The sequence below is a fragment of the Lemur catta genome, chromosome 1, assembly GCF_020740605.2.
Source record: "Lemur catta isolate mLemCat1 chromosome 1, mLemCat1.pri, whole genome shotgun sequence".
Classification (NCBI taxonomy): Eukaryota; Metazoa; Chordata; class Mammalia; order Primates; family Lemuridae; genus Lemur; species Lemur catta.
This window is the reverse complement of record NC_059128.1, coordinates 106127608-106271786: the sequence shown is the minus strand read 5'-3', so window position 1 is coordinate 106271786 and position 144179 is coordinate 106127608. Positions and strand designations below refer to the sequence as shown.

The 144179-nt window shown below is 41.8% G+C and overlaps 3 protein-coding genes and 1 non-coding gene across 6 annotated transcripts; 3 read left to right on the top strand and 1 right to left on the bottom strand.

Moving 5' to 3' along the window:
* Positions 1-33454: 33454 nt before the first annotated feature.
* On the bottom strand, positions 33455-33560 carry LOC123630890. Its single transcript, XR_006732828.1, has one exon. It is a non-coding gene; the product is annotated as a small nucleolar RNA SNORA17 (small nucleolar RNA).
* Positions 33561-59185: 25625 nt separating this feature from the next.
* On the top strand, positions 59186-107459 carry IREB2 (iron responsive element binding protein 2). 2 transcript variants are annotated; one of them, XR_006733262.1, is made up of 23 exons: positions 59209-59350; positions 60811-60900; positions 77511-77676; positions 80054-80191; positions 81073-81291; positions 83830-83899; positions 84397-84580; positions 85734-85873; positions 88234-88405; positions 89649-89749; positions 91740-91856; positions 92964-93123; positions 93937-94072; positions 95222-95306; positions 95695-95851; positions 96166-96290; positions 98146-98250; positions 98343-98485; positions 101030-101177; positions 101264-101386; positions 103400-103585; positions 104340-104692; positions 107106-107459. XR_006733262.1 is itself a non-coding variant. In XM_045542084.1 (22 exons), the coding sequence occupies exons 1-22, from the start codon at positions 59332-59334 to the stop codon at positions 104448-104450; spliced, it is 2895 nt and encodes a 964-aa protein (XP_045398040.1). In that variant the 5' UTR covers positions 59186-59331; the 3' UTR covers positions 104451-104758. The 2 variants fall into 2 exon arrangements, 1 of the variants encoding a protein (XP_045398040.1); XM_045542084.1 differs by lacking the exon at positions 107106-107459 and having other exon boundaries at positions 59186-59350; positions 104340-104758.
* A 4210-nt stretch (positions 107460-111669) lies between these two features.
* Positions 111670-128364, top strand: HYKK (hydroxylysine kinase). Its single transcript, XM_045542071.1, has 5 exons — positions 111670-111773; positions 116091-116438; positions 117524-117663; positions 124897-125080; positions 127793-128364. The coding sequence occupies exons 2-5, from the start codon at positions 116093-116095 to the stop codon at positions 128251-128253; spliced, it is 1131 nt and encodes a 376-aa protein (XP_045398027.1). The 5' UTR covers positions 111670-111773; positions 116091-116092; the 3' UTR covers positions 128254-128364.
* Positions 128365-133402: 5038 nt separating this feature from the next.
* Positions 133403-142753, top strand: PSMA4 (proteasome 20S subunit alpha 4). Of its 2 annotated transcripts, none has more exons than XM_045542048.1 (9): positions 133403-133514; positions 134945-134970; positions 135189-135231; positions 135497-135659; positions 136937-137014; positions 137667-137755; positions 139540-139670; positions 140145-140268; positions 142336-142753. In XM_045542048.1, the coding sequence occupies exons 2-9, from the start codon at positions 134968-134970 to the stop codon at positions 142488-142490; spliced, it is 786 nt and encodes a 261-aa protein (XP_045398004.1). In that variant the 5' UTR covers positions 133403-133514; positions 134945-134967; the 3' UTR covers positions 142491-142753. The 2 variants fall into 2 exon arrangements, with proteins under 2 accessions (XP_045398004.1, XP_045398013.1); XM_045542057.1 differs by lacking the exon at positions 133403-133514 and adding an exon at positions 133794-134092.
* The last annotated feature ends 1426 nt before the right edge of the window (positions 142754-144179 follow it).

Here is a 144179-nt window from a genome sequence, read left to right as displayed (position 1 = left end):
AGTGGTCCCCAACATTTTTGGCACCAGGGACTGGTCTCATGACAGACAATTTTACCATGGACCAGGGGAGTGGGTGTGGGGGATGGTTTGGGGATGATTTAAGCGCATTACATTTATTGTGCAGTCACATCTCTGCTAATGATAATCTGTATTTGCAGCTGCTCCCCAGTGCTAGCATCACCGCCCAGCTCCATCTCAGATCATCAGACTCTTATAAGGAGTACACACCCTAAATCCCTCGCATGTGCAGTTTACAGTAGGGTTCACGCTCCTATGAGAATCGAATGCTTCCGCTGATCTGACAGGAGGCGGAGCTCGGTGGTGATGCTGGCTGCTCACCTCCTGCTGTGTGGCCCAGTTCCTAACAGGCCAGGGGCAGGTACCAGTCGATGGCCCAGGGTTGGGGACTGCAGCACTAGGCTATAGTTTGTCCCCGGGCCCCTGAGGCATCTCTGCTTGTGCCCTGAACCTCTCGAAGCCCTTTATGAAAACAGCTCCTTCAACTTCTAGCTGAACACCAGTCCTCTGGGGCCAGGGGCTGCAGGCACCGTGCCATCCCTCCTTTACGCTTGCTTCTCCTCTCTGGGGCTGGACTGCTCACCAGAAACAGCCAAGTCCACACTCAGTGCCCTACAAAACACCGAGTTTCTTGTGGCAGAGTGTCGTGCTAGAGGAGTCACCCCAGAGCTTCTTGGAGGAGGGGGCTAGAGCGAGGCCTCTAAGGATGGGGAGGACCTGGATTAGCATGCAGTGGGGAGGAAGGCAATGTGAAGGGCCCTCCTGAGTATGAATGTGCTAGACTAGGAAGTGAGGACTGTGCTGGCCACACAAGAGAAAGTGTGCAGGGCAGGTCATGCCAGATGGATGAGGGCTGGGATTTCTGGACTCTGCCCCATGGGTACTGGGTGCCCGGTCCACTGTGGCTAGGCTGAGTGAGGCCTCAGACATCGTGGTCTACAACCCTTCCTAACTCCCGCTGCTGCACTGTCTTCTCCATATCTAGATTGTTCCATATGGGCACTGCCCTGCCATAGTCTTATATGAAAGACCTGGCCCAGTTGAAGGGAGGTTGAAGGCCCTTCCCTTTTCCTGACTCTGGGAATGAGGCAATTTCCATCATGTTCTTTTTTATATGTGACTTGGGGCATGTGTTTCCTTCATCGCAGCCTTCACAGAGGATGAGAATACAGCAGAGTGAAGGAGGCTCCCAGCCATAACCCTCGCCCTGCCTGACAGCCACCAGGCATGGGTGAGGTCATTGGGATGATCAGATGAGGTGCCAGTACCAGTAGTTCACGCAGGACATCAGCTGCAGCCTGGTTCTCTTGAATCCTATTCCTTCTGCGTTTTCCAGATAAAAGGCACAGTATTTTTCATTCCCTCATGTAATACCTCTCACAAGACACGAGTGTTCTGCAGAACCCAGTTTGGGAATTGCAGCCGTAATATTAAGCCCTAAAATATTTGTATGTATACACGCACTGCATAAGGTCACTCTGTTCTCTTTTGTTCCCTTTATTTTCTGCCCAAGATGATGCCAAATGACATTCAGATGCTGCCAACACCGCGTTCAGCTATCTGAGGATGACATCTCTCATCTCTCCCTTTATACTCAGAAATCTGAGCAATTTTTGACTAATCCTTTTGTAGCAGGGGATGCAGATGGGGACAGTAGACTTGGAAACATTTGTCTGCAACTCAGCACCAAACTCTGAGGACAACAGCTTCAAAGAGGATGGGACTTGATGGGCAGCCGTCCCATCCAATCAAATCTCTATTACCTCATTGGAGGCAGGATGAACATTGCATTCTGTAGTAGGAAGATTAAGCATAATTTCTGGGCAAAGAGCAAATTCTCACAAGGATTCTACAAACATTACATGTTATATTTGTTACAATTGGGTAATTTAGCTTTCTGGGAAAGTTACCTACAGGACTTGGAGGAATTTACTTAGTGAAAAAAATAGATGACAGTCACAATTTTTTAACTCCTTTTGTTTCCACAAGAGAGGAAAACTCATCAATTATGGTGAATGAGGATGGGGGTTGGATCCGTAAAGTGGAATTTGTCCAAGGTCTCTCAGAACAGCCATACTCAGGGGAAGTGTGATTTTGGGATTCTAGCATAAAAAAAAATTGGCTTCAGAAACATTGTGTAGGAAAAATTTATTGAGTTATGAACTCTCGCAAAGAACATAATGAAAAGTGAAAATGCTGAGAAAGTTTGGGAAAAAATCCAATTCTCAGAACTATGTGAAATAAAATTGAGGTTTTCTTTTTTTCCCCTCTCTCTTCCCTTCTATCAGGAAGAGGTTCAGAAAAATATTATTAAGTTCCCTTTACCACCTTTTTTTTTCTTTGATGATTGTAGTGGTATGGTTTGATGCAAAGAGCATGCCAGGAGACCAGGCTTGTAAATCCTAGCTCCGCCACTAACTTGCTCTGTGAACCTTGCAACTTCTTCCTGGGCCTCCAGTTACCCATCTATACAAAGCAGAGGTTGCCAAACATGGACAGAGGCTGGGCTGGCTGCATATGAATCACCAGGGACAGCCTAAATGTTCACCAACGTGAAAATGGTTAAGTCAACCACAACATGCCACACCACAGAATTCTCTGCAGCTGTTGAGCAGAATGAGGTGGATGTATATACTGATATGGAAAGATGTCTTAAGCTATATTAAGTTTTTTTTTTAGTGAGTGATGATCTAGTTTAATGGGAAAAATGAAAACTATATGCTTAGATCTTTCCAGGTGAAAAAAACAAAAACCAAAACCCTAGAAGACATACACCAAACCATTTATAGTGGTTACCTCTGAGGAGAGACCATTTTATTCTCATTATTTCTGTATTGTTGGAATTCATTTATAATGAGCATGTATTACTTTTGTAATTTAAAACCCTCATTTAAAAAGTAAGAGATTCTGATGTTCTAGGTTTGGATTGCAGCCCAGGAATTCGGATTTCTTTGAATTCCCCAGGTGATTTCTAATAAAATCACTGAACCACTGGTCACAAAGTTCTCCTCCAGCTCTAATACTCTATGACCCCACAAAGTTTATTTGACTCATGACTTCGGAAAAAGGAAAAGAAGGACCAAATGTGAGAAAAGGCGACAGCAAGAAGGAAAGCACAACACCGGAAGCATAAATAATTCCAAGGTGTATGGCTCTATGCAGCGTCTGCTGGCCTTGTACACATGCAGCCCATGCGAGACGTAGGCTGGGGCATGGGCAGAGCAGGTGTTGCCAGTATCTCCATTTTACAGACGGGGCACTGACGTTGGAATAGGTTAAGTCACCCAGGTTGTAAATGGCAGAGCTGGAATTACAATCCCAGGCTGTCTGACTCTAAAGCCAGGGTGCTTTCCACCTCATCAGCCATTAGGGATGTGAAATATTTTCCTTACTATGATCATCAAGGACTGTGTTTATGGTTTAATGGTATCAGGTAGCTTTTCATAGAAAAGGAAGGAGGGAGGAAGCATAACAATAACCGACATTTAATAAGGGCTTGCTCTGTTCCTGGTCCTGTGCTAAGCACTCCTCATACATTATCACTTTTAATCCTACAGTTGGCCATCTAGGTAGGCACTATTTTCACTCCCACTTTACAGGTGATAAAACTGAGGCTCAGAGAGTTTAGATAATTTACCCAAAGTGAATAAAATGGTAGTGCTGGGATTAACCTAGGTCTTCTATCTGAAGAAGAAAAGTAGAGAAAGAGGAGGGAAGAGGGAAGAAAGTGACGGAGAGGTGAGTGTGCTCCTCTGGTCTCCACAGGGCTCCTGTTTCTTAGGGTTGTCACCACCCCACATGGCAAGGGCTCCTGGGGGCCCTTCAGAAGGAAAGCTCAACCTTACTGCCCAGCCCTGCATTGCTGGGCTGCTGGCCAGCCTCCCTCCCATAGTATATTTCCTTTGCCTGAGTTGACAGGTATCCAGTTTCACCAAAGGCTGCAAGCTCCCAGATCTGGTTTTAATCAGAAGCTAGAGCTGAGCCCCAGAGCAATTGCCTGGCAGCCTCAGTGAGGCCCACATGGAGCCTAGCTACCTTCTCTTCCTCCAAGGCCTCCTGGAGAAGGACTGGATCTCTGGAGCCCAGCCTTGGGTGGTGGCCCTGTGGGTGCACCATTCAAGGCTCCTTCCTTTGAGCAGTGTCTCCAGAGGCTGGTAGAGATAAGATAGATCAGGCCTATAGCCTCTCATTCCAGATGTGCAGGGCTCACATTCTTCCCTAATTGTCTTCTGCAGGCAAAGCTGGGTGAGAGGCTGGGGCAGCAAGGAGAACAATTTCTTCTCTTCCCACCTACAGAACAGATCCTACCTGTACATCTCCTCTACCTGGTCTGGGAGGGCAGCTTGGCCACACTCCCTGTCCTTGTGGAATCTGTGTTAGGCCAGACAGGAGAGACAGACAAGGAATCACAACTGGACAACCATGACCAAGGTAGAGACCATAATTGTGTCCCCATAATTGTGCATGGGGAACTCGAGATTCATCTTGATCAGTTCATGGAAGAGCAGGCATTTGAACTAGGACTTGAAGGATGCAGGGGTCGTTTTCCAGATAGTGCTGAAGCACTAGGGAAAGGAAAGTGTGGTAGACCTTACAAAGCCTGGCATTAGTCCATACGGCCACCTTTGTGTAACTTAGAAAAAGGGACCTCTTCTGGGCAGACATGGAAGCCACACTATTATCCCTTTGCACAGCGTGCAAATTGTGCAACTGTACCAGTGGACCTGGGACTGTGACAGGGCCTGCCTTTCACATTTTTGTTTCCTATTCTGGTAACAGAATCCCCATTTCTTGAAATAAAGTGATTTTTATATGGTTACTGTGGAGCCAACCTATAACCCCTACAAGGAGTGGGCCGTTGATTCAGTCATAGCCAATCAGAGTACTACAGCTTCATGGCCATGGTGATCAGTTCTGAGAAGGACATGTGATCCAAACTGGGCCAATCAGGACCCTTTTGGTGACTGCACCCAGGACATTCAGGGAGAAGGTACTCTCTCTTGGCTGAGTTTACTGGCTGTGAGGATTAGGTAAGCCTCGAGCTATGGGGCCATCATCATTACTTTGGGGAGACTCCGTCTGAAAATGAAGCCTACAGGGAATAAAACACAGATGAGAAATGGAGAGAAAGAGAATTCTGTTATTCTTTAAACTTCAGGATTTGCTCCTGGAACATTCTAGTTACAAGAACCAACGATTTCCCTTTTGTGTTTAATTTAGTCTGAGTTTTTATGCCTACAATCAAAAGGACTAAACATTATGGAAAGAATTGCCAGGATTCAAGCCAATGGACACAGAACCTTTAGAGCTTTGAAAAACCAGACCAAGAAAGCTTCGGCCAGGCCTCAGGGGTTTCTAAAGGAAGAGCCGGAGAGGAGACCATGGGCATGGGGTCTGGCTGGACTCCATGGAAGCCATTCCCAGGTGGCATCTCCCTGCATGCTCACCACAGCCTCAGGAGCTAGACGGGGCCAGGCCACTGGAATGTGGATTTGCCACTCAACCTCTGATCTGGGTAAGCCCTTAGCTGAGAGGCTGGTGTCTGAGCTCCGGGGCACAGCAGGGTCCTGGCAGTCAGGGGTGGACTAGCCAGAGAAGGCTCTCTGGTGGGTTGGCAGGAAGAGTTGTGTTTGCTGAGCTCCAGGGACGTATGCTGGGACTTATTCCATGTCATGCAATCCACTCTTGTGCCCCTGGGCCTTTGCATATGCTGATCCCCTCAGCCTAGGATGCCTTCCCCATGTTGTCTACCTGGCAAACTTCTATTAATATTCTGCCCTCAAAATTCAGCTCAAGGGTTACCTCTTCTGGGAAACCTTCTGTGCCAGTTTTATTTATTTATTTATTTATTTATTTATTTATTTATTTATTTTGAGACAGAGTTTCACTCTGTTGCCCAGGCTAGAGTGCCGTGGCATCAGCCTAGCTCACAGCAACCTCAGACTCATGGGCTCAAGTGATCCTTCTGCCTCAGCCTCCCAAGTAGCTGGGACTACAGGCATGCGCCACCATGCCCGGCTACTTTTTTCTGTATATATTTTTAGTTGTCCATACAATTTCTTTCTATTTTTAATAGAGATGAGGTCTCTCTCACTCTTGCTCAGGCTGGTCTCAAACTCCTGAGCTCAAACAATCCACCCGCCTCGGCCTCCCAGAGTGCCAGGATTATAGGCATGAGCCACCTCGCCCAGCCAGTGCCAGTTTTAAAACATGGCGGCAAGTGTTTTGTCTCTTCTCTCATCTACAGATGAATTCTATGTCCTTATCCCTTGAATCTGGTTGGTCTATGACTACTATGACCAGTAGAGTATGTCAGAAGTGATGCTGTGTGTCCTCTGAGGCTAGGTGGTAAAAGGCCATGCAACTTCTGCCTTGTTAACTGGGAACACTCACTCTTCAACCCCTGAGACACCATGTAAAAAGTCCAACTACCCTGAGACTGCCAGGCTGGAGAGGCCACAGGTAGGCACTTTGGTCAACAGTTCCAGCTGAGCCCATTCCTCAGCCAGCCCAGCCCAGATGCCCAACTCTTCAAGTCACCTCCAGCAAGTATAGTCACCTCGGCTAAGGTCCCAGGCACCATGGAGCGGGGAGGATACAGCCTTTCAAGTCCCTGTCCAAATTCCTGAGTCATAGAATCTGCAGGCACACATGACTATTTTATGCCACTAAGTTTTGGGGCAAGAGATAATTGGAACACCATCCTTGACTCCTCCAGGAGATCTTCAATGCTTCTTCCTTTATCTATTTTTTTTTCCCCAAGGTTCCTCATGCATTGCTCCAGCAGGGCCCTGGCCACAATGATTGTCTCACTACATGCCTATTTTTTCCGCTAGATCAGGAAGTCCTGGGGAAATAGGGGACCTGGAGCTGTGTCTCCTTCATCACCAGATTTTCAGCACAGGAGCTGGCACTTAGCAGACATTAGCAGATGAGAGAGAGAGACAGAATGAAAATGGCTTGGCAGGCCCTGCTGTTACAAGTAACAAGAGACAGCCAGGTGAGTGGCTGCAAGATCCTGTGGGGCCTGGCACAAGACAGAGGGAACACTTTAGACTAGACTCAACGTGAAGCCCACAGCAAGAATGACCTGAAATTAAGCCACTCAGGTAAATGACAGCCTCGGGCTCCTTCCATCAGTGCCAACCATGGACAAGAGACTGGAGAGGCACTGAGCCCACCCAAGGGTCAAATGGCCTCCACCATGCAGAGAGGAGAGCTCTGGGGCCAGGCGTCAGGCCTGGGACACTTGCCTGGGACATTCATTTCAGAAACAAAGGGACAACCTGCCCTCTTGGTTATATTTAGACCACCATGTTGGGGGGGGGGCAGATATCAGGGAGCTGAGCAAAGCCCCAGATGTGCAAGCAGAAGTTCATCTGGCCCAGGTGCAGTGGTCACACCTGTAATCCCAGCATTTTGGGAAGCCAAGGCAGGAGGATCCCTTGAGGCCAGGAGTTCGAGACCAGCCTGAGTGACATAGTGAGACCTCATCTTTACAAAAAATTTAAAAATTGGCTGGGAGTGGCAGCACATGCCTGTAGTCCCAGCCACTTGGGAGGCTGAGGCGGGAGGATCGCTTGAGCCCAGGAGTTCAATGCTACAGTGAGCTATGATTGCTCCACTCCAGCCTGGGCAACCCAGTTTCTTTCAAAAAAAATGTTCATCTGCCAGAGAACCCAGATCACCCATCTTTGAGGAGTAAGATGTTGAAGCTGAGAGGGTGTTGCCTTTCTTCTTTTCTTAGGAAAATTGTTCAGAACTGATGGAAATAGCTGGGAAAGCATTCATGGAAATGTTAATAGCAGGGAAAGTTAACCCAATTTGAATTCGCTGTCTTGGAGTCAGGAGGGAAGGTTGTCAGCCAAGCGAATCTGGGTATGGAGTCCAGGGCAGAAGGGTCCATGGATGCAGAGCCCACCTTCCAGGCCTGCCAGAGGGTCTCTGGCACAACCCCGAGGCTTTTGCAGAGGGGTTAGCGTTCTTGTCTGAGCCTCGAGTAACCCTGAGAGGTTTCAGGATGAGGAGTGGGAATGAAGGTACTTAAGAGCTGAGTACCTTGGTGGGAGCCTGTAATCGCAGCTACTTGGTAGGCTAAAGCAGGAGGATTACTTGAGCCCAGGAGTTCGAGACCAGCCTGGCAACACAGTGAGAGCCTGCCTCAAAAAAAAAAAAATAATAAAATAAATAAATAAAAGCTACTTAAAAAGAAGGAAGAAAGGCCGGGTGCTGTGGCTCACGCCTGTAATCTTAGCACTCTGGGAGGCCGAGGTGGGAGGATTGCTTGAGCTCAGGAGTTCAAGACTAGCCTGAGCAAGAGCGAGACTCCGTCTCTACTAAAAATAAAAAAAAAAATTAGCCAGTCAACTAAAAATAGAAACAAAAATTAGCCGGGTGTGGTGGCTTGTGCCTGTAGTCCTAGCTATTCGAGAGACTGAGGCAAGAGGATCCCTTGAGCCCAGGAGTTTGAGGTTGCTGTGAGCTAGGCTGACGCCACGGCACTCATGCCAGCCCGGGCAACAAAGCAAGACTCTGTCTCAAAAAAAAAAAAAAAAAGAAGGAAGAAAAGGGGAGTCATATTCGTGGAGACTCCCTACGTGCCAGATGCTTTACAGTCATTGACACATTTAAACCTTTTAGATATGTAGGAAAGTCCCACCTTATAGCCAAAAAGACTGAGGCTCAGAGAGTTGTAGTAAGGAATTGCTACAGTCTGATTTGGGACCCCCTAAGGGACTAAGGGAGGCAACATGGAAGGTCGGGGTCCCTTGGACCAATGGCTTTGTGACTCTTGGTGGCGTGGTCCGTGTCTGCACGGTGCGAGCGCTGGACTCACGATCCCACCCAGATCTAGGCTGGATCCCACCTCTGTCAGTCACTGGCAGCACGACCTTGGGCAAGTTAATGAACCTGTGCCTCAGCTTTCTCTTCATTGAGTTCCACAGTGTTAATCCTCAACGAGGAGAGATGGCCCCTCCACTTCTTCCACTGCCCGTCCTCTTTATGGAGTTACAGAACTTGTCACTCGAGGGCAGAGCCCAGGGCCCCGTGTCTTCCTCCCTAGTGGGCATCTGGGGCTTTGGCCCTTGGCAGCCAGTGTGCACTGTTTCCTGGGGGCGGCGGTGCGCGTGGGGGGAGCTAGGGCCCCACTTGGGAGCAGCAACGCCTGCAGGGAGGTGGTGGCGCTCTGGCAGGCACAGCGGCTCTGGGCTGCGAGCTAAGGACTTCCGGCCGGCCGCTGTCTAAGTGACCACAGATGTGGTGTGAGATCACCCGGCAGGCCAGCTGCCAGCGCCCCCCACTCCAGCTCGCGCTCTGCCGGCCCTCTGCCTTCTGTCTGGGCTGCGCTTCCTCCCTCCAGGACCGGCAGGCAAAGGAGGGTTTGAAGAGGACACTTGTGAAAAGCACACACAGAGGAAAATGCTGTGCTGTCTTCGACGATGCAATTATAGGGAATTTTGCTGGCATTTTGTTTCCAGGCGGATGTTTTCCGACGCAAAAAAAAAAAAAAATGTAACAGCTTTGCTCTTACCAGTGTAGTAAACATGAATGTTAGGCAGATGTCTTTGTTTCAAATAGGCAACATATGCTCATGGTACAAAATTTGAAAGTAGCAATGGGAACACAATACAAACTAGGCCTCCCTCCTAGTGCCCGACTCCTACAGGCGAGCACCATTACTGTTAATATTTCTAATGTGGCCTCCAGGAGATACTCCACATTCTATAAACATATACTGATTATGCTAGTCACTATTAAGCTAGCCTGCAACCCACTCCTCTTCCTTCTTTCCTCTGTATTCTGGGAGGCCAGCCCCTTACAGGCTACCATTTCCCAGGGTCCTGGGTCAGCTGACGGATGTACTTGGCATCTCAGGTCTTGCACCACATGCCTAACCAATTTCCTGAATTAAATCCTCTGTCTGATAAACCTTGAGTGGTTTCTGTTTTTCTACTTAGACTAATTCCCTCTTTTTAAAAGCTCTTGGTTATCCGAAAACTTTCATGGATTTACACATATCTTTTCTTTCTTTCTTTTTTCACCTAAATTATACATGGTTCTGAGTCTTCCTTTTTTTGCTTACTGATATGCCTTGGAAGGTTGCTTGCTTGCTTGCTTGCTTGCTTGCTTTCTTTCTTTCTTTCTTTCTTTCTTTCTTTCTTTCTATGTATCAATATAGAAAGCTACCTCTTTTTTTTTTTTAATGGTTACATAGGATTCCTTTGTATGTACTACAATTTATCTGACCAGTCTCCATTAATGAACACCTAGGCTGTTTCCAGGTTTTTGGCTGGAATAATTTATAAATAATTTCTTGGTGAATATCCTTGTACATATCTCACTTCCCCCATGTGGAGGGTTATCTATAGGACAAATACCTGGAAGTGGAAATGCTGAGTAGGTACATTTGTAATTTTGATAGATATGGCCAGCTCACAGTGCCAGGAGCAATGTGTGAGTGCTAGCAGGCCCAGCTGAGAGACTTGTGGGCGGCTGGACTATATCCCTTTTGTAACTGGAGCATCCCCAGTGCCTAACAGGTAGAAGACTCTCAATAAATATTTCTTGAATGAAATTTATTTGTTTGTTTGTTTGTTTTGAGACAGGGTCTCACTCTGTTGCCCAGGCTAGAGTGCAGTGGCATCATCATAGCTCATTGCAACCTCAAAGCCTCTCAGTCTTCCGAGGAGCTGGGACTGCAGGCACATGCCACCACACCCGGCCAATTTTTCTATTTTTTATAGAGATGTGGTCTCACTATGTGGCTCAGGTTGGTCTCAAACTCCTGGCCTCAAGTGATCCTCCCTCCTTGGCCTCCCAAAGTGCTGGATTATAGGTGTGAGCCACTGTGCCCAGCCTTGAAAGAAATTTAAAAATGGGAGGGGCCATGGCCAAGGCTAGGTCGGCAGCCTCCTGGCTCTGCCGCTGAATAGCTGAATATCCTTGAACAAGTCCCTTAGACTCCATGATCTCAGAGCCTTTCCAGCTCTGACTGCCCGGGATAAAGGGCTTCCAAACCAGGCAGGGCAACTGAAGCACTGAGAGAATTTTTTAATTACAGACACTGGACTCCAGGCAGGGGTTTAGCTGCAACAGGTCTGCAGTGGGAGCCTGTGGTCGACTCTGTGAGCACCACCCAGACGCCCCCTCAGGAATAAACGACTTTCTCCCCTAGCTGCTCGGGAGTGCTACTGGCAGGAAGTACCCCGGCTAGAGAGCAGCCTCACGCAAGGTCAGATTCCTTTCCTGCAGTGACTGCATCTAATGATTAAGCAACATGGGGTATAAAGGCCTGGCCCCCTTATGCGAAGTCAGAACACCTCTGAAGGGTCATCCCATCTTCAGAACTCTGCATAGGGTCAGCTGGGGCCTCTATTGAGGCTGCATTTTCTTCCTCTGCCCAATCCTGCTTCCTGCTCTTCCCTGCCCAAAGCGCTTACTAATGAACCCTCTGAGCTCTAAGATCTGCTTTCCAGAGAGCCTGGCCTGTGACCTGCCCCTGGCATCTGCATTTTCAACAAACATTTCCCTCCTAGGTGCTATGACTTGAGGCCCCTGCCTTCTGTGAAGGTTACTTTGGATGCAGGAAATCTTAACATTTTTACCTTTTTGGTACCATGAATTGTTTCTCAGAATAATGTTTTCAAATACAATAAATACATAGAATTACAAAGGAAACCAATTATATTGAGATATGGTTATCAAAATATTTTTTGAATTGTGAAATAATAATATATGTTCCTTTATCAACCCATCAGTTAAGATCCAGCAGTGTGTCTAATAACTAACATAATTTTGAAGTAGTGAGGAACGTAACCCATCCGATACCTGTAACAGTTATGATGTGGTATGGAAATACCGGTCACTTCTGTTGGGATAGAATCCCAAGTGCTGCGAATACCACCGGGATTTGTTGTCTGCTTTCGTAATGAAAGGAAATGCTGAATTTCAGTTACTGGGTAGGACAAATAAAGACATCCTTTTTTATTGTGACCCATCCCAGTCCCCAGACCCCCTGAATTCCACCTGTGAACCCCTGCTCCAGTGGGTTCCTTTGCCTAGTGCATGTTCTCACCATAAATCTCCAAGTGGGCTCTATTGCCAGCCCAGGGGCAGGTTTCCATACCAAGGGTGAGTGGGATGTCCAGGGCTTCTCTAGTCTGTCCGTGCAGTGGGAGCAGGCAGAGGAGCTGAGCCTAGGGCATCGCTGAGCAGCACAGTGGAACCCATGCCCGCCTTGCCCAAGCCCCAGCCTCCCCGTTACAGCAGGTCTCTAGTTACACCAGAACAAGGCACCAAATTGTTCTCCGAGTCCTCCAACAAGGCTGCCTGTCCCTCCTGTCAGCAGGGGTTGAACTTCATCTACTTTTGGCCCTGATGCTTCATGAAAGGCCAGCCAGCTCCCATCCTGGTGGGACATCCCTCAGTCTAGACCCACAGCACATGCACCTGCCTGTTAAATTAGGGGCAAAGTCCACACAGGGCATGTTCACTCCCTCCGTCCTTTTAATAAGTAATTGTGATTTGTCTGCTCTGAAGCCTGTAGTGTGGAAGCAAATGTAATCGTGCTGGGTGGGAGAGTGTGGTGTTTGCTGAGTGTCTTAGAGGCAGGATCAGAAGAGAAGAAAGTGAGATTGCTGAGGAAGGCAGGGAGAGACGTGGGAGGTGGGTGGCTTTCTTAAAGAGGAGCTTCCCAAAGTCTGGGCTGCTGACAGCAGGTGACAAGATGAAAACCAAGCCCCATTACCTACCCCAGGGCCACCATACACTGAGTGATGTCAAGAAAGGGGCACTTCGATGTCCAGCCCCATCACCTATGAGCCAGGTGACATTGCAAATCATTCATGTCTTGTAGCCTCAGTTTTCTCATCTGTAAAATGAGACAATAGTATAAACGTGGCCAGTCTCACAGTTTTGTTGAGAGAATTGAGTGAGAATACATGGGGAATGTTTTGAGGGTTTGTAAACACTGAGCTCTGGTGAAGCGAGTTCACATATAGAGAGGAGGATGTGGATGCAGCTGGAAGAGCAGGGCTGCCATGTACAGATGTGCAGGTTGTTCACTGTTCAAGGGAGTCAGGCCTCCCTATTCTGCTTGCCAGATATCCAACCCCTAGGCTACTTGCCAAACCATTTGCCCTGGCACAAGTCTGTGGAAGGCATGCCTTTTTATAGTGCACACAGTGTCCCTGCTTGCCCTTGCACACCCAGGCCACATTCACGTGGAGGGAGAAAAATGAACCTTCTGCCTGTTTTCTAATGGGCTTTTGTGAAGCTCTTGTATGGAGACATAACTGCAACTATCTTAACTAGTTTTTCTATTGTCCATGAAAATAATAAACAGTAGATAGATTTTTTTCTAACAACTTAATATAACAGTAAATGAAACTGCATCCCAGTGGGCAGACTGCTACCGAAAAGAGGTGGCAGTGACCTGGCTCTGTGGCAGGGAGATGTTCATGATTGCTTTGTGGACCACCCACAGGCAGCCGGATCATCGGAGTTGCCCCTAAATTCTCCCTCCTGACTCCTTGAATCCCAACTATATTACGGTTTTCAGGATAAAAACTTAGTTTTGGAGGTTTGCAAAACATCCACTTGCTCTCTCCGATCCCCTACACTGAGAACACAGTCAGTCCCCCATGGCTACGAGGGATGTGGGGTAGGGGGAGCGGTCAGCTCTCGGCAAGCAGTGATGCCTTGGATCCCCAAGGCTGAGAGGAATGGTGACTCTGGTAGGCTGAACAATGCCTCCAAAAATGTCCACACCCTGGTCCCCAGAACGTGTGACTGCTACCTTGTATGGCAAAAGGGACTTTGAAGATGAGATTTCATTAAGGATCTGGAGATGGGGAAATTATCCTGGAGTATCTGGGTGGGCCCAAGGCAACCACAAGTGTCCTTATAAGAGGAAGAAACAGAAGATCAAAGTGGGTGGTGGGACAAGGCCATGTGGCCATGAAACTGGAGTGATGCAGCCATGAGCTTAAGAACGCTGGCTGCAACCAGAAGCCGGAAGAGGCAGGAACAGATTTCTCCCCTGGAGTCTGCACAAGGAGCTGGCCCTGCCAACACCTTGATTTTAGCCTTGTAAGTCTTATTTCAGACTTCTGAATTCCAGGACTGTAAGAGAAGAAATTTGTCTCTGTTTCAAACCACTAACTGTTGTAATTTGTTAGCGCAGCCAGAGGAAACTAATACCGTGACTAACCTGGCATGGTTACCATTGCACCTCGTGGTCTAAGAGTCCCGATGTTGAGCTGGTGTGATTTCAGAACACCCAGAGTGCCCTACGCCAAATCTTCATTGTCAGTGTATGAAATTCCAGCATCAGGGCTAACTGTAACATGGTTTTTTCTTTTTTTTTTTAAGAGATGGAGGCTAGGCCGGGCACGGTGGCTCACACCTGTAATCCTAGCACTCTGGGAGGCCAAGGAGGGCGGATTGTTTGAGCTCAGGAGTTCGAAACCAGCCTGAGCAAGAGCAAGACCCCGTCTCTACTAAAAATAGAAAAGAAATTATACGTACAGCTAAAAACATATATATATATATAGAAAAAATTAGCCGGGCATGGTGGCACATGCCTGTAGTCCCAGCTACTCAGGAGGCTGAGGCAGGAGGATCGCTTAAGCCCAGGAGTTTGAGGTTGCTGTGAGCTAGGCTGACGCCACGGCACTCACTCTAGCCCGGGCAACAGAGCGAGACTCTGTCTCAAAAAAAAAAAAAAGAGATGGAGGCTCACTACATTGCCCAGGCTGGAGTGCAGTAGCTATTGACAAGCACAATCACAGCTCACAGCAGCCTCAAACTCCTGGGCTCAAACGATCCTCCCACCTCAGCCTCCTGAGCAGCTGGGACTACAGGCACGCGCCACCACGCCCAGCAATAATGGCTAACATGTAGTAAATGCTTGCCACGTGCCTAGATTGTGGTGAGTATTTTAACATAAAAACTGTCTCCCTTTTGTAAAGAGGGTCTCAGCTGAGTGTTAATTAGAATTCTTAGACTATTAAAAAAAGACAGGCAGCAGAGCCTCACCCCAGACTTTCTGAATCAGAGTACCAGAGATAGAACCTGGGTCTCTGTGTATTTTAAGTGTCCCACAGATGATTCCAATGTGCTCCAAAGGTTGTTTCAAAGTACGATTTTCAAAAACTTAAAATACATAACTCTCATGCAAATATAGAGTGAACACGTGTCAAAGATTTACTTAACTCATGAATGAAGCGACCCAGCAGGATGGCAAAGCTGGTTCAAAGGAAGATACTAGACACTCAAGTTTTTATAATCAACGAAAGAAAGAATGCCGGGATAAGATTGGTAAATACGACAAAAGACTGGTTAACGTCCTAGGGGACAACCAAACCAAACCTTGGGGGGTCATTCATTTTGGAGTATATAGAAATCACTTGCAACTTATCAATTTTCTACACTTAACATCAATTTTTACAGAGTCTAGGCCCTAATCAATGGTGAAAAGTAAGTCAGACAAATTACAGAGACTTTTAAAGGGCACACAGAAATTTTTTTGCCTTATTTCCAAGTTTTGTATAATTTCTCTGTATCAGGGCAAGTGGCGGTCCCTGTTAGAATGCAAGTGTTCCTGGCCCAGGAATACTCCCGACTGGTTTTAGGAGTCCATTCATGCCTTTGTTAGTCCACTGTGCATTCAGGAGCACTTGCTGTGTGCGTGGCCCTCTGGGGGGTATGGAGATGAGCAGGACGTTGCTGTTGCCCGCACACATCCAGCGTCTAGAAGGAGAAGGGCACACACACAGTTAATCCACGCACGAGGCAGCAAGCTAAGCGCCTTAAGAAGGTCTGTACACAGTAAAGTGCCCTGGGATTGAATGGAGGAAAATACCACTTCTGATGTGAGAGACGGAGGAAAGATCTATGGGAGTAGAAGGTGCCAGTCGAGCTGGGTTTCAAAGGATGGTAAGATTTCTATAGGAGAAGAACAGAATATAAAGCATTCTAGGGAGAGGGAACAGCATCAGCAAAGGCTCAGAGGCAGGAGAGTGGTAAATATGTTTAGAGGAATGCTGAGAAGTTTAATTCGATGATACAAAGAACTGCTTAGGAGGTTAGTGAGAGAGAAGGCAGGACAAACAGTCAAAGACGGGATTGGAGAGTAGCTTTAATGCCAAATTAAGGGATGTGGACTTCAGTTGAAAACCAACAACCATTGCTGGTTTGGGGACAGAGGTGGGCATGTTTAGCTTGTGGAGGAGGAATTGGATGGAAGTACAGGGTGTGGATGGAAGAGTCCCCATGCCCCGTGACGGGAGTTTTGAACGTTTTGGTTTAGGGGAGGGGCAGCTCTGGGTGTGACCTGACTCCTCATTCGGATTCTGCCTTTCCCTCACCCAAATGGAAGCCCTTTAGGCTTCACCCCTTTGAAATTCACTCCCAATCTTGAGACCCGCAGAAGCAGGGGTGGAGAAGGCCCTGTGCCATGTTGCTATAGGGTGTTTGGGAAGTGAGGCCCCTTCCTCTGGGGCTTCAAAGTGCTGCCTGCTCCTAACTCTGCCCCCAGAGGGTAGGGCCCAGGACCAGGTTGCTGTTGTGCCTTCTTTTTTTTTTTTTTTTGAGACAGAGTCTCACTCTGTTGCCCGGGCTAGAGTGCTGTGGCGTCAGCCTAGCTCACAGCAACCTCAAACTCCTGGGCTCAAGCAATCTTTCTGCCTCAGCCTCCCAAATAGCTGGGACTACAGGCATGTGCCACCATGTCCGGCTAATTTTTTCTGTATATTTTTAGCTGTCCAGATCATTTCTTTCTATTTTAAGTAGAGACGAGGTCTCGCTCTTGCTCAGGCTGGTCTCGAACTCCTGAGTTCAAATGATCCTTCTGCCACAGCCTCCCAGAGTGCTAGGATTACAGGCGTGAGCTGCTACACCTGGCCAGCCTTCTTCTTCGTGTAAGATGCACTGCTCTTCCAACCCTGCCCTTCAGGCACTCCTTGTCAAACCATCCTGGTGCAGGGCATGCCTCTGACAATGCCAATCTTGGGGTTAGATCAGCCAGAGTTCAAATCCTGTCTCTAGCACTTTCTTGCCACATAACTTGAGTCTGAGTCTCCATTTCTCGGCTGTAAAATAGTGTCTCCCTCCTCAGGTCCATGTGGGATTATGTGAGTTGATACATGAAAACATCCAACACCAAGCCTGGCACACAGTGTGTGCTTAGGCGTGAGGATGGGGGTGCGAACAGTGAGCCCTACCTGCTCCTGGGAGTCTTCTTTACAATCTTAGACAGAAAAGAGGACAATTGGGTTTTAGTCTTTTTGGCAGGGAGGAAGCCACTGTTTCGCCTTGGGCAAGTCCCTGTCCCTTGGGGGACTTAAACTTCCTCCTTTGTGAGATGTTGAGGCATGAGTGGGTGGTGTGGGTTGGAACACCAGATGTTCTCTGGGCCTTTCCAGCCATGGGGGTCATTTCACTCATGCCCGCATGCCTCTGTCCCCCCAGTGAATGTTTATGGAGCCCCTACTGTTGCCAGGCCCTGTGCAGGGTAACGGGACACAGCCAAGAACAAGGAGGATATGGTCTTTACCCGCAAGTGTCCCCCAAAGGCCACCTCCCAGGCCCACCGGGTAGGCCTAGCCATGGGCACACGTTGCAGGTCCTCAGGAAATGGGCACTCAGCTCTGTGCCAGGCCCAAGACCAGGTGGCACAGTCGGGGTAGTTGGTGGGGGACGTACATAAGGGTCCACAGTGGTATGGGAATGTGGAGGAGAGAACCACACTTGGGTTTGGATGGGTCAGGGAAGGCTTTGCCGAACTGAGCCCTTGAAGAATGGGTCGTCTTCCAGTGGGAGAGGGAAAGGGCATTCCAGGCAGGGGTAACAGCAGACACAAAGTCTTAGGGGTGTCCCCTGCACGGGAGGATCTGGAGAGCAGTGTTAAATAAACAGAGACATAGGCGGAGAACTTGGAATGGCCCATGTGGTGTAATTTGGGCTTTATCCTGCAGACTATGAGGATAGAGATATTTGAGAAGGAGTGTCAGGTGACGGTGTTTATACCTGTGGACAGTCTGGCTGAAGCGGGGAGGATGGCGGGCTGAGGCAGGACTTGGGCAGGGGCAGCTGAGGCCGACACAGAGGAAATGGGATGAGACAGTGGTTGCCGTACTGGGGGGGTGGCGGGGAGGAGGGCTGGGTCGGCCGTGGGCGGGGGAGCCCAGGCGGCCTCCAGGATGCCGGCTGCAGCACAGGGTGGATGGAGGGACTGGTCGCTGGGGTGGGGTAGAGTAAGAGGAGCAGGCTGGGGTGGGGATGTGGACATGATGGTATGTCTGGCACACGGAGGCTGGGACACGATCTCAGGAAGGGCCCCACAGGCAGCTGCTGCATGGGCCTGACGAGGAGCAGGGAGCAGGGTTACGAGTTCCCTGGGAGTCGGCAGCAGACGGTGTGAGCGAAAGCCATAGATGCGGAGGACTCGGCCCAGGAAGGCCACTCCGAATGAGAACGGAAGACTGAAGCAGGACTCCAAGGGCCCCCAACACTTTAAAAACCTATTTTCTTCTGACTGTAAGAGTAATACACACTCATTGCAAAAAATGTGCCTGGCTTTTTGGCATCTCTCCTTGTTGGCAAAGAGATTATTCATTCGATACACTATCTGAGGGCCTATTGTATGCTAGGCATCGTGTTGTCATTCTTTTTTTTTTTTTTTATTCTTATTTCAGCATATTGTCAGGGTACAAAGTTTAGGTTACGTATGTTGCCCTTGCCTCCCTACCTCCCAGAGTCACAGCTTCAAACGTGTCCATCCCCTAGACAGTGCGCATCGCACTCATTATGTGTGTATACACCCCTCCCCTCCCCCACCCACATCTGCCGGACACCCGATCAATGTTATTCCTAAATGTGCTCTTAGGTGATGATCAGTGAAACCAATCTGATGGTGAGTACATGTGGTGCTTACTTTTCCATTCTTGGGATACTTCACTTAGTAGAATGGGTTCCAACTCTTTCCAGGAAAATACAAGAGGTGCTATATCACCATTGTTTCTTATAGCTGAGTAGTACTCCATGGTATACATATACCACATTTTATTAATCCACTCATGTATTGATGGGCACTTGGGTTGTTTCCACATCTTCGCAATTGTGAATTGTGCTGCTATAAACATTCGGGTGCAGATATCTTTGTTATAGAATGTCTTTTGTTCTTTTGGGTAGATGCCCAATAATGGGATTGCTGGATCAAATGGTAGGTCTACTTGTATCTGTTTAAGGTATCTCCATATTGCTTTCCACAGAGGTTGCACTAGTTTGCAGTCCCATGTCATTCTTTTTTTCCCAACTTTATTGAGGTATCATTTACATATCATAAGATTTATCCACAAGTATACAATTCAATGATTTTTAGTAAATTTATTGAGTTGTATGCCATCACCATAATCCAGGACATATTCACCACCCCAGTAAGACCACTCATGCCCATTTTTGGTTAATCTCTCTTCCCGTATGGAGCCCAGGCAGCCATTAATCTATTCTGTCTCAGAGATCTGGCTAAGCTTCATTCCGCCTGATCTCCCCAATGCCCGATTTTAGTGGCACCTCACAGTGGCAGCCCTTCTTGGGGTCCCTCAGGGCTGCCTCATGCTCTAAGCATCCACAGCAGTCCTTGGCCACTTAACACCCCAGTGCCAACAGCCCAATCCAATATCCCATTGACCCCATGCCGCCCTCACCAACCCAACCAATATCCAAGGCCAGCAGCCAACCCACACCTCCACCCTATGCCCAGCACACCCCATGGTCCCGTCACCGACAGCTGTCCCAGGAGCCAGCTGGTCCGTCGTTACCAGCCGCTCTTCTGAACGTCGGCTAGTGCGGCTCCGTCCCGTCCTGTGTCTCCACGCCACCTACTCCCTGACAGCTCCTCACCACCCAGAGGCATCCAAGGAGCCGAAGGGCCACAGCTGAAAGACCTCTCGGCCACAGACTCAAGGCGGGCCTTCGGATGCAAAGGGACCCGGCTGGAAGGGAAGTCATTCCACCTTCTTTCTCCCACAGACATCCAACCCCCCACTATTACACTTCAAGTTCATGACCCTAAACCTTAAATCAGCACTCAAAACTGCCACGCCAACCTGTCCCACTGGCCTAGGGAATCTGCTTTTCCACTCCCCGAGTGACCAACCGCCTCACACAGTCTTTCTTCTTGAATCTCTAATACCTTCTCCCACGCACACAGCCACCCCTCCGATACAGGGCATCAGCTCATCCGTCCTCTCCTGTCTGAGGTCAGCCCCACCTGGGCCCCTTTCGCGTCACCCTGTCTCCTTCCTGCATTGCCCACCGCCCGCTCTCTGCAGGACCACTCTCACCGTGCATAAACATCCTTGCGAGAAACCTTTCCTTGCCCCACACCAACCCATCGCTCTTCCTTTCCCCAGCAAAACCTTGCCAAAGATTTGTCTGCATTTGATGTCCCGAACTCTTCTCTTTTACTGCCCATTCTGTCCTCAACCTGTTGTGGCATTTCCAGTAGATGCTTGTAACGTGGCACATAAGAATACACAGTGACAAGTAAAGTTTCCCTCCCTGGAGGCATTTGATGTTACTCATTTCTTGGTATTCTTCCATATAGACTACTTCCATCCACTGTAATCGGGCTTTTGTCTCCACCCTGACTCTGGAAAGGCCCTGCTCAGGGTCACCAGTGAGCTGTACCAGCCCAGGGCCACAGATCACTTCCCTGTCTTCATCCTACTCAAATTCTCGGCAGCATCTGAGACCATTCCCACTAGCCTCTCCCCCACGCTCTCTGGCTGCTGTTCCATGTCTCCTTTGCTGGCCCCTCCTCCTGCATCAGTTCCCTAAAGTGCAGTGTGCCCCAGGCGTTAGTCTCTTGTCTCGTCCCTCCCTGGGTGGTTTCTGTTCTCAGCCCCATAGCTTCAAAGGCTTTCTGTGCGCTGACAGCCCCCACATTTTTAAAATCTACAACCCCTGTCTTTTTCCAAGAGGTCCAAACTCTTCCTAAATGTTATGCCTCTTGGATATCTAAATGGCATCTCAAACTTATAGAAATACTGATCTTCTCTTCCAAATGATGCCACCATTCACCCATTTGCTCAGACAACTGAGCTCAACTCTTGCACGAACATCCAATCTATCAGAAAGATCCTTCAGCTCCCTTTCAGGATATATCCTAAAACCAGCCTCTTCTTACATGTCCATGATTGCTCCTCCTTCCAAGCCACCGTCATCTCTCACCTGGATTACAATAGCCTCTTCCCCCAATTGTCAGGGTTCTTTCTGCACAGGGCAGCCAGAGTGAGCTTTGGCAATACCACTCCTCTGCTTGAGTCACAGCCTTCCAGTGTTTCCCACTTTGCTTAGAAAAAATAACCTTGCCACCTTGCCATGCCCTGCATGGTCTACCCACTCTCCCCTCCCCCTGCCTTGTCTCACTCCCTCCCCCAACTCTACTGCAGTTTGGTGACACATGCTCTAGGGCCCTCGGAATACCCTTCCCCTAAACATTCTGGGGCTGCCTCCTTCTCACTACCTCTCAGACTCAACCCGATGCAACTTCCTCTAAGAAGCCCTCCCTGACCACTGCCAAGCTTCTCTACCAGTTTTATCTTTTTTTTTTTTTTCTGAGCTACAGTCTCACTCTGTCACCTGGGTTAGAGTGCAGTGGCATCAGCCTAGCTCACAGCAACCTCAAACTCCTGGACTCAAGCAATCCTTCTGCCTCAGCCTCCCGAGTAGCTGGGACTACAGGCATGCGCTGCCATGCCTAGCTATTTTTTTCTATTTTTAGTAGAGACGGGGTCTTGCTCTTGTTCAGGCTGGTCTCGAACTCCTGACCGCAAGTGATCCTCTCACCTTGGCCTCCCAGGGTGCTGGAATTACAGGGGTGAGCCACCACGCCCAGCCCCTGCAATTATTTGTGTACATGTGTGTGCCCCACTGGAGTGCTGGCTCCCCCAGGACAAGAGTTCTGATTTGTTTCATAGTTTTTATTTTCAGCACCTAGAACAGTGCCTGGCACATAGTAGGAGCTCAATCCATGTTTGCTGATTGACCCCTGAAATGAAAGAGCAAGCTTATAAGGATAATGTCTGCAAGGGCTGGGAACCCTTCCTGGTATAATCAGAATCATCTGTGGTCTCTTTAGAGTTAAAAAAAAAAGTTCTCAAACACAGGCCTCCCCATCAATCCCACCTCACTAACCTGAGACTTGACAGGGTCAGAAACTCCTTCCTTCACCATCCTCACACCCAAAAGCCCAGCCAAATTGTCGTTCAGCTATGTCCTACTGCAGACTAATGAGGATAAAGCCTCCTTCCCCATTCCTCACCGCCCTCCCCCCACACTTCCCCTGCAGTGTCCAGGGGAGACAAGCTGGCTTCCCATCAGACCCAGAAGAAGTGGGAAGGGCTTGCACGCTAACTTATCTCCCTACAGGGAGATGTAAAATTTGCCCATAAATAAAGCATTTTATTATTTAGCTTGAACTTTACATTTCATCAGTATGTAGCATGTGTTTCATTATACGTACCAGACACTAACATATATTTAAAAAGGAAATTCTGGAATGTTGCCCTGGCTTGCAAATTCTAGCAAAGAGAGTCTAGTAGCGTCTTGGAGAGATGCTCCAGACCTCACCTTCTGAAATCGCCCTGGTAAGTCATCACTTTTACCTTCACACAGCACTTTGCGGTGATGAACAAGTTGCATTAGAGGTGGCAAAGATGCTCCCATTGTGCATCCAGCTGCTTCTATACTGCTGCCTCCAACCTACTGCAGCCTGGAAAATAAAATACTGTAGCCAAAGCTGTTGGAATTGTGTCCAAAGTAAGCATTGTTATGCCCTAAATGGGTGCTGAGGAGAGTCTATGGGAAAGGTACAGAGACTTTATGATAGCTGTTCCCTGTCTGCTAGCCTTTTTTTTGGTTCATTTTTATTTGTTTAGTTGCTTATTTATTTCACCTCCTGGGCCTCTGCTCTTGGCTGTGCTCCAGAGAAACGCTTCTCAAATATTAGTGTGCATAGGATCACCTGGGGAGCTTATTAAAATGCGTCTGATTCAGTGGGTCTGTGGCAGAGCTTAGTTCTGAGAAGCACTCCGGTGATGCCATCGGACCACACTTTGAGCAGCAAGACTCTAGAACTGCAGTGTCCAACATGATAGCCACTGACCACATGTGGCTATTTAAATTCAATGTAATTACAATTAACTGAAATTTAAAAATTCAGTTCCTCAGTCGCACGAGCCACATTTCAAGTGCTCAGTGGCCCCATGCAGCTGCTTGCTATGGTATCCACCACTCTGAGACAGAATGTTCCCATCGTGGCAGAAAGGTCGACAGGACAGCGCTGCTCTGCAGAGCCGGAGCTATCAGAAATATAACCCCCAAAGCAACATGTACTATTCCTGCGCCCGTGGGAGGGGCAACGGGCAGACAAAACTCCACTCGACAGCACACGCATAAGCACCAAGTATCTTTATGTCCAGACGAAGTCCTCAGTCTCACATTGCACTTTCCTCCCCCTCATGCCCAGACCCTCCACTGTAGGTGCATCTCCGTCAGTAAAGACCATGGCTGTCATTTCTGGGACGTGTGGAAGACATGAAGCAGCCACTTCCTTGCTGCCTCTTTGTCTACTTCCTGGTGACTCAGTGTAGGGGGGACGTTTACAACCGCATCCCACAGTCCCTTCCCCTCACGCTCTATATTTGCTAGAGGGTCTGGAGCATGGCAGGGAGCTTTGCAGGGGAAAATCCGAGGAACCTGAGGCCCTTTGTCTGCTGTTTCCACTTCTCTGAGCATCTTTACTGCACAAGGAGGGAGAGAGAAGGGAAATGGCCAGAGAACTGAGTTGATTCTGCACACATTGGAGCAATAAAGAAATGAGACCCAGCTCCCTCCTTTTAAGCTGATCCCAGCAATTGCTGCAACAATTCACAGCAAAAAGTTCTCCAGCTGGGGAAGGAGGGAGGGTGGAGAGACATTTTGCAAGAATGCCTTTCATGTGAACCCAGAGCTGACATTTTCTGGGTAATTCTGTGAACCAGGACCTGGGGCGATTTCCCAAAATGAAGTTGGTGTGCATGTGGCCATCTCTAGAAATCGCAGAAGGGAGAGGCATGTGACTGGGGGGCCCGGGAAATGCCTGCACCTCTACCCTCAGAGTTCATGGCCCAGCAGGGCTGGAAGGCACACTGGGTGGGGAACTGTTGACCCCAGCTAAAGCAGCGAGGGGCTGGTCTGGAGAGAACCCAGCAGCTCCCTTTTTTAGGCAAGGGCACTGCAAATTCACATGGGAACAACAACCCTTATGTCTACAAATTTATAGACAAGGCTGTGCCGTCCATCCCAAATAATCAGATTAATCCTTCAAGGAGCCAGTAGATATGTAGCTGGCAACACAGGCAGAAAGAACACTGGAGTGTGAGTTGGAAGAACTGAAATCAAAACCTGTCTCTGGCCCTTACCACAGTGTGACTTTAAGCAAGTCTCCTTTCTTATCTGGGCCTCTGTTTACTTAGCTGTAAAAGGAGGATAATGTCTATTTTTCAGGGTTATTCAGCATTTGGTATAGAGTACCAGGTGCTCAGTGGATGTTGATGTAACCATTCTGTCTTTACGAGGTGCCAGGCACTGAGCAAGGCAGCGGGAGAGATGGTGACATGGTCCCTGTCCTTGTGAAGTTGACTGTATGGAGAGTGAGACAGATACTAAACAAAGGTTCACATGAAAATGTATAAAATGACAATAGATGCAAAAAAGAGAGCTACAAAAGATAATGAGAATCTGTAACGAACTGACCTAGTTAGGGAGGCTGACTTCCCTAAGCATGATGATTGAGCTGAGAGCTCAGAAGTGACAAAAGACAAGTAGGCAAAGAAGAGAGGCTTAAGGAACAGCATGTGCAAAGGTCCTGTGGCAGGACAGTGCTTGGCAGTGTACAAGGGACAGAAAGAGGGTCAGTATGGCTACATGGCAGAGAGTCAGGAGACACACAGAGGGCAGAGAGACCGGAAGTGGAGTTGAAGGGGCCTAGCACTGTGCTAGGTCATGGAGGCCAAAGCAATCATAATCACCTCTGACCTCAAGGAGCCCACAGTCTGCTGAAATAGGATGATAACAGGTGAAGTTTCCTTTCAATATTCTTTGGTGTATGAAATCTAGTATTGCATCTTGGGCCATGACCTGTGAAAAATTAAGATGGTGTAAAACTTGTCCAGTTGAAATTTCTAGGACACCTGCCTCTTACGCACATACGTGGTCTGTCTGCAGGGCACCAAGAGGCCATCAGACCCAGCTTCCCAAGGAGGTCCGGGGATGGTTCGCTGGACTCAGTGAGGAGTACCCAACCTCACCCATTCAGAAGGGCTCAACCCAAGAACCAGAAACCCTTGACCAGGGAAGAGGAAGCTGTAGTCCTAATAGTGGGTGTGTCCTTGCTCTTACCCTAGATGTGGTGGCTATTTCCTGACCTGCTCCATGGCATGTGGCCTAATGGGGGTGACTGCAGGAGCAGCAGCGACCACAGCAGGAGGGGTGGCACTTCAGGACGGGGTGGCTTTCATAACGGAACTGAATCTTAGCCCACACACCCTTCATCAATCTATGACTGAACTAAATTTCACGGTGAACCCCATTCTAGAAGGTGGTAGAAATGTAATCTCAGCCAATTTGGGATTGCCCCTGCCTGTTTTATCTGGGATTGTACCCAAGTCCTGGGGAGGTTTATGGAGAAACAAGGGGGGAGGGGAGACGTTTAGAGTTAAGAATCTGTTAAGAGAATAGATTCCATCCGGAGCCAGATTATCTGGGTTCAAATCCCAGCCATGCTTCTTACAGGCTCTGGGACCTTGGGTAACTTCTGTGTCCTCATCAAAGCTTTAATTTCCTCATATGTAAAATGGGGAGAAAAATAGTGCCTACCTTCCTGGGTTATTGTGAGGACTAAATGAGTTGGTGCTTTAGAATAAATGCTATATATGATTAATATTTGCTCCTCTTAATATGGGGGTTTGACATTGTTGTCCTCCCCCACTCTCAGTGGCCCAGCCTCTCTGGTTCCCAGGAGAGAGGGTCCACGTCCAGGCCATTCTTGAGCACACAGGACCACGAGGCACTGCCAGCAGCAAATAGGACCCAGTGGGCTTGGGGAAGGCTCTCTGGGACCCCAGTCAGCCTGGACACCCCACAGGAACCCCTTCCACCCCCGTTCACACTGGGCACTTGACCTGGAAGGGGGCAGAACTCAGAGTCCCCCCATGGGCCCAGCACCCACAGTCTTTATATACCTCTGCCCCCTCTCATACCTCCCAACCAGAATCTCGCTTCTCCTTTGGGGAGCTGAGAGCCCCATCTTCAACTCATCCTCGTCTCTCAGCCCATATGTATCTCCGAGGCCTTGACATCTGTGACTCAAAAGCCAAAATTACTCTTTGTTCTCAGGGCTTTGCTGTGTCATGTCTGCCTTTAACCGGCTAGTGAGGGATCCTTTGGCGGGTCTAATGGGTGAAGGAATAGCTTCTCAGGTGAGGCAGAAGGAAATGCTGGGGGCTGGGGACACAGGGCCCAGTCAAGATGTCAAATGCTTTCTCTCCACACTGTATTGTCACCTTACTGGAGACTCAGCACAAGGTTAGTGTCAGGTGGCAGGAATAGCAGCGTTAGTGCTAGAGGTCTGCTGCTACCACGTGGGGCCAGCACCATGCTGTACCCTGCCATGCACCAATGACAGCTGCAAAGCCCTCTGGGTCAAAGGCAGGAGCTCCTGAGAACCCTTGCAGTCAGCACATCAGGAGGCATGCTCTCAGACAATTGGCACAGCCCACCGCTGCCCCCAGGTGCACTGGGCACCCCAGGCATTCGGCCAGCTGCTAATGCCAGCATTGAGAGTGCTTCCTGCTAACCAGCCCAATCGAGCTCTTTCTAATTACACAATAGCATTGACCCTGGCAAAAAGAGGACCAGCTTTATACATCCTTCTGGAGCCAGTTTCCATGGAGATCGACTCCTCTCCATCCCAGCTATGCTTTCCTCCTTGCTGGGCCTTGAACACACCAAGCTTGCAACCACCCCAGGGCCTTTGCACTTGCTGTTCCTTCTATTCAGAAAACAGTTCTTCCCCTGATACCCATATGGATGCCTCTTTCACCTCCTTCAGGATGTTGATCAATTGCCATCTTATCAGCGAGAACTTCCCTGATATCCTATTTTAAATTGCTATCCCACCCTCCTCATTCTCCACTCCCTTCCCTAGTTTATTTTTCTCCAAGGCATTTACCACTACCTGTCCTATTCATTGCTTATCTTCTTTCTCTCTATTCTATGAGGGCAGGGACTTTGTCTTGTTCACTGCTTTACGAAGAGAGGAAGAAATGAAGAGACTTTGCAGGAGCTATCAGCATTCTCTCCATTGCATACACAAAGTACCAAAGCCCAGAGAGGTTAAATGATTCGCAGCTATTCAGTAGAGGGAGGTATCTCTTCTGGTTAATTTCTAATGAACTTGTTCCCTGAGCACATCGTTTTTCCAGGCTTTCCATGGGTTTCCCCACACATTGCCGGTAATTCCCTCCTTCCCATCTCCAGCTGAGGAGACTGTACCCTCATCCTTCCAGGCATAGCTCATGGCCTTCCCCAGGAAGCCTTCCTGGGAGCCCTGGGTGAGAGTGATCCTTGCCTCCCATAAACTCCCAGTTCACTTGTTTGTTTGTTTGTTTTTGTCTCATAAAGGCACTTACAAGAGTCTGCCTTGTTTAGTTGTTTCTGTACTGGGCCTTGAGCACCCCCAGGGCAAGGGCTGCATTTCCCCATCTCAATATCCCCTGTTCGCATCAGCCCCCAAGAAGGGAGTGGAAGAATCTCTTCAGCCTCCGTCTTCCCTGTCCCCTCAAAAACATCCATTTATACCTGAGAGCTGAGAGACAAAGGAGGGCTCAGTGACAGGTTATTGACCCAATACATGAAAAGATGAAGGACGATGATGTTCCTACCCTCTCTGTATTATTTATTCCTGAAGGGCAGGGATAGTATGCGATTGTTCTTTGGAGCCCCCACAGTTCCTGCCCCTGAGTTTGTAGGAAGTATTCAGTCCCTCTTTATGGAAGCAAGTAGAGAAGGAATGGTAGAACAGGATGTTTAGACCCATTTCAAGTTCAGTTCTGATGCTGTGAACAAGTTGGAAAATAGCTCTTCCCTGATGAGCACCCCCTTTTGCTGCATAGCTCCCACCCCTCAATGGGAGGGTTAGGCCCAAATCAAATGCTCCACCCCTGAACCCAGCAAGGCTGGCAGGCCCACAGCAGGTGCACCCGGAGAGTGAGACCACAGCCCTCAAAGCAGACTCCATCATTGCCAACATTAACAAGGAAAGTATGAGGAGGGGGTGGGTTGCAAACAGACCTTTCTGACTCTCAGCCCTCCCATCTCCCTCCAAAACAGCTCTAAACAATCCAAGCACCCGCTGACAGCTGAGATAGGAGAGGCAAACCCTGGATGGGGCTTCCAGCTAGGATTTCACATAATGAGCCTTTGGAATCTGGGAAGGGATTACAAGCCCGCTGGGGAGGGACCACCTACAGGTTCTGGAACCTTTCACTGCTCTACCACATGTGGCTCGACATGTCCAGCTCACCAGGAAGCAGCTCTTGGATGAGAAAGAGGAAAAACACAGACTCCATAACAGCACAGTTTACAATTATAGGGCTCAGGAATTCTGTGGTGGAGCTGGGAGCGCTGAAGGGAGGCCTAGGGCTGGAGGAATTATGTCTTGGTTTCTAGCATCCACCGACAGGCAGGGATTGAGAGAGTCCGGAACCCACCCTAGCAGCTCCATATGCTCATACAAGTCCCACCCACCAGCCCAGATGTGTTTGTTGATTTTTAAATCATGGGGCCAGAGAGAACTTGGGTTTCACAGTTGAGCAGCCTCATTTACAGATGATAGAGAAGGAAGGTGAGTGCCTGGGGTCACATAGGCTGGGAGGGGCACAGAGAAGGAAGGTGAGTGCCTGGGGTCACATAGGCTGGGAGGGGCTCAGCCATGCCTCGGTCTCAGGTCCCCTGCCCCTGGTGCTGTCTGTTGGCCCACCCTGCCATTCTCACTCAAGTTAGAGCCAGGAGGGAACCAAGCCAGCCTAGAATCCCATCCACTCATTTCTTGCCTGAAGAACGGCCCCATGTGAAGCCCAGCTGCTTGGTGGAGGCTGGGGTTGGGTGGGGTAACCAATGAGACCTGTATCATGTTCACTATGCTGGGCAGTTTATCGCATCCTCTCCCTTACTCCCTAGACTGGCCCTGTGAGGTGGTGGGGACTGTGTTCCTTATTTCACAGATGAGGTAACTATGTCTCAGAGAGGTGAAATCACTTGCCCAATGTCACACAGCTAGAAAGTGATGGAGTTGTTATTCATATCCAGGCCAGTCTGATACCAAGCCTTTGCCTTTCCAGCGTGCCAGACTCAGTGACAATGGCCTGGAAATAGTTAATAGTTAATAGTTAAGCTTTCATACAGGTGAGAAAGTACGTTGGGAGCTATGCCAAGGAAGAGAGAGAAAATTGCATCTTTGAGGCCAAAGATTCTTAGCCACGGAGGTATGGCTGCCAGCCCTCGGGTTGTCCTTTAATTGCCACACGCAGGGCCCTGCAAAGTTTGCTCTTTTCTGCTCTGACTATAAACACAGATTCTGCAGGCAGAACAGGGCAGCTTGTGAGATGGAAAGTTTCACAGAGATGAGGCTTGCAGGGAAAGGTCAGAGGAATTGTCCCTGGGTTCCTTACGGGAGGCAGAGGAGTTCGGGGTAGTTGGCAACAACACACCAGCCCTGGGCACCTACAGGGCAATGGCCAGGGTGAGGCTCAAGAGAGCAGGCAGGGCTGGCGCCGTGGGAGCCTGCCAGAGTCCAGCCTGGTCTTGGGACGGGCCGGAAACCAGTCCTGTTAAACAAAGCATTACACAACCATTTCGTTAACTGCCTCAATCCACAGCATCAAATTAACTCAACGCAGCCTCCACAAGCCTCTGTTGGAGGGGATGGGAGAGGGCTGGCTCCTGAATTCCAGGGCCTTGTGTCCACGTTGGTTTAATTAGCTCCATGATTTCTGCTTCCCTTGAGCATAGCCTCGCGTGCCAGCCCCCTGCCAGCTGCCTGGTTCCTCTAGAGGCGCCGAGGAAAGAGGGGTAACCCAGGGAAGTGAGCCAGGATTCAGGCAGGACTGGACGGCTTGCCCGGGACAGCCAGGGTGGGGGGGCTGGGGTTGGCAGAGCAGTGATACAAGGACCAAGGCTGGAGAGGCCACATTAGGGCTCAGGCAGAAAGGACTGGGAGAGGCTGTAGGTGGGAAAACGAGGCTAGCAAGCATTGCTTCTTGGCCTTCTGGCTGAGATCAAGTGAGGCTAGCAAGCTGCAGAGCATGAGGCAGTCAGGGCAACCAATTCAAGACACTGGCCAAGTTGGGGCATTGCCAGCTATAAATATGACAGAGTAGAGGCACTCAGCAGGACTGAATTGTGGCAAGTGGTCAGGAGTACAGAACTCAAGGAAAAGTCACAGAACTCAAGGAATAATAATAAAGGTAATGCCGGGCATGGTAGCTCACGCCTGTAGTCCCAGCTACTCGGGAGGTTGAGACAAGAGGATTGCTTGAGGCCAGGAGTTTGAGGCCAGCCTGTGCAACATAGTGAGATTCTGTCCCTAAATAATAATGATAATGATAATAAAGGTAAAGGAAAGTTTAGGAAAATAAAACAATGGTTCTCAAAGTGTAGTCCTGGGATCAGCAACATTGTATCACCTGATAATATCGTAGAAATGCAAATTATTGGGCCCAATCATAAGCCTCAGAAACTCTGTTTTAACAGGCCTGCCGGTAATTCTGATGCATGATAAAGTCTGAGCACCACTTGGCTACTCAAAGTGTGGCTGTTCCGTGGACCAGCATTATCAGATTATTAGAAAGGCAGAATCTCGAGCCTGGCCCCAGACCCGAGAGTCTGCAGTTTAACAAGACCCCAGAGGGTTCCCACGTACCTTACAGTTTGACAAGGGCTACTACACCGGAGCTGGGATTCTTTGGTCTGAGCTTGGATGGGTCTGTGTCTAAGGCCAGGGACAAACAGACACAGAAGACAATGGGGAAATAGGCCACATGATTTCAGTCATAGGCAAGGGCTGTCCTCAGCCCTTCACAAATCCAGACCGCTCCCAGAAAATGTCACCAAGAAAAATAATGGCTTCGCTGAGCCTGCAAATGTGCCCAACGTAGACATTGCGCAGAAAGCAGATTGAGAAGGCAACAAGACGAACAGCCCGACGGGTGCTATTCATGTTCCACAGGAGACAGCTGGAGCCCCCATGTCGCAGGCAGGCTCCCAGCCCCCTGTGATGTGGACGGAGATGATTTAAGCAGCAACAGCACAGGATGGCCGCGAGCAAGGAAAAGCCCGCAGAGACACCCCGAGCAGACAAAGCTGCTGAGACAGGAGGCTGGACCTGTAGTGGCCGCTCAGAGTGACCGGGGTTCTCATTCTCTCCAGGGAAGCCGGCAGGGCAGCGCCGATGGACACAGGAGAGGAGCCTCCACGGCTGCAGTGCTGAACCAGATGGCTTTACGTTCACCACACCAGAAAGGGTCCTTTCCTTCCCCACCTCCCTGCTGGCTTCCTGGCGCTTGTGATTCTATCACACTAGTCTTTCCATTCCCTTACTAATAGCTGCTAATTAATATTTAGTGGGGGTTTACCATGTGCCAGGGTCCATGAGCTAAGTACCTTGTATGCACTTTTTTCATTTAGTCCTTTCAACAATTCTACTAGGAAGGTACTAGTATTTTAGGTATTCCCTAATATTTGGAAATTTACTAAATACTAATAAGCATTTATGAATTCACAGATGGAGAAACTGAGAAAAGAAGTTACATTGCTTCCCGAAAGTGAGCTGGATAGAAAGGCGGAATCGAGGAAGAGCCCAGACATCCCAACTGCAGGTTCTCCACCAAACCTCTGTGTCTTTGTTCCTCATAGTGTGGGCCCCGGACCAGCAGCTTCAGCATCATTCGGGAGTTTGTGCGATACAAGAATCTCAGGCCCCATCCAGGCTTACAAAACCAGTCTCAGCATTTTTAGCAAGATCCCCCAGAATTGGTTTGCACGTTACAGCTGGAGAAGCGTGCCCGGTTATAAGTGCTTCCTTCCCCTGCAATGATGCAAGTCCCTCTGTATGTATGAGGAGCACAGCTGATATCACTCAGACACACTCCAACAGCAATGAGTTTCAGATCCTCTCTGGGGAGCAGGATGTTAGGAACCCAGCAGGGACCCAAGGTTATAGAGGCACAAAAGGGAGTGATAGAGAGAGAAAAGGAAAAGTGTGTGCCTTTGTCATTGCCATCATGAGAAACAGGTTGGCCTGGAAACCAGCCATTCCAAGGCGAAGCACTGTCTGTTTTTTCCCTGCACGCTGCAGGGTCTGGAGAACAGACGGCCTGTGCAGACACCCGTAAGAAAGAGCTACGCGGAAGGCGTTTCCAGGTTTCACTTCCCCGGGGCCTCAGCATCCTTACCTGGGTGAGGGTAATAATTCTGCCCACCTACATCACCAGACTGTCAGGGTGATGAAGGGTTTGCAAAATTCAGAGCAGGATCCAAGTCTAGGGTGCAATCCTTATTATTAAGTGGGTCAGTGGCTTGGTCTCCCTTCTGCCCTGCAAAGCCACTTTACAGAAGCCCTTGCTGGAAGGCCAGACCCTGGTGGTCCCTCTGCTCCCATGTCTGTTTGACACATCTCTCTCACTGCCACCCCCACCCCACACTAGCCTGAGTGCGCTCTGCGGCCCGCTATCGTGTGTTCTGATTACGGTTCTAGAAAGGTTCTGCTCACTCATGCTTCGCTCTTTCTGATGGAACATGGTGCTTTCAAGGCCTTTGAGGACCAGGACTTATGTCTTTCATGGTCACTGAATCACAGATTGGATTCCTAAGGGACCCAAGAGACCAGTGTGAACTATGTTTGAGAGTTCAGCCGCATCAGGGTGTAAGTGCTGGCTTCACTATTTATCAGCCACGTGATCCCCGGGGAGTTTCTTAAACACTCTATGACTCAGTTTTCTCATTTGCAAAGTGGGAATAATAATAGTCCTTAATTTACAGGATGATTGGGAATATTGAATACGATACTAAATTAAATAAGTATTAACTTATTAAATTAAATACCTAGTGACCACCTGCATTTTTGTTGATGCCCAACATAGTTAGCTATTAGTAAACCATATTTCAAAAACTCTAAGATACACCAATTGTAAGGAACATCCCTGACTTCAGAGAGGCTAAAATATTGTATCATTCATTCAACAGAATAAGGGCTCCAAAGCCAAAGATGTTTGGGAAACACTAACTTTCTTTCTTATGAGATGTCTCAGAACCTTTTTTGGGTGTGTCAAGTGTCAGACTATTAATCATTCAAACGTTCATGCGTCAGAACCCTGAGTGTAGACACCCAATAACACAAATGCAACACAGCAGCCACATCTGTAACATCTCTGGGGCATTTGAGGACCTCTAAATGCTGCCTTTCAGGGTAGGTATCACATTCAGTGTTTTCCAGATTAAGTAGATAATGCAACTCCTTTTTTCTGGAATATCTTTTTTTTTAACTAAAAAAACTTTTCTTTTTAGAGATGGGGTCTCACTTTGTTGTCCAGGCTGGAGTACGGTGGCATGATCATAGCTCACCAAAGCCTCAAACTTCTGGGCTCAAGCGATCCTCCCACTTCAGCATGTGCCACCAAGCATGGCTAATTTTTTTATTTTTTGTAGAGGGGGTCTCGCTATATTGCCCAGGCTGGTCTTGAACTCCTGGTCTCAAGCGATCCTCCTCCCCCCTCAGCCTCCCAAAGTGCTGGTATTATAGGCATGAGCCACTGCCCCCAGCCTTTCATGGAATATCTTGTGAGTTCTGTGGAGTACAGTTTTGGAAGTACTAATCTAGTCCAATGCTCTAATGTCATAAAAGGGGAAACGAAGGCCCAGAGAGAGGAGGAGACTTCCTGGAGTTACTTGGCTGATTAAGCGGTGACAAGTAGGCCACTGAACAGCCAAACTGGAGCTCCCTCCACTAAACCACACTGCTTCCCACTTAACCTGTTACCTCTGGTACTTGACAGTCTCACATGACCTTCCGAGTTCCGACGTGTGCTGCTCCTCACAGTCCTCCCAGAGATCCGGGGGGAAGGGATTGTCCCTGTTGCACAGACACAGTTGCCAGCATGCTGGATGATAGAGTAGAATTGGAACCCAGATCTGATTCCTGGGCTCCCTGCTGTGTTTTCATAACACCCTAAAGACTGTATCTCTGCGGTGAGGAGGTATATGACCAGGAGGGAGCAGGTGAGTGGGACAGTTTGGACGGACTGGGTGTCCCTGTACAGAAGGGCTGACAAAGGCAGTCCTCACCTTCTGAAGCAGCCTTGTGAGGCCAACCCTGGCCTCTACCCTGATGGGCAGAGATGCAGACCGTCCCCCACCTGCCCTACCAACTCTCGGTCAAGCACTGGGGTGGGGGAAGTACTAGAGCTGCTGTTCAAGGCCTCTCCTTTCACATCTGCCCACGTGCAGAGCCTCATGGAACACAGCGTGGGCCTCCAGGTTCAATGTTACTGCATCGCCAAGGATCATCCACAGGGACCCACTGGGCAAACTTCAGACCACATTTATGAAATTCACTGGGAAGTCCTTTCATCGGAACAGTTAATTAGATGACTGCTTTGTTTTAAGAGCAGTTTGTGTTTTGCTGGCTAAGGTGAATTACTAGGAGGAGCTGTGCAGCAATTCATCAACGTTTAAACCTCCGCATGTTTGTGGTCAAACAAGACCGTTCTCACAGACCGAATGACTCTCAACCTTTTCCCCTCTGAGACGCTCATGATGGACGATGTTTATTCACATGTCTGACCCACCCACTTTAGGAAGAGACTTGCTCACATTGGCAAACATTTTAAAGAATATCAAGTGTTGGTAAGGGTATAGAAAAGACTAACTTTTATACATTGTTGGTGACAGTATAAATTGATATAGAACAAACAGAGAACAATTTGGCAGCATCTGACGAAATGGAACATTTAATTTCAATTATATTCCCTATGAGCCTACAATTCCATCTTTTAGTATATGCCCAAGAGTTCAGTGTGTGCACAAGCAAACATATCTAAGGATGTTAACTGCAGGATGTTGGCAATCCTACAAAACTGCAAACAACTCAGATGTCTGCCAATAGCAAAATGGCTAGGTAAAATATGGTATAATCATACAATGGAATATTTCACAGCAGTTAAAGAAAATGAATTAAAGTAATATATATATATATCTCATTATGGAAAGATCTCAAAATATACTGCTGGCTGAAAAAAGAAAGTTACTGTATAATACAAAATTAAAATCCTATTTATAGAAGTTTTCAGATAGAAAAAGCAGTTCTATGTATTTATCATAGATGAATGTAAATTTATAAAGGTAAAAGCATAAGAGACAGATTGAAAGGATATATACTATATTCATGACAGTAGTTGTCACTGAGAAGGGGAAAAAGAGGAGTGGGATGGGTCTGAAGGACAAAGGGGACTTTACCGTCTTGCTGAGGCTATCATGTCAGACACAGCTGATGCATCTCCCAGACTCTCTAGGCCTCACCTGTCTCCTGAACCCCCACCCACTGCCACAGCAGCTAACTCTCCGCAGGCCTCTGTGGTCCCCCTGGGGTGGAGAAGCCACATGGCCAGGGCCTTGGGTTCTTCCCGTCATCTATGGGCTTGAATGAAACACTCTGCAGCTGGGCCCAGGCTGTGGCTTCCTCAGGGGCTGCTCGAGTGGGTCCGGTATAATGCAAGGGTTCTTGACTGGAGGGATTGTCCCCCAGAGGACAGGTGCCAATATCTAGAGATATTCTTGGTTGCTACACCCAGGTAACAGTGCTTATGGCATCTAGTGCGTACAGGTCAGGGAATGCTGCTAAACATCCTACAATGCACAGGACAGTACCCTACAACAAAGACTCATCTGGCTGGTAGTGGGCCAAGGTTCATTAGTGCTACGACTGAGAAACCCTGGTACAGTAGTTAAGACCAAGACTCTAGAAACAAAGTAGGTGTGTGGTCTCAGGCAAGTTATTTCGCCTCTCTGTGCTTCAGCTTCCTCGTCTGTAAAATGAGTATAATAATTGTATCCACCTCATATGGTTGTTGTGAGAATTAAATGTGTTAATAATTTGTGTAAAGTGTTTATGTCAATGAATGGCACTTAGACAATGTTATGTGACAGTAATAATAGCAGTAGTAACTTTGCCATGAAGAGTCATGGCAGTGGTAATGAATACCCTAATTTTTTAAGTAAGCCGCTCACGAACTTCAAAGCTTTAATTATTACTAGTTACAAATGTCTCGCAACACACTTTACAATTGATTTTAACACATCTATAATATCATGTTTTATTATTCTAAAATCCACACTTTGACACTTTCACATTTTGACATCTCTGAACTCAGAATGCATCTTACCACCATGATTGGCTAATATGGCCGTCAGATAGCTGTCACTGTCTGCACACACGCATAAAACCTTGGGGATGGGTATCAGTAGCTCAGAAGGAAAACCTAGAAATAGTAGGAAAGATGCCTTTTAAGAAATGGTCCATCACTCGCACTGTGGAAAATATGCTCATGAATGATGCTGAATCGAAAAGTGATTCAAATGAGCTGCACTCTTCTGAAGTGAATTCATTTTTCTCATGTTTTCGTTCTTATGCATGTATAAAAGTGATATTATCAAGCATAGATAGCCAAAGAAGTCTGAGAGCTCTTTCATAAGTACTGTATGTGACAAAAATTCTACTTAAGAAAGCCTTGTACCATAGTTTAATTGACAATGTTTTTTTCTTTTTCTAAGCGGTACACAAAATAATGGTGCCTCTTGCAAATGATAACATCGCCGATTTGATGAAACATGTGTAATCATATTCACTACCATTTACTAAGTCCTTATACTGTGCTAACCTGTCTACATGTGTTATCCCATTTAATCCTCTCAACAGCCCTATAATGTACTTATTAATATTGTTCATACTTTGCTGACAAACAAACTGAGAGTCAGAGGAGTGAAGCAACTTGCCCAACAGCCGATAAGCAACACTGGGACTTAAACCCAGTTTATTTGGACTCCAAAGCCTTGGGGCTCGGCCTTTGCGTCCTGGTTCAGAACTACAGTCAAAGCCTGCATCTTTTTTTTCCAGGGGCTGACAACCTAAGGCGTGGACAGTAATGACAAAAGGCAGCTGAGGCAATGTTCAGCGATGCATGGGCCAGTCTTCCTCACCTCGGCCTCCCCAACTTCTCGGCACCACCAGACTTGCCCCAGCACAGCTTGCCTGAACTGTGATGGACACGGAGTGCAACATTTGAGACACTGCCAGCCTCTGAGCTTCCCTAAGGAAATCAAGTTCATGTGCTGTGACAGCTGAGAGGGGCTTAAAAGGATGGAGATGTTTTATAAGCTTTGGGTAAAAATTCATGTGTTCCCAGGCTGAACCCACACATTTGGAATTTTTCATTTATCCTTGTATAGTACAGTTTTGTCTCTGCAGATTGCAACAAACTGTGAAGCAAAACACAATCATTTTAGCCAAACATCCAAGGTAATGAATTCAACAGCATCATCAATGTGTAAATAGTAACAGTCCAATCAAATTATGAAGCCCTGCGGATGTATCCTACTAGTGTCATCAAGAATTAAATCCAGTCCACTGCCTCCTCCCCGGCGGTGTGGGCCTTCCCAGGACTCCCTGCAATGGGGGTAGGTGCATAAAGCATATTGGCTGCTTGCCAGTGGCGTGGGGCAATGGTGAGCATCACACTGGAAGTCAAGAGACCTGTGTTCAAGTCTTAAAGCGTCTGCAATTTTGAGCAAGTCCCTTGACTATGTATGCCTCATTTTCCCCTCCTTTAAAATGTATGCCCCAGATTCTAAAGCTAAATGGGAACTCTCATTTACTCACTCCCCTAACCCTGTGAAATCTGGTTTTCATTCTCATCATCTCTCAGGGCCTCTGGGCAAGTTCCTGTGCCCTGTTTCTCTCAACAAGGATAACTAGTTCCACCTGCCTTTGCAATTTGCTCCTACGACAAGGAAAGCCTCTTGATGAGGCTGGCCTGCCTTGCATATGGTGGATAAATGCTTCAAATACCACGCTCCCCTCCCCCACTTCCCCAGTGTTCTGGACTGAATGAAAGTGTGGAGAAGCCTGCCCCCCTTTTTGGGGAGTGGGAGTTTTGCTTTTCCTTTGCTTCACTGCTCATTCACACTGATGAACAATGAAGAGACTAGGGTTAGATGGTCCTGGATTATTTTCCTGCCCTGTTCTTCCACCCAGCTCATGGTAGTTGGCAACTCCATCCACTCACCACTCTGGTGCAGAGACCAGAGATGGGGTTTTCTCAATGTCTCACAGCAACTGATGGTGAGCTGGGATGCGAGTCCTGGTTGTCTGAGTCCTGGACTCCTGATTGGAATCCAACAGGTCGGAGGGAGGAAGTCAGAAGATAGTGCGCTACCGGCTCAAACCAACTGGGTATAAACCCAGCACAGCCACTGGCTCATCGTCTCTCTCCTCTGCTTCCTCATCCTTAGAATTGAGATAATAATCATCATCTCATAGAATTGTTGTGAGCATCAAACTGGATGCAGGGAGCTCATACCATCTTAGGCTTAAAACCAGTAAAGACAATAGCCAGGGCCTTAACGAAGATAAAGAGAGAGTATTACTGCCTGGTACGAACTGGGAATTTGTGCTAAGATAAGATACCAAGCAGGACAGTATTCCTACTTCAGGGACCATAAAATTCTTCCCATCATTTAAGCTAGGGGTGAGGAACCTGCAGCTTTAAGGCTACATGTGGACTTCTAGGTCCTTAAGTGATTGACCTTTTGACTGAATCCAAATTTTACAGAACAAATCCTCTTATTTTTATTAATACATTTTTGATCATCTTTTATATTTTTATTTTATTTTTAAAATGAACGTATTTAAAAATACCAAAGAATAAAATAAGTTTCAATGAAATACTCCTCCCAGATTGGCCAGCACAATTAGAACATCAGCAAGCCATAAGGGCCAAACTGACAGCAGCTACGCTCATGATTTTGTTCTAACTTCCCCCGCCTGACTGACGCCACCAATGCACCAGGCTGGTTGGCGAGAGTTTATGGGGGTCGAGTATACCAGTCTGTTATCAGCTTTTGACAACCGTGCACTGTTTCTGTTTGAAGTGGAATTTGTGAATAGCTGCACAGCTCGACAGTATTTTTTTTTTTTTTTTTTTTGAGACAGTCTCCCTCTGTCACCTGGGCTAGAGTGCCGTGGCATCAGCCTAGCTCACAGCAACCTCAAACTCCTGGGCTCAAGCGATTCTCCTGCCTCTGGCTCAATTAACAAATAGTTTTCATTTTTTGAAATTAAGTACATAGTAGTTAGATTTTTACAAAATAATGTATATTTTTAGGTATATCTAATTGAAGTTTCTTGAATGTGGCCTTATTTGATTGCAGCTGAATTAATGTGGCCTTCCAACATGAAAAGCTTCCCCACCCCTGATTTAAGTGTATAACAAGATGTGAAGCCTCACTTGTTAAAGAGGGAAACGTGAATCAAAACTACCCTGGGTATGTAAATTACACCTCAGTAAAGCCGATTATTAAAACACTACCTTGAGATTGGTCAAGATAAAAAATCCTGATAACAGGTGGCTATCAGAGGGCGTAGGGTCCTGGGAGTATCAGTAGTGCCACCTCTGCAGAAGGCATTGGCAAGATTCATAAAAATCAGTAACATACAAGCCAGTGGCAGTCAGTTGTGGATTTCTGGCCCTCAGGAGCATCGACCATCCCAATCCAGTCAGCTGTGGCCAGGAGGGTGGGGCAGAGGTTGGGGATGTGGGTGAGGTGATGTGAAGCATTTTTAGTTCCTTAAGGGGACACAGTCTGTGCCATTAGAGTTGAGGAGGGGGTTGGCAGTGCGGTGGAGGTGGAGCCAGGGCACAGGCTTGGAGCCAACAGAGCTGTCCATTCATCCACCTACTAACCATTCTGCTTCTTTGAGCTTCTTTTCCCCATCTGTAGACTGAAGATACCACCTGCCATGAAGTTTTTATGTGAGGGTGAAATGAAATCCACAAGTGGCCTGGCTCAGTGTCTAGTGCATGGCCAGCAAGCAGCCATTTATCCATTTATTGCTCTTCCTACCTGCTATGCTAGTGTTTGTGTTACCCTTAAATCCCTATGTTGAAATCTAATCACCAATGTGAGGGTACAGGAGATGGGGCCTTTGGGAGGTGATCAGATCATGAGGGCAGGGCCCTCACAAATGGGATTAGTGCCCTTTTAAAGGAGGGCCCAGAGAGCTGCCTTGCCCCTTCCACCATGTGAGGACACAGCGTGAAGGTGCCATCCATGAACAGAAAGGGGCCATCACCAGACACTGAATATGCCGGCACCTTGATCTCGGGCTTCCCGGCCTACAAAACTGTGAGAAATAAATTTCTGTTGTTTGAGCCACCTAGTTCATGGTATTCTGTTATAACAGCCCCAAAGAACTAAGACACTATCTTTGTCCCTTCACCTCTCCTCTGGCCCATTTTGGTTGGGGCCAACACACCACCAGGTCACACCCTAGCAGCTTATCACTCCCCGGCAGCTTCTAAGAGCAAACTTCAGACAATAGCAGACCCAGGAGGCAATTTCTCACATTCTCGCCTATTCTGCCCCTCTATTCTTCCTCTCCTTCTTCCTACTGTTCTTCCTTCCCCCCTCCCTTTTTCCTTCCTCCCTTTTTTCTTCCCTTCCTTCCCCTTCCCTTGTTCTGAATGCCTGGTACACTGAGTGAACTTAATCCTTGCCTTAGGGTCCTGAATTTCTCCACTTCCTGACAAGCTCCCACCCCCTGCCCCGCCAGCCCTCTCTTACCTCACTCCTCCTGCCCTGGGCTCCTTCCCTCCCCCAACCACACACTTTATGAGAGATGGGGATTTAGCTACTGTCTCTACTGGTCATATTAATGGCAATGCACTTTAAAAAAAAACTTTTATTTTAAAATACAGTAAGTCCTCACTTAATGTCATTGATAGGTCCTTATAACCTGTTGTCAAGGATGGAAAAGCAAGTGAGACGTAATGGAATGTTAGGGATAGAAAAACAATAAGGAGGAAACGGTTGCAGAAAAATAAAAAGAAGGGACGGTTATTTCAGTCTTAAAGAATGGGGTAATTAGGGCCATGGAACACTGACCACCAGTCAGAGAACGGTTATGGAACTTTGTCCATCATACATATACTAGAAAAATGACTGGAACATAACTTTTAAGTCATGTCCCTACCTGGAAAGAATTCAGTCCCCAAAACAGTGATATATAGTTATGAATAATTATAACTAACCTTTACCTAAACATAAAGCATATAAAAAGAAAAACATGGAAGTACTCAGGGTCTTCTCCACTCTCGGAAACAGACCCATTTCACCTTAGGAAATGTTCTTTCGCTTTGCACCCTTAAACTTTACTCTCAATAAATTCTTCAAGCATACCTGCTGAGTATCTGTCACCTCTCTGTCATGTGAGGCAAGGCTTGAGATTCCTCCAAGCCAGGAGCCCAAGAACTGGGGCAACACTTCAAAGTCTAGCCGTGGACCAAACCATGACACTGTGACTTCAAGTGAAATAATGTATAAGGAAACCAATTTTACCACAGGATAGTAGACATAAACAAGAGTGAGTATATGTCTTGTAAGTTACACCATAACTTACCAGTTGCTATGGTATATTTCTGGTCACAAAAATATCACCAAACTTCTAAATAAAGACCCAAAACCCTTCTAATATTAAACAGTGAAATAGGCCATGTGCAGTGGCTCACGCCTGTAATCTCAGCACTTTGGGAGGCTAAGGTAGGAGGATTTCTTGAGGCCAGGAGTTCGGGACCAGCCCGGGCAACATAGCAAGACTCCATCTCTACACAAAATTTTAAAAATTAGCCAAATGCGGTGGCACGCATCTGTACTCCCAGCTACTTGGGAGGCTGAGGTGGGAGGATCCCTTGAGCCCACAAGTTTGAGGTTACAGTGAGCTATGATCACACCACTGCACTGCAGCCTGGGCAAACTTGTCCTTAAAAAAAAAAAAAAAAGATGATTTTGGGGTTCATACCTTGCCATTGCAAATTTTCTGCTCTATCCAACCCCCTGAAAGGCCTGGTCTTTCCCTCCTCTAGGATTCTGTCTATACGCTGGTGCTGCCTGGAAAGCTACTCTTTATCAGCCAGAGACTCAGCCTGGCTTCAGCTAAAATGGAATTTTCTGGAAAGATAGTGGGCTGCACCAGAATCTTGAGAAGGCTGGGGAGCAGAGAAGGACCAGGGCATCCTGCACTCCCTGGCCAGGTCCTCAGGGTGCCCACGGCAGGGAATGAAGGCCTGCTGCTGGCTTTGTTTTGTTTTTCTGTCCTTCGCCATCTCTTTGCAAAGCATTTCCACATCACCCCAGCCAGAAATGGCTTCATCCCCCTCCGGCCCAATCCACAGACCTTCCCAACCAGAATGTAGTTTCTCGGGGTCAAGGTCTCAGTCTTTGTGTAGTCCATAATATTTACTTTCCCAAGTAGGAAACCAAGTATTGTGAATGACTAAATCCTGCCTCCAGAGTCAGTTAATTTTTTTTTTATCAAATTCTTTGACATTCATACATCACAAAACTGAGGACAAAACTGCCCTTTTTCATTTCATTCTTGACTCCTCTTCTTAATGGGAGTGTCAAAGCAGTCAGTAAGTGAATTAGGCTTTTGAAATCACTGACAAAGCTCTTAAGGAGCCCATGAACTTGCAAAAAACAGCTACAGAAGGTTTTAATTAACAAGATGGGGGAAAAAGTCACTTGACCTCTACATGCCCTTCTTTAAAAAGTGGGATAATGAGGCTGGCCACCTGCCTAGCTCAGTGAGGTACTGTGTTCATTAATGAGGCAGGTGGTGGCAAGGTGCTGGGAACCCTTTGGATAAAAGAAGGAGGAAAAAGCTCTCCAAATACAAACTGTCATAATGATGGTTCTGCCCAAGGATCCTATTAGATCCTATTATATCTAGACTCCCCCTGGTGACCAATTTAGCACACTGAATATAATCAATTTTGCATTAATTGGTTTCTGCATCCTCTCAGTAGCCTGGGAATTGCGGATTGGCGGTGGTTTTTACCTTTGCTAGGACACCGTGAATATGCTCTTCTCTCAGTGGGAGACAAGGAATAGTTGCCCCTGCCACCTCTGCAGTGCCAGACTCTCTCTGCTTTTACTTTGGCTGCTTGGCTCATCAGAACAGTTTCTCATCTGGAAGCAGGGGCTTTCGGTGCTGCTGAGCGCAGTTTGGGGAACAGCACTGTCACCATCCTCGGATCTCCGAAGGGCAGTTAAATGAAAACAGGAGTTGACTCATTCTGTTTGGTCCCAGAAAGCAAAGCTGGGACAGGGGAGAACCAGGTGAGCACAGTTTTCAGCTCAACATACAAAAAAAACATCTTTCACAGGCAGCCCGTCACACACTGGGTTAGGCAGTTTGTGGATGCGGCGAGCCCTGTCGCCAGACAGAACCTGGGTTGGTCTGGGTTCTTGCTTTGTAGACATCTGAATCTACTCCAGTTAACTGTAACAAAAATGAGTTCATAATGTTGGATTGGTGCAGCCCCTGCAGTTCAGAAAGGTGAGTTGGTCCACAGTGTTTCTTACACAATCACTGACTTCTAGGGCTTGGAGAGATGTTAGAGAGTAGACAGGTTCAGCTTTTGAAGACAGATGGACTGGGGTTGTCCAAGTAAGCACCAACATCAGAGCTGGCTGGAGACAAAATCCATGTGTACAGACATCTGTGTCAGTGCTCTGTCTGCCTCACTGTATCCCTCTGAACTTCTGACAGAGAATCCAGGGAAGGAATTCCTGCATTTGTTGGGAGACTAGGCCACATATACTCAGTGTCCAGGGATCCATGATGTTTCCCCAAGAGGAAGACATTATGGGATTTGGAAAACTGCCTCTGAGTTAGGCTGACCTGGGTTCAAATCCTCCCTCTGCCACATATTGTCTGGGTGGCCTGGGGCAAGTCACTTACCCTCTGAGCTGCAGTCCCTCTTAAGAAACATGGGTAACATAATGCCCGTTTTAATGGGTTTTTGTAAGGAATGAAGAATTGAAAGTGCCTGGCACATAGTAAGTGCTCAATAAATGTTAGTCCTATTGTTTCTAACTCTTTGGCATTCAGTCAACAAACAGTTATATTTCTGTGCAACATAAAAGTTGCACAAAACCTTTGGTATTTCCTGGAAGAGTAAGAGAATGTAAGGATTCTCAGAATACTCCACGGAAATGTAACCCTTGAGTTGCCACATAAGCCTGCAAACATCTTCAGGGCCATTCTTACACTGGCAGTTTTCCCAGTATAAGCTATATCTAAGGGGTAAGAGTAACTGGGACAGTCTATCCATTAAAAAGTCAACAGGAGGCCCATTAAGACCTGTTGCAGGAGCACACATTGGCTTAAGACTGCTCCTAAGGTATATGATTTGGAGCTGAACTGAAACAACCCATCAAGTTAGGACAGTTTGATGCTTCCCACAGGGAACATGAACTCTCCCAATCCTGTGTTCTCTCTTATTCTTTCCAAAGTGGGGCTCAGAAAAGAGTTCTGCCCCAGGAATCACCAGGAAGCTGGGTCGCACCTGCCCCCTTCTCCTTCACCCTCTCTGGTGAGTCGCTTCCTCTCTCCGGGCCTCAGTTATTTCAAAAAAGAGGTCAGAACACTGTTGCATCGGGAAGCCAGCTCCCGGCTTCCTCCCAGTCATCAGATCTGGTTTGAAGGCTCCACGGTGGGCTCAGGAGATAGTTTGCAAAGGTCTCTACCTACGCAGGGCAACTATTCATCCAAATGCAGTCATAATCCCTAATGATCTCACACGCTATCCACTGCAGAGTCACATCTTATACAGGGGTAGGTTCTAAAGTCAGCACTTAAAGTGAAAATCCCATTTAGTCAAAACGATCCTTGAAAATCCTCTAGGATACCTATATACCATATATATCGCATGATAACATTATCTCTCAGTGAGATTAATACAGCCAGCTTTTCCTCCAGTCTGGGACAGACAGCAGCTTCCTCAGCTGAGTGCCAAATACAGAAGTAGGCTTGTGTTTGGGGCTGTGTTATAGGAAAAACAGAAAATGTTCAACACTACAGACATCCCCAGTTCTGAAATAGATGCTCACATCATGAAGGATTGCACTCCACCAAAGGGATAGGGGCCGTGCGGGCAAAACCAAGAACAGGTCACGATCTTTGACACAGGAGCTGACAGAAGGTGCAGGGCAGCGCTCTGAAAAGTCAAAGGCCAGCAGGTTGAGGGAAGGCTCCAGAGATGGGGCTGGGGTGACCCAGTGGTGCAGAAGGATCCTCAGCAGCCCTGCCAAAGCCTTCCAACCCAGCCTCCCTTCTGCTCAGAAGTGCCTGGTCTGAAAGGGAAACCTGGCAGGAAGGCTCAGATAACGATATCATCTACATTGAGAAGACTGGGAAGACTTCAGGGCAAACAAGGGCACAGGGTGATGGAGGGGTGGGTTTGCCTAGCCATAGAGGATGGAGGTGGCGTCTGGCATGGGAGATGAGTAGGGGCAGGGGTGGAACAGCAGGCGGTGGGGAAGCTCAGGACCTGTGAGATGGCTAGGCCAGGTGATGCATAAGATCCAGAAAGGTGAGACGTTGACAAGAATGGAAACAGGTGGCCCTGAGCCAGATACCAGAGGGCTCGAATATCAGGCTGGTGAGTTTGGACTTTGGCCTTTTGTGTGTGGACTGGGGGTTTTGAACAGGAAATCAAAATTATAATCAAAGTTGGTACTTCTGGAAGTTCAGCAGGGCCATGGGGTACAGAAGGAGTACCAGTCAGGAGGCCAGGGGTAATCCAAACCCAAATGGGGTGGTGGCAAGGGCAGGGAAAGGGTGAACATAGGAGAAGGATGTGGCATGCTCTGAGCTAAGGGACCCGAGAGCCAACCTTCAGTTCCCTCCTTGCAACACCATGTTGATCTCCCAGAGTTCTCTTTGAATGTCAGGACCAAGTCATCACCTTTTCAGAGACAAAGCTTCTTGTTTTAACAATACAGAAAGGTATTCTGGGTCCTAAAACTAAGAGAGCAAAAGCATGAGGTTACATGATATCTGGCCCAGGAATGAGATGTCTTCCCTAAGGCTGTGGGGCTCTCTGCTGCATGGATTTAAGGAGCCTCAGCTTTTACTGCTGCTTAAATAATTCTCTACCATCACTGCTGCCAACACCCATAGGCACACCCTCAACCAGGAAAAACCTTTCCAATTTGTAAATGGAAGAGCTCACTTAACTGAAGTCACAACAGTGGACATGACCAGAATCAAGAGAGAGGTATCCTTGACTCTGATGTTCTTCACTCGAGGTTCAGAGAAACAAGTCTCTCTTTGAGCTTGCCTGCAAGGGTTACTTGATTCATGCATCTTTTCCACAAATACCTACCATGTGCCACTTCTGAGTGCAGGGGATGTAACAGTGAACAAAGCAACCAGGTTCCTGCCCTCGTGGAGCCTACATTCTAGTAGGAGGTAGACAACAAACAAATGAGTTAAGTGGACAACGTGTTAGGTCATTATAAGTGCCATGGAGAGGAATAAAGCAGCATAATGTGTATGTTGGGTGCTCAGGGAAGACCTCACTTAGCTGGGCAATTGGAGCAGAACCAGAGAAAGTGGAAGGACAAGGCTGTGGGCATCTGGGAGCGTTCCAGGCAGAGGGACCGGCAAAGGCCTAAAGAGGAGATGGAGCTTGGAGTTCAAGAACCAGCAAGGAGTGAGACTAGTGCAGAGCCATCATGGGGGATGCAGGAGATGAGGTCAAAGAGGAGAGTCAGAGTCTGTCGGGGCCTTGGAGGCCACAGTGAGGACTTTGGCTGTAACACCAAGTGAGCTGGAGCCAGCGCGGAGTTCTGAGCAGAGCATGGCGTGAGCTGGCTTCCGCTTAAACAGCATCCCTCCAGTGGTTGTGCTGAGACAAGCTGGAGGCTGCTGCAATAGCCCAGGGCGGAGATGACGGTGGCTTGGGCTAGAATGATACATCTTATCAGTGAGGGAGAGTAAAGGTTTGCAGGAGATAGGCCCCAGGCACCCGGGACAGCCAGATTATAGCCTCACAGGCTTTAGATGAACAGACTCCAAAGCAAATGCTCGTCCTCAGGGCTGAGCCTTCTGGTCCAGCCCCAGCCCTGAAGGCCGTTGTGAAAGAAAAGTTACTGCAATGTTTTGAGTAGGGGCAGCCTCATTTGGAATAGATATCTAGGCTGCTTCGAAAGGGCCATTTGGGTGTCTTAAGTGTAAAAAAAAAAAATTGTTGTTATTACCACGCTAGAGGGTACAGTGGGAGCTTCACTCCCTTATTGTTCCCTCAGTGTTTCATTAACCACTGGTGTCAGGCTAGACATGGTGCTTATTGTCTCTATTTATAGCACCTCAAGAGACAGTGCCTCGTACTGCTGCCCCCCAGAGGCTACAATGCCTAACAGCAGCCCAAGCTGTAACTCCTGAACTTCACCTGTTATTTTCTGGGCACAAATCATTTGGCTTGGCCTGCAAAACAGCATGGAAGAGCCCTCAGAGAGCTAAGATCAGAGGAGTGGTTCCAAGAGGATTCAGCTTGTAACCCAACCCAGGGCCACTGGCCTGCGTCCCCAGAAGGGATGTAGGACCGGGGCCCAGAATCTGGTTTCACATTCCCGCTCTGCCATTATCTCAGTGCATAACTCACCGTGGGAATTCCAGCAAGCCCTGTGCCCATATATAAAGCCATTAAACTAGATAATTTCTCATCTCCCCTTCTTGCTCTAACATCTTAAAAATGTTTATGCAATCTGTAAATTAAATGGAACATGGCTTTCCCATCATCCCAAATTCATTTTAGATTTCTTCACCCTTCTTCTCTCTCCCCAAATATCCCATCCGGTACCCAGGCACTGTCCTCTGGCCATCTGGGAAACCACAAGGCAAGGCCTCTTCTGGGCCTAACTTCCCTGCAAGTGCCCCAAGTTTTAGACCTTTTTTCTTTTGCTCTCATCAAAACTGACTTTTCCTAGTTCCACCAACCAACGAGTGCTAATAAGGGATTATATTTTTCCACATCTCTGAATCTCAGTTTTCTTATCTGTAAAACAGGGCTAATAACAACATTTATCTTCAAGGTTATCATGAGGATTGCAAATAGTTTATGCAACCTATCTGGACAATGTCAGATAATAAATGGCAGAGTGTTTTTAAATGGATTCAGCTCAGGATTCATTTTCTCTAAGAAACCTTCTTTGATTCCCTCCAAGTGGGGTTAAATGTTCTTCAACCATGCTTAAAAGTCTATGGGAATGACTCACCGAGTGCTAGATACATGTCTACACCAGAATAGACCTCTGGTGTAGGCAGAATAATTCTCCCACCTCTCCAAAGATGTCCACGTCCTAATCCCTGGAACCTGTGAAAATGTTATGTTACATGGCAAGGGGGACTAGGGCTTAGAATGGAATTAAGCTTGCTAATCAGCCAACTTTGAGAAGCAGAGATTATCCTGGATTATCCGAGTGGGTCCAATATAGTAACAAGGTTCCTTATCAGTGAAAGAGGGAGGCAGGAGAGTCAGAGATCCAGATGTGAAGACAGAGATGGAGGTCCAAGTGCTACCATTGCTGGCACTGAACATAGAAGAGAGCTGCAGGCCAAGGAATGAGATGTTTTGATCCATGTGTACAATGCATAATGATCAAATCAGGGTATTTAGGATATTCATCACCTCAAACATTTATCATTTTTTGTGTTGGGAACATTCTAAATCTTTTTTTCTAGCTATTTTGAGATATACAATAAATTATTGTTAACTATAGTCACCCTACTGTGATATCGAACACTAGAACTTATACCTTCTATCTAACTGTATTTTTGCACCCCTTAGCCAACCTCTCTTATCTCCACCACCCTTCCCAGCCTCTGGCAACCATCATTCTACTCTCCACCTCCATGAGATCCACTTTTTCAGCTCCCACATGTGAATGAGAACGTGGGATATTTGTCTCTCTGTGTCTGGCTTATTTCACTTAACATATTGTCCTCCAGTTCCATCCATGTTACTGTGAATGACAGAATTTCATTCTTTTTTATAGCTCAATAATGTTCCATTGTGTATATATACCACATTTTCTTTATTCATTTGTTGATGGACATTTAGGTGGATTCCATATCTTGGCTATTATGAATAATGCTGCAATAAACCTGGGAATACAGATATCTCTTCAATATACTAATTTCCTTTCTTTTGGATATATACCTAGCAGTGAGATTGCTGGATCACATAGTACATCTAGTTTTACTTTTTGAAGAACCTCCATAGTGTTTCCATTGTGGCTGTACTAATTTACACTCCCACCAACATATACAGGGGTTGCCCTTTCTTCATATCCTCACCAGCATTTGTTATTTTTTGTCTTTTTGATAATAGCCATTTTAACTGGGGTAAAATGATATCTTTTTGTGGTTTTCATTTGCATTTCCCTGATGACTCGGGATGTTGAACATTTTTTCATATATCTGTTAACCATTTATGTGTCTTCTTTTGTGAAATGTCTATCTACATCATTTGCCCATTTTAAAATCAGATTATTTATATTTTTGCTATTGAGTTGAGTTTCTTATATATTCTGGTTATTAATTTTTTGTCTGATAGTTTGCAAATATTTTCTCCTACTCTGTAGGTTGTTTTTTCACTCTGTTGATTAATTGTTTCCTTTTTTCATTCTGTTGATTGTTTCCTTTTTTCACTCTGTTGATTGTTCCTTTGCTGTGCAGAAGACTTTTAGCTTGATATGATCTCATTTGTCTGTTTTTGCTTTTGTTGCCTGTACTTTTGAGATCTTACCCAAAAAAGTCTTTTCTTCAATATATATTTGCTAAGCAGCTCCTCTGGGCAAAGGCACTATGGTGGCGCACACACAACAGCTAGACGTGGATCCAGTCTTTTCTGAAGCATTTCCCCAGTGTTTTCTTCTAGTAGTGCAATGGAGCAGGGACCCCTCTTAGGCCTGCTGGACACTCCCACCCCAAGCATGGAAATAAACTTCCTCCCTGAATCCCTTCAGGGAATGTTCTGGGCACCTGGGGAGCCTTGAAAAGTGAATGGGCAACATGATGAGCAGGAAGAAGGTAACAATAATAGTCCTCTAAGCAACGTGAGATGTTTTGGTTCCCTATGGAAACAAAAAAATAGCATCTCAACTTATATTCTTGAGTTGTTTTCGAGAAACCCCCACCAGACAAAAAATGCAAATAAGAGGGAACTGAAGAATTGAACTCTGACCACCATTCTTTGTTCTAAATTTCTCCCTGAGGAGCCTGGAGAGAGTCATACCCTTAACATTCCTTTCCACTAATCCAAAAATCCCTGAATCCACTATGGCCCGTAGGCCCCTACTTCAGGATATCCTGCCTTTCGGGGCCAGGTCAATGTATAATCTCCATGTATTGATTTTCCTAAAGTGTATGCCTGCCTTTCAAAACCTTTGCTTATAAGCCTTCTGGGAGTTTGGGCTTAAGCCAGTAGCTGCCCTTTCCTTGCATGGTACCATGCAATAAAAATGCCTCTTTCACCCTCTGTAACTCTTGGCTTCAGTGTCTGGCTTTGCTGGCAAGCAGACCTCATTTTGGTTCAGTAACAGTAGTTTCATAGTTTCAGGTCTTACATTTAAGTCTCTTGATTTTGACTTGATTTTTGTATAAGGTGAGAGATAGGGGTCTAGTTTCATTCTTCTGCACATGGATGTCCAGTTTTCCCAGCACCATTTATTGAACAGACTGTCCCTTCCCTCAATGTATATTCTTGACATCTTTGTCAAAAATTAGTTGGCTATAAATTTGTGTATTTATTTCTGGCTTCTCTATTCTGTTCCATTGGTCTAGTGTCTGTTTTTATGCCAGTACCATGCTATTTTGGTTACTATAGCTTTGTAGTATATTTTGAAGTCTGGTAGTATGATGCCTCCAGCTTTGTTCTTTTTGCTCAGGATTGCTTTGTCTATGCAGGGTCTTTTGTGGTTCCATATGAATTTTAGGATTGTTTTTTCTATTTCTGAGAAGAATATCTTTGATATTTTGAAAGGGAGAGATCTTTAAACTAAATTTGTTGTACTTTTATCTTTTGACACTATAAAGTAGAATGAGTGTTCTGATGAGCTGAACAGAGGAGGTTGGCTTTGTAGGCAAAAAAGGGCTGAAGAAAGCAGAAACAGAACAAAAAGCAGACTGGTTGTTTCAAAGTTACAGTCCTTGCAAAGGTTAAAGCAGAGGGGACTTCCTTATCATGCCTGCTACAACCGGCCTGTTTGGGGATTTGGCTATTTCTCTCTCTTAATTTCTTGGAAGGTCAGGTAAACAGCTGGGTCTAGGCTAGTGGCATGGAACTTCAGCATGAGTGACTCCATTCTGTTCTGGTCTTTTAGGCATAGTGCAGGAGCTCAGTCCACACCAACGGCTTCCTATAAATTTTATTTAACACTATAAAAGGAGTTTGTTGGCTCACATGACTGAAAAAAATTCCAAAGGAAGTTATCGTAGAGAACAGGCAAGGCTTGATCTGGAAGCTAAAGTATGACACCTGGGATTCAGAATTTCTCTATCTCTTGTCTCTGTCTCCTACAGTCTTGGTGCATTCTCAGGTACCACACAGTGGGGCTCACAGCTCCAAACTCACCACTGTGGTGGTAAAATGGCTGCAGCAATTCCAGATGTGTCACACTTCACTTCTACAACTCACAGGATGAAAAGGAGAAGCTCCCTTTCTCAGAAGCCCCAGCAAGTCTTCCTGTGATTTGCTGCTTCTAATTAGGTTATATCCCTAATTTCTCTTTTTTTTTTTTTTTTTGAGACAGAGTCTCACTTTGTTGCCCGGGCTAGAGTGAGTGCCGTGGTGTCAGCCTAGCTCACAGCAACCTCAAACACCTGGGCTTAAGCGATCCTACTGCCTCAGCCTCCTGAGTAGCTGGGACTACAGGCATGCGCCACCATGCCCGGCTAATTTTTTCTATATAGATTTTTAGTTGTCCAGATAATTTATTTCTATTTTTAGTAGAAACGCTTAGGCTGGTCTCGAACTCCTGACCTCGAGCAATCCACCCGCCTCGGCCTCCCAGAGTGCTAGGATTACAGGCATGAGCCACCTTGCCCGGCCCTGTATATCCCTAATTTCTGATCCAAATACTGGGTCCAACAGTGGACCAGTGAAGGGGAACTGGGGAAGGGTTGAATTGCCCAAGAGAAATTCAGAGTAATTTGGGCAGGAGAAACAGGAAATGGATATCAAATGTCCACAAAGATCCTGACCACAAAGTTTCTGAGTTCAAATACCACTGCTTCTCAGTAACATCTTTTCTGACTCTTTGACACATCATCATTACCTGTTTACCTCTCAGTGCCACATACACACACTCCAGACTAAGGGACAAGCCTGGAGCCATCATCCTAATCTCCTCTGTGTCCCCTGCCCTTAGCGTAGGGTCTACCTGAGATTGGCCATCAGAGAAACATTTATTGTTCAATGGGACTGCTCTTTCCTGGCAGGTGAGCCATTGACAAAGCTGCTGAAGCTCCACCTTTCCCTGACTCTGTAGGGGAGCTGCCCTGAAGCCCATGCAGCTGGCTAAAAGTTTCTGAGAAAATAGAAGCACTTCACTTGGTTCAAGCAGTGGCTCACATTTAAGCCAGTTTGAGTTGGATGTTGTATTTAAGGCAGTTTGAATTGGATATTTCTTTTTTTTTTTTTTTTGAGACAGAGTCTCACTTTGTTGCCCGGGCTAGAGTGAGTGCCGTGGCATCAGCCTAGCTCACAGCAACCTCAAACTCCTGGGCTTAAGCAATCCTCCTGCCTCAGCCTCCCGAGTAGCTGGGACTACAGGCATGCGCCACCATGCCTGGCTAATTTTTTCTATATAGATTTTTAGCTGTCCAAATCATTTCTTTCTATTTTTGGTAGAGATGGAGGTCTCACTCTTGCTCAGGCTGGTCTTGAACTCCTGACCTCGAGCGATCCACCCGTCTTGGCCTCCAGAGTGCTAGGATTACAGGCATGAGCCACCGTGCCCGGCCTGGATATTTCTTTTTTATTTTTTCTTTCTTTTTCTTACCATACAATGAAGACCTCAGAGGGATGTTTCTTTTACCTGTAGCTACAAACATCCTAAGTGATACAATGCCTTCTAGGGGTGTTTTGAAAATTTAAATGCACTAATACACGTAACAGGGTTAATTAGGTTAACTTAACAAGGTTAATTAGGTGTTAGCTATTATTATTTTTATTATCACTTATACTTATACTAACATTCTCTATTTATAAGATTCTCAAGGGCAAGTCTTATCCTCCTCACTGTTCTAGAATGTAATAGATAATACTCAAATGGTGGTTGAACCAAACCAAAGTGTCCAGGCCACCACTTTATAGGAGTCAAGTTTCCATTAATTGAATTTTGAAATTCAAGTCAGATTTTTCAATGCACTAGTATAGCTTGCTATTTACAGAATTCCTATAGAAAATTATTTTTCAAAGATGAATCATTTCATAATTCAATTTATTTATGTCTAACCTGCCTGTTAGACAGGATTTGGAAACTCTTATATGCAGTATCAGGCTTCATTCATTCAGTCATCAGTTCACTCATCCATTCATTTATTCAACAAGACTTGCTGGACTGTCATATGACATGTGCTGGGAGATAGGGAAATAGAGTAAAAACTCAGTGTTGTTCAAGGAGTTCACCATTTAGTGAATGAACAGACCAAGAATTATAGTATGGTGAGCTAAGTGCTGTGAGAGGGGAAGCATGGTGGGTTTGAAGGCAAGAAAGAGGGAGCCCAGGGTTACAGCGGGGAAGAGTGAATAGGAACAGCAAAATCTTCATGAAGAGGAGCTTCTGCTGTTCCTGGGGGACAACTAGAAGTTAGCTGGTGAATATGCAAAAGCTTGAGGTAGTACGAAGCTTCATTCTGTATGGGTGCAGGATTAGGTAAAAATGGGGTTTAGGTCAAGAGGTAATTCTGGAGAGTAGGTGAGGATGAGGTTGCAAAAGCCCTCAAATGCTGGGCTGGGAAGTTCTGGTTTCATTTTGAAGGTGGTGGAGGAGACTTCAAAGAATTCTAAGCAAACAAGATCAGATTTGCCCTTCAGAAAGAATATCCTGGTGGGGTTATACAGGGTGATTGGAGCAATGATGAGAGCATGGGTGAGGCTAGCCTGAAGCAGGGAGACCAGTTAGGAAATGACTCTTTTTTTTTTTTTTTTTTTGGAGACAGAGTGTTGTTCTGTTGCCCAGGCTAGAATGCCATGGCGTCAGCCTAGCTCACAGCAACCTCAAACTCCTGGGCTCAAGCGATCCTCCTGCCTCAGCCTCCCAAGTAGCTGGGACTACAGGCATGTGCCACCATGCCTGGCTAATTTTTTTTTCTATATATATTTTTAGCTGTCCAGGTCATTTCTTTCTATTTTTAGTAGAGATGGGGTGTCACTCTTGCTCAGGCTGGTCTCGAACTCCTGACCTCGAGTGATCCTCCCGCCTCGGCCTCCCAGGGTGCTAGGATTACAGGCGTGAGCCACCACGCCTGGCCAGGAACTGACTCTTAGGTTGAAACATGTAAAATCGCCATTTTTTAAATTTTTGTGAAAAATGGTCAAATGTCATCAGTTTCATTTGGTTCAACCTAACACAATGGCCCAGGTAAGAAATGACCAGAACCCAAACTAAGGCAGCAGTAGAGAAGATACACCAAGAGATATTTGGGAATTATAATTTGATAGGGCATGATGGTTTCTTTGATGAGAGGGACAAAGGATAGGGCAAATGCCTGAAAGTGGAAATGTACAAACGCAGACTATATAAAATCATTCTTGAACCTAGATTTTCTTCAACTGATTAATTTTACAGCTGAGGCCTGACAGTTTCATTCATTTGGGTATGGCCACATAGCAAATTTAGGGTTGGGCTTGGACTGCAACCCAGGTCTCCTGACTGCTATGCTGCATAATTTTCATTTGGGTATTCCAAGAAGGGATTTATATTAGCTTCCTAGGGCTGCTATAACAAACTACTTCAAACTGGGTAGCTTATGCAACAGAAAGCTATTGTCTCGCAGTTCTGGAGGCCAGAAATCAGAAAATAAGGTATTGGCAGAGTTGGTTTCTTCTGAGGATCAGTTCCAGGCCTCTCTTCTTGGCTTATAGACCCATCCCCTTGATCTCTACCTTCATGGTCCCATAGTGTTCTCCCTGTGTGCATGTCTGTTTCTTCACACAGTCACCTTCCCTCTGTGTGTCTATGTGCCTGTCTTCTTGTAAGGACACCAGCCACTGGGTTAGGACCAACCCACTCCAGTACGACCTTAACTAATTACATCTGCAGTCACTCTATTTCTAAATAAGGTCACATACAATTTGAGGGAACACAATTCAACCTGTAACAGTAGTTTTGACATTTATGTTTTCATGTGATTTTACTGATGACAATTCTGTCTTTTCCCTAGAAAAGGGAATTAGGGTGTGAGGAATAAGGATCTTTTCTGTTTATTTTATGTCCTATCACAGTTCCAAGGACAGTGTTCTGCACTGTAAGCCTGCATCAACATTCCTAACCATCTGCTGGCAACAGACACGGATTTCAGTACTTTCTAAAAACTTTTAATGTATGATCTACTCATACGGACAAAAAGAAAAAACTCTTATCTGCATTCCTCTTGACTAGATGGGCAGAACACACAGTTACCTGCTTTGGGTGTACAATGGTTCCCTTTGATTTCGTATGTTCTGATCTTACCCCATGATCAGGCTCAGCAGTGGCTTCGAAGTGAGCCACAGAATGGCAGGCATATTTGTTTATCATGGTTTTGATTTTTTAAGATATGACATTTATTCTGGAGCTATCAATAACCAAACAGGCTTTCTCTGTGTAGATCTAAAACATAAATTGGAAGAACATGACAACACTCAGAGCTTAGCTACTGAGAGGTCATACTGAGATTTAGAAAGGCCACAGGAGCCTCCAACCTCACCCCCTGCAATAAGTGAGACCACATCTAAACACGGCGTTGTGGATGGGTGAAAACATGGGCCCTAGAGTCTGGAGGACCTGGGTTTAAAATCCTGTCCTGATTTTACATTTAGAGATGGCTCAGCTACCAAAAAAGCAACTAAGTGAAATCAGGTGCCTCCTGATAGGATGTACTAAAAAGGACACAACATCAGTTATGTAGCATTCCCACGAAAAATGCATAAACCAAATTTAATCATGAAGAAACCATCAGGCGAGCCCAAATTAAAGGACATTCTGCAAAACAATGGGCCAATACCCATCAAAAATTTCAATACCATAAAAGAAAATGAAAGGCTAAGGAACTGTTTTGGATTATAGGTGACTAAACAGATATGACATCTAAATGCAATGCTTGATTCTGGTTTGGATTCTGGATTGGGAGAAAAATCTCTAGAAAGGACAGTATTGGGACAATTAACAAAATTTGAATATGGATTGTAAATTGTATCAATGTTTGAATATGGATTATCCACCAAATTTGATGATTCAAATTCATAAAATTTGAATATGAATTGTATTGATAAGATATAACTGATTGAATCGTATCAATATTAAGTTTCCTGAATTGGATCACTACACCATAGTTATGTAAGAGATTGTCTTTGTTGTTAGGAGATACATAATGAAGTATTTAGTGCTTAAAGGTCATAATCTCTGAAATTTACTCTGAAATAGTCCAGGGAAAAAATTAGAATAAGAAATAATGAGGATCTTATTATGCAGTATGTAGTACAGAGAGGTAAAGCAAACGTGGCAAAATATTAACAATAAATAAATAAATCTAGGTAAAGTGTATAAGAAGGTTTATTGTAATTATCTTACAATTCTTCTGTATCCTTAAATTTTTTTCCAAAATAAAAAGTTTAATTAAAAAAGAAGAGATGAACCAGCCTGGATATTGCCCAGGACACTGATCTAAAAGGGTACTCACTGGAAATGTAACTTGAAAAAAATGAATTGGGGAAACATACAGCATGATTCCATTTGTATGTCATTCAAAATGGAGCACAAATTAGTAGTTACCAGGGCATAGTGGATGAGGAAGTGGCAGCCTAGTAGGAAAGTAGATGTGGTTACACAAGGGCAACATGAAGGGTCCTTGGAAATGTTCTGTATCTTGACTATGGTGGTGATCACACAAATCTATACATGTGAACTAAATACACACACACACACAAAGGAGTGGATGTATTAATAAAACTGCTGAAATCTGAATAAGGTGGAATGATTCTATCAATGTCAATTTTCTCATTTTGATATTGTACTATGTTATATGGTGGAAGTCTGGTTGAAGAGTATATGGGCTTTCTATTATTTAATACAACTGCATGTAAATCTACAATTATCACAAAATAAAAAAGCTTTAAAAATGGAAGAATTTTATGGCATGTTAATTAAATCTCAGTAAAACTGTTTAAAAAAAGTAATGAGTCCACCCACAAGGGGAAACGTCATGATTGATCTAAGTTAGTGTTTCTCAATGGAAGCAGGACATTGAGAAAATGGGAGGGTATTTTTGGTTGTCACCATTGTGGGGGCACTTTCGGGATTTAATGAATATTAGATTGCCTGCATTCCATAGTACAGAATTACACAACAAAGAATCAAACAAGATTACCCCCCTGAACATACTGTCAGATATTCAAGTACGTAAACATATACACAAATATAACAACAGCAAATTTGTTTATAATTATCTGAGCCTAGAATTTAACCCCACTTACAAATAAAACAAGTAATTTGTGTATGGTTTGAATATACACTGGATTTTCCAGGAATACTATTATTGTGTAAAAAGAAGAAGGGTTGTATTTTATCTTGTTTAGAACTTTTCTAAGAGTTTAGTTTTGGAGATTTTGAGTCTGAGGTGCCTGTGGGATGTGGGCTTAGGAGATGGCTTGGGTTACAGGTAAACTGGGAAGGATCAACATATTATCTAATAACTGAAGTCGGAGGAAAGGGCGAGATAGGTCAGGGAAAATGGAGTGAGAGGAGGTGCAAGCCAGAGCCCTGGGGTACACTTAAGGCCCAGTACATTTTAAAGCTGTGCAGAGGAAGGAACCAGCAGAAGAGACTGAGGTGGAGCAACCTCAGAAGTAAGAAGTAAACAAAAATAAATAAATAATAAGAGTTTTAGGTCACAGCAGCCAATGGAAGAGTATTTTTCAACAAGGAGAAAGAACAAGTAGAGTAAGGATTGAGAAACGTGAGATTAGCAAGTGGAGTTATGGCTGACCTTGGTGGAACTCTAGGGGTGGAAGGCAGACTGGAGGAGGGATAAAGAGTGGGAGAAGAGCGAGTGCAAACCACTCTTTCTGGGAAGCTGGCTGCCAACAGGAGATAAGGCAGCAGGTGGAAAAGACTGTAGGGACCGGGGGAGCCGAAGCGGAAGGACGGAGCAGCTTAGGCATGATTAGCTGCTATGGGGAAGAAGTCATCAGAAAGTGAGAGACTGAAGCTGCGGAGTGTAAGGAAAAGTTAATTCATTCAACAATTAGTTAAGCGCCTCCGACGTGCCCGAGTGTCTCCCCACCTTCTGTAGAGAACACACATGGGGGCTACCTACATACGAGTTAATGCAAGGCTTTATCGTCAGGGGAAAGGGGATCTCCTTAAGCTGTTTTTCCTAGAAGTTCCGATTCCGACTCCTACTCTGGAAGACACCCTGCAGGAACCCACACAGCGCTCGACCCGACAACCCCAACCGGGCACTTCAGGCCACAGCTAAGCCACGGACCGCTACGAGGCCACGCTAGTGACGCCAACATTACACCCTCCCCGTCGCTTTGCCTCTGCTCGCGAGAACAGCGGCGACGGCGCCGGGAATCCTCTTTAGACTAGCTCCGCCCCTTCTTTCTTTGTTTTCATGTCCGAAGATCTCGCGGGAATTAGGCTAAAATCCCGCGAGCGTAGATACGGGGCCTGGTCCGCGGCTCTCGCGGTGTTTGCGCGAGACTGCTTCCTTCCTTCCTCTCTTGCCAGTCCGCCCGTCTTCTTACCCCTCCTCCCCGCTAGGCCTCCCCTCCTTCCCCTGCCGGCCCCCTCCCCGCAGGGATAATATGGTCTCCGGCGATGGACGCCCCAAGTGCAGGTCAGTTTCGGGCCGCCGGCTTGGGTCTGGCAGCTGGAAACGCGCGCTGTCTGGGCGCCGTGTTCCTTTCCTCTCCTAGAGTCGCCCGACGGGCGCCAGGGGTCCTCAGGGCTCCCCTCGGGGCCTGCCTGCTGGGCCGCATTCTCTGCGCCCAGGCCTCGGAAGCCGGGCCTCCGCACCCCGCCTCCCAGAGCGACCCCAGCAGGGCCGTCCGTTTCGCTGCTGGCCTTGACCCGCACCTGTCTCACCCCGGTTGCCGCTGCTTGCTGCCAGCGGCTTCCTGGCCCCTGTCAGTAACACTAGGGGCAGAGAGAGGCCCACCATCTTCCCCACACCGCCCCCGATTTGTGAGAGATGCGGGTGGGGGCCAGCGTCTCCTTGTTTGGGTTTCACGCAGCTAGTTGTTCATTCCACTATCTAGCCTCGAGCCCCTCCGTGCCTCTTAGCCTCTGGAAGCCGAATGAGGAGCAGTCAAGGTTGTACGTTGATCAGCCAGTTCCCCGACTATTTATTGCACCTCTGAGTCTCCTCCCAGCCCACCTCTCTCTGCTAAAAAAAAAAAAAAAGAGAGAGAGAGAAAGAGAGAGGGCTAGGAACACTTTTCATTTTGAAAGTAGGCTGTGCTTATCTCTTCTCATTTTGGACGAAGACCCCAACAATTTTGAGGGTCCTGCCCACCCTCCGCAATGAGTCTGCACAAAAGATCTTTTCAGCCTCAAGGCTGCCTCCCCGCCACTTCCCAGAACGTTAGGAGCCTGAGGCACATTCAGATGAGACCCCTGACTGAGTCTTTGACTTTGTAGTTAAGCTCTAATTCCTGCAAAACCACAAGGACATGCCTTTTTTAGGGGAGAATATGCTAATTTACCAAATATTTTGTTCACTTTTATCTTCAGTCTTAAGATCTATTAAGGTCTTGAGAAGTTTTTGGATTGGTTTTGCTTTGATTTTGTCTATGTCGTTGAATGCTCTGTAAAAATCAGTCCTTTATTATTGTTTTTTAATCAGTCCCTCTAACGTAACTGGAGTTCTCAAATTGTTCTGTCTGTACTTACGCAATTTTCAGAACAGTGACTTTCCAAAACATCCCTATACTTTTAATCATTCTTACTGTTCCTTTCCAGGTATTCTTAACACATTTCGGGAGTAAATTATCTTACTAGTTTTTACTTGACAAATTAGAGCTAGCCTACCAATATGGTGAATACTAGCTGCGTATGACTTTAAATTAATTAAATAAAATTAAAAATTTATTTCCTCAGTTGCTGTAGCCACATTTTGAGTGCTCAGTAGCCACATGTGGCTAATGTATACCTTACTGGACAGCACAAACATGGGACATTTCTGCCATTGTAGAAAATTCTACTGGACAAAGCTAGTTTCCAGGTGTTTTCACTTTGGATAAGATACTTTGTAGCTGTGTTTAAACACAGTATAATGACAGTATAATTTTTTTTCAGGATACGCCTTTGAGTACCTTATTGAAACATTAAATGACAGTTCACATAAGAAGTTCTTCAATGTATGTAAACTTGGAGGCACCAAGTATGGTAATGTTGCTTTACATTTTCTTGGGTTTGTTGAGTTTCTAATAATTAAAATGCATTTGTCAAGCTGAGCTGAAGAAATTTAAATTTATTTTCATGTAGGTGTAACAGGTACACCTACACACATCTCTGCCGTTTTAAAAATGTTTGGGATAACTTTTGAGGAAGATGTAAGCCCATACTTTAACTTCTCATTTAAAAATCTAAATTAGGCAATGATTTTTTTCCCCAAAGAAACTACTAATGCAATTTTTAGAAAAATCTGACTGATGACATTTTACACCAATTAAATGTATGTTTTATTTTTTCAAGTGAACAGTGCCCTCATTTATTCTTTATGCCATCCTTTGAATAGGAATCATCAACAGGTCCACTGATTTGAGTTGTTCTCTGGTACTGAGCATGGTTTGCCCTGAACTGCACACCAACATTTTTGTATTTAAATCACCTTTACTGGTTCAAAGCACACCAACACCTGGCAGACATTTGCACCTGCCTGACCAGGGTCAAACCTTGCACTGTGGTATCAGAAGAGTGAACTTGGCTGATGGCATTGGATGTAAGTCTTGACTTTACTGACAGTTGAGTAACTTTCTCAGCCAGCCCAATGAAGGAAAGATCTGTTTGGAAGACTGATTATTCTTTGCGAATTTTTCAGTGAAAACGATATGAAAGATAAGTCAAATGCCAGATCTACTACAGTCATAAAGAGGATTGTTCTTGTAATTTTTCTTAGATTTTGATGAATTTAAATTTTCTAGACTTCCATGTGCCTTGAAATTTAGATATTTGGGATATCTTAGAAAATCCCCATCTTAGAATTAGGTTGCCATATAAAAATAAACAGTTTGCCCAAATAAGAGCATTATCCTTTACCTTGCATGTTTAGTTGCAATGATTTGTCTTCAGATGTTTGCTAAGAGCTGTTGGTCATTTTCTTTATGACGTATGTGTTTCACATTTATCCTTCACTGGTGATGTGTTTGCATTAATTTTGAAAAGGAAACAGCTAAGTTCATTGTGTTCAAGAAAGGTCTTTTCCTTTTTACTTCTCAAAATATCTAGTGATTCTGGCCTGGAAGTTTTTTTTTTTTTTTTGAAACAGTCTCGCTCTGTTGCCTGGGCTAGCGTGAGTGCCGTGGCATCACCTAGCTCACATCAACCTCAAACTCCTGGGCTTAAGCGATCCTACTGCCTCAGCCTCCCGAGTAGCTGGGACTACAGGCATGCGCCACCATGCCCGGCTAATTTTTTTCTATATATATTTTTAGTTGGCCAGATGATTTCTATTTTTTAATAGAGATGGGGGTCTCACTATTGCACAGGCTGGTCTTGAACTCCTGACCTCGAGCGATCCAACCGCCTCAGCCTCCCAGAGTGCTAGGATTACAGGCGTGAGCCACCGCGCCCGGCCTGGCCTGGAAGTTTTTAACCCAAATTTTATAGCTTAATAAATTAAAGAGCATATATAATGATATTTTTAAAAATTGAGTATAAATACTTTCTGTGAATAATGTAGAAGTATAATTACTTGAAGATGACCTTTATTTCCCAGATTTAGGGAATCAGTAGGAGACTATAAAATGCATTGAAAGGGAATGATTAATAATATAAAAGTTAAATTATCTCTGATGGAAAATAAGCTTTCATGGGCATCTGTACTTATAACTGTACAAAGTATATCAGTACATAAACATGATACCAGAGTTTTTATAACCATGATAAATGCAATAATAGAATACCTGTAAATACAATTGCCTTCGAAACAGAAATTTGGTTTTCATTTCTGTAGAGTCAATACCTGAGTTTTTCCGGAGTGGTTATTAATTATGAGAGGTTTATTAATAATTAAGTAATTTCTTAGTAATTAAGAGGGAATAAAATTTGAAAGAATTGACTTTGAACGAAAGGAGCAACTTGGGTAGGAAGTATTTTGTTTGTTTAACGTCAGAGCAAAAAATCCTTATTGCATTTTTGGAGGCACCAGATTGAGATGCCTCTCAGATAAATGCTTACAAGAAGACTTTGCTTTGGTAGTCACCAAGGTTCAGGGCCACTGTCTTTTCTGCCCCCATTTCACATTCTGTTGCCTGCCAGGTTGAGAATCACTGCTGTCATGAGTAACTATTAATGAAAGGATGGTGCCCTATCCCTCATGTATGTTAGAGAGGAAAGATAGTTGAGAAACACTGTTCTAAGCTCCTCACTAACTACATCAGGAATGTCCACAGCCACAAAGAACTGAAAACCTGCTGTCCAGTGACTTTAACGAATAGGGGCTTGTTTTTCTCACAAAACAAGAAATCTGGGGGTGGGCAAACTGGGACTGTGTAGCCACCAATCTCAGCGAGGATCCAGGCTCTTCTTTCTTTTCCTTTTGTTTTTATTCTTTTGGTTGCAGAATAGCCACTGTACCTCCAGGCATTATGTCTATGTTCCAAGCAGCTGGAAAGGCAAAACAGCAAGAAAAGCCCTCCTTAGGGTCTTTTAGATCTTTGGCCAGAATGTCAGTGGCCATCATTAGCTTCAAAAAGGCTGAAAGATAGTACAGTAGTCCCTCTTACCTGCAGGGGATGTATTCCAAGACCCCAGAAGATACCTGAAACTGTGGATAGCACCAAACTCTATTATATACTGTGTTTTTTTGTATACATACATAGGATAAAGTTTAATTTATAAATTAGGCACAGTAAGAGATTAACAACAATAGCAAATAATAGAATAGAATAATTATAACAACATACTGTAATAAAAGTTATGTGAATGTTGTCTCTCTCGAAATATCTTATGGTGCTGTACTGCAGGTAACTGAAACCATGAGAGGCCAAACTGTGGACAAGGAGGGGGACTACTATATTTTAGCTTTACAGCTTTTATAGAGAAGAAAGGAAAGGGAGAAGTGGTTGGGAGTGATTGGTGAGTGAACAGCCTAGACTATCTGCCTCACCAGTCTAATACCCTCTCTTATTTTGTCCTTAGAGAGAGTGTAAAACAAATTATTCGACCCTGCTTTTTTACTGCTATTTTTATCTTTTTGCTTCCCAAGTTTATACTCAAGTTATCTTTATGGAAGTGGACACATCTTAGACATTGATTACATTTTGGTGTTATAAGATTTCACTTGTGTGGAACTGCTTTTTAATGTGCTAGAGCTACCTATCTGGCACTCCAGTGCGTTGACTAGTGACTTAGAGATTTTGAGGGAATCTTTTAAGTAGATCTCTGAATTCAAAACTATAGCTATTGTTCAAGGAGAGGAGAAATCACTGTTGCCTGGAATAGTCAGACTGCTTTCTGAAGGGACCGAGACTTGAATTGCTGTTAAGCAGAGGGCATGACGGAGGGCAGGCAACACCAGAGAATTAGAATGAACAGCATAATGGAAACATGAATGAGTATGTTGAGTGAAGGGGAAGACAGTGAAGAGACTTGCCTGGGGCTGGAGTGAAAAGTTTATTTTAAAGAATAGCTGTTATTGGGCAATAAGGTCTTTGACTGGTATAAAGCCCCAGGCGCTATCCTTTATCTCATTCACCCTTTCTTTTTTCTTTCCCCAGTGTTTGCTTTTTTAACCACATTACCACTCAGTCCTACAATAGAACCAGGACTTGGTGTCCAAATTCTACCTTGCAGCTTCTGAAAGAAAATGTGTATTTAATTTTTTAGTAAAGTTTTTATTGTTTATAAGAATCACAAAAAGACAGCATTGCAGACAGTGCAGAAACAGTCTTATTTTTGTTTATATACAAATATATGTAAATGTGTTAACTATTAACAAAAATATAGTATATATTGTTTTGTAACCTTTTTTTTTTCACTTAATATATCATGAATATCTTTCCAAGTCATTACATACAAGTAAGTATCCCTTGCTGTCTGAATCTGTTTGGTGTGTGAGTCAGAGAGCACGAGTTCGGGTAGAAAAGGATACCTATACTTTTTTACAGCTTCTAATGGCTGCATGATATTGCCAGTATGAATGGAACATGATTTAGTTAACAGACCTTTGAATACGGAGCTTATTACCAACTTTTCTCTATAAATAAGACTACTTTATGTGCTATTTGAATTTTTGTGCAGGCTTACCATTATATAGAATTGTTGGGTTGAAAGTGTGCTATTCCCTCCACCCTCATCATACACTTTTATTTTTATACTTTTACTATATACTTGTCTTTTCCAGTCTTTACCCCTGGACTATAAAGAACAAAAAAATCTTTTTTACTCAAGTAAAAAAGATGTTGCAGTTTCCAGACATCCAAAGAAAACAAGAAAGCATAGTCAGGCCTTATGGGGACCAGAACAGCCATAGACAGTTTCTTTTTGAATCTCTACTCTAGGCTTCATCTCTACAGCTCACTTTACTTACTCATTTTGTGTAATGACCAGTATGGCCACTGCTGACCATTTGTATGTTATGACTACATTACCAACCAGTTAAGACTGTACCTCTAGGGGACTTTTTCACCAATTGCTGGACTTGTCAAGTGTCTGTTGCTGGTCCAGTTATCTTGCTGAAAGGGATACAAGTTTTCTAATCTTGTCCCTTTCATGAACTCTGGAAAGGGCTGTGGGTTGGGTAAGCAATGAAGTAGTTTGTTACTTTTACCTAACATGATCCTACTATTCCATGTACAACCATGCTCTCACCAACCTTCCACATTTTGTTCAACGGTCTCTTGGTTTTGACTTTCCATTTATTGCCAATTTCTATTCTAGATTAGGCCTTTGTGATTGTAAGGAACGACATCTACTAGCTTAAGTGAGAAAGGATTTATTGCAATGAGACACAGCTCCCAGGCCAGTGAAATGTGGCTCACTCTCAAGAAAATGACAGTGGGCTAGAATTGAGGAAGCTCTGTATTTTTTTCTTGGGGGCTTTAGATTTCTGCCCACCTCCACTCTTTTGCTTCCTTCATTTCATTACAGACAAGCCTCCTCTGCCTACTCACTTTGTACATGGTCCCAAATGGCAACTTCAGTCCCTAGCTTAGCTCAGTCTGTGTCCTGATTATAAATTTCTGAGAGATAAATCTAATTGTCCCAGTGTCTCTTTTCTCACTAGGCTATTAGTTATCGACCTGCCAAGGGATTGGCTCTTGATTCAGTGCTGTACCCAAGGAGGCAAAAGGACACTGAGAACTGTCATTGCATGGGTAGTAGTTTGGACAGGCACTATGAAGTACATCTGTTGTGTTATGTTAGCAAATAGTGCCAGTATACAGGCTTAGCAGTAGTGGATGAGAGGAGGATGTGCTTCTGCACCTTCATCGATAATATATATTATTTTTCTTGTTTTCTCAGTGAATGAAGAAAAAATCTTAAGCAGTAATCTGTTTTCTCTTTTTCTGCCTCCTTTGACTCTCTATGGCAGTGTATTTTAAAAAGGAAAAAAAAATAAGGTCAGAGTTTCTTTATTGAAAATCCTATCCAGCTTGGTTCTGGTTACAAACAAAAACAATACCTTGACTCTAGTCAGATATGGGCATGAGTTAATCCTGTTGCCAGGCCTAGTAGGTTTTCAGGGCCTTCTGGAACACTTTCCTAATCTTTTCTCCAGACCTCTGGCCTTGAAGGAGGGTTTTTAGCTTCACCCTGTGGCTATGCTAGCTCAGTTGACCCCACCAGATCAAAGGGTTTGCAGGGCCCCCTAGATGTCCTGAGACCACATTTTAAAAACCACTGGTGTGGGGCAGGTATGGGGTTGGAAAGACCACCTGGTGAACCTAGGTGACAGATGATGTAATGGTGGTTTGGACTAGATTTAGTGGTGGTGGTGATAGAAGACAAATTAGAAAGATGTGGGAGAGTGGTGTCAAGGAAGATGCCTAGATGTTTTGGCATAAGTGTCAGGACAGATGGTGGTGCTATTAACTGTGCTAGGGAACAGAAGAGGAGGTGATGATAGGGGCCGTGCAGAGGGAAAATCACCGAGATCAATTTAGATACAGTGAATTTGGTAACATACCAGATTTCAAGTAGAGATGTTCAGGAGGCAATTAGTTAGGCATATGGTTTTGGAGCTCAGAATACAGATCTAGGATGCAGAAAAATATTAATATTTTGGGATTATTGGTATAAAGATAGTCATAATTGAAGCCATAGGAGCAGTTAAACTCCTTAGGGGAAACAGTAGAGTAAGAAAACAGGTGAGCCTAGGTATGAACTGTGAGGAATTCCTGCATTTAAAGATCAGGTAAAGGAGTAGAGGTTAGCAAGGAAAACAAAACAGGGCTACCAGAAAGTGTTAAGAACTATAAAAAATCTAAAATTTTATTCTCCTTGCAAGTTATTATAACAAGTTAGCTTGACATAGTTTCATGGATATTGGCAGAAGGTATGTAACTCCTGGATTAGAGACAATGGGCAGTTTATTACCCACAGCAAAGTGTTACAGTATCAGCCTTTGTGTTGGTTTCCCAACTCTAGTTTCTATAGGGTGATGTTGAAGAGGGCCAAGTAACACCTGCACACACAGTGATTGTGTTACAAAGAAGGAACTGTGGCTTAGAAAACCCAAATCTTTTATAATGAGTAATAAGCATGCCTGCTCTTTGCCCCAGAGGAAGATACCACCTTATCTTCCAAGGCTATTCACTGTCTAGACGTCTTTGAAAAATAGTCTGGAATAATGGTAGTCGTTGCCTCTATTCACAAGTCATAGAAATATGGGATGGGAGATGTGGAAAATTGTCTTCCAACAACATGTTAGAAAGAAAACTGGAGTATTTCAAGGAGAAGGAAATTATTAGCTCTGTTGAATATTTCTGAAAAGATGCTGGGACTCTAGCTAGACCTGCGTTGTTGGTGTTTTAAGGATAGAATTCAGATTGTTGTGGGCTGAGGAGTGAATGGAAGGTAGAAAAGTGGACATTAGGAATACAGATAATTCTTTCAAAAAACTTGGTTGAGAATTTGAAGAAAGCAGTATTTGGAAGCTTTTGTTAAACTGGGGCTAGAGGCTGTTTAGATGTTTATGGGAAGAATCCAGTTGCATTGTCGATTGCAAAAAAAAGGAAAGAGGACATAATTGATGACTCATGGATCCTAAAATGGTCAGTGGAAGTGGGATGTAGAACTCCTATAGAGAAGTTGGCATTTAGTAGGAGGAGTTCCACAGCTTACTTAACTGGGGAAAGGGTAAATCCAGACATAGCAAGATTTGTGAGTATAGTTGGAGGAAGCTGAGGTAGGAAATGGGGCTAGGTCCTGTAGTAGGTAAATAGAGATTAAATTTTAAGGAGAATGGATAAAGATAGGAATTATTGTGGAGTATGGGAAAATAAGCAGATCAGAGAAACAAAGTAGGATTTCTGGGTGAATAGTGAGGACTCAGCTGAGGTTATAAGTATATATTTATATTGGTACTAGTTTCCCTGGGTTGATGCTTTAGGTTCCTCCCCCTTCTCCCCCTTTATATACCACCACCATTAAAACCACAATGATTATCTACTATTTCATACTTACTAGAACGGGTATTATATAAAAGACAGACAATAACAAATGTTGGGGAGGATTTGGAGAAATGGAAACCCACATACGTTGCTGGTGGGAATGTAAAATGGTGTAGCCACTTTGGGAAATAGTTTGACAGTTTCTTAAAAAGTTGGACATAAATGTACCATAGGGCCCCAGAGTTCCATTCTTAGGTATCTACCTAAGAGAAATGAAAACATTCGTTCATGCTAAGATTTGTAAACAAATGACCTTCATACCATTGTTCATAATAGCTGAAAATTGAAAACAACCTAAATGTCCTGCAGTGAGTGAATGGATAGACAAAATTTGGTATACAATGGAATACTATTCAGCAATAAAACAAAATTAACTATAGAGACATACTGTATAACACAGATGAACCTTCAAAGCATGCTCAGTGAAAAAAAGCCAGACACAAGAGACCTTATTGTATGATTTGATTTATATAGAATATCTAAGAAAGGCAAAGAATAGATTAGTGGTTTCCTGGGGATGGGGATTAACAGTAAATGGGTATGAGAGATCTTTTGGAGTGATGAAAATGTTCTAAAACTGTTTTATGGTGCTGATTGCACAACTTGGTAAGTTTACTTAAAAATCCCTAAATTGTACACTTGGATGAATTATAAGATATGTGAAATATACCTCAATAGAGTTATTTTTTTAAAAAGGAAACAGTTCTTGAGCAGGAAAGTGATGTAGATGGACCAACTGAAAAAAAAAAAACAGAATTGGTGTTTTCTTGGGCAGATGGGATAAAAGAACAGAGGCAAATTAAGTGTGGGGTTTGGAGAGATGAGAGATTGAACCATCTAGAACCTAACTGCATAAGCAGAGAAAGCACGGACGGGCAGGTGCTGATGGGTAAGGGAGAAAGTAAGTTGATGTGGTGAGAGTGGGGATCAGAAAGGTTTGGAAGTTTAGGGAACTTTTAAGATGGTGTGGTTGGAGCATTAGAGTGTATGTGGAGGTGGGGCTAGGAGAATAGAGAGGAAGAAAGAGATTAAGGGCCTTCCTGAACTTTGTATCTGTTCCAAAGTGGGGGTATAAAATTAATGTTGCCAAAAAGCAATCCAGAGCGTGTGTCCATTTCTCAACATCTGCTAGTTTACTCTCTACTGTTATAGCTCTTCTACTGGAATATCTACCTATAGGTTTAAGGATTAAATGAGATAATGTATGTAACTCACCCAATACCTGCCCCTTAGTAGGTCCTAAATAAATAACTGCAGATGTTATTGGAAAAGTTGAGAAAGAGAATCATGTTAGTTATTTATTACTGCATAACAAATTAACCAAAAGCTTTGGAGCTTAAAGAGCAGCAGTAGACATTTATTATCTCTCAGAGTTTCAGTAGGTCTGGAATTTGAGAAGGGCTTAGTCGAATTATTCTGGGTCAGGGCTTTTTACGAGGTTACAGCCAAGTGTTGTTTGGGGCTGCAGTCCTCTGAAGGCCTGCCTAAGGTGGGAGGATCTGCTTCTAAAGGCTCACGCACAGGCTGGCAGGATGGTGTTCCCTGATGATGGAGAGGCCTCAGTTCTCCCCGTGGGCCTATCCTCAGAGCCGCTTGATTGTCTCATAACAGGCTGCTGCTTCTCTCAGAGAAAGTAACCTGAGAAAGGAAGGCTGAAGCCAAAATACTTTCATAGCCCAGCCTTGAAAGTCACACACTGTCATCTCTGCTACTCTATTGATCACACAGGCAGAACTGATTTGGTGCAGAGAGATTACATGAGAACATGAATACCACAAGGCAGGAATTATTGATATCATCTTGGAGATTGGCTACCACCAAGAGAAATAAGAAATAAATTTTGTTTTTGTTTTGAGAGGGGATGGTTTATTTATATCTTTCTTTGCAGTAAGCCTCTAGTCATTATTATGAATTTAGACAAATTTGTGATAGTGCTTCTTAATGACAAAATGTCCAGTCACTATTTGTGATTAATTTTTTCTCATAGTATTCTTATTTGACAGTTGCTTTTTAATTTTCAAATGCTAGAGTTAAAAACCCCCACCAAGATTATAACTAAAATAGTACCCCAATTTCTACTCCCCAGAGAATACTATCTCAATTTCCTTGACTGTTTCTTCTAGTAATTTCCTTCATATTATTAAATAGCCATGCTTATACTACTCTTTCTTGATTTTTCAATTTTAGACTTTAGTAGGCCAATTAACACTTGGCTGTAACCTCTTAAAAGCCCCTGAGCAGAATTATTATGGCCCATCATAATTTTTGATTATCCCAGTATTCGGTGTTTATATTATTATCACTGTAAATATTCTCAGCCAATCCATGTAGTAGATGGTGGTTGCGTCTCATTTTTCATATAATTTTTGTATTTTTCCTGGAATTAATGGATTATCTTTTTTTGTTCGCTTAGTTTTCTATGTCCTTATCAATAATTCATTTCCAAACTCTCCAAAAGAACTAAATTCCTCCTGCTATAATCAGGTAATCTATCAATTAATTTCTTTTCTTCTCCATTTGGGGCTGACTACACTGTGGCTTGCACAGCCATTGTCCTAGAATAGTCACTTTGTTCTGTCTCCTGTGTTGGAGACTTTCCTAGATTCCATGGTTTTCTATTTTTTGTTTACTCACTTGTTTTATGGAGTATATCCTCCAGTAGCTTCCTAAGAAAGAGTGCCTGGGAAGTAAATTTTTGAGACCTTGCATGATTAATTGATAGCTTGCCTGTCAAATTTCTAGGTTGGAAATTATTTTCATTTGGATTTTTTTTTTTTTTTTTTTTTTTTTTGAGACAAGGCCTTACACTTTGGCCCAGGCTAGAGTGCCGTGGCGTCATCATAGCTCACTGCAACCTCGAACTCCTGGGCTCAAGCGATCCTCTCATCTTGGCCTCCCAAAGTGCTAGGCTTATAGTTGTGAGCTGCTGCGCCTGGCCTTCATTTGGAATTTTGAAGGCATTGTTCCATTGTCTTGTAGCTTCTGACACTCCTCTTAAGAAATGCCAGGCTATCCTGATTCTTAGTCATTGTTTCTGGTTACCTTCCCTCTCCGTGTAGACATTTAAGTTTCAGCTTTCTCTCCTCTGTTCTACTTAGTCCGTTACCAGTCATCGATGTACTTTCTGTTTTCCATAATTTGTTGGCTTTGCCTCACCATCTTTTTTTTTTCTAGTGGATTTATAGCCTTTATATTTCTTTACTGTTATCTTACTGGGTTTCAGGAGAGAATAGAAATAATTGCTGTTGTTTACCATGTTTAACTAGAAATCTAATAAAATGCTTTTTATGAGGATACTTTACATAAAACATATTCCTGAGATTGTTTTTCCAGAGTAATTAACCAAATAAGAAGGTTAATCTTGTGAATTAACTTCTATAATAATATCTTCCTCTTCCTCATCTCCAAGTGTTTTAAAAAAATTTTTTCCCTGGAAATTCCCCTTGGTGTAGGCGGCTTTATTATGTTTCTGATTGAGGTAGGATGAAGACTAATATTTGTTAAGTACCTTCCATTTGTCATAATTTGTTTGAGAATTTGTTTGAGAGTTTTATATATGCTGGATAGATGAGGTAAGAAAAATAGTATTCACATCTCAGGTAGCTGGCATTCCTATTTAAAATGAGAAAACGTATCAACTTAGTCTCTTTCCTAAGATCACACCTGTAGTAAATAGCAAATACAGGTATTTGAATCTAGTGTTTCTGATTCTGTAGTTCTTCATACCACCCCACCCCACCACCTTTTTTTTTTTTCTTTTTTTTTTTTTCAGACAGAATCTTACTCTCTCACCCAGGCTGGAGTTCAGTGGCACAATCATAGCTCACTGCAGCCTCGAACTCCTGGCCTCAAGCAATTCTCTTGCGTCAGCCTCCTGAATAGCTAGGACTACAGGCAAGTGCTACCACACTTGGCTAATTTTTTTATTTTTTGTAGAACCAGGGTCTTGCTATGTTGCCCAGGCTGGTCTCGAACTCCTGGCCTCCAGCAATCTTCCCACCTCCCAGAATGCTGGGATTACAGGCGGGAGCCACTGTACCCAGCTGGTTTTTTCTCTTTACTTACAACTATATTAATGTTTTCTTTAATTTACATGTGTGAATATTTTCAAACATGAAAGTATGTAGATACACTAAAAATGAGCCCTAATGTAAATTGTGGGCTTTGGGTCATTGTGATGTAAGTTCATCAGTTGTAATAAACATACCATTCTGGTGGGGAATGTTGGTAATGAGGGGAGGCTGTGCATTTGTAGGTGTAGGGAGTATATGGGAAATCTCTGTACCTTCCTCTCAGTTACACTGTGAACCTGTAACTGCTCTAAAAAAAAGTCTTAAAAAAAAAAAGCCATCACACTTTCTCAGAGGAGACTTCACTGCTCACCCCATCTGTGGGGAGTTATCTTCTATACTGAACCCTACTCACTTCCATCATAGCACATGCTGTTGTTTCTAAATATTTATTTTGATTACTTGTCTATGGTCTACATCTCTCAGTAGCCTCCCCCTTCATAAGAGCAGATACCATGTCTGATTTATTCTCCTAGAGCTGGAACATACTAAAAAAGTCAATAAATATTTCCTTAATGGAAAAAAAAAGGGAGAGAATGTATAATAATCCTTTATGTATTAGTAGCCAGTTGTCAACATTTTGCTAATCTTTTGTTTCAAATATTCCACCATTTTTTTAACCTATAAGTATTCTTCAATATGTATATCTGATATATAAAAGGACTTTTAAAAAATAACAATGCCAGCCAGGCTCACACCTATGAGCCTAGCACACTGGGAGGCCGAGGCTGGAAGATCACTTGAGGTCAGGAGTTTGAGACTAGCTTGAGCAAGAGCCAGACCCTGTCTCTACTAAAAACAGAAAAAAATAGTCTGGCATGGTGGTGCACACCTGTAGTCCCAGCTACTCAGGAGGCTGAGACGGGAGGATAGCTTAAGCCTAGAAGTGTGAGGTTGCAATGAGCTATGATGACACCACTGCACTCTAGCCAGGGCAACACAGTGAGACTCTGTCTCAAAAAAAAAAAAAAAATCCTAGTACCATTATACCCAACAAAATTAAGTAATTCCTTAATATAATCTAAAATTGGATCCATGTTCTCTAGTGGTCTCAAAAATATATTTTTACATTTGGTTTGTTCAGACAGTAACCAAATAGAATCAACACACGGCATTTGGTTATGTCTCTCAAGTCTCTTAATTTGCAGTAGTCCTCCTCTCACCTTTTTCCATGCCATTTTTATGTTGAAGAAACCAGGTTCTTTATCCTTGTAGAATGTACCGTATTCTGGATTTGGCTGATTGCTTCTTTGTGGTTTCATTTTACTGTTCCACTGTCCCTCATATTTCCTGTTAACTAGAAGTTAGAGCTAGAAGTTTGGTTAGATTTAGATTTACTTATGTATTTATTTATTTATTTATTTTTGCAAGAACACTTCCTGGTTGGTGCATGTATTTCTTGTTTCATCAGGAGGCAGGTGATATCTTCAATGTCTCACTTTTGGTGATGCCAAGCAGGCGTAAGTGTTATCAGCTTGATCTATCCCTTATAAGTTCCCCAGCCACATATAACCTAATGATTTTAGCATTCATTTATGGTCATTGTCTGGATCCATTATTTCATTAGATGTTATACATTGGTGATTTTTCAAATCATATCATTTCTTCGCTATAATTCTTCTATAACAAAGAACTTTCTCTTAACTATTTGGCTACTTGAAGTTAGGAAAGACAATGTTACTGATTGAGGTCCCCCCTCCCTTTATTTGTCAGTTTTCAGAGTAATGAGTTGGTGCCCTAGCACCTTCCATTGGTGATCGATAAAGGAGCTTTTTTTAACAGTCATTATGAATGAAGGGCTATTTATATTTTTGATATATTTCAGTAAATTATAGTCATTATTCATTTTGATGTTCTAATTGATCCATTAGTGCCCCCATTAGTCTTTGATAACTTCTTTCGTTTCTGACACAAGATGTTGCAGGCTTATTTTATACATATCCTTCTCCAGACAGAATTGGCCATTTCTCCAAGAAACTGGGGTTTTTTTGGGAGGGAGGGGGGTTGTTTGTTTTAATGGGAAATAGTATTTATTTATTTATTTTTTTTTGAGACAGAGTCTCACTTTGTTGCCCAGGCTAGAGTGAGTGCCGTGGCATCAGCCTAGCTCACAGCAACCTCAAACTCCTGGGCTTAAGCAATCCTCCTGCCTCAGCCTCCTGAGTAGCTGGGACTACAGGCATGTACCACTATGCCTGGCTAATTTTTTCTATATATATTTTTAGTTGTCCATATAATTTCTTTCTATTTTTAGTAGAGACAGGATCTCGCTCTTGCTCAGGCTGATCTCAAACTCCTGACCTTGAGCGATCCACCCGCCTCGGCCTCCCAGAGTGCTAGGATTACAGGCGTGAGCCACCGCACCCGGCCGGGAAATAGTATTTAGAAACAGCAAACTGAGTTGCTTAGGGGTTCATTATTATTGGGATGTCACAATTCTAGGCATTTTCAGTAGACAGAGCTAGGAAATACATATTTTTTAGAAAAAGAAAAATAAACCATGAGTTCATGCCCATGTTTCCAATTGAAATGTAAGGATTTTTTTTTTTTAATTTAGCTACTCTGATTTTTTTTTCAGGTTTTTAAAATAACTTATTTTTTAAAAGTTAATATGTGCACTATAGGAAACTGAAAAACACAAAAGCAAAGAACAAAGTCATCCACTATCATAAGCAATTTGATGTATCCTTCCAAGTCCTGTGTGTGTTTATATACACAACATCCAATTTTATGTAATAGGGATCATACAGTATGTATTATACTTTCATACATCATGAATATTTACCATTTTAAAATCCCAAAGCTGCATGAGTATTTTGGTAACCAAGAATATACTACACCAACTCAGTCTGTTAGAGAAAAACGTGATCCTGCCTTTCTTGGGGACAAAAATTTCATAGAAGACAAAAATGGCAGCAGGCCTCTAGATAAAAGTATTGGCAGAGTTATGTTTAAAATACCGCATTCCCTTAATGCTCAATTTAAAATGAGACATAAAGTAACAGTACACTAAGTATGTTTCTTAGAGAATTTATTATCTGATCTATACTTCTAAAATAGTTATGTTTCCATTGAATTACTTAATGTATTCCAATAGTAGAGCCAAAAGAAATGCACATACATCAGTGGCTATCATCAAAATGTAAATATGAACATATCTACATACGTCTTTCCCTCTATCCTTCCCCTGCGCATCTGCTGCCAACCTAATAAACAAGTCCTGATATACACTGCTCAGAGGTGGTTTAACAATTTCATGTCCTAGATGTACCTTTTCTATCAATTATAATAAAAAGGTATTCACAAATTGGCTAATTCACTAGCTCAGGACATATATTGTTACCTCAGGACGTCTATAAAGCTTAGATGTTACAAAATAAGGAATGAACTTTGTCCACAATAAACAGATACTTTGCCAAAAATGCACATACAGACCTATGGTGATAATATAAAACTATCTTCTAGATAAGGAGATACTAGCAAAGAGCCCTTCCCTTCACCCTTCCTCTTCTCCCTCTTCCGTTCCAATAACTAAAAACAAGACCACATCTAGCTCCAAGAGGTGAATTAACAGAGGTCATTCCCAGAAAACAGTCTTTCCTAAAAACTAACAAAAGGACATTTATAAACAAATTATTTTACTACCTTTACTTTTAATATACTTTGGGTATTATGACTTGCTTATCCTTTAATACACAGCAGTATTAATTGAAATGCACATGTAGAACAATGGTCAGACAGTCTGAACTAATGTAACTCACGGGCACAGAACCCTTCTCTCCGCATGTTTCCTCCTCCACCTCACCCAGTGACCAGTTAGCATATTCTCCAAGACCTCAAGTTTAACAGTTCCAAATGCAACGTTCCCAAAATGCAACCACTCCTATGAAATAACAAAAAATACTTAAAGAATCTTACTTTAGCCCTCATTAACTATTCCAATTTTATACATATATATCATTACTCTTGAAAACCTTGGTTCCCAACCATAGTAACAAAAGTCCTTACTTGCTTTCTTCTTCTTATACATATTACAATTTCAAAATAACAGTACTAATGACTGAATGCAGTTTGCTTTCTTTGTGGTGCTTTTTGTCCTTAATATATATCTCACTAAGGAGGTACAGTCAAAATATCATATGAGATATAGCCTAAGTTTTTCCATTTATCCTTTCATTGTTTCTTTTTATTTAAAATTATATATGGTTATATATTTTTAAATTATGTATTTAATATATTTTAAAATTGTCTTTAATATATAATTTTAAAGCAATAGTTACATTGTGTGTGTATGTGTATATATATATTTTTAACCGTTTCTTGCAGGAAAGATCGTATACTGTTTGGCCCTGCTTTTTCTCTTAATGATGTATTCTAGAGATCACTCCTTATCAGCATGTAGAACTCTTCATTCCTTTAAGCAGCTGCATTGTAATCCATTGTGTAGATTACCACAATTTATTCAACCAACCCCATGCTAATTTAGTTTTCCCTTTAAATCCTAAGGAAACACTTGTGTGGCAAAATCTGGTCTGAGAATTTAATATGATTGAAAATTTAAAAATACTGGACTCACTTTCTCCATTGTATCCTTAAACTAGTAATCAAGAGTGAATGAAAGTTTTCATGAAATGAATTTCACTCACCTAAACATTCCAATTTACTTTTAAACTTTAACCGTTCTTGATGGACATCTTTTAAATTTATTACAAGCTTTTTATACAGTTCAGCCATTTTTTGCTGTACAAAAGGATGTCTTCATTATTGTATTTAATTAGAATATTCTGTGCTTTTCAATTTTTCTGTGAATTTCCTGACTGTGTCAAGTATTTATTTGTCATGGTTAGAGTCTGATATTCCCAAATTAATGCAGCTCTGTGTGAAGACTTTTATCTCTGCTTTTTTAGGGCCTTGGGCTCATATATAGGAAAGTTAATGTTACAAAAAGCCTGGTGTTAACATGAATGGTTTTATACTCCGTGTTTATTAGACTAAAAAGTGAATTTTTTAAATTGAGAAAACAAGGCATATTTGTCTTTAACTTTTTACTATTGTCCCTTATTAATAGTAATATTTTCTCTTAAATCAGACATTCTGCCTTACTCAATACGGGTCCTGTTGGAAGCTGCTGTACGAAATTGTGATGACTTTTTAATGAAAAAGAAAGATGTTATGAACATTTTAGACTGGAAAACCAAACAAAGCAATGTTGAAGTGCCCTTTTTCCCTGCCCGTGTTCTTCTTCAAGATTTTACGTGAGTAATAGGTTTATTTTTCATGAATGAATTTTCACAGTGTTTCCCTTTTAAAATTTATACTCCCTGATAGATGGCTCTGTTTTTAATTTTGAAGGTTAGTTTATAAAATTTTAAAAATTGCCCCTTCTAAACTGAAGCAATTCATTAAAAATTAGGTACCTGTATCTTAAACTGTTTATTCAAAAACTGCTTTTGCTTAACTGCCTGCTTATGATCTTTGCATAGCCGATAAGTTTCTCAAACTGAATATGTCCAAAATTTGATTTCTTGATTGTCAGCCTCACCTCACCTATTTCTTTTTTGGGGGAGAAGGTAGAGGGGAGAGATTGTTATTTTAATTCACAATAACAGCCAACATGTATTGTAGATTTACAGTGTGCCCTGGCTCTAACTTACTAGTTGCATGAGCCTAGGCATATTACTTAACTTCCTTGTGCCTTGGTTTCTCATTTATAAAATGATGCTAGCCTTACCATCATGAGGCTAGAATGCATTCACACGTGTAATGCCCCCCTCTTTTTTTTTTTTTTTTTTTTGAGACAGAGTCTTGCTCTGTTGCCTGGGCTAGAGTGTTGTGGCGTCAGCCTACCTCACAGCAACCTCAAACTCTTGGGCTCAAGCGATCCACCTGCCTCTGCCTCCCCGACTAGCTGGGACTACAGGCATGTGCCACCACGCCTGGCTAATTTTTTTCTTTTTTTTAATATATATTTCTGGCTGTCCAGGTCATTTCTTTCTATTTTTAGTAGAGACGGAGTCTCGCTCTTGCTCAGGCTGGTCTTGAACTCCTGACCTCGAGCGATCCGCCTGCCTTGGCCTCCCAGAGTACTAGGATTACAGGCGTGAGCCACCTCGCCCAACCTGTAATGCCCTTTTAATAGTGCCTGAAACATACGTGCTCTAGAAGTCTTGGTTATTATTTGTTTACATATTGTTTTTCACTGGTAGGCTTCTTACTGAAACTGTAGGTGCGCAGAGAGGTCAAATAGTTTGTCCAAGGTCACAAAGCTGGGAATGGTAAAGCCAGAACTCAATCCAGGCAGTCTGGCACCAAAGTTATACTCTTAACTAATGTGTTCTTTAATAATAGAACATGCAGGGTACTAATCACATGATCAGTCACCCATCCAAATAAATTCCATACTATCCTCATTTCTAGAAAAAGGACTAGAGGCACAGAAAGATGCATGATTTCCCCAAGGTTATCCAGCTAGAATCTGTGTTGGGGAACCAAATTCCTTTCCCCATTCCACGGCCTGGGCCATGTCACCTCACCTATTTCTTTCTGACTTATCTTTATCATAGTAAATGACACCATAGTTTCCCATTTGTTTAGGCCCCAAATCTAGGAGTTAACCTTGATTTTTCTTTTTCTTTAAATATCCTATAACCAGTCTGTCAGCAAGTTTCGTCAGTTTACCATCTCTACCACAGTCATCCTGGTTCTAGCACCATTCTCTTTTACCTGGACTATAGCTGCAAATAGTTGCTTATCCTTACTTTCACATTTGGGATCAATAGTCTCTTCTTCACACAGGATTTGGAGTGACTTGGTTAAAAATGTTTAATCAAGTTGTATCGTTCCTCCATGCGCCAGTTGGCATCCGTTACACTTAGAATAAAATCCAGAGCCTTTACCATAACCTGAAAGACTTTGTCTGATCTGGGTGTCCAGGGTTTATTTACTGGAAGAGTTAACTTGAGCTGGGTTTGGAAGGAAGTATAGGAGTTGTCTAGAACATCCACTTTACCCACCCACCCAAGTCTGGTTTGTTCGCCACTGCTCTGTATACTCTATATGCTGCTACTACTAGTACTTATGATACCATTCTGCAAACTTTATCTTCCCTGCAAATTCCTTGAGAACCAGAACTATGTCTTATTTGGCCTTATACCATTGGTGTCTAGCACATTGAAGGCATTTGGTAAATGCTTATTATGTAGTTGGCTGGATATGTGAGTGGATGGACGTAAAATGTCAAAAGCTACCGTGGATAGCTTTGGGGTAGCAAGAAGGCACTGAGGGAAAGGGGCTGGAGCTAGGGAAAAGGGAAGAGGGGCATCAAGAAATACAAGACAAAAGAAAGAATTCCACAGACAATTCCCATAAAGTTCGCTTATGCCCCATCTCTTATTTGATTTTTGGCACATCTGCCCCTGGGCACTGAAGTTGTCACAATATTTAATGTTAATTCTCATTAAACCAGGATGCATCTAATTTTGAATAATGTAAGTATGTTATTAAAAATGAATGCATGTAAACTAAAAAAGAGATACTTTTTAAATATAAAATGAATAAAAGTATATGTTAATCTTTGATTAAGCATACATAAAAATAACTAGAACTATAATTTGATCATTCTTTATTTCTTAGTGGAATACCGGCAATGGTGGATTTTGCTGCTATGAGAGAGGCAGTGAAAATTCTTGGAGGTGATCCTAAGAAAGTCCATCCTGCCTGTCCGACAGATCTTACAGTTGACCATTCTTTACAAATTGACTTCAGTAAATGGTACTTCAATACAGATATTTGTAGCCCTGCAAGTTAACTGGTAACCAACCCATTGGAAGTGTATAGAGAAAAGGAGTAAAGATAATGCCAAAGTGCTCTATATTTAGTATTGACTAGTGTATAAAAAGAAAGCCTGGTGAAAAGTTTATGGATTGGTGACATTTTTTTGTACTCAGTCTGAGTTTAAAGTTATTTTCGCATTTGTGTATGTCTACTGCCATTTTTTATAAAAATATATAAGCCTAGAGTCTGCTTTTTGGAGTGAACATCTGAATTCAGTCTTCATTTCTTTTTTGTTTTTTAACCTATTTACCTTTCAGAGAGAATGATGTGAGCCATGAATGTCTTTAATTAATTGGTGATTGAAAACACTGAGCTCACTAAAGCTCTGTTTTCCTTCCACTGAAATAAGTTTCTTAGAATTTATAAGGCGCTTTTGACCAAGATCATCCTAGAGAAGACATATTTCTGTTATCTTACACCAGCTTGCTTTTGCATTCCCTGAAATAGTGGAAAGACTGAAATTTATTGCAGCCCATGAGAGATTTTGCCCTCTAGATTAAACTGTAGCTCTGAGCTTCTTTTAAGTTGTTAGGTGGAGAAAAAAAATCTATTTTGGTACTTGCTAAAAGTTATTTAAATTGGTATAGAGTACATGAAAATGATCTTATTGGACACTTAGAATTATGTCTTCATCTCTATAAATGTTAATTACCTATTTTTGTTTTTTTTATAATATAAAATTTGCTTTTGAAACCTGAGTAAAATGATATATTAGCCTCTGAACATCGTTTAATTACTTTCAGATAGCTATTAATAGTATACATTTTTTCTGTCACTTTATTAAATGGCTTTATTTTGTTTCCTTTTTGGAATGATAGTGCAATACAGAATGCGCCAAATCCTGGAGGTGGTGACCTGCAGAAAGCAGGAAGGCTCTCTCCACTTAAAGTGCAGCCTAAGAAGCTTCCCTGCAGAGGCCAGACTACCTGCCGAGGATCGTGTGATTCTGGAGAACTAGGTCGAAACTCAGGAACATTTTCTTCGCAGATTGAGAATACACCCATCCTGTGTCCTTTTCATTTGCAACCAGTGCCTGAGTATGAAATTGTTTTTGTTAACATTTATTAGTGCTAGGTTATTTTGCAGTTAAGGAAATCACATTTATTCTCCTTCCCATTCAATTCGTGTTACATTACCTTCATATAAAATCTGGGTTGCATTTTTATATGTATTTCCTATTTTACTGAAAGAAGCAAATTTAATTAACATGATAGTCTCTAAATACTATTCTCTGTTTTTGTTCTTTAGGAAACAAACCTTTCTTATGATTTATCTGTAAATACATTTCATTTTTATGATGAATGCAGGCAGAAAAACGGAGTCTCATTTTAAATTGTGAATATTTTAGTGCATTTGTACCATTTATATGCTCGCTAGTCATTCATATATCTTTTGTGAATTCCCTGTGTGTATTTTTAGTATTTTTTTCCTACCAGGGGGTTTCTTATTTTTTCCTATTGTATTTAAGAGCGCTATGTTAAGAATATAATTATTATCAAATCTAATAAGCCCTTTTAAATGAGTGATTTCCTGTATGGTACCATGGAAAGTATTAATAGTAAACATACCTAGAAAAGAATTTTATTCTTAGGATTTGGCTAGATTTTCTAATAGGTAATTTTTCAAAATAAGAAGAAGAGTTCTGGCCAGGTGTGGTGGCTCACGCCTGTAATCCTAGCACTCTGGGAGGCCGAGGCAGGTGGATTGTTTGAGCTCAGGAGTTCGAGACCAGCCTGAGCAAGAGCAAGACCCTGTCTCTACTAAAAATAGAAGGAAATTAGCTGGACAACTAAAAATATATAGAAAAAATTAGCCAGGCATGGTGGTTCATGCCTGTAGTCCCAGCTACTTGGGAGGCTGAGAGGCAGGTGGATCGCTTGAGCCCAGGAGTTTGAGGCTGCTGTGAGCTAAGTTGACGCCACAGCACTCACTCTAGCCCAGGCAACAAAGTGAGACTCTGTCTCAAAAAAAAAAAAGAAAAGAAAAGAAAAAGAGTTGTGTGTCTTGAATTTTTATATACTCTAAAGTTTCCAGTCTTATTTTTAAGTGAGTTATGTTGTTTATCCTATTGTTAATAGACTGTCAATTTTTTTAATTTAGTAAAAAATGACTTATACTTTAGGTTTAAAAAATTTAACACATTTAAGATTTAGAGTAGCTAAGAACAATATCCACTCTTAGTTATTATAAGTGCCAAATAATACACTATTTCCTTTGTCTCTGAACTAGATTTTTCTAGTTCTAAAATCTGGGGTTCAGTGTTTTTATAAAGCCTGAGGTGATAGTGACCTCATCATGTGCTCTTCCTTTCTAAAAATTTAGTATGGTCTATGGGTTTCTTATAACTGGCAAAGTGTGAAATGCTTAGTGGTATATTTTTATTTCTAAAAATTCAATGTGGTGTAACATTTCCCCTCAATTTTAACTCTAAATTACAAAGTATTAAGATAAGTTATATATAGTCCCCGGTTATATGAAAATAGGAACTCTTTTGTGTTCTTTAATGCATCAATGAAATATTAATTATAGACTTAAATAAGAAATTGAAGGGTAGAAAGGTGAGAGCTTTAACATTTGGCACTTGAAATTACTACATGATTTGAAGTGAGGTTATGAGCTAATAAATGTTTGTATGATACTTTGTAGCCGTAAGTGCTATGGAAAGGTAGAACGATTGGGAGTGGCTCTTGAAAGCTGTGTTCCCTGAGGTCCTGAGAAAAATCGCACTAACATGTGCTTAGTTAGCTTCAAAAGATCACTCAGCCATGAATTATTAAAGCAATCTTTGTTAAAAAAAAAGAAGCTGACAATTAAACAACTATAATTATCTGGACCCTGGAGGACATGTGTAATTTAAGTTATATTGACATTTCACGTCGACACTTAATCATTATCTGGCAGGGAAATAAATAACTTAAAGCTGTTTGAAATAATTTTTTAAAAATATCCCTTAGATAAAAATAGTTTTCTGAAATTGGTAGTATGTTTACTGCTTAGAGGTGAGCTGTTTTTGTCTCTTAGTTTAAATAATTCATGTAAAATATATTTATAATCCATGTAAAGTAAACTACTACTTGTACATAAAATAGAGCCTTCCATTTGGGGTGAGATGAATAAAAGATTTTTGCCAGAAGCTCTTTTTAAACTATAAAATGATGTTGAGATGTTGTCAATCAACACTCATCTCGTTTAACTGACACAAGAGTCAAGTGGGGAGAAAAGTACATGCTTATTTTTGAATAAGCTACTACTCTCCTTTTTTCTTGCATTGGAAAACCCATCAAAGCTTACCATTTTATTTTTATTAATGATTTTGTACAGTTTTGTACACTAATGTGAACGTGGCTTTCTTAAACTCAGTAGTAAAATAACAGCTGCTTTCCATAGCTTTCTAATGTGTTATTTAAAACAGAACTTGTTGAAAAAAACAATCCTGAGAAGTCTAGTACATTGTTCTTCCAAGGATTTTAAGAATGTTTGTATATATTTGCACATAAGAATGATGACTTAGAAAGAAACAAGGCAAATTTTCTTTTGTAATACCTATATTTAATGTCAGCTCTTCTTTCTTTTAGACCTGAAACAGTGTTAAAAAATCAAGAAGTAGAATTTGGCAGAAATCGAGAGAGGCTTCAATTTTTCAAGGTATAAGTGATTCAGGGAAATTTTTGTATTGGAATTTATAAAATGTTGATAGGTACAATTTTTATATCTTTAGTGGTGTTTAGAGGTTTTATAGTAGTAGAACTCTTTTATTCCTTCAAATGAAATTTTATTGGAAACCCCAGTGTATAAAGAAAGCTGAAAACAGTGGCTCTAGTTTAAGAGAGCTTGGAGGGCAAGCCTTTTGTACATTGGACCTTCCTTTCTTCACATCTCAGAGAAACCTTCGAATACAGTTGACTACTACCATTTAGCTGGACTATTTGAGCTTTTTCATTTGTCCTAACTTTGTTTTAATAGCTTGCAAAATGAATATATTTAGTTTCAGTATCTGTATACTTGTTTGTATGTGATGTGAACTTTAATTTACCGTATTGAACGTTGTTTGAAATATTTTTAGTGTCAATATTTATATCATGTGAGCACAAATTCATATAAAATGCTAACATATGTATTTCTTAAATTTAAACAAACTGCAGTGGAGTTCAAGAGTTTTTAAGAATGTAGCTGTAATCCCTCCTGGAACTGGAATGGCTCATCAAGTAAACTTAGAATATTTGTCAAGAGTGGTTTTTGAAGAAGAGGACCTCCTCTTTCCAGACAGTGTAGTTGGCACAGATTCACATATAACCATGGTGAATGGTTTGGGAATTCTGGGGTGGGGTAAGTAAATGACTGAATATGTTTAATTTCTTTGGGGGTGAGGATGTCAAGAACATTACAAAAGAACATAAATAGTGGGTCTTTATGGCCTCTTTGAGGCTCCGTTTTTTCCATCTATAGTAGCAGCAACAGCAACAAAATCTTAATTCAAGGGTTTGTGAGCAGTGTGGTAAAAGAGGATTTATGAATAGAAATTTGCACAGTGCCCCGCACAGCACAATCATTTGTGAACTAATTTAGTGACGAGAATGTCTACAAAGGTTATTCCTTTGTTTAAAGTCCTTCCAAGGCCTTCCTTAGCATTTTATATGTTCCTTAGCCTTTCACAACCTGATACCCCTTTGGCCATTCACCCACGCCCATCTTAGAGACTAACAGTTTATTTACCTGAGTGGGCTGTGCTCTTTTGTACCTCATGGCTTTGCATAGGTTATTCTTGCAGAATGCATACCACTGACCATCCCTTTTATTATTGAAATGTGGGGTTACTATTAACTGCTTGAAGACTAACCTCATGTGTCTTCTGAAAGCCTTAGCTCCCCTCACTGAGTTAAATGTACCCCCAGCTGGGTACTTACTCTACGGGTGTTATAATTGTTAATTTTCTTCCTTCCTTCCTTCCTTCCTTCCTCCCTCCCTCCCTCCCTTCCCTCCCTTCCCTCCCTTCCCTCCCTTCCCTCCCTCCCTCCCTTCCCTCCCTTCCCTCCCTTCCCTCCCTCCCTCCCCTCCCTTCCCTCCCTCCCTCCCTTCCCTCCCTCCCCTCCCTCCCCTCCCTCCCTTCCCTCCCTCCCTCCCCTCCCTTCCCTCCCTCCCTTCCCTCCCTTCCCTCCCTTCCCTCTCCTTTTCTTCCTTCCTTCCTTCCTTCCTTCCTTCCTTCCTTCCTTCCTTCCTTCCTTCCTTCCTTCCTTCTTCCTTCCTTTCTTTTCTTTCTTTCCTTTCTTCTTTCTTTTCTTTTTTGTCTTTTTCATTAAAATATCAACCATGCAAATAGTCATTCTTTTGAGAAGGCTTGGGTTCATTGTCCACATTAATAGCAGTGTAACAACGCTATGTAAGACAAGCTTGTGAAACACCTAGAGATGTAGATGTTACAAAGATAACTTAAATTATCTTTAAATACACTGTGCTAATATACCTGTCTTTATTACTTTAGGGGTTGGAGGCATTGAAACAGAAGCAGTTATGCTGGGTCTGCCAGTTTCTCTTACTTTACCAGAGGTGGTTGGATGTGAGTTAAGTGGGTCATCAAATGCTTTTGTTACATCCATAGATGTTGTTCTTGGCATTACAAAGGTAAGTTAAAGTTGTGGTAGGTGTATGACTTAGTGGACATTATTTTTATGTAAGTGAAGGAGCCCCATGAAAGCAAGGATTCTGGTTCATTACTGCATCCTCAGGTCTCTGACATTATTAGCCGTGTCATTATAGTTATAGTAATAACAGCAAACATAACAATTGCTTTGTACTAATAAGTACAAAAAATTTGTTGTGTCATTATTCACTTGACATATGTCAACTCATTTATTCCTCATAACAAGCCTGTGGTGTAGGTACTATTATTGTCCTCATTTTAATTGTGAGAAAATTGAGACATAGGTTTAATGACTTAACCAGAGGGTGATAGAGCTGAATAGTAAGTTGGGTTCTTAAGTCCATGCTCTTAATCATTATGCCTTATCAATGCCTTGTTACCTCAGTAAATACTTATTGACTAAATTAATTTTAAATATCATATTTAATTTAGCAAAGGTTGATTCTGTCTCCTTTCATTGAAGTATTTGCCCATTAGAAACCATTACTAGATAATGTTTTCAAAAATACAGACTGTAGAAATGTGATATGTCAGATTTTTTCTGTTGCTGTTTTAACATTTCTTTGAAGTATTACGTAGAGACTTTTTCTCTGAATTTTAAAAATATTGGCTGCATGCCTTTAATACATAGACTGAGCTGCTTGAACATATCAATACATATGCTGAAGGGTTTCCTAGTGAACAGTTATTTATAACTCTCCATCCCAAATTTCTGGTTTTCACTAACTTTATTTTAATGATTAAGCCCCATTTTGTTGGTTGAAAGTACTTGGAAAGTGTTTCACATATAATTCCAATTTGGATCCCAGCATCGTAGTATTTTTGGTTAGATTATTGGTCTGAAGGCTTTCAGGGTACTCTGCAGGGTAAGAAAATGATAATGCCTCCCTCAGCATTCGTTATTGATCCTTCTTACCTAATTAGAAAAAAAAATTGGCATCTTAAGGAAATGATCGATTCAGTGTATGGTACCAAAAGATCAAGAAGTTAAATTGGGAATTGCAGGATTATTCCTAAAGGAAAAGGAATATCCCATTATGTTTTTAGAGAAATCAATTCTTTACTTCAGACATCCTGAAAATTAATGCTGCTTTTTAGACTTCTTTTGCTTAGCTTATTGTTACAAAAAATTATGTATGTTTGCATTTATTGAATATATTATTGCTTCTTTTTTGAGGTCCTGTTCTATTCGTGATCTTTATAGGATTAATCATGTATTGTTTTCCAAAATGTAAATATTGTGGTATGTCATTAATTTGATAAAAGTAGCATTTGACTTGGTGTATCTAATCTGTATTTCTTTCAGCTTTAAAACTATCACCATAAATATAAAGAAATATCTTTAAGGTTTGAGTTTCTATATCTATAAAAAAGAGTTAAAATTTAAGTACTACCTAGCACCTCTAAAATGTTAGGACTTAGTATTATTCATAGGTTGAGGGTAGTAGTTTCACTCTTACTTACCTCCCTAGGTACTTTCCCAATACCTGTTTTTTAATTTAGAAAAAATGAGTAGCTGTTTGGGTTACTTGATAGTAACTAAGAAAAATGATTTTAAAAGAAAATAAGTTTGAAACAATGTGTGAAAAAGTCTAACAAATTGGAAATTGTCTGTAATTATTGTTGCTGTAAGTATTTGGGCCAGTAGTTGTAATTTGAAGTATTTTTTTAGCTAGTGTGTAATTTTTATTTAAATATGCAGTTTCATCGGTATATTAGTATTTCATTAAGTCTAAGATGCCACCAGTGGTTAAAAACACCACTGTTTAATGTACTGCTAAGACAGAAAAAGGACTGTCAGCTAAATGCACATACCATTGAGTCTAAGGTGCATTCTGATTTCAGAGACAGTAAAATGTGAATCATAGCCACCTTGAGCTTTCAGACCCCTCTTTCCCCTCTTCCTTTTCCTTTTCCTTTCTTTTCCTTCTTCTCTTTCTTTGTTTCCCTTTTTTTTTTTTTTTTTTTTTTTTTTTTAAGAGACAGGGTCTCTCACTCTGTTGCCCAGGCTGGAGTGGAGTGGTACGATCATAGCTTACTGCAGCCTCAAACTCCTGGACTCAAGCAGTCTTCCTGCCTCAGCCTCCTGAGTAGCTGGGATTACAGGCACAAACCACCGCACCCTGATAAACAGTGACATTGGACCACTCTCCTGTTGACTATTTATCTTAAAATACCTGCGAAACCAGAATGAGTTGATGTTTAATAAGAGCAGTGAAGTATCTTTTTCCTTCACCATCACCAGTGTTGGTTAAAAATTAGATTTTGTAGTTTTCAGGAAGTCCATGCTAATCTTGTCATTGCTGATTTTGTGTGCGTTTCTGTGTATCTCTTTATATAGCACCTCAGGCAAGTAGGAGTGGCTGGAAAGTTTGTTGAGTTTTTTGGAAGTGGAGTTTCACAGTTATCTATAGTTGATCGAACTACAATAGCAAACATGTGTCCAGAATATGGTGCTCTCCTCAGCTTTTTCCCTGTTGACAATGTGACACTAAAACATTTAGAACATACAGGTAAGAAGATAAAAGATCATTAGAATAAATGTGTTACATTTCCAATGTATCTGCCTGACAATATTTTATAATAAATTACTACCTCATACATGTTATTTAGTATTTGTGAAATTATCTTCTTTTTAAACAATGGCTCTCTAGCTGTATCAGATGTCTCTGAAAAGTGTTATCTTCTCAAACCCTAGTTCTCTGTAACCCACTGACAGCAATTTAAAGGAATTATTCAGACCCCTGATCCTCACTTCATTTTTCCCCCATAATGGTGGATACTTCCACCCTTTCTTAAGGATCAGTGATTATAGTTTAATGGAAGTCAGCCTTGAGCATATTCACAGCTGTTCCCTTCCACATCCAGGAGTAGAAGAGCCACCAGACAAAAGGACTTGGGAATTACTGTTCTATCTAAAGAACAAGAAGCACATAATTTTGCAAAAAGCAGCATAGGGCTGCCAGTTCCAAATCTTTTTGCAGCCTGATTACTAAGAACTTTGATCTTCTATTGATTGTTTAACTTAAAATAGAAAGTACCTGCAAAACTAGAATGTGTTGATATTTCATAAGGCATCTAATCATAGATATTTGGGGGGGGATATATTCTAGTATTCTTCACTTTGGGGGCAGATTATTATAAGTTAATGAATCAAATGGCAAAGTGGTTAACTGGTCATATGGAACCCTGGAGGGAATGGTCCCCATAAAGTGCAAAACTTCTGAATTTTAGTTGGTAGAACATTCAAGAGAGAAATGGTTAGAGGTACCTTAATCCTCGCATATTTACCTGAGTTAAGGTATTAGTGATCTGTCACTATGTAACGAATTATCCTAAAATTTAGTGGCTTATAACAGCAATAATTATTGCCTCGCGGTTTCAGTGGTTCAGTAATTCAGACAGGGCACAGTGGGGACAGCTTGTTTCTGCTTCGCGAAGCCTGGGCCTCAACTGCAAGATTTGAAAGCTAGTGCCTGGAATTCTGAAGGCTTGTTCCACTCACTTGTCTGACAGTGAATGTGTTCTGTCAGCTGGGGACTTGGCTAGGGCTGTCAGGCAAAACACCCACATGTGGCTTCTCCATGTAGCTTTCTCAGATGATGGATTCTCAAGAGTAAGGAGAGCGAGAAAAAGAAATGTAAATAAATATACAAGTAATACTTGTTTCTTGCTCATCACTGGAATTCAGGACCCTTTCCCCCAAAGATTTCAGAATTCCTTACTGGGTTTTGCTTTGTTCATCTTTTTTTTTAGGTTTTGACAAAGCCAAACTCAAGTCAATGGAAACATACCTTAAAGCTGTGAAATTGTTTCGAAATGATGAGAATTCTTCAGGAGAACCTGAATACTCCCAGGTATATGCAAATTAAGCCATCTAGTAGTAGTTCAGAGTATAAACTCTGGAGCCTGACCACCTAGGTTTGAATCCCAGCTCTGAGACTTATTAACTGCATAACCTTTGACAATTTATTTAGCCTTTCTGCCTCAGTTTCTTCATCTCTTAAATGTGACAATCATATATAAACCGTAGGATTCTTAGATTAAATACAAATTCATAGGACAGTTCCAGGCACATAGTAAGTGCCTAATAAGGGGTAGTTATTATTTAAGAAATGCATTTATGGCACAGTCGTTTTAGTCATTAATTTTACATTTTTATTATGAATTTTGTAACATTTTATGAAGTCTGATTTTTTTAGTGATTAAAACATTATAACTCTTAATTCTTGCTCTAATTTTTGCCTACTTTATGATAAAAGTACTATATTATCTCTCCCAAAATAATTTTGATTATGTCTGTATGTGGTTTATGACTATATTTTGCAAAATTCCACTGTTAAGGAGATACCCTGTTATGTGATCTTAAATGTTAGTTTTAAAATTATTTTAGCAAATATTTCTTATCTGTTGAAAATTTATATTGAAATAGAAATCACCTTCAGGAACATTTTAATTTTAGTAAAATTCATTTTCTAGGAGTATGTCAAGGATCTATAACTTGGTGTTATCATGGGTTTGATTAACTGTTAAGGTGGTTTTTGTGGGGAAATCTGTTCTCTTGCCCAGCTTGTTTTTTCTTCATAGCATGTTCCTACCTGACATTATCTGTTAATTGGTATACTTGTTTGTCTTTCTAGAATACAAGTAAGCTCCATGAAGACAGGAACTTTGTTTTGTTTGGTATTATATCCCCAGCTCCTAGAACTGTGCCTGGCATATAGTAAATATTCAGTAAATGTGTTAGGTGAATAAATGAATGCATACAGGTATATTGAAGAGCTGGTATAGAACCGTAGGAATTGGATTTGTGTGACACTTTTAACTTTTCTGATCATTTTCTGATTGCTTTCACTTCTATTTATTGATTCTAGTGCTTTGTCCACATTTTTAAAAAAGACATATTGAAAAGAATAAGAAAAATTAGATGGAAAAACTCAAGTGGTAGAATAAAATGAAATAAATTTGCCTGTTAAAAAAACCTGACTGTATTAAGAAATAAAACTAAAATCATCAGGATGTGGATTTCAAGACAAACTCCTTAAATGCATATTTAAGGGCAAAGACTAGCATCATCTGAATCCATTAAATGAAAGTATAAGAAAAGTAGTTAGGATCGGTCAGAATAAACATGGCTGTTAAATAATAATGAAAACTATAGTGAAAAGAAAGTTTCAAATTGGCTATAGCCACATAAAATTCACAAAGGAAATAGTAGAAATAGGAGAAGAAATAAATAGAAACCTAGTTGTAAAGTGGGATTTTAACAAAATATGATTTCTTAACCAAAGAATAAAAGCCTAGTCTGCAGGAGTCTGGCCAGCAAGACTTCTGGAACCAGGAAGAGAAACCTCTTTTTCTGCTGTGTCCCTCCAGCACCCTCTGTTGACCAGGCTTCATTCACATGCAGGATGAGAAAGGAGAAGTGCTTACTAACCGTTTGCCTCCCTGATCACAGAGCAGGCAAGGAAAGGGGAATTTGGCACTCAGAGGCAATAAGTTGATAGCTGGCATCGGCATCTCCTTTATCATTGGACATCTGTTAAGACAGTGTTTATCTTTGTGGGAAAAAACACACTTGGGAAACCACAGATTTTATGTAGAGAGTACAATTAGTATTGTAGTAGTTTGGTTATATACTGATCTGCTAGTCTTGCTTTTAGCAAATTTTCATGTTATATTTCATAAATTTAAATGGGCTTGTTTTAAAATCCTTATTTTCACTATTAAAACAGATTGCATTAAAATAAATGAATATACTCATTCAGCCTCAGAAAGTTATGCTTAAATTGGAATTTGTACTAGGAATTCTAATTCTGTCTCTTCCTCTTCTCTCTGATTTCCTAGGTGATCCAGATTAATCTGAATTCAATAGTTCCGTCTGTCAGTGGTCCAAAAAGACCTCAGGATAGAGTTGCTGTGACAGATATGAAAAGTGATTTCCAGGCTTGCTTAAATGAAAAGGTAGGTTTCTTTATTGCTATCCTTATTTGTCAGTATGCTTTGTGTTAAGTAATAAAGAACCAACAGTGTGACCCACAAACTCAATCTACTGCTGTATTTTTATATATCATGGCACACACCAGCAGCCCCCTTATTTTCCTTCTGTCTGACGTGCAAGTTAGTCATCTGGTGAGTTAGTGTGAGAATCAGAGGTTGATTGTGTCTATTTAAATTAAAATATAGGTTAATCAAAATTAAATAAAATTTAAAATTGAGTTTTTTAGTCACAGTAGCCTCATTTCAAGTGCTGAATAGAAACATGTGACTGTGGCTCTTGTATTGGACAGAACAGATATTGAACACTTATATTGTCACAGAAAGTTTTATTAGATAGCAAGCACTGTTCTAGTCTTTTGTAATTTCCGAGACTAGGAAAAAAACTATGACACTGTAATTACTCTTATAAAATTTGTTAAAATGTAACTTAGTAGTAAGTGATTTCTTTGGATTTGGGGGGTTTGTATTTTCTGTCTGAGGATCATAGTGTCAATCTTGTCACTTTCTCTGTTCTATTATGAGAACTAGTAGTTGCCCTTCTTTTCACAGCCTTTTTATGATTTGACTCTTTATTTGGAAAATGTTAAACTTGTACAGAAAGAAAATAGTGTAATGAATTGCTATATAGCTGTCATCCAGCTTCAATAATTACCAACTCATAGCCTATTGTGTTTCATCTATATGTACTCACACACATAGGATCATTTTGGAGCAAATCTTGAGGGCCATTTTTAATAGAAAAAAGTTTGTACCATCCCTTAAGAATTACTATAAGTAGGAATGAATAAAAGACAACAAATCCAAATAGGATCCAGATTCTGGGTAGTTGGCTGAACTCACTTGGAATATAAAAGTTTTGCTTCTGAACACCACCAGACTCCTATTGTAACTATTCAAATTCGTGCTTTAGCTAAATTACAACTACTGAATGTTATAGGCCTTCAGCATTACTCACAGTTGGAATTTTGAATGTTATATCATCAGTGCCAGGTGTGCGTTGGAGTTCTACCAGATTTTTTTCCTATGCTTATCCAGAATATTTAGTTTGTATTTATGTGCAAATTTGTATAGGTTGGATTTAAAGGCTTCCAAATTGCAGCTGAAAAACAAAATGATATCGTCTCTATTCATTATGAAGGAAGTGAATATAAGCTGTCTCATGGATCAGTGGTCATTGCTGCAGTTATCAGTTGTACCAATAATTGTAATCCATCTGTCATGCTTGCTGCAGGTAGGTTGTGGTTTATGGCCATACATTTTTTTCCCTTAAATTACTGTATGCTTTCTGTTTTATTCACTTTCTGTTTCTTAGATTATGCATGAGTATCAGTAGCTAACATTTGATATTCAGAGACTTTCTAAGATTTTTATTAGGTCTTAAGTTTGATTTATGTTGCTAATTTTGTTTTTATTGCATAGAAGGTAATTTTTTTATTATAACTTACATATCTATTAATTTTAGGTCACATCTGCTTCTGTTATTTTAGAAGTGTGTATAGTTAAGTAGCTGGATTTCTTGATTATCTATTAGAAGTTAATGATAACAGTATGCTAGATTTCATTGAGAGTTATAAAAGAAGTAAAAAATCATTGTATAGGCAAAGATTGTAAATGAAATCTATTTGTGTACACATTGGAATAGTTCATTAATTGTATAAAACCACATATAGTAAGTGTTAAATTGCTGTTAGTGTAGTGTGATTATGCTATTAAAAAATGGTTCAGTTAATATCCACTCTATATGTGCATCCTTATTTTCCATTTGTGTGAATGATGCAATGATGTCAGCCTGTACCTTATTAATTTACAACGTAAAGGCTGGTATATTTACTATAATTTTTAATTTATTTTAAATATATCAAATCAATAGATAAAATGGACAAAATAATGACAGTAAATTTGTGAATTTGGACTTTTGTTCCAGTCTGAATTGGAGACCTATCTATTATTGATAAATAGACCTTTTTCATGTCCTGCTTTAGTATGAGTGAAAGAAGGAAAGAAACACTGCCATAAAAAAAATCATTGATTGTTGACTGTGCAGGTCTTTTGGCTAAAAAGGCTGTTGAAGCTGGTCTGCGTGTTAAACCTTATATAAGAACAAGTTTATCTCCAGGCAGTGGGATGGTTACACATTACCTCAGTTCAAGTGGAGTATTACCGTACCTTAGTAAGCTTGGGTAAGTGACAGTTATTACTTTTATTGACATTGTATTCAGTAAGTATTGATGCTGTTTATCGGGGCTTTTCATATACAAAGAGAAGATAGAAAAAATATGCTTTAGCTGTATTTGTTACCTTACTGTTGTCACGCAATCTTTGAGGCCTTATCACTCAGCAAATATTTATTGGGTATGTCTAGTGAGCAAGGTGCTGTGTTGGCTACTTAATAAGATATGATCTTAGGATACTTAATTGGTGCTCAGTAGTAAAATAAGTAAAACCAGATAACAATGACAGACAGTAAAAGAGATGGTACCAAGTAGTACACAATTTTCATGAGTTGTGTAGATCAGTTCAGAGAAGAATGAAATCTTATAGATTGTATTTATTGAGTAAATTGTCTTAATTGAGGTTTTGTGAGGTATTAGATCTATAATACATAGATTAAGTTGTCCCTGGACTTTGAAGAAAATAACTTTCATATTTTTTATGTAATCAAATGTAATAATTGATGATAGTTGTGTTTTCAGTGTATATTTTGGATTATCTTACATGTATCATCAATTCCCTTGCAAAACTGATAAATTTTGGATTATTTGCTTTCAGGACAGCATCTGAAAGTAATTTAGAGCATTATACCTCTAATCTTTTAGTTATATCATCTTGGAATCATAGTCAGAGACTCTTCTTGGGTTTAATTGGTTGAGAAATGAAAGATTTACTCCTGTCAGGGTGCCCAGTTACAATACCTCTTTTGGGTCCTTTGGTCAGATTATTACAGTCAGATCCTTTTGATACTTTACAGTTTAAACCCATTTGGATGGAAGTCCAATATTAATTTTTTAAAAGGTCATCTTATGTTCCTAGCAAGTAGTATTTGAGGAATTTTCTTGTGCAGTGTATGATAGGTGCTAATTGACCTAACAGAGAATGTCCTAAATGTCAAGGCTCTCTGAAAGGTTTGTATTCACTACAAATAGCATGCCTGAGAGTTAGACTTAATCGCTAAAATGTGAAAATGAATGTATCGATGAAGGTTAATCCATGTGTCATGAATATTCTTTTAAGTAACCTTATAGCAGTGATAGAAATAAAAGGAAAAATTTGTCCTTTCTTTATAAATGTTGTGATGTGCCATCCAATCACATTTGTTTTTTGAAATGCAGATTTGAAATAGTTGGTTATGGATGTTCAACATGTGTGGGAAATACAGCACCCTTATCAGAAGCAGTTTTAAGTGCAGTAAAACAGGTAAAATGTGTGGATCAGCAAGACATCTAAATTTTCTTAACTATATTTTGATATTAAGTTATAGAAAATATATATTGATGTATTTATATTCCATAGTCTTTCTACCTCTTGGGAAGAGTAACTTGTAACTGTTAAAATGATTCAAAAAATCATTTCTAGATCCTTGAAATAATTCCTTAATAAACTAAGGAATTAGTTTTTGGGTTTTGTTTTGGTTTTTTTTTTTGGTTTATTTACAGGATTGATAGTTCTGTATGTAAAAATTAGTAATGTGTTTTTTGATTGTCTAGCCATCAGACTGTAATATTTGGTATTGCTTATGTATGATTATTGAAATTTGTAACATCTCTTGGATTGAACATATTTATGTGTATGTGTTTTTTTTCAGGGTGATTTGGTTACCTGTGGAGTTTTATCTGGAAACAAAAATTTTGAAGGTCGCCTTTGTGATTGTGTTCGTGCCAATTATCTTGCCTCTCCACCCTTAGTGGTAGCTTATGCCATAGCGGGCACAGTGAATATAGATTTCCAGACAGAGCCTTTAGGTATCTTTTCCTTTATGTATATGTGTACCTACACACACTTTTTCCCCCAGAAGTTGCTATATTTTTTTAACTGTTTCTTAGACCATCCATTCTTTGAATTATTACAGGAAAACTTGTGATAATTCATAGTTATTAATTTCTCTGTTCATGTGAAGGAAATAAAATGCAAGTAATTAGTTCTTCCAGCTGCTTAAGCCTGAAGCATCCTATTGCTGAATAATTTACTTGGTTTCTATGGTATGTCTTTGAAAAGCAGTGAACATTTTGAAGGAGTTATTTTTATAATGAATATCACGTTCAAATTTTTTAAACAGGTACTGACCCTGCTGGCAAAAACATTTTCCTGCATGACATTTGGCCTAGTCGAGAAGAAGTTCATCAGGTAGAAGAAGAGTATGTTATACTATCCATGTTTAAAACATTAAAAGAGAAAATAGAGGTAAGAGTCTTATTTGTTTCTTTAGTAATTTAATCAAGTTGCAGTGTTCTTTTATTTCATGCATCTTTCTGAACAGAATGCAAATTAAAATTATATTATTTTGTATGTACAGGTTTTTTTAATGAGTAATAGTCATTTTATATCTGGAATCTGTAATTACAAAGGGAATAGCTTAGAGTGTTTCAATTGATTTTATTTACTTATTGGAAGTGTATAGCAAGCACTTATATTTGGCATCCTGAATGTGGGTACACTTCATAGAAACTGCCCTTATTTGTCACTCCCATTCAGATGGTTCCAAATTTGAAAGAAATGAGAGCAAACAATGAAATCTCACTCCTACCAATTTCCTAGCCATTTACTTCACCTATGTAGAGCAACCTTTGTAGAGCAACAAAGATGTAGATGGATCTTTCCAGAGGTGTTTTTATGCACATACACGCAAATACATATGTTTTTAAGAACAGACAATATAAATATGAGGAGAGAAAAGGTACTTAGCAAATATTTATTGAGTCCCTTCAAGGTGTTTGTAATACATCAGGGAACAAAACACAAAATTCTCATAGGGAAAGGTAGACAACTGTAAAGAGAATTAGGTAAATTATACAATATTTGTTATTTGTTAAAAAGTAGTAAGTACTGTAGAAAAAATAGATGAGGGTAAAGAGGATCAATTGTGCAAAATTTGGGGAGCAGATTGAAGTTTTATATAGGGTAGTTGAAAAGATGACATTTGAGCACAGTTTTGAAGGAGGTGAATGAGTTAGCCATGTATCTGAGCAAAGAGCGGGGCTTTCCAGGTAGAGGGGACAATCAGGGTAAAGGCCTTAAGTAGGAAACCTTACAGAGGGCAGTGTGTCTAGAGCATAGTGAATAAGGATGATAGTAGGAATTGATGTCAGAGAGAAGATGGAGGCCCGGTTCACCTAGGGAATTTTAGGCCATCATGAGAACAGTCTTGGCCAGGCGTAGTGGCTCACACCTGTAAGTAATCTCAGTACTTCCAGAGGTCAAGGCGGGAGGATTGCATGAGGCCAGGTGTTCAGACCAGCCTGGACAACATAGTGAGACCCATCTCTACATAAAAAAGAGAAAACTTAGCCAGGCATGGTGGTGTGTAGCTGTAGTAGTCCCAGCTACTTGGGAGGCTGAAGCTGGAGGATTGCTGGAGCTCAGGAGTTAGTTCAAGGCTGCAGGGAGCTATGATTGTGCTACTATACGCTCTAGCCTGGGCAACAGAGCAAGACCCTGTCTCTTCAGGAAAAAAAGAAAAACAAAACAATCTTAATACCCTGAGTAGGGTGAGAAGGGGAGTCATTGGAAGACCAATTGCAGCAGTCCAAGGTAAAAGATGTTGATGGGATGGACCATTGGGGTAGCAGTGGGGGTGGTGAGAAATGGTGAGATTTTTGGATATAGTTTGAAGGCAGTGATATGGGACAAATATATTGAAAAAGCAGAGGTTTTTCTCCACAATAAAATTCTTAAAAATTAACAGCATACCCCACACATGTTTAAAACTCTTTAGCAACATACATAAATCTTTCTAAATTCTTTAGCTTTTGGGGCTCTGTAAAGACTTTATGTTCAGTTTATATTGAAACTTACCTCTTAGGGTGTTCCTGAAGATCTGGTATGCTGGAATTTGATGAACAGATCTTTAATTATTCTGTCCAAACATGTTATTGTTTTATAGACTACACTGTTTTAGCTTTCTTTCTACATGGATTAGCCCTTTTCTTTTTCATTCTGACCTACATACTATTTTATTCCTTTGATCATTTTTATAAGCCTCTTTTCCTGAGTTCTTTTTATCTTTCTTTTGGTTCATCAACCAAAACCATATTCACAGATGGGAAATAAACGGTGGAGTTCCTTAGAAGCACCAGATTCAGTTTTATTTCCATGGGACTTAAAATCTACTTATATCAGATGTCCTTCATTTTTTGATAAACTTGTAAGTACTGTTTTACTATTTGATCTTTTAAAGATTGTTATAAACTCAGAGATCTTGTGAAGAGTTAAATGCCTTGAACTTTTACATTTTAGACCAAAGAGCCAGTTGCACTCCAGCCTATTGAAAATGCCCATGTCTTACTATATTTGGGAGACTCTGTCACTACAGATCATATATCACCTGCTGGAAGTATCGCGAGGAATAGTGCTGCCGCTAAGTATTTGACAAACAGAGGGTATGTGTCCATGGCTTTAGAGTGTTTGTTTTGTCTTCTTTCTCACCAATTAAGAGGCTTCAACTGGTCATATTCTTTTATCCAGTAAAAACATGCTATCATAGGTATCTGATTGTCATTGTATTTGACTTAAGCAAGAACTGGGGGTTACCTGTTGTACCTTTGCTTATAACTTTAGAAATTGAAGTATCTGTTTTAAATTGAGCCTATAAAATTATAGTCTATATAAACAACTGATTAGAAATAAAATTTTTCTTTTTCATTGCTGCTTTGTTGAAAAGTCAGCTTGGTTTGACCTACCAAATGAAGCCTGATCATTTGGTTCTAACCAGCTTCCCATTATTGGAGTACAGAATCTAAATATGTATTTTATGAGCTATAAAATGAACATGCATGAGGCGAGGATTGATGTGTATCAAACCAAAAGACAATGAATTTCTGCTTCTTGAATGTAAAATTTTACAGGAACAATAAATGTGAATGTAAAGGCCATCTATATTGAAAATATCTAAAACCAGGCAGATTTTATTTCATTTATACATGATTAATAAAGTAGAATTGTTTTGTTAACAATGGACTATTTTAACACCAGAGACAAAGTTTTGCAAAAAGTAGAAGTGGCAGTACTGCTGCCTGATTAGCTTTTGGATGCTTATTTAATTCATGAACAATTCAAATGACAAGATTTTTCATTGAGATGTTTTATAAATATCAGTGCTATGTAGCTTGGTTTGACATGTAATAATAATGTATAGGTTTACTCAGGATCAGACTTGAATTTGTTACTACTCAAAGATGGGACATGTTGAACATCAGTGAGAATAATAACTAGAAGGAATTGAAACATTAGGTATATTTAAATATGAGTTCATAAATGATACTAAAAGAAAAAACACAAAAATCATCATATTAATTACTTTCAGAAAATGACAGGGAACCAGCTCATTATTTTGAAAACTGGTAAACAATCAAGTCTTTAACCAGCCTTTCTTCTATGGGATGTATTTCAGTATAACCAAATCCTTGATGAAGGAAAGTTTGTCTTTATAGGAGTTTTCCACCTAAAAAATGAAGAAGAAATGATTGAATTAGAGAATCACCATTTACGACCTCTAATGAAATCATCAGTCTAGACCATGATGATCAATCACTGATAATATTCCAGAAAAAGACAATTGAATATCATGTGCTTCCTGAGGGAAGTACATATAACCTATGAAACATTGTTGCCAAAAAGTAAAAACTGTAATCTTATCAAGCCACTGGATCTGACATCTGGTTTACAAGAAACACAGAAGACAGAACAACATGTTAAATGATACTGTGGAGGTGCAGTAAATACAATCTGTTATAGATATAGAAAGCTATGTAACAGATGACCTGATTTCATCAGATAAAGTACAAGGGGGTGAGGAGGAGAGGGAATATACACAGTTGTCCCTCGGTGTGTGCAGTGGGTTGGTTCTGGGACCACCTGCATATAGCCAAATCCATGCATATTCAAGTCCTGCACTAGGTCTTGCAGAACCCACATATACGAAAAGTTAGCCTTCAATATATGAGAATTTTTTCATCCCACAAATACTATATTTTCAATCCACGTTCAACTGAAAATCCACATATAAGTCGACCCTCGCAGTTTAAACCTGTGTTAAGGGTCAACTATAAAAAGAGACTTTAGATCAACTGAATGCATTTGTGAACTGCATTTGAACCCTGATTTGAACACAACAACTTAAAAAAAAATAGAATGGGGAAAGGTCAGGGACGTTTGAATATTGACTACCTATCTGATAGGAAGAAATTACTGTGTGTTTTTTTTTAATATGTATACATAAAGATGGTGGGTTTTGTGTGTTTGTTTATTTAAGGCAGAGTTTTGTTCTGTTCGCCATGCTAGAGTGCAGTGGCGTTATCATAGCTCACTGCAACCTCAAACTCTGGGCTCAAAACGATCCTCCTGCCTCTCGAATAGCTGGGACTACAGGCGAGGTGTGTGCCACCACGCCCAGCTAATTTTTTCTATTTTTAGTAGAGACGGGGTCTCTCTTTTGCTCAGACTAGTCTCAAACTCCTGAGTTCAAGCAATCCTCCCAGAGTGCTAGGATTATAGACGTGAGTCACCATGCCTGGCCCAAAGATGGTATAAAGAGTCCATGGCCAGGCCAGGTACAGTGGCTCATGCCTGTAATCCCAGTTTGAGATCAGCCTGAGCAACGAAGTAAGACCCTGTCTCCCCACCCCCCAAAAAAGAGTCTGTATCTTTTAGAGAAACATGCTGAAATGTATACAGTTATAATGTATCTGAGTTCTGCTTCAAAATAATCTAATGGAGGTGACTATAGAAGAAACAAAGAGTCCATGAGTTGATTATTATTGCCTGGTGATAGACGCATGGACATTCACTGTTCTGTTGTTTTTACTTTTGTACATGCTTGAAATTTTACCTAATAAAAAAATGTTTTTGAATAAGTTTTACAACTCAGTAATATGTCATTACTTTCCATCTGGAATGAAAACTGACTTTCCATAACTTTCTTGTAGCCTTACCCCTCGAGAATTCAACTCTTACGGAGCCCGAAGGGGTAATGATGCTGTGATGACAAGAGGTACTTTTGCAAATATCAAGCTTTTTAATAAGTTTATTGGAAAGCCAGCTCCCAAAACAATTCATTTTCCATCAGGACAGTCGGTAAGGATGTATACAAAGTGTTTAGGCAATTGTTAATTGGATCAAAATTTTGTATTAAAGATTTTTGTGTTTGTTTAAATCTACAGCTAGATGTATTTGAGGCTGCAGAGCTGTACCAGAAAGAAGGTATCCCGCTGATTATTTTAGCAGGAAAAAAATATGGTTCAGGAAACTCAAGAGACTGGGCTGCCAAAGGACCATATTTACTGGTATTGATTCTTAAAATTTATCATCTTAAGCTTCAACAGGTTTTACATATTCCCTTTGGTCAATAATATCCTGTCAAAGTTTATTGTGCTTATTTGGATTTTTTAATGCTTATTTGAATCTCAAAGGTTTTTTTCAGTGATCTCAGATAATATTTTGTATTCATCTAGTTCTCAGTTGCATTTTAATACTGTGAATTTGATTAAACGTACATTGGTCTTATGTGAAGAAGTCAATATAGTGGAGGGAAAGGAGATTCTAACACCATTACTTTATAATAATTGTTTATACCTACTGGTAGTTTTACTTGCCTCCTTTTCATTTAATTTTCTCTGATTTGCTCTGTCAGGGGTTAAGAGACTCAGAGGTAGTGGGCCAAGTTTCACTTCCCCCCCACCCTCATAGGAGATTATGGTACCTGGCTGTTGGCCAGGAAGACATTTCTTCTGAGACTGTTTACTTGTTGGAGGGCAAATAGACCATCTACTGGAGGGAATAGTCATGTGACATATGCTTTCTGCTATTTCATACTCACAAATGCCTCTCTTTACAATTGTAGCTGTTAAAAGGCTGGCCAAAACACAACCCTCATAGCATATCACGAAAACTTCATTCTTTTTGAATCTTTAATTTCTCCTTTAAAATGCAAATATTCTGAGAACTTCTAGGAATAAACCAAATTCTTATCCTTCTGAGATATTAATTATAAGTTAATTATAGGTATAGGTTCTTTTTATTCTGAAAATTAGTTTCTGTTTTTTATGTTGGAGGCTTTCCTCATATAATGGGTGATCCTTGGCTGTCCATTTAGTTAGATGTTAAAAAACTGATTACAAGCTGTTGGTGGGGATTGGGTTTTGTCAATTGATGGTGCTTAGTATAGATGATTAGGTGATAAGCTACCATTTTCATTGAGAGAGCCCTATATGTCGTTACCTGTAAGTAGTTTTTCTGAGGCCATTCAGTTTCTTCAAGGAAGTAGACTCATTCAGGGTGCAGACTTATATTTAATCCCCCTATCTGGTATCCTAACCCCAGCCTTCCCTTTGCCCAGTGTTCTTTAGTCTAGAAAATGCATTATCAGCAGCAGTAATGGCACTCCAAGGGATGAAAATTGGTTCTTAGGTGGTTAAAAAAAAAAAAGCTTACTCTTTTTATGTATAAAGTACAGATAAACATATAGTATATAAACAGATAAACAGTAATGTGGTATCAAAATTTCAGAAGGAGAGGAGGTGAAGAGGAAGACATGATTAAGGAAAAATTGTCTTAAAAGGCTCCTGAGGTAGGGAATAATGAAAAAAGTTGCAAAACACAAGTCTAGAACCTCTCTAGCTCATTTTCTCCAGAGAATAAACCTCTGCTCTTCTGGAGTGGGGATTGGGCTGGAGATCTTACTGCTTTTTATAGACTTGACTTCTAACCAGTATTCCCATTGTGCCAAGAACCTCATGCCTCTGAGTCTCAAGTTTTTCCTGGGTTTTATGTTGCAGATTGACTCAGACCTTATTGATACACTCTGATTTCAATTTATCCTTCTGTAGTTTCAACATTGTCTAAGTCAGTTACCAATCTTCTAAATATTAATATTTATAGAATTCTCTCATTCTATTCCCTTTGTTGCTGTGAGTTTATACCTTTTTTATTCCTTTATTTCAGTGGCATTTCAAGAGAGTGTTGAAGAACACATGTGTTAGATCTGCCATGTTTGAATAGCAATCCTCTTGAGCCCTATTTGAGGCAGCCACCCCATTTATGGAGCTCTTACTATGTGGTAGGCAGGGTAGTACTTAACCCTGGAGCAGCAGAGGGGGAGTCCGAATAACTTAGGAAATGCCTTAAAAATCCAGAAAAATAATCTATAAAGAAACTTTGATAGAACATGATTCATATGAGGTATTAGATTAAAAGTATTTATATAAAGGCCAAAGTAGATTTTTTTGTTCCCCCTTTAAATGCTCAGTGAATCAACTTTTACAAGTGACTGGAGGAAATAAAACACACATTTGTTACAGGGTGTAAAGGCTGTTTTGGCTGAAAGTTATGAAAAAATACACAAAGATCATTTGATTGGAATTGGCATAGCTCCACTTCAGTTCCTTCCAGGAGAAAATGCAGATTCCCTGGGCCTCTCTGGCAGAGAAACATTTTCTTTAACATTTCCTCAAGAACTGTCTCCTGGGATTACATTAAATATTCAGGTATTTCTAAAATTCTCAAATACATGATTGTGCATTCTGTACTCAAAGAAATGGTTACAAATCAAATAAGAAACAATTGCTATAAATTGTATTCTAATGCCACTTAGTGAACATGAGTTGTACTTTAAGATGACTCTGTTTCTTACATACTTAAACCTGTGTTGATGTAGTTCATGTTATCTGGGAAAAAGTAGAACTGGATGCTTAGTCCAGAAAAAAGACACTTGGAGGGGTATCTTGACTTCCAGTTACATGTGTCAACTTCCTTTTCCTAGTTTTCAACTCTTGGTGATCTAATTTTAACCCAGGTGTATACACTACTCCAAAGAGAAGGCAAAGTTGAGCATTCATGGTTAGAACAACACAGATTTTACACCTAAGAAAATAAAGGAAAAGAGTATGAGTTATGTGCAATGAATACTTGGTGTAAAATGAATGTGAGTAGTGAGTATAACTTCCACAATTAATGTCAAAATCTAAATGCTTTGATTTAGATGTTCTAGGTAGTATACTTGTTTAGAATTAGGAATAAAAATAACTTTTTCTACCTAGCTATGAAGCTCATGGTCAGGTATCTCAGATGTTTTCAAGCAGCAAAAGGGTTTCAAGCGATCAGAATATATGAAATTAGAACCAGGAAAATCAGACAGATTGTGTGGCAAGTAAAGTCATTAAATGTGAAGACAAATGTTCTTGACTACTAAGTAACACTTGTATTTTCCCTCTCACATAAGATGTTTTTGTTTGTTTAAAGACAAGCACTGGAAAAGTATTCAGCGTGATTGCTTCATTTGAAAATGATGTGGAAATAACATTGTACAAACACGGAGGATTATTAAACTTTGTGGCACGAAAATTCTCATAGTATCTACTCACCATGGATACCTTTTGTAACTGGTAACTGCAAAGCCTTTTGTGCTGGACCCAGGAATCCTTACCATGGAGCTGCAGATAGTCCCAGTATACTCACTTATCTCATCCATGGATGTAAATGATTATGAATCAACATAGTGACTGAAATGAAATCTTCTTGATTTTAAATAATATACGAATGGTGCTATTAACATTGCTAAAATCAACGTGTGAAGTGTGTTGTGGAAGAGACCTGTAAGTATGGGAGGGGGGGATATTTTATCAGACCATTTTGTAAATAAAGGCAGAATTTGAACTTGTGTTGAAGATTCTTATATGAGTAACCTTCCTGAAGTTGTTTGTTTAGTTTTGCACCTGTAAAACTGTGTACTACTGTTTGTTGGTTAAGAGTAGCTAGCAGATTGAAATAAGAAGCCAGATTAAGACTCTAGAATTATGGACATCGGAATCTGATTTATAAATGGACTTTTATTGATTCCTTTTCAGAATTCAGCTGGACCCATTTGTCATTCTTAGTTTGTCATATAAGCCAGGTTTATCCTCGGTCTCAGTCTAACTACAAGGGATAAAACCTGCCCCAGATCACAATCATTCTGTCCAACAATCCAGCCAGGGTTTCCTCCACATCTGAAGATGGACCATGGCAGAATACAACTGATTGTGTGGTACTGTGTATTAGCAATGGAAATATGTATCATGTATGGTGCAGCCTTTAATTTTTCAGTAATTTGCCACTGAGACCCTCTGGCAAGCCTCAAATGGCATTATATTAATTGGATTAGATTATTTTGCTTACCTTATGTGATACTATAATTTCCCATAACCTAATATTTTAGATATATTAACCGAAATTCCACACTCATAGTTGATAAAGAGAACTCATTTAGTCATTAAACTCTAAACTGATTTTCTCTAGACTTTTAAATTTTCCACCCTAAATTATATAGGTGCTCAACCCTAAGCATTTTTTAAATGTTGCTGTTTCTAAATTAAATTGATTTCCTGTCATTTTGAATCATTATTTTACCTTGCCTGCATGATTCTATGAATTTTGTTATGTTACTGTTTTAACCAAAGTTGACTGTAAGGATAAAACACTTAAGTTGTTGCTGTCTGAGTACCATATATTCTCAATATGTGTGTCTGTCTGCCACATCAAAGGTTCTATTAAAAAGATGTTTGGCAACTTGAAAAGTTGAATAATTAACTCCAGAAGGTTCTATACCTTTTTAAAATTATTAAATTTAACTTAGCAGGCTAAAGGTTAATTGTAGTGATTTTTTTTTTCACCATGTGGAGGTCTTTCTATGACCTAGTTAATTGCAATTCAGAATTAGCTCACATTGCAGAGTAAAGAATTACTTGTTTTAAGCTAAAATGCTGAAACTACCAAACCAGTGGATGAAGACCACTGAGAACTTTGCACATAATCATACAATCTTTTGAAAATGTTTTGCAAATATGTGTTTAGATTTTGCAAACAATTTCGCAAATGAATTTGACAAAACAATTTCCCCTTTATTTAAATTTTTTATAAATATATTCTTTGGTACATTCAAGTTATATTGTGTTCTTGATATATGCTGTATATCTGTCAGTGCATGTGTTTTTAATTTACATGAAAACATGGGTTACGGATGGAGAATTTACAAATTTACTGTTAAAATACCTGTTATGTGCTTTGAAAAAATGGTAATTCTAGATGGTGTGGGGGGGGGTGGAATATGTATTATTTTGAAGGCATACTATATATATGGAGCAGAGGCACAGGCATTAATCATCGACAGCCCATCCAGGAGATAATGATAAAGCCAGCTAGGTATGAATTAAACATTTACATTTCCAGTCTACCTAGTCCAGTATTAATACATCTTCTATTTCAGGACAAAGTCGAGGTTCTCATAATTTTTGTTTATATACAATGAACCAAAAGCTTGATAAGCATGGTTTTAAATTGGGAAAGAGTCATGTATGTATGTTCCAATGAGTGTACCTTACAATTCTGCTTCTAGCCAAATGCTGTCTGCAAAAATCTGGCATCTGTTGGTTTTTATTGTCTTACTTACCTCCTTTGTTGACTATATCTGGATAATTTTGTGTTACCAAAAAAAAAAATACAAATGTGAAAAGGAAGTATAATAGCCACAAAAAAAAAAAAGCGCAAATCAGTGTTGCGAGCTTAGAGTACCATTTCAAAGGTCATTACCAATGGCAGCATTTTTAAAAATCTTTTAAAAACATTATGCTACATATCATTGCCATTGTTATACCTTTGGCTTTTGCTACTCCTATAAAAATCAATGAAAGTGTCATCCAGCCACTGAATTACCATTATGATACCTAAAAAGTTTATAAGATGACAGTTGTCATTATTTCCTGCTTTATCTCCATGCTGACACTTGAATGGGACTTGAATGAGAGGTATCAAAATCCCTCTAGTCAGATTGCTCAGTTTTTCGCTGGTAATCAAACTGCAGTTGTACCAAAGGAAAATAAAGCTAAGACCTACATCAGAATCACAGTTTATTGCATATATGGTAACAATGATGTGTGGATTTGTCTTCTCAGTGATGAGTGACAGGATGAGGAGAAATTATTTGACATTTTTCTTTGGTTGAATTAAAAGATACCTTTCTTTTGCCTTTAGGTTTAGAAGATAATAAGATACTGGATGTTGACCCTATCTTAGTTTGATTTGGAGTAATAAAGAGAGGAGAAGGGGATGGACTTTGGCTTTTTCAGTCATTTTTTCCCCCATAAAGGGTGGTAATGTCAATGTTTATATCAATTTTACACGTAATACGTGGCTATGAAACCATATATCTCAAGTAACTACAAATCATTGTCTATTATTTAAAGCCAACAAAACAGTGTAACAGTTTTAAGTTCAATAATGTTAAGTATTGTATAGAAATATATTGGAGGCAAATCCAGTTGATGACAATTGTGTATATGTTACTGATGCTGTAAATTATTTTTAATAAAGAAAATTGTATTATCACATTTGACTCTTGTTATAAAATATTTTGTGGTAATTGAAAATAAAACATCATGCCTAAAAAGAAATAGGATGCTATCCAGAAATAACTCTTCAAACTGTTATCTAAATGTTTAGACATTAGTTATTCCTAATAATGACTGCCAAAATGTGGTGGACCATAATCATTCTTATCCTCGTATCTAGCAATTCCTTTCTACTCTGGGGCTAGTGAGAATGAAAACCAAGGTAAAGGCTTGAAATAGGGATAGCCTTAAACAATTGAATTCGATTTAAGGTCGTCTCAATAGATACTTAGATTCCCAAGAATCACATTTTGAATTGAAAAAACTAATCTGTCACCCAAAGCAGGATCTCTTGTACAAGTAACATCTAACTGGGCAGCCTTATCTTGAAAAATCAAGAGCTTTCTTGAATACTCTGTAATGTGCCAGACAACCCATCCTATTGGCTGAAATTTTGTTGGTTAAAACGTCTTTGTGGTGCACACCTGTAATCTCAGCTACTTGAGAGGCTGAAGTAGGAGAATTACCTTGAGTCCAGTAGTTCCAGGCTGTAGTGTGCTATGATTGCACCTGTGCATAGCAACTAGACTATTCTCCAGCCTGGGCAGCATAGCAAAACCCTGTCTCAAAAAAAAAAAAAAGTATTTTGAGCTGAAGTCTGCCTCGTTATATATATGTGTGTGTATGTGTATATATCACCACTGATTTTGGTTCTCCCTAATCTATGTCTCTTAAAGAACTTTTGTACAACTAAGCATTAATACATATTGAATGGATAAATTGGGCCTTGCACAAATTGCACTGCACATAACCATCTTTTATTATGGAGGTAGTTTGTTAAAGTGAACATTCAGGACAGAATTGGAAGTCTGCTATGAATTGTGTATTATAAGAGGAAATGGCCTTTTCTGGATGATACAGGATGGAGGGACCAAGCTAATGGGGCTGCCCGCTCCCTCTGCTGCCTGTTCATTAGTGCTCTTGAAGCAAGTCATCTGGAGCTGAAAGCCAGGACCACAGGTCTGTCTCTACCCTAAGGGAATGTTTTGTAAATATGGTCAACTCTCCACTTATCTAAAAAGGTAAATCCCACTCTTAATAGCAAAATAAGTAAGTGATTAAGGTCCATTTATTAACCTTTGGCATTCATAAACCATAATTGGCACATTATTAAAGCCTTCTAAGGATTCCAATTTAGTATTACAAGTTGGCGTTACAAAGGCTAATACCAACATAACCACTGCCCATAGTTTGAATATCCAGTGTTGGTGGAAACTTAGAGCATCATCAGTGTTGCATTTAGTTGGTTTAGTTTTCACCTGATGCCAGTTTTGCTTTTTAATTGTACATTAACTTCAACTTTATTGTTTTGATGTGAGTTATTTGGCTAATTTTTCCAAAATATTAAACTACAAAGCCTGTGTTCAGTATACTTGAAAAATTTATGTATTGCAAAAGCAGATGCACATGTAATCCCCACAAAATGTGCTTGTATGATGACACTTGTCACTTAATTTTTAAATTTTTGCATAGTGTTAGCATTGAATTTTAAACAACCTGGAATAGGTTATTTAAGGAAGTATCATAAAACTACTGGACTATTATGTTTTGGGGGGGGTTTTGTTTGTTTTGAAAGAGTCTTGCTCTGTCGCCCAGGCTAGAGTGCAGTGGCATCATCATCTCACTACAACCTCAAACCTCTGGACTCAAGCAATTCTCCTGCCTCAGCCTTTCAAGTAGCCGGGACTGTAGGTAGGTGCACACCACTATGCTGGGCTAATTTTCCTATTTTTTGTAGAGACAGGATCTGGCTCTTGTTCAGGTTGATCTCAAACTCCTGCCTCAAGCAATTCTCACACCTTGACCAAGCTATTATGTTTTATAGGACATTGTTTTATAATATAAAATTGTGTGTATAATCTCACTGCAAATTGTTAATTTTGTTTCACTCGTTTTTGATCACAGCTCTCCTTGAGAACCACTACTTAAAGTGCTTCAGTGGTCAGGTGGAGAAGAAAGACTACAAAAATGACATTTATTTATTTATTTTTCCCTAGAGATGAGGTCTCACTATGTTGCCCAGGCTGGTCTTGAACTCCTAGGTACGATCCTCCTGCCTCAACCTGAGTAGCTGGGACTACAGATACCTGCCACCATGCGCAGCTTAACATGACATTTCTTAGCTTGGTGCAATTTTTTTTATCATGACATCCAATGTTGGCATTATTGAAGAAAAACATGATTTGGCAGCATGTATTAAGAGCCTTAAGAGTGTTCATTCTTACACCCAGTAATATGACTGAGATTATCTTAAAAACAACTTAAAATGCACAAAAGATTTACGTGTGAGGATATTCTTTTTTTTTTTTTTTTTTTTTTTTTGTTTGAGACAGAGTCTCTCTCGCTCTTGCCCAGGCTGGTCTCGAACTCCTGACCTCGAGCTATCCACCTGCCTCGGCCTCCCAGAGTGCTAGGATTACAGGCGTGAGCCACCGCGCCCGGCCGAGGATATTCTTTAAAACAAGGAAATTCTCACTTAAAGTGAAAAAGGCAATTTACAAAGTACAATATTTCTAAAGGAGGCGCAGGGAGTGGAAATGGACACATGCCAAAGAAGGCAGTTGTGTAACCAGTAGCCTTTGTCTCTTCAATTCTCACAATTTCCACTATCTTCATTCCCTCATCCTAAGAGGAGTCGAAAAAGACCAATAAAGCTGGAACAGTGAGAAGTGGAGAGAATTCAGGAGCTACCTGAGGGAACAGCATGTAGAGAGGTCTAAGGGGGCCAATGGGATCCCAATTCTTGTTACAGAAAATTCAACTCAAAATTACTTTTTGACAACCTAAAGGTTTACAGCCCCCTGGGGCTATAAAAAGACAGCCCTGCTCCTTGGAGATTAGAAGTGAAGCATGTAAGATCCATATCCAAATAGAGGCCTCCCTCAATAGGTGGTGGATAGAGGTTTGAGAATCATGCAAGACAATCAGGATGACTATAGATAACCAGAATGTGCTATATTCTGACGGAAAAGAAAGGGTAGCACGAGCATTGGCAGAAACAAAATAGAGACCAAGTTACAGGCTTTATTGGACCGGTGTCCAGAATGCTACTCTCCTCCAGTAGAGAGTGCTCTGACTTATCAGAGAAGTCCTGCTTGGCTGGAGAAGGGCATCAAGCTACTTAACAGAGCTTTGCGCCCTTGACAATTAACATCATTCAATTAAACTGGCTGTCATCTCGTGAATCCCATGCAGCATTCTGAAAATCATGTGATTTTCCTGCAAAAAGAGAATCCACTGATTGCACTACCTAAATAAGGATTCTGACCCAATTATCAGTTCCATTTCTCAGTGTAAATGAGTCATTCATCACACAAAACCTGAACTGTGGCGACGTCACCCTCCTGGGAAACCTTTGGGGCAGCCTTCACTCCCTCTCTGCCTTCTACTATATTGAATTAAACAGCTTGGGAAGAGTGGTGCTGCGGAGAGGCTAAGCTGGGAATTGGGTGACCAGGGGCTGGTTGAGCCTCTGTGCGCGCTCGGCTCCAGTTTCCTGTCAGTACAAGGAGCCTGTAGGCCTATGCGACAAGTAAGACCCTTTACGGGCTCGAACGCTCCGGGGTCCAGGGAAAACTAGGTCCTACCCGACGGTCAGAACCTCCTACAGGACCCTCGCAGTTCCTGGGGCTGGGATGGGCTCGAGTCTACCTCGGGCCGCGCTTTTGGAAGGCAGCCTCCGGCATACGCGCTTCCAGAAGGCGGAGGGACAGCGAGGAAAAAAAAACGAGGATGCGAGTCCTTCCCATACACTCAGAACGCCGAGAGCAGGAACCCACACGGCCTCCACGACTACGTGGACTGGGCGGAACTGCAAGGCCGAAACCCTGCTAAATGGCTACTCACACCCAGGGGGCGGGGCGGAACTCAGAGAGCCAATCAGAAACAAGAAGTCCCGTTAGTGAAAAGGTAGCCGGATTCTGACTGGGGCACTCACCGAGAGAAGGTGGAGGAGGGACTGCAGACAGCCAATCAGAAGCCCGACCTCTGAAATTTCTGTGCACACCCTCCTAGGCTGGGCCGGGAAAAGCCCCGGTCGGCCCTGCTGGGCCCCGCCTCCCAGTAGCCTGCGCTGACTGGGCGGCGGGCGGCCTGGAGGAGCCAATCAGAAGTCAGGGCTCTCGGGCTCGGAGGCGGGGCGGGCCGAGGCGCTGCGGCTGCGGCGAGACCTGGCGGCGCGAGCGCTGGGCCTCGGGCTGAGTACCAGGCTGCTGGAGAGCGGGACCCACCCAGGGACGTCGGCTCCTTGTTGGTGAGCCGAGGCGGGGAAGCAGGGGCGAGCCCCAGGCCCCCGGTGTGGGGAGGGACGCCCCCGACAGTAGGGAGGCTCTCTGTGAGTCCGGAGCCCGGAGTGCCTCAGACTCGCTGCATGAGTGACGGGCAAGTCACCTTCCCCACAAGGCTGGGCTGGGACCCCAGAATGACAGCGTGGCAGCCGAGGAGCCAGCGGGCCCAGCCCCCCACCCCGAGATCTGTGCGGGGACGCTGGCAGGGGGAAGGTGCGGCGCCTGGCACCTGGGGCCGGGGATCCGGTGGGCTCAATTTCTAAGGCTCCACGAGACCTCACTGATATAATAACGTGTGAACCTGACTTGTGCGCCCTTCTTCTCCCTTATTTTCCTGACTCTTGGGTCAGCAACCCCTCTGCAGCCGGCTGTCCCACCCCTCTTTCTCCTTCACCCAGCAGGAAGACCCTTAGAGCACCTAATGATGCATTGTTGTCTTTGAAAAACTACGGATTCTACATTCCCCACCGCCTTGCTGTTTCGTGGATTCCCTTGAGGGTGAACAGCTTAGTGAGCCTGTGGAGTGAAGGCAACACTTGGTTCATTATTTAATACCAAAAAAGGGACCGAGCCAGATGCTGGTAATGCAGAGATTTACTGGGTACAATTCCTTGGAAGGATGCAGGAGAAGAAAGGTAGATCTGGAAGACATGCTAAAGTAGAATGTACTGGACTTTGTAACACTTTGGGAATGGAGAACAGGAAAGAATCGGGAATGACTCTATTTCTTGTCTGGTATACCGTGCACAAAGTGCATAGTTTAAGGTCCAACACCCCCCACCCCCCCGTTGTAGGACAAAGGTTGTGAGATTCTGCAACAAACCTTGCTGTTGGAAAACACTTGCTTCCTGAGGGCTTTTTTTTCTTTTGTAAGTAAAATACTGTCAGTAGGATGTATAGATCAACAACCTATAAGATTTGAATTCCCCTCCTCCCTCCCTCCACACACAGGAGACGTTTGGTTAAGACAGACGCCTTTAATAAACACATTTCTTTCTCTGTATTTAATTTCCTTACAGAAGCTGACTTGATCTGTGCCATTAGTTCTATGATTTGGAGTCCTTTTACAAAAAAAAACAACAGGCAAATTTAAGCTCAAAAATAAAGAACTTTTGAAGCATAGAATATTAGAGCTAGAAGGAACTTTAGGGATGATCTAGTGCAATTCTCTTTTAGAGGAGACATAACTAGTCCAAAGTTCCAGAGGTTAAGTAGCAGAGCTAGGAATAAAATATATCTTATTTCTGTCAGCACAGCAACTTTTATTATATCTAGCTGTCTTTTGATGGTCAGAGCTACCAACATTGCTTTGCACTGCTGTCGAAAACAGGGCTCTCCAAACAGAGGCTTAACAAGCCCCATTCAAGGATGCTATGGGAACATCTGGACTTGAAAGGAGATTGACCTTCACCGATTGCCTCTATGGTTCCTTCCAATTTTAAGAACTTATCATTCCTATGCAATTCAGAATTATTCTGACATCCTTAACACTTTGGGAGTTGGAAAATTACTCCAGAATTTCATCTTGGAGTTAATGCTTCAGTTCATATTACACCAGTTTATGTATCTCCAGAAGGAATGTTAAAATTCCATGTGAAGTCTTAAGCCCAAATACAGTGTGACAGGATATACTGATTCCCAGAAGTTTCAGGTGTAAAGATTGTTTGGAAACTCCATTGAGGCTTTGTCACAATATCTTTAGTGAACAAAATCTGAACAGCATAACTTGCTTCTGAAAACAAAGGCTCTGGTTAGAAAGTAAACCTGAGAAGCTCTTGTCAAGAATACAATAGCTATAACAGGTGGTGGAAACCAACCAGTGGCACCAGGGGCTATGCAAGTTTAGAGGCTGGAGAAATCACTTTGGGTAGGATGATCAGGGAAGGCCATACAGGATGGCATGGGGGCGGTGAGCATTTGAGGTTTACACACTTATTATCACTGGAGTCATCAGGCTATAGTCCCGGGGCTGCGGCAGGGAGGGGGTCATATAGGAAAGCCCTGGTACACCTCCCTGAATTTCATTCCCTTCCTCACACTGGAGTAAGTTGCACCTTTGCTGTGATAGAGCCAAAGATATTTAGACATTGACAGGAATTTGGCCTGATTTTGGGAGCTCCAAGAAAGTCTTAAGATCCATCCTTCCTTGTCTTAAACAATCTCTCAGAAGGGCTCTTTTTTCTTTTTTTAAGGTAAACTTTATATTCAGCAGGAGTCACAGATCTTAGTTTACTTAGGATTTAAGTGCAGTTTTGACAAATGTATATGACTTTGTAACCAAAGCCTAATCAAAATATAGAACATTTTCCTCTTAGAAAGTTCTCTTGTGCCCCTTCCCTGTCAGAAGAAACAGTTCTTTTGAGTTCTATCATCAAAAGGCAACCGTTTGTGAGATTTTTATATAACACTGCATCCCCTGAACAGCAATCAAAATCATACCTTAAAGCCAGGCATGGTGGCTCATGCCTGTAATCCTAGCATTCTGGGAGGCCGAGAGACAGGAGGATCACTTGAGGTCAGGAGTTTGAGACCAGCCTGAGCCAGAGCGAGACCCTGTCTGTACAAAAAATAGAAAAATTAGCTGGGCGTGGTGGTGCGTGCCTATAGTCCCAGCTACTTGGGAGGCTGAGGCAGGAGGATCACGTGAGCCCAGGAGTTTGAGGTTGCTGTGAGCTAGGCTGACACCGCGGCACTTTAGCCCAGGCAACAGAGCAAGACTATGTCTCAAAAAAAAAAAAAAAGTCATACTTTAAAATGCAACTCCCCCCCCCAGATGTTACCAATTATTTACAACTTAGTATGAAGGACTGATAAAACTATTTTGAGAAAAAAGGGAGGTGAGATTGTAAGGACCTTAAACATTTGGTTCCTGAAGGATGTTCAGAAGAAGCCCCACATTGTCTCTGATTTATACCTGGATACTCAGGAAATATGCCAGGTATGTGTAGCAGGGGGTGGAATTACCAAGTGAAAGAAAACAGTGCCCTCCACTCAGTCTGTCCAAATAAAAAATCTCAACTTAGATCCATCTTCTCAAGAATATCTTTCCTTGGGCTGTAGTCATTTCCCTCCCCTCTCTATGTCATAGTTTTGGCACATATTAATTTCAATGGTCACAAACTCAAATGGAACTTTATTTTTTGTAACTGATCTTTATTTCAAGTCCTTATTCCTCTTAGCAGTGGAAAACATTCTTTACAAATTAAGGTAAACTCGGTCACTTCAGTGTTATTTCAGTCATTTCAGGTTTATACTTAAGGCTTTCTTTGGCAGTAAGTCAGTTTATTACTTACTGCCTTACAACTTGTTGTTTTGACCCATTTTTAAATTTTTTGTTGTTTAGGATATCTGTGACTATGAGTTAACTTTTCAAATATTACAGAGCCCTCAAACCTCATCTCCCACAGTGCCTCACACAATACTTTGCACATCAGTCCACATTTTTATATTAGAAATATATGTGATAAGCTAGATGGTGATCCTTATAATTTTACAAAACTGTGACTAGAGGATCACTGTATTTGAATTTATCTTTTACCCAAGACTGATGATCAAAAGAACATAGTCATGGATTGGGAGTCTGGAGACTTAGCACTATAATTTAGTATGTGACTGTGGGCAAGTCACTTATCCTCTCAGGACCTAAATTTCCCCTGTAAAGTTGATGGGGAAGAGGAGGGATTGGAGAAGATGACAGCAAGGTGCTTTCCTGCTCTGTGTTCTGTCTCTGGGAACATATCTTCAGTTTGGGAAGTAAGTTCAAAAATAATTTATGGTGGCTGGGTACAGTGGCTCACACCTATAATCCCAGCACTTTTGGAGGCCAAGCCACAAGGATTGCTTGAGGCCAGGAGTTTAGGACCAGCCTGGGCAATATGGCAAGACCCTGTCTCTACAAAAAATAAGAAAAAGCAGCCAGGCATGGTAGTGTGCACCTAAGGCTGAGGCAGGAGGATCACTTGAGCCCAGAAATTTGAGGCTGTAGCGAGCCAGCAGTACAGTGGTGCAGTCTACACCACTGTACTCCAACCTGGGCAACAGAGTGAGACTGTCTCTAAAAAAAAAAAAAAAAAAAGGTTATGGTACATGGATTTTTATTCACCTGCCAATACAGCTACTTCTTGGTCTTACTTACTTATTTTTTAACATTATAAGTAAAAATTAATCATCAAAAGAAACACAGAATCAGTATAGAGAAACATTGGTCTATCTTGAGAAAAAATTATTTAAATAAATATATTCATTATATGTCCCCTTTCTGGTTTGTTTTTTTATTCCCCTAGACATGTCAAGTGGAGATAATCAACAATCAGAGACTCTTGCCAAACCCACTTTCAGTGAGGTACAAGCCTCTGCATTAGTGGAATCAGTATTTGGGTTACAAGTTTCCAATATCCGGCCACTTCCTAGCTATGATGACCAAAACTTTCATGTATACATTTCAAGAACCAAAGACAGTACAGATGGCCCAACTGAATATGTCCTCAAAATCAGCAACACTGAGGCTAGCAAAAACCCAGACCTGATTGAAGTGCAGAGCCACATCATCATGTTTCTGAAAGCAGCTGGGTTTCCAACAGCCTCGGTGTGTCCGACTAAAGGAGACAGCACAACTTCTCTCGTGTCTGTAGGTAAGAAAAGACCCATTTGCCAATCAGTCACCTATCCATGTGCATCACTGCCTTTGGGTTGCAAGTAGAGATATCAGTAACAGGTTTATATTCCAAATGTAGACCTGGCTAGTTTTTCAGTGCTTGGGAGAAGCCACAGCATCACTTAAGTGGAGATTGGGCTTCTGATTCAGACAGAAGTGGTTAGAGCCGAATCTGGTGTAAGTTGCTGCTTAGAAAGGCCCTGATGGATAGTAACGAAGGAGACTTGTGGAAATCAAGGGAATGTTTTTTGTTTTTTCTAAAACCAGAAAAATAATTAAATATTTTTATTCATCACACCAGCTGTATATTCTGGTGCCCTGATATATGACTAGAAATCAGGAAATTTAGATCCCAGCTCTGTCATTACTCTATATGTAACCTTGGACACACCACTTATTAATAAATTCCTAAGGCTACAAATTCTCATCTGGGAGATGGCGCCTTTCACCTCTAAATGCTAATATGCTGAGATGTACCTAATTCAGTTCTCTAAGCGGCAGCCTAAAATCAGTTTCTTGGAATTTGTTTTAAAGGTTTGAAATGTTAACTGCGTTTTTCTCTCTTAATTGTTCGTCCATTCTTTCCTACTTTGCATTGCTTCAAACACCCGAGGCCCATTGTAGTCTCTGAGGCGTGGTTATTGTCCTGTGTTGCAAGCACAGGCTACACCCCAGTTTGCCCCTGAAGGAGCCTGTGTTTCTGGAAGTCATATCTTTATATCTCACTGTCCTCAGTTGAAACTTACGAAAGAGTGTGCGTTTCTGGATTCATTTACCGGAGTAGGTAATTTCCATTGATAGCTAAGGCCAGCAGAGGTGGGGCTATAATTTCGGTACGTAAATGGCCAATTCCAATGTTCGTAAGCTTGTCTATTCTCCCTGCTTGCTTCATCCACTCAGCCCTGCCTCATAGAATCCTGCCAAATTGTTTTAGGTTAGCACATTTTTTCTCTTGTTCTGTAATTTCTGTTCTTTTCAATAATAATGACATCATAGGCAGAATAGCTTCTCATTACTTTTTTTCCAGAATAGTTGACAGGATATATCATTCTATCCATCTAGATAGTGGCTCTGAGATCAAAAGCTACTTGGTGAGGCTGCTGACTTACCTCCCAGGAAGACCCATAGCTGAGGTTCCCATCAGCCCCCAGCTATTATATGAAATTGGAAGGCTAGCTGCCAAATTGGATAAGACGCTGGAGGTAAGATTTGGGGTTTCATTTTGTTTATAAGGGATTTTTGTGTGTTATTCTCTTTTTTAAATAAACTCAGGATCAGATTCTCTTTTTCTGTCTGGTGCTTCTTAAGATATGCTGTGAAGGGAATGGGGTCCTAGGTGCATACATTTTATGACAGTGAGGCTACCTTCTGCCGAGGTCTGTACTTTACTGGCATAGTGGCAAAATTTCCTGTTCTTAGAAATTTATGATATTTTTTATGCTGCTCACTGAAAACAGTCTCTATTCACAAACTGAAACCTGAAGTTTTCATCCAGATAAGGTATAATCAGCTGGAGCTCTGTATGAAGCAATAGCTAAGTTGCAAATGGGTTAAAATGACTTGTGTTAAAGTATGTTTTTGTCCTATAGAAATAAATCATGGTATTTTTCAGACCCACCCATAAAACATCTTCATTTATTCAACAAACATTGACTAAGTACCTTTTATGTGCCAAGCACTGGTTGAATAATAAGACATAGACCCTATCCTAGAATGTGTTCCAGGGGGACAGATAAATGCTTTAAAAAGTAATTACAGGGCTGGGCACTATGGCCCATGCCTATAATCCCAGCGCTTTAGGAGGCCAACTCAAGAGGATTGCTTGAGCCCAGGAGTTCAAGACCAGCCTGGGCAACAGAGCGAGACCCCATTTCTATAAAAAAAATTAAAAACTTAGCTAGGCATGGTGGCGCGAACCTACAGTTCCAGCTACTCGGGTCGCAAAGGCAGGAGGAGCTCTGGAGCCCAAGTGTTTGAGGTCACAGTGAGCTATGATGGTACCACTGTACTCCAGCCTGGGCCGTAGAGAGAGAGCCTGTCTAAAATTAAAAAAAAAAAATTACAGTTTGTATGAGTAAAACACTTCAATCACTCACTAAATCCTGTCAGTTCTACCTCTCAGATGTCTCTAGATTCCATCTCCTTCTCTCCATTCCTGCCTCAACTATCCTAGCTTCACTGAAGTACCACTGTAGACTTCCTGCATCTAGTTGTCTTTCCCCCAATTTATTTTTCATACCAGTCAAGAGTGACTTTTTTTTTGATAGTATATCATGTTTTTTTATTTGATTTAAGAAAAGCACAATATCCTTGCTCTTTAAAAATCTAAAGCCATTTGAAAATGACCATTTTTAAAAATTTTTTTTTTATTTCAGCATATTACTTGGGTACAAATGTTTAGGTTATGTATATTGCCTTTGCCCCACCCGAAGAGTGACTTTTTAAAATTACACATCTGACCATGTCATTTCCATTGTTAAAACCTTTCAGTGGCTTCTCACTGCTTTCCAGATAAAGCCCTTTGTTTGTTTTCCATCTCTCAGGGATCACCATCTTTCATTGCCTGATGTCTAACAACTTGAAAACCAGTGTTAACTTTTTCACGCAGGAGGAAAAACCCACTCCCTGTTACTCCCTCTTGGCCAGAAATTGAAGTCCATGTTGCAGTCAAAATAGTATTCATTTATCCTTTCATCCTCAAATAGAAACAATGTAACCTTCTTTTCTGATTAAAAACCCTTCCATGATCCATTATTTGAATAAAACTGGATATAAATACAAAGAAAAATTAAAAGTTACTAGTAATCCCATCATCCAGAGATGACACTCACTAAACCATTTATTTCATGAGTCCAGGACCACACTAGCCCATAGCCCCTGGGGCATACTTGGTGCTCAGTAAGTGTTTACAAACTGACAGATCTTTTTCAGTGCTTATAATCACCCTTTCACATTGCACTGTATTCATTTACTAAACATTTATTGAGCCGTGCAAGGGTTTGCATAGTAACATATTAAGCATTTCAGTTAAAACAGTTTTCAGTCAAGTTTAAGCACATCCATTTGTGGATATTTGTTAAAATGCTCATTTGTGAATATTAGCATAATTTGGATTTAAATAGTTCTAATGTATTTTTAGGAAGCTTTCTTCACATATTTATTATAGAAAAACCTTTGACTTGTTTGTAGTGCTCAGTAAAGTCTCTCTACCTTCCTCAGAATTAAACCTACTAAATGAGCTATTTAAATGACTGTCTATTACATAACAGAGTTCTTGTTTATCATTAACCTTTCCTTCTACTCTATTTGTGGGCTTCATTTGTACAACTATTGCCACTGAACTTTCAGCTTTTCTTGCTATATTCTGAAAAGACAAATGCAGTTTTCAGAGGGAGACAGCACCACATCATTGCTGACAGTGCGTTCTGCTGTGCAGTTAGCCACTTGCTGTGCTGTGCTGTGCAACTTACTTTAATTTGTCTTACAGGAAACAGGGGAGCTCTGGAGGGAACTAAGAAAAACATTCTTCACTTGGTATTGCAAAGCACTTTATCATGAGTATTCCCATGGCTCATCCCCTCACCTAACCTCACCCCATGCCTTTGCAGGGGGTAAGTTCTTAGTTTTTCTGTAAGTACTAGGTGGGGTGGGGAACCTGCAGCCTCAAGGCCACATGTGGCTCTCCAGATTTGAAACAGGACTAATCCTGTTCCAAATGGCCCTCAGCCAAATCCAAACTTCACAGAACAAATCCCTTTAATAAAAGGGATTTTGGATTCAGTCAAAAGGCCACGCTCAAGGATGCAGAAGGTCACACATGGCCCCAAGGCCACAGGTTCTCTACCCCTTCTGTAGGCGTGGCAGAGGTTATGAATGCTCTGCTGGGGACATGGTTGGGCCATTGAAGCTTCTAGCAGCTGGGCAGGCCTACGAGATCCAGGATAGACAGGAGATTGCAGGGGCCAGAACTGAGGCGTTCACAAGTGAAGGAACCAACTAGTCCATACTGGAATTTGGTTGCTGCTTGGTCCACAGATGGGCTGGAAGTCAAACTCAGAAGATTCATTTAATTTCGAGGAAGAAGAAAATATAGAGGAGGCTTATGAATATGATTGTTTTCAGAGCTTTGTACTAGAGGAAACAAGGTGCATGGGAAATGGAAGCTGGGGTGGGAGGTAGACAGTAGGAAGCTAGCAAGAGGGGGGCTGAGGCTGAGATAGACTAATAAAGAGCACTGACTAAACTACCAGAATTCAGGTTGCACCAAGGAGCCAAAAGGATAGAAAGGCCTGAAAAGTCAGGCAAATCAGGTGCAACATTGATATTTAACAAACATTTACTGAGTGTCTATATATATGAGGGCTTCTTTTCCCCCAATCTGGATACCTTTAATTCATTTTTTTTTTTACTTCAGCATATTACAGGGTTACAAATGTTTAGGTTACATATATTGCCTTTGCCCCACCCAAGTCAGGGCTACAATCATGTCCATCTCCCAGATGGTGCACACCACACCCATTAGGTGTGAATGTACCCATCCCTTCCTCCCCCTCCCACCTGCCCCACACACGATGAATGTTACTACTATGTGCATACATAAGTGTTGATCAATTAGTACCAATTTGATGGTGAGTACATGTGATGCTTGTTTTTCCATTCTTGTGATACTTCACTTAGTAGAATCGGCTCTATGTGAGGTCTTTATTTCATGTCTACTTTCCACAAATGACTGTAAGGTTGGTATTAATATGTTAATTTTACTGTTAAGGAAAGTAAGATCTGAGATGTTAAGTGGCCTGCTTATAAGTGGTAGAGCCAGATGAAACCCAGATCTGTCTGAGTCAACTCCAGTGTTCTTTCCATTACTCCATACTAGAGCGAACTGTTCTCCTGTCGGTACCTGGGCTAATAGAGCCATCATTTCAGAAGCTGACTCAGAGCCTTCCCTGAATAGACTGTTGCTCCACTGGAAACTCAACAAGAATGTTAGATTTTACTTTCTTTAAAAATAAAAGTAAAATCCTCGTACAGTGGCTCACACCTGTAATCCCAGCACTTTGGGAGGCTAACACAGAGGATTGCTTGAGCCCAGGAGTTCAAGACCAGCCTGGGCAACATAGCGAGATCTCATTTCTTAAAAATTTTTTGTTTTAAAAATTGGCCAGGTGAAGTGGCTTACATCTGTAGTCCTAGCTTCTTGGGAGGCTGAGGCAGGAGGATCACTTGAGCCCAGGAGTTCGAGGCTGCAGTGAGCTATGATCATGCCACTGCACTCCAGTCTGGGTGACAGAGTAAGAGCCTGTCTCTAAAAAATAGGCCAGGCGCAGTGGCTTACACCTGTAATTGCAGTACTCTGGGAGGCCAAGGTGGGAGGATTGCTTGAGGTCAGGAGTTCAAGATCAGCCTGAGCAGGAACAAGACCCCGTCTCTACCAAAAATAGAAAAAGTTACTGGGCATTGTGGCGCACGCCTGTAGTCCCAGCTACTCTGGAGGCTGAGGCAGGAGGATTGCTTGAACTCTGGAGTTTGAGGTTGCTGTGAGCTATGATGATGCCACTGTACTCAAGCCTGGGTGACACAGTGAGAGCCTGTCTCAAAAAATAAAAAATAAACATAAAGTAATATATATTCATGGTAAAAATTTCAAACAATATTGAAAGGTGTAAAATGAAAATTTTTTCCTCTCTACCATCATCTCCATTCCTAGTCACAATCCCACTCTCCGAAGGTAACAGCTCCTAATAGTGTTTTCAATGCTTACCATGCAGAGCATTTTTTGTGATCCTCAGGGGCATTTAATATACAAGATGGTAAGGAAATTCAAAAGCTTGTCACATGAGGAATCATCGAAGGAACTAGAAAGGTTTATTCTGCAGAAGAGAAGACTCCAAGGGAACAGGAATGCTGTCTTAAAAAATCTGGAGGACTAATCCTGTTCCAAATGGCCCCAGAGCTCACAGTTGGAACCAGTGGCATGGACATTATTGCAGAGGCAAATTTTGACTCAGCAAAAGGAAGAACACAGAGCTATCTCAGTAAGGATGAAAAGTACCTCCCATAGGAAGTATTCAAACAGAGGCTACATGACCACGTAGCAAGGATATGCTAGTGATATCACAAGCATCAGGGAAAGGTTTTCAAACTTCAGGTCATGACAGTAGGTGTTGAAGCCAATTTACAGGATCATTTATAGCACCTTTTTTTTTTTTTTTTTTTTTTTTAGACAGAGTCTCACTTTGTTGCCCAGGCTAGAGTGCCATGGCGTCAGCCTAGCTCACAGCAACCTCAAACTCCTGGGCTCAAGCAATCCTCCTGCCTCAGCCTCCCGAGTAGCTGGGACTACAGGCATGCACCACCATGCCGGGCTAATTTTTTCTATGTATTTTTAGTTGTCCAGATAATTTCTTTTTATTTTTTTGGTAGAGACAGTGTCTCGCTCTTGCTCAGGTTGGTCTCAAACTCCTGAGTTCAAACAATCCACCTGCCTTGGCCTCCCAGAGTGCTAGGATTACAGGCATGAGCCACCGCACCCAGCCTAGAGCAACTTTTTAAAAAAAGAAATAGAATACAATATAAAACACCAGAATACGTCACATGCAACAGTCTAAGTACTGTTTACTGAGACCTTTTTCTTTATTTTATTTTTATTTTATTTTTTATTTTTTTTGAGACAGAGTCTTACTCTGTTGCCCAGGCTAGAGTGCAGTGATGTCATCGTAGCCCACTACAACCCTAAACTTCTGGGCTCAAGCGATTCTCCCTCTTCAGCCTCCCAAGTAGCTGGGACTATAGGTGCATGCCATGACGCCTGGCTAATTTTTCTATTTTCTATAGAGACAGGGTCTGGCTCCTGCTCAGACTGGTCTCAAACTCCTGGCCTCAAGTAATCTTCTGGCCTTGGCCTCCCAGAATGCTAGGATTACAGGGGTGTGCCACCATGCCCAGCCGAGATTTTTTTTTCTTTATATGTGTATGTGCCTATACACTGGGTTGTGATGTGTGTATGTATATATATAATATATATTTTATATGTGTGTATATATGTGTATGTGTATATATATGTGTATATATATATATATATTTTTTTTTTTTTTTAAAGAGATGGGGTCTCACTCTGTCACCCAGGCTGGAGTATAGTGGGGCGATCATAGCTCACTGCAGCCTAAAACTCCTGGGCTCAGGCAATCGTCCCACCTCAGCCTCCCAAGTAGCTGGGACTACAGATGCCTGTCACCATGACCAGCTAATTTTTTCATTTTTTGTAGAGTCAGGGTCTCGCTATGTTGCCCAGGCTGGTCTTAAACTACTAGCCTCAAGCAATCCTCCCATCTTGGCTTCCCAAAGTGCTGGGATTACAGGCGTGAGCCATGTGCTTAACCTGTTATATATATATATATATATATTTTTTTACTGCAAGTCATGGTCAAAAATATTTGAAAGATATTTCACTGGGTGACCACCAAGGCACCTTCTAGCACTCACTCTATGAAAGAGGTCTGAACTATAAGTCAGAAGACCCGTGTCCTCCCTCAGTTCCATAGTAACAAATCATTATCCCTCAAGTGGTCAAAGTCTAAAGGCCCTTCCAATTCCAGAACTTTTTATTCTAAGAACATCCATTTATTCAGCAAATGTGGCTTGAGTGGTGCCTTCGAGGTACCAGGCACTGTTCTCGGTGTGGGGTATGATAGTGAACAACACAGACAAAAAACAAAGCCCTTGCCCCTCAGGGAGCTAATATTCTAGTGAAGATAGACAGTAAAATAAGTTAGTGAATTATGGCAAATGTTAAACGAATGTAAGTGCTAAGTAGAAGAAATAAGCAGAGAAAAGGGATACAAAATACTAGAGAAAGGGACAAAATTCTAGATGGAGTGGGCAGGAAGCTCTCACAGAAAAGGTGTTTTTTGAGTAAAGACCTGGTGGAAATGAGGGCACTGACCATGTGGATACCTGGGGAAGAGCATCCTGGGAGGAGGAAACAGCAGATGCAAAAGGCTGTGAGGTAGGAACACACCTGGCATGTTCCTTGAACAGCCGGGAGGCCAGTGCGGTTGGAGTAGAGGGAACAAAGGTAGTAGAAGATGAACTCAGAGAGGCAACGAGGGGCAGGTCAGATCACCTGGGTGAGAACAGAGTTCTTTAGAGCTGCCTCTAATTCCTCTGTAAGCCGTGGATATCTTCATATAATTATGAGGATCTAGTGAGATGGAAATGTGCTCCCCAGACTATGAGGTCCTGTACAAATATGAAGGTCTTACTACTTTTTGTGGATTAATGTAAATGAGCAAGTCAATGACCATGAGAGAAGGCCAGCTGTCTCCTTCAGGCACTCCCAGGCCACTTGGGAGCGGGTAGTCTTCTGGCATGCAGCAGGTCTCTCAGCAGTGGTTGCTCCAACTGTCAAGAAGCTGAGTTTCTTCCTTTTGATTTAGAAATTCCATCACCCAAAGTTAAATATTCTTCATCGGGAGAACTTCATCTGGAATCTGAAAAATGTCCCTCTTCTGGAGAAATATCTGTATGCCCTGGGCGAGAACCGAAGTCAGAAGATGGTTGAGCAGGTCATTCAGCTGTTCAAGGAGGAAGTAATGACCAAATTAAGTCATTTCCGAGAATGTGAGTATTCCCCCAATCAAATAAGTATTTTTCTCAATATTTAAATTGTCAAATTTCATGCTCTCAGAAAAGTATAGAGGTACAATTTAGCTTTATTAAATCTTAAAACTTTACCATATTTGTTCCTGTTATTTTATAAATAATAGTATTTTAGTTTTCTTAAAATTGCTACATTTGTTCACGCCTGTAATCCTAGCACTCTGGGAGGCCGAGGCTGGAAGACTGCTTGAGCTCAGGAGTTCAAGACCAGCCTGAGCAAGAGCGAGACCTCTTCTTTACTAAAAATAGAAAAAATTAGCCCGGTGTGGTGTTGCATGCCTGTAGTCCCAGCTACTCGGGAGGCTGAGGCAGGAGGATCACTTGAGCCCAGGAGTTTGAGGTTGCTGTGAGCTAGGCTGATGCCACGGCACTCTAGCCCAGGCGACAGAGTGAGAATCTGTCTCAAAAAAAAGAAAAAAAATTGCTACGTTTGAAGGCCCCCCCCCAAGCTTTACATGAGTCCACATATCTCCTCCTCCTTTTTTTTTTTTGGAGACAGAGTCTTGCTCTTTTGCCCTTGAATGTCCTCTGAGATTCTTAATCTTCATTGCCTACCATTTGAAGTACTTTATGTGAGAATATGGCTATCAACATCTTTAATATAAGTTGCACACCAGCAGTACTGAAACATAGTTTTTCATTTTCATTTAGTTCAAAAATATTTTGTAATTTACCTTAAGATTTCTTCTTTTCACCCATGGGTATTTAGAAGTATAAATCCTTTTCCCCAAAATAGAATGAACTTTTTAGTTATCTTTTTATTATTGATTTCTACTGTAATTACACCATGGTCAGAGAACGTACTCTATATCACAATTTTCTTCGATGAAGGAAACGTTCTATATCAGTGTTGTCCAATACAGTTGCCACTATGTGGCTAGTGAGTGCTTGAAATGTGTCTAGTGTAACTGAGGAATGGGATTTTCAATTTTATTTAATCTTAATGAATTCAAATGGCCACATATGGCTAGTGGCTACCATACTAGACAGAATAGCTTTATATGATTCCAGTCTTTTGAATTTACTTTATGATGCCCTATTTGATAAATGTTAATAAATGGTCCATGTGTGTTTAAAAAGAAAGTGTATTAAATTGTTGGGTAAGGAGTTACATATATGCCCATTAGGGCAAGTTTGTTAATCATGCTTAAATTTTCTATGCCTTTCTCTAATTTTTTTGTCTGTTTGTTGTAACAATTACTAAGTAAAGTATATTTTAAATCTCCCACTATGATTGTGGATTGTCTGTTTTTTGCTTATATTTCTATCAATTTTTGCTTTGAATATTTTGAGTCAATTGTATGATATATCCCAATTTCAGAATGTATAGTTTAAAATCTGTGATGTAATGTTCATTGCTCCTATATGCCACTCAATGAGCTACATTACTTAAGTATGATTTGTGTAAGCCTAATCATACAGAAAATATCTCTATTATATTTAGAAGTTAAAATTATGTACTTATTAGAACGTATGTGACCTTTACTGCTCATGGACATGCCCATCTTTAGTGCTTTACATCAGTGCTTCTCAAACTATCCATTGTAAAAGACAAGTTTAGGGTTTTTCCCCCGCCCACCCCCAACCCATCATAGCCTAGCACATGGTCCTACTGTACATGATTAATTCACAGCTCATGCCACATGTCACTAACCATGCAAGTTTGACAGAACTCAAACTGGTCTACTCTCTGTTCAATGCAACAAAGCCACTGATCACACTTTTGGATGTCAAATTGCTATAAAATCTTCTAAACACTCTCAATTTCTGTTCTTAACTCATGGAGACCTGTAACATTTGTAGACCAACACTGGCCACAGACCCCACTTTGAGTAGTGTGACTTAAAATATCACCACCTATTCTAGTAATCAAAAAACTGGGGAGGCCGGGCACGGTGGCTCACGCCTATAATCCTAGGACTCTGGGAGGCCGAGGCAGGAGGATCGTTTGAGCTCAGGAGTTCGAGACTAGCCTGAGCAAGAGCGAGACCCCATCTCTACTAAAAATAGAAAGAAATGATCTGGACAGCTAAAAATATATATAGAAAAAAAATTAGCTGGGCATGGTGGTGCATGCCTGTAGTCCCAGCTACTTGGGAGACTGAGGCAGAAGGATTGCTTAAGCCCAGGACTTTGAGCTTGCTGTGAGCTTGACGCCATGGCACTCTAGCCTGGGCAATAGAGAGAGACTCTGTCTCAAAAAAAAAAAAAAAAAAAAAAATTTAAAAAAAAATTGGGAAATTCAGAATTACCTTGTAATCAGAAAAATTTTTTGGAAAACCTAGGTGAAAATAAAGGCACATCTGGTCCATTCTAGAACCCCTTGCCTCTTATAATAATATGATTATGTTTATATTCTTTTGAAACATTTCTGGTTTTGAGCAGTACCCCTTTTCATGTTACTCTTCCAATAGCCAAAATCAGCTATGTGCAGGGACTGCAATCTCCATCTTCTGGCCTTGTATTGATGAGAAGCAAAAGCAAAAACAGAAACCCAAAATTAACTCCTTTTATCCTTTTCAGAGGAAATTATTTTATTTCAAGAAAAATATGGTTTGGCCCTTTATCTCCGACTGCTCATCAAATTATTTGAATGGCCTTGCCTAAGGCAGAGAATGGAAAGAGAATGATTGGGATATTCAATAATTTTTTACCTGATTTCTCTACTTTCAGGTATCAATCATGGAGATCTTAACGACCATAACATTTTAATAGAGTCCAGCAAGTCAGCCTGTGGAGATGCTGAATATCAAGTGTCTGGGATTTTAGACTTTGATGACATGAGCTATGGCTACTATGTATTTGAAGTGGCAATCGCCATCATGTACATGATGATTGAAAGCAAGACTCCTATACAAGTAGGAGGTCATGTCCTTGCAGGGTTTGAAAGTATAATCCCATTGACAGCTGTAGAGAGGGGAGCTTTGTTTCTACTTGTATGTAGTCGTTTTTGTCAGTCACTTGTCATAGCTGCATACTCTTGCCAGCTCCACCCAGAGAACAAAGACTATCTCATGATTACTGCAAAAACTGGGTGGAAGCACTTACAGCAAATGTTTGACATGGGCCAGAAAGCCGTAGAGGAAATCTGGTTTGAAACTGCCAAGTCCTATGAATCTGGGATCTCCATGTGACTAGATCAAAGTTCACATTAACTTGAGTAATTAAAAACCCAAAAGGGGCTGGGCGCAGTAGCTCACGCCTGTAATCCTAGCCCTCTGGGAGGCCGAGACGGGTGGATCGCTCAAGGTCAGGAGTTCGAGACCAGTCTGAGCGAGACCCGGTCTCTACTAAAAGTAGAAATAAAAATTATCTGGACAACTAAAAATATATATAGAAAAAATTAGCAGGGCATGGTGGCGCATGCCTGTAGTCCCAGCTACTTGGGAGGCTGAGGCAGTAGGATCGCTTAAGCCCAGGAGTTTGAGGTTGCTGTGAGCTAGGCTGACACCACGGCACTCACTCTAGCCCGGGCAACAAAGCGAGACTCTGTCTCAAAAAAAAAACAAAAAACCCAAAAGGACCACATCAAAGGACTTTCCTGCATAGTTAAAAATGAACTGATGGAACAGATCAATTCTGAATGTGACAAAGCCCATGAAACCTCTAACGTCTTCAAGCAATCTCATGACCAGTTTTTAAACTTAAGAAAGTACTGCATAAGCAAGCATATCTTTCTGTGGGTCTTGCTTGCCTTGTATATAAAACACATATAATGATATTTTGAATCAGATAATCTCTAGGTCTGTTCACCCTGAAATCAATGATTTTTTTAAACTTTGAAAGGTACATGTATAAATATATTCAGATATTTTAAATATCTGGACATAACATACAGACCTAGCTAACATATCACCAGTTCTATGAAACCTTCTCTGATCTCTTCTTTCCCTAGAATCCCATTGTACTATTTCTTTTTCATGGCATATCACTTTGCATAATGGATCATGGTTGTACAGGCATCTAGCCTGAGAGCTATTTGAGGGCAGAGACCATGTAAAGCTTATTTTTGTCTCATCCCTTCTTCTCACACCTGCTACAGTGCCTTTCCCACAGAGAAGTCTTTACAAATACTTGCAGAATGAATGTATGCAGAATGAATGTATGCTAGAAGAAAGGCTGGGGAAGGCACACACTAAGATGCCCTAAGAGAAAACACAGAAGGTGTTCTTTGAGAACATTTTTTAGCTTGTTTGAAGGTGTAGTTGAAACTGGAACTCCAGAGATAGACGCTGGAAGACACGAACTGCAAGGAAGCAGATAAAGACATCCAGGCAAGGCCACTAACCCCTGAGCCACCTAAATATAATGGTTAGTTTTCAGACTGATATCAGGAATGTCCCTAAGCAAATATTTTTAAATTCTCTATAATTTATGTTTCTTTTTGTATGACCATATAGTAGATTGGGTAAACTGGAGCTCACTATATACTTGGCTTAAATTATACCACTGCATTTCCTTCACTGATTTCTCTTTATGTCTCCCTTAGTATGGCTTAGTAAATGGCTATTTACTTATTCTTATAGTTTTAACTATTCATTTTCTACAAATGCCTCAAGTCTAGAACCCTGGCCATTCAAACACCTTCTCAATAGTTATCTCTTTCTATATATGAATATGCATTGATTCTATATCTGTCTCTTTCTAAATATATGAATAGGCATTGATTCTTTACCTATCTGCCTGCCCACCTACCTATTTACACTTCCCAAAATAAGTGTTTCTCTGAATTTTCTTATGTCATTCATCTTTAACTTCTCTGTCTCAATTTCCTTATCTGTAAAATTGGGGTAATGGTAGTACCTATCTCATAGAGTTAGTTGTGAGGATTTCACAAGAGAATAATGCCAGTACTTAGCACAACGCTTGGCACATAGTTGGGACCCAATAAATATTTATTAAACAAATCAAACATATTCCAGGTTACCCAATCTCAAAATACTGGAGTAATTTTTTGCTTATTTCATATTCAATCACTGAGCCCTATTGGTTTTTATAATCATAGAATTTTAAGATTCTCTGTCTTTCCTGCCTTTTAAAGTTTTTAGCAATATATAATAAAAGCCAACGTTTATTGAGCACTAAGTATTTTACACACATTATCTCATTTAATCTTCACAACAAACCCATGAGGGAAGTACTATTATGATTAATCTCCATTTTCAGATAAGGAAATAGAGGCTTAAAAAGTTGAACTAATTTGATTAAAGAGAGCCACTGCTTAAATCAGGTCTTTCTGATACAGACCATGCTGTTAACCACTACAGGGTCCCACACTACTTCCTCTCCCTCTCCCCTCCTCCCCTATCCCCCTACACACACACACACACACACACACACACACACACACACACACACACGTTAGGAGGAACAAATGAGATCATTCACATGAAAGCACTTATGCTTCTCAAATTTAAAAAACTGTGGTTTTTATCTAGCTTGATCATTCAGGAAACTGGGGACCAGAAAAGTGGACTGAAACCTGGGTTTCACTCCCAGCCCAGTGTTCATCCTCTTCTATGATGAAACCCTACAGATTTCCCTCTTGATTACTTCTGCTAACATGGATTCCCTTCCATTCAATTCCTAATGCAAATATTTCTTAACACTATTTCAATATTTAAATACATGCTGCATTGCATTGATATTTTACTATTTGGTGTTTGTTCTAGTTTATCTCCAATTAGTCAATTCCATGTATTTTATAGACTCTTGGGTGGTTGTGATGGTTAATTTTAGGTGTCAGTTTGACTGGGTTAGGGGACACCTATGATTGTGTTAAAGGATACCCAGATAGCTGGTAAAGCATTATTTCTGAGTATATCTGTGAGGATGTTTCTAGAAGAGATTGACATTGAATCACAGACTAAGGAAGATCCTCCCTCACCAATGTGCGTGGTCCACTCAGGGCCCAGATAGACAAAAAGGCAGAGGAAAGATGATTTCAATGTCTCTTCTGGAGCTGGGACATCCGTCTTCTCTTGCCATCAGACATCAGAACTCCAGGTCTCAGCCTTTGGACTCCAGGACTTACACCATCAGCTCCCCTAGTTCTCCAGCTTGCAGACAGCCTATTATGGGACTTCTTAGCCTCCATAATTTATTTCCATAATAAATCTCCTTCTATGTATTTATCCATCCATCCATCCTATTGGTTCCTTTTCTCTGGAGAACCCTGACTTAATACAGTGCATAAATTGAATAATATTTATTTCATATAACCTTCAGGACCTAGCACCATGCCAGGCCCCTAGCAGACCTAAGAAAGATCTGTTGAATAAACTGCAAGAATGAACACACTTCTACAAGTGCCAAGTCCTGGGCCTTTCAACCAATGAGGAGAAAACCCATTTCTAGATTTAGAAGTCAATACCATATGTCTGGCAAAGACTCTTTGCTCTTACAAGTGTCTTTTTCTGTCCAGACTTTTATCCTCTCTGGACTACAATAGAACTTTACTTTCTGGTCTTCTTAGTTTCCCTAACCTACATACTTCATATTAGAGGCAGATAAAAATTCTGGTTACATAATTGCTGTGTGACAATTTAACCAAAAAATTAGTGGCTTAAAACTTAAAACAATCATTTATGGTTTCTGTGGGTCATGAATTCAGATAGGCCCTGGGACAGCTTGTCTCTACTCCACAATTCTAGGAAGACTTGAAGGCAGGGGGAGATTTGGTGCCTGTGAGAGACTCAATCACCAGGGACTAGAATCACCTGGAGGAATCTTCACTTACCTATCTGACAGGTGACACTGGGACCTCATCTAGGCAGTTGACCAAACACCTCTCCATGTGGTCTTTGCTTCCTCACAGCGTAGTGCCTGGGTTCTGAGAACAACCATCCCAAGCGGACAAGACAGAACTATATCACCTTTTATGACCTCCTCTCGGAAGTCACATGATACCACTTCCATTGCAGTCACAGGCTCACCTAGATTCAGGGAAGAGGGACATAGAACCTTTCAATGGGAAGCATCAGTGGCACATTGTAAAAGGAACTTATTGGATGGGATATCTTGAGGGCTCGTCATCCTAAAACATCACTTTGATCCTCTTATTACTGATCAAAAAAAAATTCTGGCAGTGAAGGCACTCTACAGTTTGGCCTCAAATGCCTTTCCTCCTTTACTTCGTACATTATCTCCTCCATTCGAGCCAGACTGAACTGTTGCCCAAACTTGTCAAACTCATTCTTCTGCTCTTTTATCTCAACTGATCCCTCCTCTTTTGACCTAAGAAGTCCTACCTCTCACTTAAAACTCAATGATTGCTGAATTCTGCGGAATGAACTAAGATGGCAGGCAGGGGCCCACAGAGATGCCAGAAGTACAACACCTGAGGATGCTTTCAAAGCACCACCTATCTTATCTGAGCATGGCCCTTTGCCACCTTGCCTTGGCTCCCCTCCCTGTGTGCTTGGAAAGCAGAGATGACAGGAGAGACCTCAAAATGCAACTCATTTCCAAGCTATCTCTTTTCAAAGCTCATATCCTCCAATAATTTTGCACCCAACATGAAGAAGATAAAAGTCCCTGCCCAAAGGGCTGCTTCCTGGGAGAGACCGTGAGCAAATGACTACATATCAATCCAGACCCTGTCAACCTTCTAGCTTGAAAAACCTTCACATGAATAGTAGATGGTGTACATAGGGATTGAAGCTGGATGAGAAAAAGGGTGGAGAGATGGATGACGAACACAAACAAGCATGACAATTTCAGCAGAGAAGATAACATGCTGCGAGTGCATGGTGGTGGTAGGGTATTGCTTTAACTAGGTTGGTCGGGGAAATCCTTTCTGACATGGTGAAAAGCAGAGGAGACCAAGGAGAAAATTCTCCCCAAAGCGCGAACCCTACATGTCCAAAAATGCATGCATCGACAGTAAATAGGGACGCCAGGTTCAAGAAGGACTATGGTTAGAAGAGGCAGGGTGAAGGTAAAGTCCGGTACAGTCGGGGCCATTTGAGGAAAGGGCAGAACCGTAAGCAATTAACAGGCCGGTGCACACTAATGCGCTCCTAAGTCTATGTGACTGAACAGCAGTGAAGAGAAAGCGAAAGTGAACGCGCAAAGCGTAGGAGGAAGTGAGCTACACAGGAAGTCCACCTTCCGCTTGGCTAGGGTCTTCTACCCTCCTCCCCGCGGTATGCCACCCTCCGCTGGCTGAGGACCCCAGCCTGCGGCGCCTCCCCCAACTCCCCAGCTCCCACGAGGGCAGCCGGCCCTCGCCCCGCCCCCAGGGGGACTTCCGCGTCCTCGGCCGCCCCGCCCCCGTGTTCTGCGCACGCGCGGGGGCCATATTGGCAGGGGCTATTCAGGCTTAGCTGGTGGCTTTTCTTCCGCGGAGTAAGGGGCTCGGTGTGTGTCTGGACTGCCCAGGGTCTTCCCTCCGGTGAGCCTTTGCCTCCTAACGGCCCGCGGAAGCTTGGCCGCTCTCCCCGGGGCGGGTGTCCGTAAACGCCCAGGCAGTCGGTCCCGGCCTGCGGGCGCCGCCGAGGAGCCGTGGGCACAATGACTCTGCACCCGCCGCCTCCGTGACGGGCCGGCCGCGGGGACCGGCCTCCCGGGCTTCCCGTGTCCAGCCTGGACCTCAGGGCCGGGGCCGGGCGAGTGGGCTGGGCATGGGGGCCGGTGGGCAGGACCGCGGGGTCGGGGCGGCTTTGTCCCGGTGGTCCGGAACGTGCAAGTTAGCGCTGCTGCAGGTGCCGGTGAACTCTAGATCGTGCGGCGTCAGGCGTGGGGACAACAGAAAGTTGTGTTTACGCGCGAATCAGACTCCCCTTGGCAGGCCTCTTTTGTGTCCTCCAGGCTTTTCTACTCACGACCATCCTTCCCTTGCACCTGCCTATTGGAACTGTCTCATAACTGGCTGCCCTCCTGTTAGCCTTTCACCAGCCTGAGTGATCTTTCTAAATGCCAGTGAGTTCCTGTGGCCCTTGGGCTCAGGATCATTCGGTGGAGCCCCATTGAGTAAGAAATAAAATTCCGTTTTTATCTGGGGATGCACGCCCTCCGGTACCTGATCCCAGTTTACCTTTACAATCTTGATTTCCTGTATTGTAGTATCTGGGAATATGGGTTTTGGACTCTGAGGCATTTCTAGTAAATCACGCTGAGCCCCTGGTGTTGTCTTTTGCAGGAGTGGAAATGATGTCGTCCAAGATTACTGCCCCTACCAAGTTCAGGACCCTTTATCACTTTGTGGGGAAGGCCTAACTGAGCCTCTTAGCTTGGGATTCAAGGCTCTACGTGATTTGGATACTGGCTTAACTCTAAGACTTGTTTATATTCTTTGTTAAACTTCAGCAGTTTGTCTCTTGCCCACTAAGCTGTCTTACTTCAGTACCCTTTACTCACACTTTCTGCTCTGCCTGGACTGTCCTTCCTTTCTTCCCCTAGTCTTCATTTTAAACCTGAGAGTTCTCAGCCTTATTTCTGCTTCTCCCATCACTAATTTACTTTCATTTCTTTTTTATTATCTTTTTTTAAAGAAATATTTTCTGCCCACATTCTACAGCAGAAACTAATTTACTTTCATTTTCTGCATCTCTCATTTCCCCCCACCCTTAGTGCCTCTTTCCACATTATTTTATAATCTATGACTGCCTCTCACACCTAATTGCCAGACTAGTACAAGCTCTTCAGGAAAGGGATTGGTTTTACCCATCTTGGCATTCCAGCATCTAGCATAGTACCTGGCACTTAGCAGGTACATCATAAGTGTTAGTTGAATAAAGGGAGTGAATAAAACAGATTTGTAAAGTCAAGAAATGCTTTTTAAATTGTGAATTTTATTTTAATGATCCAATTTTGTTTTGACAGGAGTTATATAAAGTTCAGAAAACATGGTGAGTTAATACACATGCCAATAAACTGTTGCCTGATAAATAGTATTGCTTGTACTCTGCTTATGGACTTGCATGAGAAAATAGAAATGGAATGGTGTCTTCTTCCTTATCAGTTTCTTCTCACACATTGAACTTTGTGTACCAGGGTAGGTTTTATAAGATGATTTGTGGGCTTACTTTCAGTGGGTAGGAATCACTTGTATGTTTTTCCTTTGCAGTCTCGAAGATATGACTCCAGGACCACTATATTTTCTCCAGAAGGTAAAATAAACATTGTTTAATCTGCCTCAAGTAAAAATTCTTTTAAAGTATTAGACTTTTATGGGAAAAAAATCTGCAAACTTTTCTTGTAGTTGGAGTGTTCACCCTTTTTGTACTTTGAATTAATTATGGTCACTATGCATCATAGAAGAGTAAAAGTAGGGCTTTTGTCTGTAGCCTGCTAGTGTCGTTACTGATTTCTCTTGGACCAGTGGTGCAAGACCACAGAGGAGAGTCTTGGCTTCTCACCACTTGTGTTTTCTAGGTCGCTTATACCAAGTTGAATATGCCATGGAAGCTATTGGACATGCAGGCACCTGTTTGGGAATTTTAGCAAATGACGGTGTTCTGCTTGCAGCAGAGAGACGCAACATCCACAAGCTTCTTGATGAAGTCTTTTTTTCCGAAAAAATTTATAAACTCAACGAGTAAGTGAGTTTTTAGGAAAGAGTTTTTTTGAATATCTTACTTTCTCACATAAATAGGATCTGCATAATTTGGGAGGGCTCTTCCATTTGACATGGTAGAATTGAACAGTTTATTGTGTTTTTATTTGTGAAAATTTGTGCTTTTAACTTATTTTGCTTGAAGCCTCCTTGAACCCCAATACCATGTATTATTCCTTTTAAGTGCAGGACCAAACACTTAGTGAGGAAACAACATTGTGTAGTACAGACTTAGTAGTCACACGGATTGAGGTTCAAATCCAGGTACCACCCGTGCTAGCTGTGTGACCTTGCACTAATTATTTAACTTCATTGGGCCTCAGAGCCTCCTAGAGTGGTTGTGGCAGTTTAATGAAATGAAATAAAATAGCACAGTGTCTGGCATATAGCAGGCCCTCAAAGTATTATGTAGAAGACCTACTCAGGAATTTTGTTGAATTATACTGAAACCTACCAAAGAACAGGTCTCTCGGAGGTCTGGAAACAGTTTAGCCAAAACCCTGTTCACTTTGTGAGATTTCTGTTATATCTGGGTATGCGGAACTTTGCGGCTAGTGGAGAGCTGGCTATGCTAGTCAGAGACTTTCCTTTCAGTGGTGGACCTCTGAAATGCCAGTTGTCAGGGCCTTTTGATACAGTTGTCCAAGGTAGTGTCATCCCTCCACAGAGCCACTGTTGGGTCCACTCAGCAGCTTGCAGGCTTGGTTGGCTGGGCATAGTCACAGTGAGTATCTGGGCTGTTAGGAGAACCAGGGCGGCCCTCCAGAAAACAGGCAAGAAACCCGAAATGCGCCCTTAGTAGGCCGGTAGCCCTGGACTTCCTCGGCAGGCTTGTCAACCCCTTGCCCTCGTTCCCCCTCACCCTCATCCTCATCAAACCAGCCCTTAGGAGGGAGGGCACTACCCAAGAGCATGAGATAGTCTGTCTAGCAAAACCTTTTTCTTCTTTGTTGCTGAATCTTCTTGGGATTTACTTTAGCTTCTTGGTGTTAATTCTCTTGCCCTCTTTACAGTGTGATTATGATAAATACATCTATTAAAAAACCTAAGGTTGCATTTGTTTATCTTTCATGTTGAATGACATCAGGTAAAATGTTCTCCTACAAAGATAAAACTTCTGTAGTTTTTTCCTGAAGGGTGTAGCAGCTGTGAAGCAAGCATGGTAACTTTCTAATAGAACTTGGTGCTTTTTAATATTTGTAAATGCCCCTTGCAAGCATCTTCCCTGCTCTCAGATCAGTCTCTTTCTTTTCTTCAAGGGACATGGCTTGCAGTGTGGCAGGTATAACTTCTGATGCTAATGTTCTGACTAATGAACTGAGGCTCATTGCTCAAAGGTATGGTCATAAGTAGCATAAGTGGTAGAGAAATTAGATGTTTCTAAGGATAGCTCACCTTTGCAAAGGCTAAAGTCATTAAAGTCTATTAATTGAAAATTACAGAGTTTTTTTTTTTTTTTGGAGACAGAGTCTCATTCTGTTACCCAGGCTAGAGTGAGTGCCATGGCGTCAGCCCAGCTCACAGCAACCTCAAACTCCTGGGCTTAAGCGATCCTCCTGCCTCAGCCTCCTGGGTAGCTGGTACTACAGGCATGTGCCACCATGCCTGGCTAATTTTTTCTATATATATTTCAGTTGGCCAGATCATTTCTTTCTATTTTTAGTAGAGACGGGGTCTCACTCTTGCTCAGGCTGGTCTCGAACTCCTGACCTCGAGCAATCCACCCGCCTCGGCCTCCCAGAGTGCTAGGATTACAGGCGTGAGCCACCGCGCCCAGCCTGAAAATTACACGATTTTTTTTAACCAAACTTACAAAATGTTATTTGCCATAAGGATATTAGAATGTAGACATGTTTCCTCCCCCTCCCTTCCTTTTCAAATGCTGTTAGGTTGTCCCCATGGCATAGATTTCTTTTCAAAGGGTATCTTCCTTATAGTATATCTGTGTTTTAGAGAAAACTGTTAATATGCCCATCTTCTTTATTCTAGGTATTTATTACAGTATCAAGAGCCAATTCCTTGTGAGCAGTTGGTTACAGCACTCTGTGATATCAAACAAGCTTATACACAGTTTGGAGGTACTGAATTTTTTGGAGATTTTATTCCAAAAAGTTAAAATATTTTATAAGTAGCAACCTTTTGAGACAGTAAAAAGAAATTGAAAATTAAACACTTTCCCTTTTTAAATTAATATGTAATATTTTATATATTTATGGTGTACATGTGATATTTTGTTACATGCGTGGAATGTGTAATGATCAATTCTGGGTATTCGAGGTATCCATCACTGAGTATTTGTGATTTCTATGTGTTGGAAACATTTCAAGTCCTCTCTTCTAGCTACTTTAAAATATGCAATACGTTGTTGCTAACAACAGTCACCCTACTGTGCTGGAACATTAGAACTTATATCTAACTGTGTGTTTGTACCCATTAAACAACCTCACTTCATCCCCCTATCCCACCTACGCAGCCCTGCCAGCTGCTGGTATCTGTCATTCTATTCTCTACCTCCGTGAGATCAGCTTTTATAGCTCCCATGTATGAGTGAGGATATGGAATATTTGTTTTTCTGACTGGTTTATTTCACTTAACGACCTCTAGTTCCATCCATGTTGCTACAAGTAACATTTCGTTCTTTTTTATGGCTGAGTAGTATTCCATTATGTATGTATACCACATTTTCTTCGTCCATTTGTCCGTTGATGGACACTGAGATTGGTTCCATATTTTCACTGTTGTGAATAGTGCTGTGATACACATGTGCCTGTGGGTATCTCTTTTATATACTGATTTCTTTTACTTTGGATAATACCCAGTAGTGGGATTACTGGATCGTATGATGGTTTTATTTGTAGTTTTTTTAAGAAATCTCCATACCATTTTCCATAGTACCTGCACTAATTTATATTCCCACCAACAGTGTATGACTGTGGTCCCCAACGTCTGGGCCACAGACCAGTATCTGTGGCCTGTTAAGGACTGAGCCCCACAGTGCCACTGCATGCCTCCCAAACCCCACCGCTGTATGTGGAAAAACTGTCTTCCATGAAACTGGTCCCTGATGCCAAAAAGTTTGGGGACCATTGGTGTATGAGTTCTCTTTTCTCTGCATCCTCACCAGCTTCTATTATTTTTTGTCTTTTTAATAATAGCCATTTTAATTAGGGTGAGATACCGTCTCATTGTGGTTTTGATTTGCATTTCCCTGATAAGTGATGTTGAGCATTTTTTCATATAGCTGGTTTTTTTAATTAAATTTTTTTAATTGACAAATAACAATTGTAAATATTCATGGGAGCATGATGATGTTTTGATACATACAATGTATACTGATCAGATCAGGGTAATTAGAATTCCATTATCGCCAACATTTATCGTTTCTTTATGCTGGGAATTTGAATATCCTAGCTATTTGAAACTGTATATTATTAACCATGGTCATCCTTCAGTGCTCTAGAACACTAGAACTTCATACATTCTTACTTCATGAATGAATCTGCTTCTACCATGTATAAGTTTTATTAATAGGATATTGAAAATAACTATAGGATTGTTATTTTGAATATATAGGATATCCAAAATAACATTTTCAAATCTGGAAACAATTGCTTTTTACATGATAATGAGATTCAGCACTGGTCCTCTGTCTTTATTTCCTCTCCTGGCTGTGTCCAAATCCTAGAAACAAAAGTGGAATTTATAATGGAGCTTATCTATGGTAGCCAGAACAAAAAGCAGTTTATGAATGCTTAACTTCACAGAAAAGGGCTTAGCCACATTCACTGAGCTCAAATAACTATACTATAGTGATACTAAATTTAAATTGTTGATATGTTTGGCTTTCTTTTCTTTGTTAAAGGAAAACGTCCCTTTGGTGTTTCATTGCTATACATTGGCTGGGATAAGCACTATGGCTTTCAGCTGTATCAGAGTGACCCTAGTGGAAATTATGGGGGATGGAAAGCCACATGCATTGGAAATAATAGTGCTGTGAGTATTTTTGTGGTGTATAAACTCTAGCAGAAGGTCTAGTAGTGGTGAATGTGAACAATATTTTAAGATAACTGCAACAACCTTAATATGATATGAAAATATCTGTGATTTTTGTTGATGACAAGGTTGCACATACTGCTGCTGTACTGGGCTTTGTTAACTACATTTATAATTAAATGCCAATTTTCAATTAGAAGTTGTAGTTTTGTTTCACATCCTAGTTCATAGATCCCCTGAATTCTATGACAGATCCCTTGGGGGACCAAGGACCCCCAGTTAAAGACTGCCTTCATAGAGCATCATACCCTCTTCCTACCCCATCCCATGCCTACCCTTCCTGCCATCACAATTGTTCATACTAGCTGTAATGCCAATAATAATTCAGGCGTTATTCTTCCAGACCAATTCATATTCCTGAAAAAGGCAAAAACTTAAAGGAAATTCTCTATGTTGATTCTTCATGTTTTATAGGCAGCTGTGTCAATGTTGAAACAAGACTACAAAGAAGGAGAAATGACTTTGAAGTCAGCACTTGCTTTAGCTATCAAAGTGCTAAATAAGACCATGGATGTTAGTAAATTATCTGCAGAAAAAGGTAATTCATGTGCCTTCCTCTAATTTGTTCAGTTGAGTGAGGGGAATTGATTGAGCAGGTGCTGTCAGGCCTTTAATGTGTTATTTTAGTTCATTGAAACAGCACCCTCATGAGTTAGGTGGCCTTATATACCTATTTCCTAAATGAAGACACGGGCTTAGTTAGTGAGGTTAAGAAACTTGACCAAGATCAACACTGGTAAGTTGTGGAGCCACCGTCCCACACAGTATTCCAAGCTTAAGGACTTGAGCCTGAATGTTCTCTGTACTCACAGAGATCCTGCACCAGGCTACTTTTAGTTAACAGTTGTCTTGTCAAGACTTCATGCCAATGAGATCTATGATTATATGTATGATGAAGTATATGTATGTAGTTATATATTTTTACATAGGTATAATATGCTTTATCAGAAATACAGCCTTTGCACGTGTTGTGGTGCCCTCTTCTGTTTTTCTGAATGTATTAATAGTAATCTCTTATGTTAAGCTCATGTTAACAATTCTAAACACTTTCTTCAACTTAAGTTGTATGACTATATAAAACAATATTTCTTTTCTTTTTTTTTTTTTTTTGAGACAGAGTCTCGCTTTATTGCCCGGGCTAGAGTGAGTGCCGTGGCGTCAGCCTAGCTCACAGCAACCTCAGACTCCTGGGCTTAAGCGATCCTCCTGCCTCAGCCTCCCGAGTAGCTGGGACTACAGGCATGCGCCACCATGCCCGGCTAATTTTTTCTATATATATTTTTAGTTGGCCAGATAATTTCTTTCTATTTTTAGTAGAGATGGTGTCTCGCTCTTGCTCAGGCTGGTCTTGAACTCCTGACCTTGAGCAATCCACCCGTCTCGGCCTCCCAGAGTGCTAGGATTACAGGCATGAGCCACCACGCCTGGCCTAAAACAATATTTCTAAGTAATGTTTTTCAAAAATTGTGGTAAATTAACATTGATTTAATTTAGGATAATTTAGTTCCTGGTGTTCCTTAGAAAATGCCATTAACTTGCAGATTGCCCTGTGTTGTCTACTTCTACCTAATTCCAAGGAGGCACTACTCAATTTGCCCTACACAAAAATTCCTTCCCCTTTAGGTATCGGCCTTCTTTTCTTGTCCATAGCTATGGAAGCTGCTTTTCATGCATTTGTTTTGAAAAGTCCATAAAAAAATGTTATTTATTACTGGTTGAAGATTCTGGCTGAGCCTTTAGAGGTTCCAACAAGGAAATTTTGGTTGCTTCTGGTCAGCACAGCTAATAGCAGAACAGCTAGAGCAATTGACTGTCCTTTTTCTAAGGAAGTGACAAAATGGCTGCTAAGAAAGTTGGGATGGGTAGGAGAAGTATTTAAGTAAAAAGTATTTAAGCAAAAATGGTAATTAAATTGTTACAAGATCAGGGGCAGTGTGATGCTGCTATAGGCTGGAGTCTGAGGCTGCAGCTCTATCAGCAGATGCTGACTGCTTGACAGCAGAGGAGAGAAACCCAGTTACACTTGACCTTAAAGCAGCAGGATGGTTGGAATTACTGAATTTTGAAGTGAGAAAGATGCCATCTGCAAAGAGTTCTTCAAAAATTTTAATCAGGCAATTGGCTTTATGTCCCAAGTTGCTCTATAAGCGGAAAAAATGAATCATCACCCAGAATGGTTCAATGTGTACGAGGTCCAGATAACTCACCTTGCATGACTCTGGTGGACTGACCAAAAGAGATGTGAAGCTGGCCAAGTTTATTGAAAAAGCGGCTGCTTCTGTGTGACTGCTCCCAAAATTCAGTAAAATCTTATACACAGCTGCAATTTTGAAGACAATTTGCTTGAAAAAATTAAGTTGTAAGCTTAGTTCGCCTTTATGTACCACATTTTGTAAAATCAGTGTTGACAAAATGATTTAAATTTGAAAAAAAATTACAAGATTGAAGGTGTTTTGTTCCATAAATGTCCATGACTGATACTAAGCATAAAACACAGGAGAGTGGTAAACTAAGGCTCAGATGATGTGAGGAGAGTAAACTGAGTGCCTGTTAAGTTCTGTTCGCTAAGTATGCCTGCCTGTAACACAGGTGTGTTTGTTTTCAGTGGAAATCGCCACACTAACAAGAGAGAATGGGAAGACGGTAATCCGAGTTCTCAAACAAAAGGAAGTGGAACAGTTGATCAAAAAACATGAGGAAGAAGAAGCTAAAGCTGAGCGTGAGAAAAAAGAAAAAGAGCAGAAAGAAAAGGATAAATAGGAGACAAAATCAGGGATTTTATAACTCCTCTGGGGCACCGTTTCAGTGTAAAGGATGTCCTACTCTTCCACACTGAGAAGGGTTTGGCCTTTTTTTTAACTTGTGCAGTGGAGAAATAGGACATTACATACTGAATTGAGTCCTTGTCGTTTTTTGTCCAGTTGCATACTTTATTGTAATGATGATGATTACTCTTCATGGACATCTTAATCTCCCACGCATATCCCCGTTTTTTGGAATAAAACTTGGAAAGAATGGAAATGGTGATGGAAAAAATTCTCTGTAGCAGTAATTGTTAAGCATACAAGGACCGATACGGCCATTATGTTCCTTTCACGATCTGCGTATGCTGTGGCTTACACTCCGTCCACCAAGGTGGGCGCTTCCTCGGGCTGGCCAGGTTACCTGGCTCTGTCTCCTGAATGAACACATGGGCTGAGCAAATCCAGGATTGCTGTATGGGTGTGAGGATCCTGCAGCTAGGACTGAGGCTGCTGCACTCGGCAGCCCAAGCCACGTGGAAGATGGTGTCTAGGAGAAATTATGGCCACAGAGGAAAACCAGAACCAAGAGAGAACAGTTCCTTTTTGGCTAAAGGGAGCTTTGTTGCTGGGCTTTGCTCAGCCCAAGTTCACTTAGGTTTCTGACTTTGTGGTGGGATGAGAGCAGCGCTGCTTAAAGTATGGTCTGTGATGCTTCAGCATCACCTGGGAATTTGCTGGAAATGCAAATTCTGGTGTCCCATCCCATACCTGCTGAATTAAAATCTCGGAGGGTGGAGCCCAGTAATGTTTTAACAAGCTCTGCATGTGATTGTTCTGAACAGCTCAAATTTGAGAAGTTTTTGTTGTTTGTTAACATCACCTGGGGAGCTTTTAAAACTTAAACCCAGGCTGTACTCCATATCCATTAACTCAGCCTCTGGGTGGAGCCCAGGCATTAGCATCTCTTAAACTCAGGCGATTCCTTTGGCAGCCTGGATGAGAATCAGTGCTCTGAGCCATACCCTTCTCTGCGGAGTTGTCAAACAGTGAGATACAGGATCCCAGCCTAATAATCCTTTATGAATTCTCTTAAGGAATAGCCGTTTCTTGCCGTTTTCCATGCAGGCTAAGGCTAAGGTATTTCCAAGCCCCTTTTACAGTTCTTTTTTGAACCTTCTAAATTATTCTTTCACCCTAATTTATATAGCTGGTCCTCATTATTTTTGGTAATTACATTCTAAAAAGTCACCACAAACACTGAATAAGCAAATAATAAACTATTGTGCCTAGGGAAAGTACTGGGTTAAGATGCCTATGAGCCACTGGTCCTATTTCCATCAACTGATCAGTACATAACTTGTTTTATGTGTGTTTCTGTTTAAAGACACCTTGTTTAGTATAGATTGTTGATTTATTAACAGATTCACAGCCAACAGCATTATTCCTGAACGTATTTTCTCCATAAGGCACCTTACAGCCTTGTGCTTAGGAACACTAAAAAGCACTTCAGCTAAATGCTTGAGGGCTATTTTAAAGAATAACCAATAAAAAGCACAAAAATACAAAAAACATGGCATAAGATAGACCATAAGGACATGTGGTAGGAGAGCTGAAACAAGGCAGAGTGTTGCGTTGTTCTATGTCAGCTGCTCAAAGTTTTCACTGTTCTCTGCATGTCTGCCAATGTCTGAAAGCATTATGAGTA

Coding starts and splice junctions, on each gene's coding strand:
- IREB2 (XM_045542084.1), top strand. Junction 80,192..81,072: donor CAAATTGACTTCAGTAAATG/GTACTTCAATAC, acceptor TTGGAATGATAG/TGCAATACAGAATGCGCCAA. Junction 91,857..92,963: donor AGGCTTGCTTAAATGAAAAG/GTAGGTTTCTTT, acceptor AAATTTGTATAG/GTTGGATTTAAAGGCTTCCA.
- HYKK (XM_045542071.1), top strand. CDS start 116,093: ATGTCAAGTGGAGATAATCAACAATCAGAGACTCTTGCCAAACCCACT. Junction 116,439..117,523: donor AACTTCTCTCGTGTCTGTAG/GTAAGAAAAGAC, acceptor CTATCCATCTAG/ATAGTGGCTCTGAGATCAAA. Junction 117,664..124,896: donor AATTGGATAAGACGCTGGAG/GTAAGATTTGGG, acceptor CTTTTGATTTAG/AAATTCCATCACCCAAAGTT.
- PSMA4 (XM_045542048.1), top strand. Junction 135,660..136,936: donor AAAATTTATAAACTCAACGA/GTAAGTGAGTTT, acceptor CTTTTCTTCAAG/GGACATGGCTTGCAGTGTGG. Junction 137,756..139,539: donor AGCTTATACACAGTTTGGAG/GTACTGAATTTT, acceptor TCTTTGTTAAAG/GAAAACGTCCCTTTGGTGTT.